Source organism: Microcaecilia unicolor, unplaced genomic scaffold (genome assembly GCF_901765095.1).
Source record: "Microcaecilia unicolor unplaced genomic scaffold, aMicUni1.1, whole genome shotgun sequence".
Classification (NCBI taxonomy): Eukaryota; Metazoa; Chordata; class Amphibia; order Gymnophiona; family Siphonopidae; genus Microcaecilia; species Microcaecilia unicolor.
Window position 1 is genome coordinate 1 of NW_021963392.1, and position 106,624 is coordinate 106,624.

At 45.8% G+C, this 106,624-nt stretch overlaps 1 protein-coding gene across 1 annotated transcript; it reads left to right on the forward strand.

Moving 5' to 3' along the window:
* Positions 1-1,536: 1,536 nt before the first annotated feature.
* LOC115459275 (NEDD4 family-interacting protein 2-like) lies at positions 1,537-64,135 on the forward strand (the record flags this gene model as incomplete). The annotated part of the gene is made up of 3 exons (XM_030189130.1): positions 1,537-1,822; positions 33,409-33,577; positions 64,002-64,135. Coding segments are annotated over exons 1-3 (339 nt in total), but the record flags the coding sequence as incomplete, so codon positions are not given.
* Between the last annotated feature and the right edge of the window lie 42,489 nt (positions 64,136-106,624).

Genomic DNA, 106,624 nt, shown 5'->3' on the forward strand with positions numbered 1-106,624 from the left:
AAGCTCGACCACCTTAATTTCCGGAAAGCACTAAAGACAGAACTGTTCAGAAGAGCATACCCCACCGACCCAACATAAAATACCGGACACTTGTGACACAATGTAACCAAGAACGGTAATGGACATTACCTGACTCTTCCTCCCCTCTCCCTCCCTAAGTTCCCCCAATTGTACATACCTTACATGTACCTCATTCTACCACAATTAATTTTATATTAATTCAAACCATGTATTTGTTCAGACCAAAATTGGCTAACACCGATAACGGTAATATGTAAGCCACATTGAGCCTGCAAAAAGGTGACAAATGTGGGATACAAATGCAACAAATAAATAAAAATTGTGAGAGGTTAATATTATTGTTTTCCATTTCTGAACTTTTTGTGATGTATGGTGGTATGGGATTAGACAGATCCAGGGGGGAAAGACTTCTTGAAAAGATGTTTTCAGCTTTTTTTCTGAATTGTAGGTAGTTTTCTGTGATTTTCAGGTCTTTGGGTAGTGAGTTCCAAAATTGTGTGCCTATAAAGGAGATGCCTGAGATGGTCCGATTGCACCAGGTACAGTGCTTGAAGCCACTGGCAACCTAAGTGGACATGGACAGAAAAACTTCTGCAGGCAAATCAAACTCGGCTGCAGTCAAGGCCTAAACACAGACTAATGATGCGGAAAACAAAGGAAACTTAAAACTTAGACAAAAGAAACTAAAAATGTACGGGAAGAGGAAAAAGGGGACCCAAACATGGGCACACTATAATAAAAACAAAAACTGTGGAAAAGGACACTAAAAAAGCTCTTCCAGACCGGAGAGTGAAGAAACACCAGAAAAGCAACCTTTCTTCACTGCAGAAAAAGAACTGCGGTAACCGAACCCTCCCAGTGGGTAGGAAGACACTCGTACATGTGTGATGAAGACTGTCTTGTGCTCCACATAGCTCTTGTAAAGTTTGTTATAAGCTTCGGACCAGGCAACACAAGATTATTGCATAATGAGAATTATGGCCTGCTTGTCCTTAGAGAAGTAGTACCTGCCTTTTTAATTATCAGTGTTGTTACCAGAGTTTAATTTTGACCTCAGTCGTGACTGAAAAGTGGCCTTGAAACGAAAAATATTTAAAACCGTAAACTAATGATAGACTTAAAAGCAGTCCTACAGACAGACACCAAGGCAGTCCAAACCCGAGGGGTTTCAGAAAGAGCACTAAGCGCAGATGGCCAGGGCCCCCAGGGGGAAAATGATGATGTCACTAGACTCACACTCGGGTTAATAATAATAACCTCTCACGCCTATGTTAGTACAATTTTAAAACAGTTGCGGGAAGAGTTGCACGAGCTGGTCCAGGATTAGCTGACACTGCAGCATAACTTCTCGGTCGCGCGCACTATAGTTGCTAAAGTGAAAGTACTGTAGGCAGTTGCACTAATGCAGACACGGACTCGGCTGAAGAGACTCGAAGGGCAGAACTTTTAGCTCAAGAAGCTGACGGAAACGGAGCTCACGTAGGCCGCCTCCTGGAGGGAGTAGCTCAGTCTGTCAGTGAAAAAAAAAAAGGAGGCGTCATAGAGAACATCCAGCAAACGCGAGGCGCTTACGCGTTCTTGCTGTAGTAGGAAACGCGAGCTGGGGCCGTGGCGGCCCCCTCCCCCCACCCTGAGAGCGCGCGAGCCTAAGGGGGAACAGGACTGGAGGAGCGTTTATCCGGTGTGTAAGCTGGGGCCGGGCTTCCTCGGTCTAGCTGTTACTGTTAGAATCATTCTGCGGCGCTGGACCGCTCCTCTCCGCACCATGGATCTCCACTCGGCAATCAGCCGCTATCAAGTGGTAAGAATCCGCCGTGGGCAGTGTGTTGGAGGCTTTCGGTTGATACAGGCAGCTTTTCGTTTTCTTAGATTATATTGTTTGTTGTTTCAGTGTGGTCATACACCCTAAAGCCGTTCCGTTGTCAACCTGTCATGTCCTTATCCTTCTGAAGGTGCACCGTCACTCATAAGATTTGTTGTTGTTGTTTTAATCCGCTGAGGGCTGTGAGTGTGTCTGTAGCGGGAACGGTGTAGGGATCCGGGGTCTGTTCATATGATGGGCTTTCGCTTTCCTGATTCTGACAAGGAAGCAGGACTGATGGATATTCTTTTGGGAGAAGGGGGGGGGGGGGTATTTTTTTTTTTTTTTTTTTAATCTTGCCTCGTTATAGCTCTTTGTGACAGAAGCTGGGAGAAGAGGAAACAGGAGGTGGTTGGGATGTCTCCTTTCTAGAAGGAAAACCCGATTGGTCCTATACAATTTTGATGTTTGTTATTCTTCCAGTAGTGACTTAGAACGGATTTGTTTTTAACTCATGTCCTAACAGGAATGACCCGTATTGTTAAGTCAGTATGTTGGATACGATCCCAGTCCTTGTGCCAAAGAACGTCCAGTTATGACTTCGGCGTCAGGCAGGACCCTGGTGTGTCTATATTTCAGAGCTAAACACCTCTTTTGTTATTGGTATATTAGATTTGATGTGTGTTTCCACATAGCCTTATGCTTCAGACTTCTTCCATTCTGCTTGTGCTGGTGGAAGACTTGAGATTCCCCAGGGCCGGCGGAACAAGGGAAGCAGGGTATGCATGGCAGGGGGGCGCCAACATTCAAGGGGCGCCAGAAATTGCCATGCTTATCTGGTTCTACACTACAGCCCTCCCAAGAAGACCTACCTTGATCCTTGAAGGCCGCCCTGGTGGTGTGGAGGCCTCTGCGGGGGCAGGAACCCCACTCTTGACTGCCATCTGTCTCCCTTTCCTCTTCTGTGCCGCGGGCAGTGTCGCCGTATTTTAAAAATGGCTGCTGAGGCTTCCGACTGTAGTCTTGGCAGCCATTTTTAAAGCCTGGTGGCGCCGCCCGAACCACAAAACAGCAATGCGGAGATGGAGGAGCGGCAGAGGATAGGTAAGAGTGGCATTCTTTCCTGCCCCTGCAGTCACAGAGGCCACTACACCACTAGGGCGGCCTTCAAGGATCAAGGTAGGTCTTCTTGGGAGGGTTGTAGTGTGTGTCATCACAAGGACAAAATATAAGAAAACCAATGAACTGCATTAGGAGCTTATAGCCCATTTATTTATGTTTAAGCAGATAAGAGATCTGCATGAAAGAAAATATTTATTTTTATTATTTTGACTTCTGAAAACAACTTGTCCCTGAAACATGCTCAAAACAGAATAATCCATTTGTACACAAAAGAGATAAGGTGAAGATGTGATTCCATGTGCTCCAATGAGAGCTTCCTTAGCGTGCCTCCGGACCGGCCCAGAATGTGACTGATGGGCAAGGTTGCCAGATGGGAAAAATTTTCCCCGCCCAAAATCAGCCTTAAACCAGCCCAAAACCAGCCCAACGTCATCGACCCCGCCCCCTGATGTCAGCTCTGACGTCATTTTCCCCGCCCCCAACGACACCTCTGGCGTCATAAACCCCGCCCCCGATGTCAACCCCGCCCCGGAAAAGCTTCTATTGGACCAAATTGGACCAATAGAAGCCCCGGAAAAGCTTCTATTGGACCAAATTAGACCAATAGAAGCCCCGAAAAAAGAGCCCACACCCTGCACAGCTGCAGTGAAAAAGAAGCCCAATTTCCCGCAGCCCGCAACCTTCGATAATTTCCCGCATCCTGGCTTAAAAACCAGCCCAATTGGGTGGGAAACCAGCCCACCTGGCAACTTTGCTGATGGGTTGTGTACACCTTCCAGCAGGTGGAGACTGAGAAAAAAAGTTATGACTTGAGCCAGCCAATAAGAGCCCTCACCAGCTAGAGAAAGATCCAGTGATCTCAGTCTCCAGCAGGTGGAAGGTGGTGAGCCCTTCAGAGTCTCTCTTTCTATTTCTTTCTATTTGATGTTTAAAGTATTCTTTGACTGTTTCTGGTTTTGCTTCCTGTGCATTTTGAAAAACAAAACAAAACCCTGCTTTGTTAAGGCTGAGGCCCGTGGGGGTCTCTCTGAGCCTCAGGGGTGCCACACTCGGAAGGCCGAGTCCCTCCCCCCCATCCTCCCTCATGCTGGCTAATTTTGTCTCTGCTAGCCTGTTTTGCTTTTTTTTTTTTTTTTTTATATATTGTTTATTGGCACAACAAAACACGGTACAATATGCCAAAACCACAAACATTGCACTGAATAATAGGAACAGGATAAGGCCTATATATAAAGGTGCCATCATACAATTTTCCATTAGTCAATTATGCCCCTCTACCCCCCCCCCCCGCATAAACCCCTCCCCATCCCCCTAACAATTTAATAATCTACTTTTTGCCATGGGAGTGAGCGTGTCCCAATACGGAGACCAGATCTTGCAAAAATGGTCTCCTCGCTTAGAGGCAAGATCACGGACCCTCTGCTTCTCCACTGAGCAGCACTGCATCATGGCGCCTCGCCAATGCGCTATGCAGGGGGCCTCCCTGTTGAGCCATTGTTGCAAGATAGTTCTTTTCCCCATCAGTACAGATCTCTTCAAAAAATCTTTCATTCCCTCAGGCATGGGCCCTTGCACTAAAAATACATCAAACAGCTGGCCAGGGGCTGGTTTCCATCGCATTTTCCACAGTCTTGATACCTGTTTTCCCATATCCAACCAAAAAGAATGCACCAGCGGACAAGACCAAAACATATGGCCTAAAGTGGCGCTCTTTCCAGTACACTTGGGGCAATCATCTGACTCTCTCAGAGTTGCTCTAAAGGCCCTATGGGGTGAGATGTGTAAGCGCAGTAGGAACTTGTAGTTCAATTCCCACCACGCCGCATTCTCTGTCACTCTGCACATCAACTTCAGACAAAGCTCTAACTGTTGGGGTTCTAGACGCCATTTCAGCTCTTGACTCCACCGAGTGCATACAGAAGTGATGTCAAGTGGTGGCATAGAGTCTCGTAAGCAACCATGATAATATTTCAGAGGAGTTCTCAGCTGCGCCTCTAACCCCAACAGCTCATCCTGACGTTCCCCCTGTTTTGCTTTTTAAAGCAACATTACATTTTCCTCAAGCACCTCAAGGAGTTAAGCTTTAGAGGATGGGAGAGGCAGCAACTGAATTAAAAAAAGAAAAAAAAGAGCCTCCCGGTCTGCTGTCTTGGCAGAGCCGTTTGTGGCCAGTAATAAGGAGCAGGGCAGCTCCGGAGAGATCAGCGGTTAGCTGATCAGCTGTTTTTTGTTTATGTTAGTTTTTCACGATGTAGGTGATTTCAGCCGCTGTTTGGACTGGCAGCAGCGGGGTTTACAGTTGGATGTGTGTGTGTGTAGGTGTGCCGGTGCTGCACGGTTTTTGAATTAAGACATCCAGGGTGCTGGTTCCGAAATCTCGTCGGCGCCGTCGGAGGGGGGTCCGACTCCATTCTTGTGTCTCCGGTCGCATCTTCCGTGTCTCCGGTCGCATCTTCCTCGTCTCCGGTGCCGATTTTCGGCGGGAAATGCCGCCATTTTGAATTTAATAATGAAGTAGAGTAGTGCAGCATACTGTGAGACAGACAGGTTAGTATCCTCATGCTGGATATATCAGCCACAAGCTAGCGGCTGGGGGTGGGGGGAGGGCTTTAGCCTTTCTCAACCTTTTATATTGGGTCATTAGAGGTATGTGACCAGTTGAGCTAAGTGGTCAGGACCTAGCATGTCATACAGCGCTAGATATAGCGCACTCTGCAACAGCTTCACTTTATTTTTCACTCTCTTGACAAAACAGCAAGAGGAACAGATCAGCAGAGCAGACAAAGCTATTGTCTCTAGCTTCTTGACAAGAAAAAAAAAAAGAAGAAATTTCGGGCACCCCTTGGATCTTTGCTATGTGAAACAGGGGTTGCTCTGAAGCATGCTTAGTATGGCATCCTCAGTTTAAAAAAAAATGGTTTTTCTCCGTTCACAGCCATCTGTATTGTCATTTCTAGGTTGCTGCTATGTTATTTTGCTGGGGTCTGTATGGTCTTCCAGCTTTGCAGATGGCCAGTTGGCTTACAGACTGAAAAGGTTTCTTTTGTGGAGAGCAGTTCTAAGGCTGTTTTAAGCTCATCTTTCCTTTCTTCCTTCCCCCCCCCCCCCCCCCCCCGTTTCTTTTCCACCTTACAATGGGGTGCAGATGTCTGCAATAGGAAGCTTTTAATGCAGTTTCCAAGTTTCGGTATCCAATTTTTTTCTTATAACTTTAGCCTAAGTCTGGGCCATGTCCAGCTACCAGCATTTGGCGATATGTGGACAGCTGACACCTTCCTGGTTCAGTGTTGGCACTCAGCCCTAACTAACCAAGTCAAACCGTCCAACGGTAGGGCTTCTAGTCTTATTTGGGTGCTCAAACTCCTCCAATCAAGGCTGATTGAGAACCTAAGAGCATAAGCGTTGCCACTCTAAAGTTCTCACATCTGCTCCCACACTACCAACTGAATACCTGGTTTCGATTTAGGAAGTTAGTGCTAATATTTAGCAGCGCTTTCCAGTTCAGTCACTTTGCATACTGATCCCTATGGGGTTATTCTCAACAGGTCACCTAAAGTTTGGGTGTCGCAATGAGGCAATTGCATTTGTTATAGCTATTTTAGTATTATAGCATTAGTCTGCTCTTATGTGTCTTACTGCGTCAGACGCATAACAATTAGTTCTTCTGCTCTCAGCAGTGCAGATGTGCGCGCATGGCCTCTACTCCCTGTAGGCTCTCGCTTGGCGCCATTTCAAGAAAGGTGGGCCTAGATGAATTCTGATTAGTGGGTATTGGAGATTATTCAAGAAGGGTACACATTGAACTTTGCTCACCCTTTGTCACATATATTTTTTTTTATGAATCTCCTTGTCGTTCTCCCATCAAATTTGGAGTCGTCACAGTTACTCTCGGCAGACTTCTGGACTTTTGACCAATTTCTCTACTCCATCGGGCGGTCCAGTGTTAAGGTCGTTGCTTCATTTCTTTCTGGTTCCCAAGAAAGAGGGTTCTTTCCGTCCGATTTTAGATCTCAGGGCAGTCACTCAAGGCCTCTAGGTGCCCTCTTTTCGAATGGAGACTTTGCGGCCTGTCATTGTTGTAGTGTGGTCAGGGGAATCGTTCTTACAGAAGCCTATTTCCACATTTCTATTTGTCCTGCACATCTTTGTTTCCTTTGTTTACCAAGGTCATGGTAGTGGTAGCGATGGCTTTTACAATGGAGGGCATTTTATTGCATCCTTATATAGACGATTGCTTGATTCGGGCAGTGTCTTACGAGAATCTTCAGGTGGCAACTCGGGTGGTAGAATTCTTGCAGTCCCTACCTTGGGTAGTCTATGTGCAGAGGAGCCGTCTTCTACCTTCTCAGTCGATAGAGTATCTGGGAGTTCGTTTCGGCACAAGGCAGAAACGCGTGTTTTACCGTCGACTCGAGTACTCAAGGAGTTTCAGACTAAAATTCGTCGCTTTGGGCAGAATTCGAGACCGTCGGCAAGTGATTTTCTGCAGGTTTTGGGACCATGGCGGTAGCAAGCTAGGCGGTGTCCTATGCTAGGACTCACATAAGGCCTCTTCAGAGGTTGTTACTCTGGACATAGTAATCTCAGAAGGTTTTGCTTCATCATATTTTGCCTCTTTCACTGCAGGTGAAGACCAGTCTATATTGGTGGCTTTGGGAGTTCAGTTTTTGACCAAAGGTATGCCTTTAGATCAGCTCTGCTGGTCTGTAGTGTTGACGGATGCCTGTCTGCATGGTTGCGGAGCTCACTGTCAGAGGCAGTTTGCTCAGGGTCTCTGGTCTCTTCAGAGGACATTATTTTCAGTCATACCTGTTAGGGACCAGAGTGATTCGTCTGGCGCTCCAGAGGTTTCTTCTTCTTCTGAGAGGCCGAGCAGTTTGAGTAATCTCAGGCAATATCGCACCGGTTGCGTATATCATTCAGCAACGAGGAATGACGACTCTGCAGTTGCTGTGAAAGGCATTGCTATGGCTTCAATGGGCGGACGCTCAGCTGGCGTTTCTTTCAGCGGATCATGTAGCAGAGGTCCTAAATGTTCAAGCAGTTTTTCTCAGTCGTCACATGTTCGATTCAAGACAGTGGTCGCTAACAAAAGTGGCGTTGCGGCTGTTCCGCGATCGTTGGGGGGTCTACCAGGTTGGATCTGTTGCCTCCGTCAGCAATGCAAAACTTCCTCTGTTCTTCAGTCGGTACAAGGATTCCAGAGCGCAGGGCGTGGACGCTTTTCTTCAGCCCTGGTCAGCCGGCCTAGTGTATGCTTTTCCTCCATGAACTCTGATAGGGCTTCTTCTTTTTCAGAAGGTCGAGACACGCAGGGGACGTCTGATTTTGGTGGCGCTGGTCTTACCTCGGGGGGAGTGGTGCGTCGTTCTTTGACATCTTCTAGTGGACCTCTCCTTCAGTCCTCCGGTCCAGCGAGGTTTCTTCTCGCAGGGTTCTGTCGTTCATTCGGATCCGGATCGATGCTGTCTTACAGCCTGGCTCTTGAAAGGGCTAAGCTGATTAAGAAAGGTTATTCTGCTCAACTCTATGCTTCGCTTTCGTCGATGTTTTACTTCTTTGATTTATGTGCGCCCTTGGAGGATATTTGAGGACTGGGGTAAAACCTTTAGCCTGTCTCCTTTTAGTGTTTCGGTTCTGTAATTTTGGATTTTTTTGCAGGGGCGCTTTGTCTAAGGCCTTTCTTTCCCTTTTCTTAAGGTGCAGGTTGCGGTTTTTTAGTCTTTTCGTGGTCATTTTCTGGGGAGCTCTTTCCTTCATCATCTGGATGTGGTGTGTTTTTTGAGAGGGGTTAATAGCCTTCGTTCTCCCTTGCAATGTTCTTTTCCTCGTTGGGATCAGAGTTTGGTGCTTGGGGTTCTTACTACGCTTCCCTTTGAGCCTTTGTCGTACTGTACTTTGAAGGACTTGTCTTTGAAGACAGTATTTTTGGTAGCCGCTACTTCAGCTAGGCGACTTTTGGAGTTGCAGGAGCTGCCGTGTTGATCTCCGTTTTTACACTTCTGTTCTGATCAAGTAGTGTTGCGGACCGTCCCTTCCTTTCTTCCCAAGGTAGTGACTTGGGTTTCAGGGTTCTCAGCCGGTGCTATGGCCTGTCTAGGGTTCTTTTTCCAGTTCAGAGGAGCAGAGATATTTGAACTATTTGGATGTCGAATGGGTGTTTAAGCACTATATTGATTCTACTGATGTCATCCGCCAAACTGATGGTTTGTTGTTCTGTTTGGAGGTGAGCATAGAGGGTTTCTTGGCCTCTAAACCTACTATTTTTCGATGACTTTAATGTTTACTTCAGCTTATCTTCTTTCTGGTAAACCAGTTCTATAGCATGTTAAGGCTCATTCTACATGAGGTAAGGTAGCTTCGTGGGCAGACCGTTGTCTGGGGCCTCCAAAAGCCATTTGTAGGGCCGTGATCTAGTCGTCTCTACATTCTTTGCTGTTTAGACGTCCTCAGTTGTTGTCAGGTTGATTTGAAGCATGCGTTTTGTCGGCGGGGCTGCTAGGGTCCCTCCCATATTTTCACTGCTTTGTTACTTCCCATCAGTCACATTCTGGGCCGGTCTGGAGGGACGCTAAGGAAGGGTAAATTAGACCTTACCTGCTAATTTGCTTTCCTTTACTCCCTCCGGACCGGCTCAGACCCCTCCCTTCAGATATCTGTGTTTGTTCGGAGCTGTGTTGTTAGTTGGTTGATCTATATAGTTTTTAAAAAGAAAAAGAAAAAACACAGTAAAGAATTTTACTGAAATGTCCGATTTGAAGGACCATGATATGTTTAAAGGCACTCACCCGTTGTTGGCAATGTGCCGGTGGCTGCTCAGGATTTTGAATGCACAGGTTCCATATTCCTTCTATGGCTTTACTTCTGCTTTGGTACTTTATTACTGGATCTTTCTCTAGCTGGTGAGGGCTCTTATTGGCTGGCTAGAGTCATAACTTTTTTTTCTCAGTCTCCACCTGCTGGAAGGCGTACACAACCCACCAGTCACATTCTGGGCCGGTCCGGAGGGACTAAAGGAAAGCAAATTAGCAGGTAAAGTCTAATTTACCCTTAGTTTTACTTCCAATCTTTATAAACCAGGCTTCCCAAGGTAAATTACAACAACAGTTAAGATGAACCCATCAGTAAACGGTATATTCGCATTGAAATTTGGCTATATATTACTGTATTGTATAGAACAATGTAGAAAAAGGAGCACAAAATACAGCCTTTGTTAGTGCTGTTTCCACCAGCTACAGTAAATATTAAGCAGTTTAGTTATATTCAATTTTATTTCATGATATAAATATCTACATATGGGAAGCTTTCAAATAAATTAAAAAGCTGTTGAGTAAAAAAACAACAACTTTTGTTCTTCACCTTTTAAGGCACTGGGCTGAAAAAGGGGGCGGGGAGGGAGAAGAGAGAAAGGAGATGGTGGACGGGGGAGGGGTCACCAACTGATAGTTTGCAGGGGGCGCACGCGGCACCAGAGACCCTAGCACTGGCCCTGATCAATGTGAAAGCAAGTAGTGTGTAAGAAAGTACTATAGAGACATTTTTGTAAATGAATAGAAAACTACTTGTCAAAAGACTAACAGACTGATAGACTACAATGTTGAATGGCCTCCCAAATGAGATAATGTGGTTACAAATCTGGAAATCTTATACACATTTACTGTTCTTATACATGTAAATATGCATTTGGAAAGGCATTCACAGAAATTATGCAGAATAACTAATGTGTTGAAATATCATGCTCATTCCATATCATCATGCTGATCAATCCATAGACTGGTGGGTTGTGTCCATCTACCAGCAGGTGGAGATAGAGAGCAAAGCTTTTGCCTCCCTATATGTGGTCATGTGCTGCCGGAAACTCCTCAGTATGTTCTCTATCTCAGCAGGTGGTGGTCACACACAGCAGCAGCTCTGGCTAGGTCTCCAAGCCTAATTTTTAGGTTTTGTTGAGTACCTGGGGTTGAGGGCTCTTCTTGAGCAAGTGCAAACCTGGTGGCGCCAGGTCCCTCCTTTTCTCCCCCCTCCCGCTGGCTCCGTTTACAAAAAAAAAAAAAAAAATTTGGACGTCCTTAAGGGCGTTTATTTCGACGTTTATTTAAACATTTATTGCAGCTACTCACTGGGACACCAGGTCGTTACAGCTCGGAGCGAGAAGCAGGTAATTTTTACCTTTTTATAGCGGGCAGGGGGTTCCCCGATCGATCTCCACGTGGCCTATGGCGTCGGAGGGCGAGGGCGCGAAGAATCGCTCCCCGGACCGCGTGTGCGCTTCTAGCGGGGATGCGGGGGTCTTAAAGTCTGATTTGCCCTTGTTGGGTGTCAGTTTGGAGGCCGGTCAGTGTCCCGGGTCTTCCTCCGGTGCGGCGGTTTTTCCCGCCATAAACGCCCATTCCCCGCTGCTCGCCTCCGCCATCTTGGCCGGCCACTCTGCTCGGACGGCTTCTTCTTGGGCCGCCCTTGAGGTGGGAGACGTTAATGCCATGGCCGCCCTTGATTTGGGCGACGGCAAAAAAGCGGCTAAAGTTAAGCGCCGTTCTTCCCACGCGGCTCCTTCACGGAGTGTCGCGCCAGACGCCATCTTGGATGCGCAGCATGTTTCTCCCCCGCTCTTGCGAGCGCCGGTTGAGGGTGCGTCTAGGGCTGTGGCCCAGGCTGCAGAAGTGCACAGTCTGGGGGGTTTCTCCCCCGAGTTTATCTTGCTGCTGCATCAGGCCTTCCTTATGCAAAATGCTGCCCCTTCTCCCTTGTCCGATAAAGGGGTTGAGGCCCCCGGAAGTAAACGCCCTCGGGTGGATTCCCAGGCCTTAGAGGACTCTGTTTCTTCTGATGTAGATGAGGGCAGCGTATCTGAGTTCTCCCAACAGTCCTTTGGGGATTCCTTGGAGGAGACGGATTCCCGCTCGGATGGAGTGGATGACCCCTCTGCAGCGCGGATCTTTCGCTCAGAGGATTTGCCCAACCTGTTAGTGCAAGCCATGAGCATTTTGAAGATTTCCTCTCCAGAGGACGTCTCTCCCTCAGCCCCTGTTGGCTCCGCCATTATGCTGGGGACGAAGCGCCCGCCTAGAACCTTCCACGTGCATGATGCCATGCACACCTTAATTTCGGCTCAATGGGATGTCCCGGAAGCGAGCCTCAAAGTGGCTAGGGCTATGTCCCGCCTCTATCCTTTGCCTGAAAGTGAACGTGAGGCCTTTCTTTGGCCTACCGTGGATTCTTTAATCACTGCGGTGACTAAGAAAACGGCGTTGCCGGTGGAAGGTGGCACGGCCCTAAAGGACGCCCAAGACAGAAGATTGGAGGCGGCCTTAAGGTCGTCCTTCGAGGCGGCTGCCTTAAGTTTGCAGGCCTCAGTTTGCGGCTCCTATGTGGCCAGGGCGTGCCTGACGATTGTGCAGCGGGCTTCCCCCTCGGATCCTTCCTTGAGGGCTGATTGGCCGGCCCTGGAATCGGGCTTGGCTTATTTGGCAGACTTACTGTATGATGTCTTGAGAGCCTCGGCTAAAGGTATGGCTCAGACAGTCTCTGCGCGGCGCTGGCTTTGGCTGAAACATTGGTCTGCTGACCACGCCTCTAAGTCCCGCCTGGCTAAGTTGCCTTTTAAAGGCAAGCTGCTCTTTGGGGTCGAGCTGGACAAAATTGTGACCGATCTCGGCACGTCTAAGGGCAAGAGGTTACCAGAGGTCAGGGCTCGGGCCAGTGCTCGCCCCGGTAACTCCAGAGGACGGTTTCAGGAAGCCCGTCGGTACCGCCCGGGCAAGTCGGGCTCCTCTGCCCCCTCTTCCTTCAAGAGGAACTTCTCCCCCAAGCAGCATTCCTTTCGCAGAGACCGCCGTCCCGGAGGTGCGCCCTCCGGTCCTCCCCCAGGGTCTCGTACCCAATGACGGGGTCCTGGTCCATGGCCCAGTGCAGATTGGAGGACGCCTGTCCTCGTTTCTGGGCGAGTGGACCAGGGTAACTTCAGACGCTTGGGTGCTGGAAGTCATCAGAGACGGCTACAAGCTAGAGTTCTGCCGACCCTTAAGAGACGGGTTTGTACTCTCTCCCTGCAAGTCCCCGGTCAAAGCTGTGGCAGTGCAGCAGACCTTGGACAATCTGATCCGCCTGGGTGCGGTCGTTCCGGTGCCAGAAAATCAGCTTGGCAAGGGACGTTACTCCATTTACTTTGTGGTACCAAAGAAAGGAGGTTCTGTACGGCCTATCCTCGACCTCAAAGGGGTCAATCGGGCCTTGAAAGTTCGGCACTTTCGCATGGAGACTCTCCGCTCTGTTATAGCGGCAGTGAAGACAGGGGAGTTCCTGGCATCCTTGGACATCAAGGAAGCATACTTGCATATTCCCATCTGGCCTCCTCATCAACGCTTTCTGCGTTTTGCAGTCCTGGGCGGACACTTCCAGTTCAGAGCCCTCCCGTTCGGGTTGGCTACTGCTCCGCGGACCTTCTCCAAAGTAATGGTGGTCATCGCGGCCTTCCTGCGAAAGGAAGGAGTACAAGTCCATCCTTATCTGGACGACTGGTTGATCCGAGCCCCCTCCTATGCAGAGTGCAGCAAAGCTGTGGACCGGGTGATTGCTCTTTTGAGCTCCCTGGGGTGGATCATCAACTGGGAGAAAAGCCAGCTGCGCTTGACTCAGTCCCTGGAGTATCTGGGAGTTCGATTCGACACCCAAGTGGGCAGAGTGTTCCTGCAGGACAATCGGATTGTCAAACTTCAGGCTCAGGTGGACCAGTTCCTAGTAGCCTCTCCGCTTCGGGCTTGGGACTATGTGCAGCTGTTGGGCTCTATGACGGCCACGATGGAAGTAGTGCCCTGGGCCAGGGCTCATATGAGACCACTACAACACTCTCTGCTGCAGCGCTGGACTCCGGTGTCGGAGGCTTATGCTGTGCGCCTTCCCTTGGACCCAGCAGTGCGCAAGGCGCTGAGCTGGTGGCTGAAGACAGACAAGTTGTCTGCAGGGATGCCTCTTGTGACCCCGGAGTGGATTGTCGTCACGACGGACGCGTCTTTGACGGGCTGGGGAGCCCACTGCTTGGGAAGGACAGCGCAGGGGCTCTGGTCTCCTGCAGAGGCAAAGTGGTCTATCAACCTCCTGGAACTCAGAGCCATTCGGTTGGCGCTTTTGGAGTTCCTCCCGGTACTGGCGTTGAAGCCAGTACGGGTCCTGTCGGACAATGCCACGGCTGTGGCCTATGTCAACCGCCAGGGAGGTACCAAGAGCGCCCCTCTAGCCAAGGAAGCCATGAATTTATGCCAGTGGGCGGAAGCGAACCTGGAACAGCTGTCAGCGGCCCACATTGCCGGAGTCATAAATGTCAAGGCGGACTTTCTCAGTCGCCATACCTTGGATCCCGGAGAATGGCAGTTATCGGCTCAGGCGTTCTTGGACATCACGAAGCGCTGGGGCCAGCCGAGCCTAGATCTGATGGCGTCATCGGCCAATTGCCAAGTGCCGCGCTTTTTCAGCAGAGGACGGGACCCTCGATCTCTGGGAGTAGATGGTCTTCTCCAACAGTGGCCGACACAGGAGCTTCTCTATGTGTTCCCGCCCTGGCCCATGTTGGGCAGGGTACTAGACCGGGTGGCAAAGCATCCGGGCCGGATAATCCTGGTGGGTCCGGACTGGCCCAGACGTCCCTGGTATGCGGACTTGATCAGGCTCTCAGTGGACGACCCTCTGCGGCTGCCAGTGGAGCAGGGCCTGTTGCATCAGGGTCCCGTGGTGATGGAGGATCCCTCCCCCTTTGGTCTTACGGCCTGGCTATTGAGCGGCAGCGTCTGAGGAAGAAGGGCTTCTCAGACAAGGTCATCGCCACTATGCTGAGAGCGAGGAAGCGCTCTACTTCTACTGCTTACGCCACGGTTTGGCGTACCTTTGCAGTGTGGTGTGAAGCAGGCTCACTTTCTCCCTTCACTGCTCCAATTTCTTCAGTGCTGGCGTTCCTGCAAGAAGGTCTGGAGAAAGGCCTGTCGCTCGGTTCCCTTAAAGTCCAGGTAGCGGCTCTGGCTTGCTTCAGGGGCCGCCTGAAGGGTGCTTCCCTGGCTTCGCAACCAGATGTGGTACGTTTTCTCAAGGGAGTTAATCACCTGCGCCCTCCTCTGCACTCAGTGGTGCCTGCGTGGAATCTCAACCTGGTGCTAAGAGCCTTGCAGAAGCCGCCTTTTGAACCCTTGTCAAGGGCATCTCTGAAAGACCTGACGTTGAAAGCAGTCTTTTTGGTGGCTATCACTTCAGCCAGAAGAGTTTCCGAGCTCCAGGCACTCTCATGTCGAGAGCCTTTTCTGCAGTTCACTGAGGCAGGAGTGACTATTCGCACAGTGCCTTCCTTCCTGCCCAAGATTGTTTCTCGCTTCCATGTGAATCAGCAGCTCTGTCTCCCTTCCTTTCGTAGGGAGGACTTCCCAGAGGAATACTCTGCTCTCAAATATCTGGATGTGAGACGAGTCATCATCAGATACTTGGAAGTGACCAATGATTTCCGGAAATCGGATCATCTGTTTGTCCTGTTTGCAGGTCCTCGTAAGGGTCTGCAGGCTGCTAAGCCTACAGTGGCAAGATGTTTCAAGGAAGCCATTGCAGCGGCTTATGTGGCCGCGGGGAAGGTGCCGCCTATTCAGCTGAAGGCTCACTCCACTAGAGCTCAGGCGGCCTCGATGGCAGAGGCCGGGTCCATCTCCTTGGAAGAGATATGCAAGGCGGCAACTTGGGCATCGGCCCATACCTTCTCCAGGCATTACCGCTTGACTGTGGCTGCTCGGGCGGAGGCCCGGTTTGGAGCTTCAGTGTTGCGGTCAGGGATTTCTATGTCCCGCCCTGGGTGAGTACTACTTCGGTACATCCCACCAGTCTATGGATTGATCAGCATGATGATATGGAAGGTAAAATTATGTATCATACCTGATAATTTTCTTTCCATTAATCATAGCTGATCAATCCATAGCCCCTCCCAGATATCTGTACTGTTTATATTCTGGTTGCATTTCAGGTTCAAGCTTAGTCTTCAGTTCCTGTTCAGGAGGACTTCGTGTTCAAGTTTTTTCAATTGGATTCTTCAAGAGTTGAGACGAGTTTGTGTTACAGTGAGCTGCTGCATTCCTCTCCCCTCCGTTTTACGGGGCTGGATTGAGACATAAATTCTGCCGGCGCTCCCTCCAGCTTCGTGCGGCTGTAGGGCAGCTTTGTACCCCTCCCGCTTCGGCGGTGTTAGGGTCAGTCAGCTCCTCCCGCGGTTGCGGTTGCAGGATAAGCCAGATCCCCCCGCATCGGCGGGGTGGTGTCCCTCCCCCGCTCCGCGGGGATGAGCTGGACGGATTCCCCTCCCCCACTTGTGTGGGGATGAGCTGGGTTAATTCCCATCCCCCGTTTCGGCGGTGGTGAGCTGGGCGGAGTGTCCCTTTGTGGGTGTAATTCTCTAAGTGCTGAGTCCTGCAGATGGGTTAGATAGATTCCTAAAGGACAAGTCCATAGACCGCTATTAAATGGACTGGAAAAATTCCTCATTTTTAGGTATAACTTGTCTGGAATGTTTTTACGTTTGGGGAGCGTGCCAGGTGCCCTTGACCTGGATTGGCCACTGTCGGTGACAGGATGCTGGGCTAGATGGACCTTTGGTCTTTCCCAGTATGGCACTACTTATGTACTTATGTACTATACTGAGGAGTTTCCTGCAGCACATGACCACATATAGGGAGGCAAAAGCTTTGCTCTCTATCTCCACCTGCTTGTAGATGGACACAACCCACCAGTCTATGGATTGATCAGCTATGATTAATGGAAAGAAAATTATCAGGTATGATACATAATTTTACCTTAGGTCATTTCAAGTAGAAAATTTTAGATTTGTGAAATCATACAATTCTTTGATATTTTTGTCCATGAAATGTAACTATGCCTCCTGGAGATGGTAAAATCTGCAGTTACAGATGGATTTCTTTGCAGGATTGTTGCCATGAATTTCATCTCATTTCCATATTATTTAAATAAGCAGGCATCAAGAGAAATTTTTGTGGTACTGGCCCATTTCTTCTGAATCTGTCACAGGTTACTAAATCAGGTTCTAATGGTAGCAGGGAAAATGGCTTTTAATCCTATCTGTTCCTTACAACGCTGAATAATTTTGAGAAGAGCCACAAACAAGAGGTTCAGCAACATAACTAGACATTTTAGCATTTGGGAAAGGCAAGTGTTATTTGGGCATCTCTGTCCCCAATTAAAAATAAATGGAAAATATACTATATACTGATTCTCTTTTCAAACAGGTTACAAAATAATAGAGAATTAAATATCTACTAAATCCAATTTTATTATACCAAAATTACAGTATCACAAATTAACAATCTTCATAAAACACACCCTCCCATTTTCTGTTTAGCATAATAACAATAGAACGTCTTTGGATGATTGACCGAGTTATAGATAAAGAAAGTTGGATTCACTAATTCATTAATCAAGTTTGGATTGAGGACTTTAAATGTGCTACAGCAATAAGATAAGTGTGTGCATACAAAAAAAATTTTTCATTCTCAATTTGAGGTTCAGTACAAGTTTTTCAACCTCTATTCAGACGTTTTCTGAGTGCAGGGGACAATAATAATATGCTAAAGGGTCTTGTCGATGGACTGGAATGATTACAAATTGGAATTTGCTTATCCTGTAGCAGATGTTTTTTCTTGGCCTCCTTGTGCAAAGCTTAAGCCAAAGTTTCTGCAGTAAGTTACACCTTGCAAGAACTTTGTCATTCCATAGCATCCCACAGATCAATCCAGAGACAGGCGGAGATAGAGAGAACTTCTGATGCTCTGTATGGTCATGTGCAGCTAGCCAAACCTCAGTATTCTCTCTATCTAGCAGGCAGATGGTCATAACTCTGCAGCTCTGGATTTTGGGACTCCTTGCCCGTTCCCTCGGGATGAGTTGAGGTACCCACGGGGGTTGAGAGCTCGCTAAGGTGCTGAGCAGAGATACCTGGTCTCCCCAGGTCCCTCCCTTTCTCCCCCCTCCCGCTGTTTTCATCTCCTGTCAGGTTGGAAGGAGCACATGAGTTAATTTCCTGTTTTCTTTAAAAAAACAAAAGGAAAGAGAAGGAACAGCAGTTCTCTGGCTCTCACAGTACCAGGTTTTGGTCCAGTTCGGCTGGGGAGCTGTTTCAGCGGGTGGGGAGGAGTGTTCGGTGCCTGATTTCAGATAGGGCACATGGCAGGGGCGTATCTGCGTGGGGCCTCAGGGGCCTGGGCCCCCGCAGATTTCGCCCTGGACCCCCCCTACCGCTGCCAACCCTCCCCCTCTGTTGCTCGCCTACCTTCGCTGGCGGGGGACCCCAACCCCCGCCAGCCGAGGTCCGCGTCCTCCTTCCGCTGCCGGCTGCCTTTAAAAGAATTCCGTCAGCTGGCGGGGGACCCCCAACCCCCGCCAGCCAAGCCGAGGTCCTTTCATTTTTCCACTGAAGCTGGCGCCGAAAGTTTCTTTTGAGTCTGACGTCGCTGCACGTTGTTCGTGCAGGACGTCAGACTCAGAAACAGAATGATTTACCTTTGATCACAGCGGTCACTAAGAGGACTACGTTGCCAGTGGAAGGCGGGACGGCTCTTAAAGATCCGCAGGATAGGAAGTTAGAATCTTCTTTAAAGGCATCTTTTGAGGTGGCAGCATTATGCATGCAGGCGTCCGTCTGCAGGTCCTATGCAGCCAGGGCATGTTTGTCTTGGGTTCAGAAGGTGTCCACCTCGGAAGAGCTGGTGGCAAATTTGCCTTCGCTCGAGGCTGGTCTAGTGTATTTGGCGGATTTATTGTATGATGTGCTTCGGGCTTCGGCCAAGGAGGTGGCTCTTGCGGTGGTGGCCCACTGATGGTTGTGGCTTCGTCACTGGTCGGCAGACACGGCTTCTAAGTCGCGCCTTGCTCGTTTGCCCTTTTGGGGCAAACGTCTGTTTGGCGAGGATCTGGACAAGATAGTGAAGGCTCTGGGAGATTCTAAGGGCCGTCGTTTGCCGGAGGATAGACCTAGATCCTCTTCTAGGGCGGTTCCTTCTCGGGTCGGTTTTGGGAGATGAGACGTTATCGCCCAGGTAGATCGGTGGCCTTCTCTAAGCCCCGTTTTCCTCAGAAGCAGCAGCCGTTTCGGGGGGAGTGCCGCTCCGGCGGAGCGAATTCTAGACCCACCACGGGATCTCGTGCCCAATGATGGGGGCCTTGGTCCATCTTCCAGAGTCAATAGGAGGACGGCTGTCCTTTTTTTCTGGAAGAATGGGTCAGGGTGACGTAAGACGAGTGGGTGCTGGAGGTAATCTGGGACAGTTACAAGCTAGAGTTTGCTCGAAATCTGTCAGATTTTTTCATGGAATCCCCTTGCAAGTCTCCAAGGAAGATGGTGGCGGTCAGGGACACATTGTAAAATTTGATTCGCTTAGGGGCTGTGGTCCCAGTTCCAGTGACGCAGCGAGGTCTCGGCCATTATTCCATCTACTTCATGGGTCCAAAGAAAGGCGGTTCCTTTTGCCCAGTGCTGGATCTCAAGGGAGTAAACAAAGCTCTGAGAGTGCGTCACTTCCGCATGGAAACGCTTCGGGCAGTTATCGCCGCAGTTCAGCCAGGAGAGTTTCTCACTTCCCTCGATCTCAAGGAAGCTTACTTATACATTCCCATTTGGCCACCTCATCATCGGTTTCTTCGGTTTGCGGTTCTGTGTCAACATTTTCAGTTCCAAGCGTTTCCCTTCGGTCTAGCTGCAGCCCCTCGGACGTTTTCCAAGGTTATGGTGGTAGTTGCCCTGGATGGCCCAGGCCAGGTTCGGCATCCGTTGGGGGTTGAGCCTGATCAGTTTGGGGAGGTGAGTCTCCCTAGCGGCTCCAGACTAGGTGGCGGTGACAACGGATGGGGAGCGCACTGTCTGGGTCAAAATGGCTCAGGGCTTGTGGTCCCAGAAGGGGGCATCATGGCCGATCAAATGCTTGGACTTGTCAGGAGCATCAGGAGAGCTCTGCAGTCTCTCTGTTTTTTTTGGAGGGCAGGGCAGTTCGGGTCCTGTCTGACAGTGCGACAGCAGTGGCTTACGTGAACCATCAAGAAGGCATGAAGAGTGCTCCCCTGACCCAGGAGGCGCACCTTCTCTGTCAGTGGGCGGAGGCTCATCTCTCTTTGCTCTCCGCAGTGCATATAGCAGGAGTACAAAATGTGAAGGTGGATTATCTCAGCAGGTATTTCTTGGATCCGGGAGAATGGGAGCTCTCCGACGAGGCATTTCAACTGATCACTCAAACTTGGGGAATGCCTGCCCTGGACTTGATGGCCATTCGGCACAGCGCCAAAACCCCCAGGTTCTTCAGCCTTCCATCACAGTGGGGACTCCTGAAGCAGGGGCCCGTCCCAATAGAGGATCCCTCCCCCTATGATCTTATGGCATGGCTCTTTAAAGGATGTGATTGAGGAGGAGAGGTTATTGAGGGGATGTGATTACTATGTTGCTCTGGGCCAGGAAGAGGTGAACTTCAGTGTCTTATTCTAGGGTGTGGAGTATGTTCGAGTCTTGGTGCTCCTCTGCTGCCCTTACACTGCTTTGGGCCTCACAGCTGCATATTCTTGCTTTTTTTGCAGGACGGTCTTCAGAAGGATCTTTCTTTGAACTCACTGAAGGTTCAGGTGGTGGCCTTCGTGTGTTTTAGGGGCCGCATTCAGGGTTCATCCCTGACGGCACACCCGGATGTGATTCGCTTCCTGCAGGGTGTCCACTACCTGCAGCCTCCCAGGCGACTGGTCTACCCCACTTGGAGCCTCAACCAGGTTCTCTGGGCATTGCAGATGGTTCCTTTCGAGCCTCTGGGCCAACTTATGGTGAAAGACCTCGTCCTCATTGTGGTATTTCTGCTAATTTTTACCTTGGCTAGGAGGGTCTTGGAGTTGGAAGCCCTATCCTGCCAGGATCCTTTTCTGCAGTTCTCAGAGGTGGGGTTTCTATCAGGCCAATGCCTTCTTTTCTGCCCAAGTTGGTGTCAGCTTTTCATCTGAACCAACCAATTTCAGTTCCTTCCTTCAGCAGGCAGGACTGTTCACCTGAGTACAGCTCTCTTCACTGGATGTATGCAGAATTCTGCTCAAATATTTGGAAGTCACCAGTAGCTTCATATGGTTGGACCATCTTTTTTGTCCTTTTTATGGGGTGTAGGAAAGGTGAGCAGGCTTCCAAACCAACCATAGCTCGTTGGCTTAAAGAAGCCATTTCTTTAGTGTAGCTTTTGTCAGGAAAACTCCAACCTTAGGGGTTAAGATGCATTTTACCAGAGTGCAGGCTATTTCCTTCGTGGAGTCACAGGCCATCACTGTTGACGAGATCTGCAGGTCTCTGACCTGATCTTTGTCTGAAATATTACTGGTTGGATGTCTTGGCAAGGGACGATGCAACTTTTGGTGTGTTGGTCCTGGCGGCAGGGATTTCTTCCCACCCTACTTGTGGACTGCTTTTTTTATATTCCACAAGTCATTGGATTGATCTCTGGGAAGTAATGGAAAGAAAAATTAGTTCTTACCTGATAATTTTCTTTCCTTTAGACCAAAGAGATCAATCCAGAAGTCCTCCCTATACATTTCTGTCTGCTTTTTATGTTGTGTACCTGTAGTGCCTAGGATCTGTTTTGTGAGGCTGCAGAAAAAGAACCGGACTGAATGATACAAGGTGAAGGAGATTTTATATCTGACTTTGCATTCGCCAGCTTTGTTGGTTTCCATGTTGCTAACTAGTTTTATGGTTCCATGTTTACAGTGGCTCTTTTCTCCCATTTCATTTGCTTGTTTGCTTGGTTATCATGAATACTAAGGTGGATGGCTAGCACATGTTCTGTTTGGCAGAGCACTTTGTTCTCTCTATTTTCACTAATGATAGATAAACGTAACCCACAAGTCTCTGGATTGATCTCTTGGGACTAAAAAAAAAGAAAATTATTAGGTAAGAACTAATTTTTCCTTTTTACCGTCACATGTTATACTACTTTGTTATGTTTTAACTAGGCATCTCTAGGGCTATCATGATGCCTTTAGGAGTACTTTAGGAAACCTTATGACAGGGGCAGCAGAACAGCTGTCTAACAGAGACTCTCTTTTTCGTGTTTTATATACAGTACTGCATATATGTAGTAGTGTTATACAAATTAGTAGTAGTAGTGTGTGATGAGCAATATGCCCATGATTTTGGCAACGCTGGAAGCAACCAGGATAGAACAGATGCCTTCTCTGCTAGTTAGCTTCAATGCGGAAAAGGCATTTGATCGGGAAGATTGGGACTTGCTTCATGGAGTTTTGGAATGTTATGGTATAACAGGATATTTTTGGGATGCTATTATCACCTTGTATAAGAACCCAGGAGCATCAATGTGGGTGAATGGGATTTGTACAAATTAGCTCTCTGTTTAAAGAGGAACCAGGCAGGGCTGTTCTCTGTCTCTGCTCTTCTTCGTTTTGACTCTTAGTCCTCTTATACAAGAGATCATATCAAACACATAAATTAAACACGCATAAATTAAAGGCAGTGGTAATTGATGATTCTGTTCATAGGGGCTGGGGAGATGCTTTCCCACTCAAATGGGCACAGGGTAGTTTTAGATACCTGGGAATACAGGTACCATGTAACCCAAGGAAACTTTATTCATCGAATATCCCTTTGCTGTTGTAATACACTAAACAAAGATTAGAGGTGTGGAGAACCTACTGTTACTTTGATGTGCAGTGCATTATTGAGAGAATGCCATTATACAGAGGGCTTATTTCTCCCAGATTCAAGCCCATAGAACCCAGATGTATTCCCTTTCCACTCTGTCTTAAATGTGGCATCTTGGAGGGATCCATATCGTGTGCATTATGGTCAAACAAGATCTGTCAGAAATCCAACAACGAAATCAAGCTCAGCTTGAACATGGGCAAATGCATTCCAATTCAAACTCAACACAGACAAAACACACTGTCTTATCATCTCCTCCCAACTCAACACATACAAACCCAAAAGCCTAAGCATCCCAGGTCACACCCTTCCCATCTCAGACAACCTAAAAATTCTCGGAGTAACAATCTACCGAAACCTCACCCTAGAGAACCAAGCGAAATCTACCATAAAGAAAATGTTTCACTCAATGTGGAAACTCAGACACGTGAAACCATTCTTCCCAAGGGGTATATTTCGCAACCTGATACAATCAATGGTACTAAGCCACGCAGATTACTGCAATGGAATTTATGTAGGTTGCAAAGAACAAATTATAAAGAAACTTCAGACCGACCAGAACACAGCAGCCAGGCTTATATTTGGAAAAACATATTATGATAGCGCCAAACTCTTCCGAGAAAAACTGCGCTGGCTCCCAATCAAAGAACGCATTGCTTTTAAGGTCTGCACCATGGTTCATAAAATTATATACGGCAAAGCCCCCGGGATACATGACAGACCTCATAGACCTACCAACCAGAAACACAACAAGATCAGCACGAACTTACCTAAATCTCCACTACCCAAGTACTAAAGGACTCAAATCAAATCAACTTATGCATCCAGCTTTCCTTACTTAAGCGCACAACTATGGAACGCTCTGCCAAAGATAATAAAAACAACAAACGACCACCTAAGTTTCTATAAAGAACTAAAAACAAACCTGTTCAAAAAGACATACCCCACCGACCCAAAATAAAAACCTAAGTTCCTGCGACACTGCAAAACCAAAGACTGTAATGAACATACCTTAATCCTCATCCCCCCTCCCTAACTTCCCCAATATATCTACCAAACACGTACCTTCTTTTACCACAATAACACCTGTATTTGTTCATACCACAACTGGCGAACGCCGTTTGGTACCATGTAAGCCACATTGAGCCTGCAAATAGGTGGAAAAATGTGGGATACAAATGAAATAAATAAAATGTCAAAAGGTGACAAATTTTTGGAGGGGCATACATTGAAAATATTTTGTGGAAACCAATCTTGTTCACCCCACTAAATTTTTTGTGTGGGAAAGGGCAAGCTTTTGGGCCAATTGGAAAAGAGAGTGGTCATTGTTAAGTAAGGCCGGGGTAATAGGGAGAAAATGTCTCCTGCAATATTGGACACAAAACGAGGGTGCCTCTTTTTTGCATTTGAGGAATGCTCTGCATGCACTGATGCTAATGGAAGTCAGGGATGCAAGAATTAGACCTCTTAGGAAAAATCAAGTTTAGGTTAATATGGGAAAGATATATTCAGATTTTATCCTGTAAAGCACAAAGTATGGTGAATTTAATAATTTAGACCTCTAATAACAAAGTCCATTTTGAGCCTAGGACAACTTTATGGGGGGAGGGTTAATTTTGGAGGTAGGTACTGAGTAATAGGTTGTGTATTATGAGGGATTATCAGAATAAAAACCTCTCGTGGTGGATGCACTGTATCTTTTTTTGGGTTGTTTTCAGAGGGAGATTAAGGGAAAAGGGGATGGGGTGTTTTAGGAAGACAGAATGTCTTCATTCCTTGTCACTTGCAGCAGATGAATCCAGGAACTAGTGTGTTAAGTCCGCCTACCAGCAGGTGGAGATAGAAATAAACTAAAGGCAGTGATGCCAGACGGCCAGCTCCTTCCTCAGTTAATATGTCTCTATCTCAGCAGGTGGTGGATGGCTTTTTCTCCAGCTCCTGGGCCTAAGGCCTCTGACGGTACTCCTGGGCCGGTGGCGACGGACTGGTGATGTCCCCTTTGACAGCATATGCAGTTGCTGAGTCCCTGCTGCACCTCAAATTCCCTCTGAACAGGCTTTTGCTGTTCCTTTCCTTCCCTGTTTGTTTCTGCCTTCTCACTAAAAAAAAAAAAAAGAGAACCTTAGAATTTATTTAAAAGAGAAACACAGAAGCACGGGGAAGTGTGTTTTTGCTGAGAGCAGGTTTGTGTTACTGCTGTCTGAGTCCTGTTTTCTGTTGCCTGCTTGTCTGAGCCAGCCTCGAAGTGGAGTCGGAGAGTTTTTTTTCTTTGGCTCAGCTGTCAGTTCCTGCGCTTTCCTGGTCCGGGGTAAGTCCTGCTGGGTTCCTGTTCGGGGACGGGCGATGGCAGCGGAGGCAGTAAAACGGTATTTGGCGGCGGGCCTTTGCAGCGCGGGTTGATTTTGCGGTATTCGACGAAGCGGTGGCCCCACCCTGAGAGCGTGCTTTCCCGCCCAGAGCCTGGCGATTCTCGCACCATTCTGCGATCGGTCGTAGAGCCGGTTCCGGTAGCAGTTTTGGGCAATTTTCTTCTCCGCTGGTAGGGGAGTCGGGGGGCCCGTCAGGCACTGTGGGCTGTGGTGCAGGTGCCATGGCTGCGACCTCCTCCGTTACAGGGCAGGGGTTTTCGCCAGAGTTTATTTTGCTACTCCATCAGGCGTTTGTTGAAAAGGGCCTTGCCCCCCCTCACACGGCTGCGACAGCTTCGGCCTTTGATTCTTTCAGGGGGTCTGGGGGTAACCAAGAGATTTTGGGTTTTTTCCCAGAGGATTTCTCCTCCCTTAAAAAGCCTAGGCTTTCTTTGGGGTCTGAGGAGGGGTCCTGCATACGGTCGCCTGCAGCTTCTTCTGTGGTGGCTGTCTCGGAGCAGACGGGGGTAGAGGATGTGGAGGACGGTGTCCTCACTGACCAACTGGAGGACTCTTCCGCCTTGAGGATTTTCCATAAGGGGGAGTTGTCCTCCTTTATCTCTCAGGCACTGGAAGCCCTGACTATAGAGGACCCTGAGGTTGCGGCTTCTCAGGCGGTCAACCCCAAGATGGCTAGTACCAGACGACCTTCTAAGCCTTTCTGGTACATGAAGCTATTGAAGAGTTGATTTTGGCCTAGTGGGCGGAACCAGATGGGGGGGCTGAAAGTAGCCAGGGCTATGGCCAGGCTGTATCCGGTTTCAGCGGACCGTTTAGAGCAGTTTGCTCTACCTAGGGTGGATGCCCTGGTGACGGCGGTCACTAAGAAGTCTACTCTTCCAGTGGTGTGGCACTTAAGGATATGCAAAACAGATGGCTAGAGGCCTCTTTAAAACGTGCCTTTGAGGTGGTCGCTTTGACACTTCAGGCTTCTGTTTGTAGTTCTTATGCGGCTAGAGCTTGTCTCAGTTGGCTACATACTGTCATGGATTCGATTTCGGAGTCTGATTATGCCGGGAACTCCTCAGATGTCGCTGATGGATATTGGGCTGGCGTACTTGGCGGATGCCTTGTATGATTTGGTCTGTGCTTCGGCCAAACTCATGGCCTTGACCGTTTTCTCTCAGTGTCTTCTGTGGCTCCGTCATTGGGCCGCAGATATGGCCTCTAAGCAACGGCGCATTAAATTGCCTTTCCGAGGGAAATTGCTTTTTGGGGAAGACCTAGAAGAAATTGTTAAAGATTTGGGGGATTCCAAATTTCAGCGTCTTCCGTAGGATAGACCCAAGTCTACTTCCAGGCAGGGAGCCTCGAGGTCACGTTTCAGAGAGACGTGACGGTATCGCCCGGGGCGGTCCAACGCAGCCTTTCAGCGTCCTCGTTTTGGGCAGTGTTCTTCCTTTCGCAACAAGAAGCATCCGGCTGGACCACCCTCTCGTCAGGGGCTCCTTCTCGGGCCTACCAATGATGGGGCGCAGGTCCACTCGGGAGGAGAGCAGATCGGTGGTCGGCTTTCTCTGTTTCTTCCAGAGTGGGCCAGAATTACTTCGAACCAGTGGATTCTCGATGTGGTGCGAAAAGGTTACAAGCTAGAATTCTTCTTTCCCTTTACAGACTCTTTTTCTGGAGTCCTGCTGTGTATCGCGGGCCAAGAGGACAGCGGTGGAGACCTGCTAAGGATAGGGGCTATCGTGCCTGTTCCTCCTCTCGAAAGGCGCACAGGTTGGTGCTCCATCTTCTTTGTGGTTCCAAAGAAGGGGGGGGGGGGTGCTTTTCGGCCTATTCTCGATCTCAGAAAAGTAAATCAGTTGTTGCGGGTTCGTCACTTCCGCATGGAGACATTAAGGGCAGTTATTGCTGCTGTTCAACCAGGCGCGTTTTTGACAGCTCTCGATTTGAGGGAAACTTACCTGCACATTCCCATTTGGCAACCCCATCAGAGATTTCTCAGATTTGCGGTGCTGGGTCAGCACTTCCAGTTTCGGGTCCTTCCTTTCGGAATGGCCACTTCCAAGGTCATGGTGGTGGTGGTGGCGGCGTTCCTGTGGAAGGAACAACAGCTACTGTGTGTTTTTCCTCCGTGGCCTCTGATAGGGAGAGTTCTTTGCCGCATAGGGCGGCATCGGGGGCCGGTCGTTCTAGTGGCTCAGACTGGCTCCGACGGCTGTGGTATGCGGATCTCGTTCGAGCACTCTCAGAGCCACCATTGCGACTTCCAGTGACTCTCAATCTGCTGCACCAAGAGCCAGTTCAGATGGAAAATCCCTCCCGCTTTGGTCTTACGGCCTGGCTATTGAGAGGCAGCAGCTGAGGAAGAAGGGATTTTCAGGACCAGTCATTGCCGCTCTTTTGAGGGCACTGAAGCAGTCTACTTCAGCAGCGTACGCGCGAGTGTGGAAAACTTTCTCGGTGTGGTGTGCTTTGCGTGCTGAATCGCCTTTTCGGGTGGACAGTCCGGTTATTCTGGAGTTCCTTCAGGATGGTCTTCAAAAGGGATTGGCATATAATTCCCTTCGAGTGCAGGTGGCTGTGCTAGCTTGTTTTAGGGGCAAACTGTACGGTTCCTCTTTAGCAGCTCACTCTGATGTGGTCCGTTTCCTACGCAGGGCTCCTCAGCTTCGGCATCCTCTGTGGCAGCCGTGCCTGGCATAGCATTTGAATGTGGTACTGCGAGCCCTCCAGGCCCCACCGTTTGAGCCGTTGAATAAGGTTTCTGAGAAGGATCTAACACTTAAGACAGTGTTTTTGGTGGCCATTGCTTCGGCTAGGAGGATTTCTGAAATTCAGGCTTTGTCTTCCAGGGATCCTTTTTTGCAGTTTTCTGAAGCAGGGGTGTCGATCCGGACGGTGCCGCCGTTTCTACCTAAAGTGGTTTCGGCTTTCCATGTCAATCAGGCGGTTTATCTTCCATCTTTTCGAAGAGAGGATTATCCGGGGGAGTTTGCCTCGCTACATTTCCTGGACGTGCGGAGAGCCTTGTTTCGGTACTTGCAGATCTCTAACGAGTTTCGACGCTCGGATCATCTCTTTGTGCTCTTGTCTGGATCGAAAAGAGGTGAGGCGGCTTCTAAGGCTTCCATTGCTCGCTGGATTAGGGAAGCCATTGGAGCGGCGTATCTGCTACAAGGGCGGGCGTCTCCAGTGGAGGAATGGCTTAGTGGTTAGGGTGGTGGACTTTGGTCCTGGGGAACTGAGGAACTGAGTTCGATTCCCACTTCAGGCACAGGCAGCTCCTTGTGACTCTTGGCAAGTCACTTAACCCTCCATTGCCCCATGTAAGCCGCATTGAGCCTGCCATGAGTGGGAAAGCGCAGGGTACAAATGTAACAAAAAAAAATTCTACTCGGGCACAGGCGGCTTCTTGGGTGGAGGTGTCGGCCTTATCTCTGGAAGAGATTTGTCGGGCAGCTACTTGGGCGGCCCGTCATACTTTTGCGAAGCATTACAGGCTACGTGTCTGCTCGGGAGGATGCGAGTTTTGGGGCGGGAGTGTTGGCACAGGGAGCGTCGGCTTCCCACCCTACTTAAGGAATGTTTTAGTACATCCCACTAGTTCCTGGATTCATCTGCTGCAAGTGACAAGGAAGGTAAAATTTATGTCTTACCTGATAATTTTCTTTCCTTTAATGCAGCAGATGAATCCAGGATCCCTCCCTAGTTCAGCCGACGATTTTTTTTCATTTTCCGCGCAGTGTGGCTATTTTTTTCCTTCCGAGTTCTCTTTTGCAGAGTTCAGACATATATGGGAACACGGAAAGGATTCCGATTTCTGGATCAAGTTGCAGTTATTTCAAAGTTCTCTGTTTTTATAGTGAGGATTTTTTCTGGTTGTTATTGGTTTCATATTTTTGGCCTTGGCAAATGCTTACGAATGACATACTAACTGAGGAAGGAGCTGGCCGTCTGGCATCCCTGCCTTTAATTTGTTTATCTCTATCTCCACCTGCTGGTAGGCGGACTTAACCCACTAGTTCCTGGATTCACCTGCTGCGTTAAAGGAAAGAAAATTATCAGGTAAGACATAATTTTACCTTTGACAATCTGATGTAAATATGCGCACTTTAGATGTGTATTTGATGGTCTTTCTCTTATTTTGTTCAATATATGTATAAGCCATCAGTGCTGTGGGGATGGGGGAGGGGGAGGGAAGATAAAGGACAGAAAAGACATTGTAAAAAACTGAATAACTTGAATGTTTGAAGGTTGACTGTATCTTTATTGGATTGTTCAATAATATTGTTTAAACATAAAGTAGTAGTACTAGTTTTGGAAGGGCCAAACAAACCAGTCTTACTAGAGAATGACATGGGGACAAAGTTTGGCCCCTTCCCCGCCGGTTCTGTCTCTGTCCCCACCCCATCCCCACTCTGTCCCCATGGACTCTGTCCTCATCTTCAGAAGCCTTGAACAATTATGATTTTATATTTAAATCTTTACAAATAATGAGCAGCTGTAATAACTCTCCTCACCACCACCCTCTACCCTTCCAACCCCAACAATAGCTGATTTCTACTACCCCAAGGAATACTAATCCACCCTGTTAAAATGTCCAGGGATACAAAATAGAACCCATTCTGTATGCCCTAGAGGGGAGAAATATGCCCTATGAAGCACTGTTATGATCTTTTAATCTGTGGATGAATAAGAAGTCATCAATCTCGGGGTTCAGTCTAGCTCTCCTGTCTTCCACAGTCCTTCCTGCAATAGAAAATGTCTTCTTAGAGGATATGCTGGTAGCAGGATTGTACAGGATCCACCATGCAAATGTTGCTAGTTGTGGCCAGCATGTTAGTTTGTTTTCCCAAAAAATCAAAATCTCGTTGTCTGCATCACTCAAGTATAAATAACAGTCCACTTCATTAACAGGCTTCAAAGTAGAAAATGACATGGACAAAGTTTGTCCCCGTCCCTCCGGGCTCTGTCCCCGTCCCCATGTCATTCTTTACTCCAGACCTACCTTCTAGCTCTTTATATGCTGATGCTATGTGTTTGACAAAATATTGGTCAAGCTATGTTCCCAGTGGTCCACCCAGTTCCACTGTACCTTTTTGGGAGGATACTGTTTCACCACATTTTTAATTAGTTCCTTCTCTCTACTTGTAAACTTTATTAGTTTGAAACATCAAATGTCTGAGTAGTGGAGACATATTATAGGAGATGATGGCAAAGGAAAGGATCCCGTGGACTGTCTTATGCTTTATAGCATTAGGAAGGGCATACTGTATTGCTGAATAAATATCTCTAGGAATAGGAAACATCTCCATAAAGCAAGCAAGTCTGTGTAGCTTGCTAATTTGTTAGCTTTTATAAAATTTATTTTGGATAGCAGTATGATCATTGACAGGGCCGTTCTTAGGCCAAGGTGGCCGCATAGGGTCTCGTGCTTAGGGAGGCCCCGCGTGGCGCGCCTCGGCTCTGCCGCTTCCGCTCCATCCCGCTCTGCTCCCGCACTGGCGCCGCCCACCCTCGGTCCTTTGCGTTCCTGCCATGGCTCAGGGTTGCTGCTGCTTTCGGTTTCAAAAATCGGAGTGCGACCAGGGCAGGGCAGGCCCCCCACTTGAAATGCTTTGTCCTTTTCCTTCTAGTCCCACCTTCTCTGACGTGCCCCGCCGCCTGCTATTCTCTTAAAGCAGCCGCGGCAGTCAAAACACAGCCGGCGCCTTGCCTTTCTATTACGACTAATCTACTATTACTACTAACGACTGCTCACCTCTGCTCCAGCCTTTCCGTTTTCACTCAGTGTCCCGCCTTCCTGATGAGGTATTTCTCTTTCCTCGAGGGCGGGACACTGAGCGAGAAGCGAGAAAGGAAAGGCTGTACACAGGTAGGAAGGAAGGAAGGAGCAGAAGAAGAGAGAGCGCAGTGATGGGGTCCGGGGTAGACACGACGAGTCGCGAGTTCTTTGGGCTCCTGATCTTGGTGTGTGGTGAGTTCAGCCTTGACTCTTCCCATACCTCTATCTCTGGCTGCATATGTGGGTATGTAGTTGTGCCTGAAAGGAGAAGGGTTCTGTATCTGTGGCTGTAAAATAGGGGGAGGGGGGGTCTTTGACTCAGAAAACTGAGTGAGAGGGGACTGTAGTGTTAATTTTAAGTTGGGGGGGGGGGACGCTTTGATTAAGTGAAATGGACTGGTAGGGAATAAGTGCTACTTTTCATTCTAGGTGGTGACTCATAGGCCAACACCTAGGCTGCTTGTAGGTTTTTTCGACTAGGGAGGTGGGGTCATATTTAACACCCAATGCTGTAAAAGAAAACAGAAAACAGACATCCATGTGGTAAAGACTGGGTGCTATCTTGGTTGTCAGCTAGTAGGTACAGCTTGGAGGGTGGGGGGCAAGGGAAAGACTGATTGACTAGGTAAAGAAAGGGGGGGGGGGGAAGACCCTGGAGACCAGGAGGGAGACATACTGCTGTGGGGGAGGGGAGGGGGATGAAAGAGGGAGACATCCTGGTCTCAGGGTTGGGGGAAGAAGGGAAGAGAGAGGAGAGTGACAGGGAAACAAGAGATGTGAGATATGGAGGGAAAGGGATAAGAACACAAAGGTGCACCACTGGATTGGGGGGGGGGGGTTAGTGACACAGAGAGGGGCAATACTGATTACAGCAGGGGATAGGGAAATGCAGGCCAAGGCAGGACAAAGATATAGATGGGAAACTGCTGAATTTAAGGGCTGGATCGGAACATTTTAAGGGCAGATGCTGAAACTGGAGGAAGGATAAGGACAGGGCTACAAGTGGTAGACAGGACACATAGGGATACAAGAGGATGGTGGACATGGTGAGAGATAAATATCAAATGGAAAGAAAACACTGCATAAAACAGAAGACGCTGGGACCAAAGCGAATAGAATAAATGCTCAGACAACAAAGGTAGAAAAAAGTATTTTATTCAGAATTTATTAATTGGAATATGTTAGCTTTTGGAAATGTGTATCTGATATTTTGCATGTGAGTTTCAATTTTTCTAGTATTGCTGCATGCTGAGTCTGATTTCTTGAGGTAACTTTCCAGTTCAGTATTTTGCCTTCATATCTGTTGTGTCATGTGTTTTTCATGTGTGATCAAGATGCGTGTAGTATTTGCAGCCCTTTTTGTTGTTTTTTTTTTTGTTCGTTTGTTTCACTAGGTTGTGTACTGGTGTTTTAAAGCCCGGTGTAATTACAGTTCTGCCTTTCCACGCATAAGGTTGTAGCTCGTTCTGTCCTTGGAATTAGTGATGTTATGTTTGGTAAGGTTATGAGTGTGTTTTTGCACAAGTTTGTGTATAGTGTTTTGCAGTGGAGAGATTGTGTGTTGGCCTTACTAAGGTGGCACCAAAACATCAGAAAGGGTGTAGAGCCTAAATCATGGCACACTACCTCTTGAAGGATCTACATATGGTTGTTAATAAAAGGAGCTCATTGTGAACACTATCCACCCTAAAAGGGTGTTTTGTGGCTCTACATGAGACTTGTGATATTGCTTCATATTGTTGACGGTCTGCATTTTCCGTATGGGTGGTATATTGGTGTATTAGGGTCTGCCCAGTGTAATATTTATGGTACAGTAAGGTTCTGAGTGTGTTTTTGCACAAATTTGTGCATAGTGTTTTGCAGTTGAGCGATTGTGGTTAGTATATGCTTTGAGCAACCACTTTATTCTTTGTCGTATGATACATATCTAATATCTAAATTTAATTAAAAGTCTATATCTAATATAGCTAATTTATGGAAACTTTTGGTACTGTAAATGTGTTGTGGTTTTTTTTTTTTAAATGGGAACCTATGCGCTTACACCTTTTTTGGCTACTTGGGGTTGGGGATCTCTGTGTTGCCTCTCTGGTTTGATGGGTTACAGAGTAATAGGGGAATTTGAAAGTACTGAATCTTTTCTTAATATTTTTCATTTATTCTCCTTTGTTATGAGAATTGGAACTACTAATTGTAGTGGACTTGAACTGAATAATTTCTGGGGAGGGGGGGTTTCATGATAGCATTGTGCTCATTATTTCAATCAGTTTTTCTGTACAAGTTTAGCTTCATTTGTCTTTATTTGAAATTTCATAAATAAAAATTTTATAAAAATTGAATAATCTTATCAATGGGGTGGAGCTGGGACGAGGCTAGGATGGGGCCCCACTAACTTGGTCCGCATAGGGCCCCGCACTTGCTAAGACTGGCCCTGATTATTGATGACGCTCTGAGGAGGGTATTAACAAGCACTCAGTTTTTATTGCTGCAAGAGTATTAAACATTTGAGTAGTTTCTATAATTTATTTGTAATTTGTGTGAATGTCTGCAGAAGTTACTGTGAAGGTTCATATTTTATATAGTGGTTATTGAAATGTTTATTGCTTTGGCTTTTTTAAAGCTTCACAATGAAGATGATGTACCAGAATTGTCTCCTGTTGAGCGGCCATCAACATCTACACAAATACAGTCTGCACCTGCACCCACATCTCAGACAGTATCCTCTTCTGAAGTAGATGTCTCCCCTCCACCATACAGTAGTATTGATGTGGAAATAGCTGCAGATACAGGTATTTGAATTTAGCTATAGAGTACTGTGGTACACCACACAGTAGGACTTCCCCTTCCTATTGCAGTATTATAGACTGTGATCGGGCGGGGAGCGAAAGTCACCAAGCAGGAGAAGTGGGGAGGGGGAAGTTGCTTGGGTACCCTAGACCGCCATGGGAGGACAGAGCCGAAAGGGCCACAATCAAGGGTTCAGGGCCAGTGTAGGAGGGCAGCCTGTCTCCACCACTGAGGTAAATGAAGCTGAAAGACTACAAGTCTCAGCAGCCCTTGAGAGAGAGGCCTGGTAGGATCAGGAAGTGTAACCACCATTACGAGTCCCAGAATCCTGGAGGAAAGGAGGAGGATCTGGGAGGGCTGGATGAACAGAATAGGAAACAGCTGGGAGATGGGGATAATGATGATGGGAAGCAGCTGGGTGGAAGGCTGTAGAGGAGCCCATGGTCTGGCAGTCGGGGGAAGGTGGAGGAGGATTGGAGAGAGAGGAGACTTCAGAAGGAGAACCCATGGACATTTCTGCCTTAGCTCGAGCTAAGGGTGGGCAGGTAAAAAGGCTCATGGCTGCATGGTTCTGTGACTTAGTGAAAGAGGGAAAGAAGTGGCTGCAGAAGCACTCCAACAGGGGGTGAGGGTTTTTCAATTGGGGTCAGGAGGGTGGCTGTCAGATGTTAGAGACTGACAGAGATTGGGTGAAACCCCTTTCATCTCCCAGGAAGTAATGAGAAGGGAGTGAAGGAAAAGTTGAAGCCAAATCCTGCTGATTGTGTGTATCAAGGACTGTATTGGAGAAAATAAATGAAGTGGAAAAAGAAAGACTGTTGGTCTGGAGTTTGTAAGTCTTGGACAAGGGGATCCGGAGGAGGGACAGCAACGGGAGGGCTGTCGCTGTGTTTTTCTCCTGACGAGGACTGCTCAACTGGGACGTTTGAGGAATTTCGGGGTCTGTGGATTACAAACCTGTGAAGGCCCCATGGGGTCACAAGACTTTACATTGTCTTATCACTAGTTTCTTTATTGCCCCCTGTTAGACTAGTCCATACAAGTGGGTTGTGACCCCTTCCTACCAGAAGATGGATGAAGAGATCCTGACTTATTCCAGTGAAGTTACAAGTATAAGGGCTGATGCACCCTGGAACTCTCTAGTATTTCTCAATCTGCAGAAGATGGTAAGGTTGTCTGGGCTGTAAGGTTCTTTGGGCTGTGCAGTAGGCTTTGGCCTACCTCCTCAAAGTGCAGCCCATGGGTTACACTCTTGTGGTTAAGCCCAAGGGTGTTGCTCCTGGGGCGCAGTTTACAGACCGTGCTGTAGTCGATCCAGAAGGTGCTTCATCCTTTTGCAGCCCCAAACTATAGCCCACAGGCTTTAGATGTGGCTCCTGGGTTGGGGTCCCTGTTGGCTCCTTTCCAGTGGAGGATCATGGGATATTTTCCCCCTGTAGCCATAAAAAAAACTTTTGGTTTAATTGTGGTGGCTTAATTTCACTGTTTGTCAAGGGAATAAAGCTGTAAAAAAAAAAAGTGAAGGTGAAACCTCGTTCAGATCCTGAGGAGCAGAGGGGCTGTGGAGTTCCGATAAGGGTCCCAAGAGCTAAGTTGGGCCAATGTGGGGGGAGGGGTCACGTGCCTGCTGCTTGTGTAAACATTCTGGCCAACTCTATGCACAGTGTGGGAGCCAGTGACTCAGCACTGCTGCCGGCTCTTTGTCCTACTTATGATGGACTGTCCGTGGTCTTATTGGGAATGGCACCCTATGATCAGATCCTGGTACTACCCCAGTGAGAGCAGTACCCACAAGTTTGGTGGGAACAGCAGCCATGTCACAGCCATTCCTTCATTTTCCCTCACAGGAGAGAGCAGTCTTCCCCATCGGGTTTGAGAGAGCTAGGCAGGACCTTCTAATCCTGTGGTCATGCACCTTGTGTTGACACGGACCCTCATGCAGCCCATGGGAGCCCTGTGGCTAGAATGGCGCCAGGCCTGGTCAGGTATGTGAGTGAATCCTTGGCTAGTGAGCAGACAGTTTCTGTGGGGGCATGGGGATGCATGGGCAAGTGCAGGAGGTATGTGGATCTCCAAACTGAATCTCCTCTCCTCCCTTCCACCCCCAGGGAGCCTTGTCGCAGGGAGCTGGCTTGGAGTGTGAAGACCTCCCTCACAGGCAAGAGGAGTATGATTACCTGGTTATAAGATTGTTTCATCGGAAGGAGCTGGCCCAGCTCATTGACTCCCATCAGTGAGGTTCTGTGGATCCTGGCACAGCCGGTGTCAGAGCAGGAGGAGAAGTACCCCATATTGAAGGGGCTCAGGTGATTCTCTTCCACCCACCCCCTAGGTGTTTTCTCTAGATAAGGCTCTCTCCTATATGGTATCGTTGGAGTGCGAGGTCCCGGAGGCGATTCTCCAGGGGTTCAAACTTCTGGAAAAGCTTTATCCCCTGCTTCGGGAGGAGCACATAAGCATTTCTGTCTGCCCAAGGTAGATGCTTTGGTCACAGCTCAGACCAAGAAGACCACGATATCAAGTGAAGGCCTTGGCTTTCAAGGAAGCCCACAAGAAGAAGATGGATAATTCCTCAATAAGGCTTTTTCCTCAACTAGTTGTGAGATGCAGCAGCTTCCAGAGTCCCCTGAAGAGAGACACTTGGATTCTGGGGCAGTCTTTTTTGCGGATGTCCTGTTTGACTTGGTAGCCTCCGTAGTGGGATGTCCTCCCACTTGGTTGCCACCGTAGTGGTAACCAGGAGGTCCCGGAACTATGCCTCCCTTGCACTTCAGATGCAGCCTCCAAAGCATGTCTAAGCACACTTCCTTTTCAGGGTCATCTGTTGTTTGGTGAGGACCTAGAGAAACTGGTTAGAGACTTGAAGGAAGCCAGACCACAGATGATCCCGGAGGACAAGCTGTGTGCTGCAGCCTGGTCTTCGCGAAGTGGCGTATGGGCTAGAGGAATGGGCCAATTTCTGTCTAGTAGGCATGCCCCTGGCAGTTCTGGTCCATCCAGGGCCTTTAAAGTACCTTCCTTTCATGGACAAAGGGGACCCAGAGACACTGTTGCCACAAAGGCTCACAGTAAAGGTCCCCGGGCCCCTTGTTGGTGCAGGTAGAAAACAGGCTCACATAGTTTCACTGACTAATGGTGGTGGTGGTGGTGCATCAGGTTTACATCCTGGAGTTCACCATGCTGGTTTCTGACTCATTTGTGATATCCCCCTGCAAGTTCATCTCAAAAAAACAGGCGGCAAAATGTATGCTACACCTTGCTCTAATTTAGAGTAGTGGAACCCATTCCCAGTCCAGTGGAGGGGCAGGGACGTTACTCCATCTATTTTGTGGTCCCCAAGAAGGGCAGTTCATTCAGATCATTTTCAGCCTGAAGGGAGTCAGTGCCTCTCTCCGAGGCCCTTGCTTCAGTGTGGGAGACCCTTCAGTCCATGATCCTCAGTGCATCTGGGTGAATTTCTAAAATATTTGGATCTGGTGGAGGTGTATCTGCACTTTCCTATCAGGTTAAGTCACAATCATTTCCTTTACTTCTGCACTCTGGGAGACATCTTCTGTTTAGGGCTTTCCCATTTGTGTTGGCAATGGCACAGTGAACCTTCTCCAAGGTGATAGTAGTGGTGGTGCTGGCCTAGCTGCTTAAGTAGGCAGCCAGGTGCATCCCTACTTAAAAAATTGGCTGGTGAGGGCAAGTTCGGAGTTCTAATCAAAGGAAGTCATAGCTCAAGTAGTCCAGCTCCTCAAAGGCCTGGGGTGGGTTGTCAATTATGCCATGAGTCAGCTGATCCCACCCCAACAGCTGGAGTACCCCTATTTGACACCAGCAAAGGGGTAGTGTTTCTTATGGAAGACAGCATTCTCATATTGTAGGATCAGAAGTGCAGCCTGTGTGCTCAAGAGGCCCCATGAGACTGGTATCATTTACAGCTTTTCGGGGCATGGGACCATATGGGACCACTTCAAATGACTTTGCTCTGCCACTGGGCATCCCGTTCGTAGGAGTTCCAGGCCTGACTTCTGTTGGCAGACCCAGTTTAGAAGAGCCTGGATTGATGGGCTCTGTGTTCAAGGAAGAAAATCGTGGAGATGGACCACGATTGACTGGCAAAGGTACATATGAGAATGGAGCGGATATAGCACCATTCATGGAAGAAAGTGTTTATGAACAACTTGAAAATGTGAAGGTGGACAAAGCCATGGGACCGGATGGGATCCATCTCAGGATATTGAGGGAGGTGGTGGAGAAAAAAAACTATGGTAATTCTAAAAGGTGTGGGCTTAACACAGAGGATCTCTAATTAGAAAATGAATGGTATAAAAAACAAAACTTAAAGGGTTGCATATGTTTTGCATGTCAAGTGGTGCTTAGATGACAGCTCTGACTGTATGAACTAAGGCCGGTGCTGGGCTGGCTTGTATGGTCTGGTTCCTGCATATAGTAATCCGGTGTAGAATAGGCTGGAGAGAGCTTCGACATAAATTCCAGTAATTTGGAAGACAGTGCCGGGCAGACGTTTACAGTCTGTGTCCCACAAATGAAAAGACTGATTTGGATAGGTTGGAGTGGGCTTTGACGTCAGTTCTAGTAGTTGGAACATAAGGACAAAACCGGGCAGACTTCTACAGTCTGTGTCCCAGAAACATCTATGAAAGACCATGATCAAGTATATAATATGTTCATAGTTGATTTAATCTTGAATTGATAATGAATGGAATTTGATATACCACCTTTCTGAAGTTTTTGCAACTACATTCAAAGCAGTTTACATTTATTCAGGCACTTATTTTTGCACCAGGGGCAATGGAGGGTTAAGTGACTTGCCCAAAGTCACAAGGAGCTGCAGTGGGAATCAAACTCAGTTCCCCAGGATCAAAGTCCACTGCACTAACCACTAGGCTACTCCTCCACTATTGGGCAGACTGGATGGACAATTCAGATCTTTATCTGCTGTCACTTACTAACGCTTGCTGAAGGGGATTCCCCTGGATCCTCCTGAGTAGTTGATAGTGACCACAAGATGCCAGTCTCCTTGGTTGGAGAGCCCACTGCCTGGGCCAAGTAGCTCAAGAGTGTGGTCCCAGCAGGAGACATCCTGGCCCATCAATCAGCTGAAGGCGAGGGACATAAATCTAGCTCTGGTGGAATTCCTCCTCCTGGTTCAGGGTAGGGTGATCCATGTGATGTTGGACAGTGTCATGGTTGTGGCTTATATCAACAAGCAAGAGGAAACTAGAAGTATATCAGTAGCTGTGAAGTTGGAAGGCGTCTGCAAATAGTCTGAAGAACACCAGGTGGCCCTCCTGGCTGTTCACATTGCTGAGAAGGAGAATATAGAAGCAGACTTCTTCAATCACAGTGTGCTGGGCCTGAAAGAACGGGACCCAAGTTTGTCAAGGTTTCAGCTCCTGGTTGCCCACAGTTCAATCTGATGGCCTCATGTGTGAACTCCAGGAGTGTACAGTTCTTCAGCTGTAGGAGAGAGGCTGGCTTAGCAGGCATTGACATGCTAGTGCAGCCTTGGCCCAGGCAGGAGCCTCTATGCCAATCAAAGCCCACAAAAGAAAAATGTAAAGTCCTCTAGAGGATAGCCCAGCATCCATTCTAGTCACACCAGAGTGGGTGCATCATTCTTGGTAGCTGATCTGATTTGGCTACTGGTAGAGCCAATAATGCCCCTGCTGAGGGGCAGAGGACTGCTAAAGCAGGGGCCAGTGGAGATAGAAAATACAGTTCATTAGCATCAGCAGTAGATGAATCCTAGATACTTGTGAGTTGTGTCCATCTACCAGCAGGTGAAGATAGAGAGCGCTGAATTGAGCTTCAGTATTCTGTGTCCATCAGGTGGATGCACGGTTTCTCACAAGCTCCTGGCCTCATCTGATTACAGCTCCCTTTCTGGGTCTTCCAGTTTAGTAGTGCTCTGGGATGTGCTGCTGAGTGGTGCCGACTTTAAGGGATACACCTGGTCACCCCAAGTCCCTCCTCCATCTTTCTGGCCTCTCTTTGCCCTTCTCCATTCTTCCTCCAGGCTGTGGAAGATCAGCTGAAAAAAAATAGAAAAAGAAAAATAGGAAACCATGCGTTTGGAGCGTTCTATTTTTGGAATGGTAGTTGGCTTCAGGAGAGATACTGATACCCCCAGTATCAGGGCTATAGAAGAAGACAGTGGTGGTCTGGCTCCAGCTGCCCTGAGACATAAACAGGGCTGATGTCGGTGCCCTAGGTGAGTCTTCACTTTTTCTTGTGCTGTGTTCTGTCTGGGAGGTGTACTCACTTCTTCTGTGGTTGGGTGGCTTGTGCAGCGGCAATTCTTACCCCAGCTAGGGAGACAGACTCGCACTGGACCCATGGCAATGCCTGTACAGTCCTTGGTTTTGTGTTCCCGCATGTGGAATGCGCCTCTCATGCTGCTTGCAGGGCTTCAGCAGCCATTTTACTAGTGCACAAGCTGAATCAGCCCGGGTGGTCTGTTTCCCTGACTGTCGATTTAGTGATGATCCAGGACTTTTCGGGGGGGGGGGGGGGGAAATTCCCTGTTTCTTTTGCGATGAGTCTTTTAAATAAAGATTAATGCAAACAGACCACTACAATGCAAGCAGTACTTTATGTTCTTCAAACATGACCCAATAGAAATCACCAACGAAACCAAACTCAGCCTGCAAATCATGAACTCATGGGCAGATGCATTCCAACTAAAATTAAACGCAGAGAAAACACACGGTCTCATCCTCACATCCCAATACAACATGAACAAACCCAACAATATCAGCACCCCAGACTACACCCTCCGTGTTTCTGACAGCCTAAAAATTCTTGGATTTGCCATCGACCGAAACCTCACGCTAGAAACCCAATTGAAAACTACAACAAAGAAAATTTTCCAATCAATGTGTAAACTCAAACGAATAAAACCTTTTTTCCTGAGGGCAACATTCCACAACCTGGTACAATCAATGACTCTAAGCCACCTAGACTGTTGTAATGCAATCTATGCGGGATGCAAAGAACAAATCATAAAGAAACTCTAAACCGCTGAAAACACCGCAGCCAGACTTATTTTTGGAAAAACGAGATACGAAAGCGCCAAACCTCTACGCGAAAAACTACATTGGCTCCCGATCAAAGAACGTATTACCTTCAAAATCTGCACACTAGTGCATAAAATCATCTATGGCGAGGCCCCGGGATACATGACCAACCTCATTGACCTACCAGCCAGAAACACTACAAGATCTACACGCAAATACCTCAACCTCCATCACCCAAGCTGCAAAGGACTCAAATATAAATCAACGTATGCATCCAGCTTCTCCTTTATAAGCACGCAACTATGGAACACACTACCAAACGCCTTGAAAACAACCCATGACCTATCAAACTTTCGGAAATCACAAAAAACTAATTTATTAAAAAAGGCATACCCTAACGATTGAACCTCAATGCCTCGATTCTGCAACACAGCGAAACTAATACTCGATTTGGTCACACCTCAATCCTTCCTCCTTATTCCCTGATGTGTCTGTCATTCATAAATCTTCTACAATGTTACTATGTATCTGTTACACCGGATTTGGAGATCGCCATCACGGTTACTATGTAAGCCACATTGAGCCTGCAAATAGGTGGGAAAATGTCTCTGTCTTGTCGCCCGGCGCCTGGTTTCCAGAGAGGACAGGGGCAATCAGGCTCATCTACGGGTACTTTGGGCCTCTTTTTGCGCTTGATTTTGCGAGATGATTCAGGTCAGCACAGCTCCGGGAGACCTGTGGACAAGCTACCTCTTCGTGGGGGATGCCCGATGCTGTTGCCGTGGGGCTTGGCATTACTTCAACAAATGGAGTCTCCTTAGATGGTATTACACGCTCACTTTTTTCTTAACATAAGGAGCCAAATAGTAGATCCTTGCAACAGGGAGAAAAAATTGTTCAGTGATTTTTAATACTTCAGAAAGATATATTTTAAATGTTATTAAAGGAGCCACTGCTGGAACTTTAGGAAAGTTTATAAATCTCAATGTTTTCATCCTTTGTAAATTTTCTAAATTTTCTATTTTCCTATGTAAATATACATTTTCTTTTATTAAAGTTATTTGTCTCTCTCTAATTTGATTTGTTTCAAGTGTAATCGTTTGTTCAAAAGTTTTAGTTTGTTCCAACTGCTTTTCCAAATCTGCTACTTTAGCTTGATTTATTTGGGTAATTTTAACTATTGGAGATAATTTCTGGGTTAGGGAATCTTCCAAGCTTTCCAAAGCATCCCAAATTTTTTCTAGGGTTATTTTCTCCGTTTTTTTAGGAAAAAGTTTCAATGTTACCTCTTCCTGAGCTCCTCCGTCTGAGCCAGTCTTGGTCTTCTGTGATTCAGCTCCTGCTCCTCTTTTGGTATTCCCAGCAGTAGCCACAAGCACTGCTGTACTCGGCATTCTGCTAGCAGCGTCTGCCCCTGCTCCCAGATCAGACATCTCCTCATCGGGTCCAGTTGATCCAGGGCTTTGGTCTATCAGCATTGCCGGCATCGAAGGAGGACTCCGTTCCTCTGGGCTCAGCGTGACCTCTCCCTCAGGCGGGGAGGACGGTTCACCTCTCATTGATCCTCCCTGCAGCAATGGTTGTTGCCCAGTCAATTTCACACGGGGAACAGTGAAACGGTCCATCGGTCCCAATTCCTGTCTCACAGAGGGAGCAGGGTATGCCCTCTGTTGGCCCCTTCTCTTGGGCATGGAAATATATATATATATATATTTTTTTTTTAGAAAAAGAACAGTGAGAGGAAATTGAGTGAGGAGCTGTTTCACGCACGTCCTATTCAGACGCCATCTTGCCAATACTTATTTCTATAACGCTACTAGATGTACGCAGCGCTGTACACTTGAACATGAAGAGACAGTCCCTTCTCGACAGAGCTTACAATCTAGTTCTACAGCTTGGAAAAGAGATGGCTGTGAAGTCTGTAAAATAATGAGTGGAGTGGAACAGGTAGAAGTGAATCGCTTGTTTACTGTTTCCAAAAATACTAGTCTATAGACCATTCTTAAAATGGACTTGGGGAAAATCCACTGCTTATTTCTAGGATAAGCAGCATAAAATATATTGTACTGTTTTGGGATCTTGCCAGGTACTTGTAACCTGGATTGGCCACTGTTGGAAACGGGATGCTGGGCTTGATGGACCTTCGGTCAGTCCCAGTATGGCAGTACTTACATACCTATGTACCACATCCTCTGACTACAAGGTCCAGAGCTTAACTATTCTTTGAGTGAGAAAATATTTTCTCATATTTGTTTTAAAAGTATTTCCATGTAACTTCCCTGGTCTATGTACTTTTTGAAAGAGTGAAAAATTGATTCACTTTTCCCTGCTCTATACCACTCAGGATTTTGTAGACCTCAATCATATCCTCCCTCAGCCATCTCTTTTCCAAACTGTAGAACTCTAACCCTTTTAGCCTTTCCTCGAATGGGAGTTTATCCCCTTTATCATTTTGGTCACTGTTCTTTGAACCTTTTCTAATTCCGCTGTTTCTTTTTTGAGATACTGCAACCAGAAATGAATGCAGTATTCGAGGTGAGGTTGAACCATGGACTGAAATAGAGGCATTATAATATTCGTGGGCTTATTTACCATGCCTTTCCTAATAATTCCCAGCATCCTGTTTGCTTTTTTGGCTACCGCCGCCACCACATACCAGGCAGAAGATCTTTTTCTTGGGTTCATTCAGAGCAGGAAAAAAAGTTACACAAACTACTACTACTATTACTATTTATCATTTCTATAGCTAGATGTGAGAAGAGTGCTGATCCATTACAGGAGACCAATTTCTTCCATATTTCTGATTGGTCGATGCTCTCTTTCAGGGCCTATGCAAGGGACAGGCTCATAGTCATTGATAGCATGCTGGATCAAGCCTGCTATTGAGGAAGCGTACATCTTTAGGGGTTAGCAAGTTCTGTGGGCCTGAGGTTTCGCTCCATCTAGACACAGGTGATTTCCTGGTAGACTTTGTCGTTGCTCCATTCCTTTGTGAAACATAAACTGGATGTAATGGCTAGAGCACATTCGACCTTTGGCAGAGAGGTGATTTGGGGGGGGGGGCTTTGTCTTCCCCTTACATTTAATGAGATATAGCTTGGGTACATCCTACTTTTATATTATTGACTGGTCTAACAGGGATGATAAGGAAAGTGAAATTTAGTCTTGCCTGTTAATTTCTTTTCCTTGAGTCCCGCTAGACTAGTCAAGGATCCACCCTGGAAGACTACAGTTCGATGGGATTTTTGAGTTTCTGTGTTCTCTTGTTCTCCCTCTTTGTACATATAGTTATATTTCGATAATTCATGTTCATAGCTGCAGTGGTTTTAGAGGGATTTTGTTTTTGGGGAGGGAGTGCGGTATGTGTGGAAAAATGGACCTAACTCTGCTTTAGTAGTACCATACTAGAGTTCCAGGGTGTACCAGCCTTTATAGGGTGATGTCACTGGAAGAATTATCTCCATCAGCTGGTGGGAATGAGTCACAATCCGCTTGTATGGACTGGGTCTAGCAGGACTTGAGGAAAGGAAATTAAAAGTAAGACTAAATTTCACTACCTTCTCTTCTGCCAAAGGATCCTCTGTGTCTGCCTTAGGCTTTATTGAATTCAAATACTGCTAGATGTCTCTTTGAAGTAAATTTAGCTTTATTTGTTTAAAAGCAAAAATTGTATTTGTTTTTTTATTAAACAAATTTGTTTCTACTTTGTGTAAAGGTTCAAGATTCATGCAACTTTATTGGAAAATAGTGCTTAAGATTGCCTATACTGGGCTCCAAGAAACCAGTATGAGCTGCCTCATAAAACATGTGAAAACAAAACAAAGCCTTGCCCATCAAGATTTTACCAAAACGAGTGTTTTTACATGTTTTATAAAGAAGTTCATACTGGTCTCATGGAGCCCAGTGTAGCTTTTTTTTTTTTTAAACCTATGTCTGTTCCGTAAGTGCCCTCAAAAAGTTGTGAGATATGCCCTAGCAACAAGAATTGCGCCCTTGATGCAGGCATTGTTTGCCAAAACATGTTGGGTAGTTACTAGAACATCTAAATGGTAGGTCAACACGTACACATTACTATCAAAGATTGCTATTTTAATAAATGTTTTTTATGGCCACTTTCTGATTCAGCTGGCTGCTTCTTTCTTTTGGAGCTTATATTAATGGCTTTTCTGTTCCTCTTATTATTTATTTATTTATTTATTTTTTTGAACAGAATATTCTGGCACTGTCAATGATTCTGCTTACTAAGCATTTTTCAAAGCTAGCATCACTAAGGTTTGAGGCAGTGCTAATGACCCAAGAAACTATGTTTGCTTTTTCACTGAGTTACAGGTGGATGATCAGAAGCCCTACACTGTTCCAAACAGAGCTCTAAAAATAGCGCTGGAACATTACAGCGCCTATGATTAGAGGTAATAGCATGCTTAAATTTGCATACTATTATCTCTGAATATGGGGTAAAAGCCTGGATCTGTGAAACACAGGTGCTCCCTCCAACTGCAAGGCCATTGTGGCTTAGTGCCCCCCCCCCCCCCGAGCCCTCCCCGAACAGTGACATGGGGCTGGAGGTCCGGACCCCCCCCCCCGACACAGGGGTACGGGGGGACTGGAAATCTGGTGGCTCTCTAGCCCCCCTAACCCCCCATCACACCCAGAAAATAAGGCCCTGGTGGCCCAGTGGGCCACAAGCTCAAAGCTCCTCACCTTGTAGTCTAACGGTCTCCCCTCTCCCATACCTTTGCGGTGGAGGAGGGAGTAGCACACTCCCTCCTCTTCAGCGCTGCCTTCAAAATGGCAGCGTTCAGCCCTGCCCAGTGCATCCTGGGATGCGCTGGGCGGAGCTTCCCAACCATATAAGGGAGAAACCTCGAAGAGGGGGAGGGGTGTCCATAGAACTAGGGCAGATCAATGTTTTTTAGTGATGTCTGCACTGGCTGTGGCAAAGGTGGTTTTGGTGAGAATGGCAGCCAGACTCCTTCCGAGGTCTGAAGTAGTAAGACAGTCCAATTGGGCAGTTTGTGAGCCTTGAGAGGGTTTTCCCTTGGTGGACCTGGGGCCCCAATCTTTTGAGACTGTTACTGACTCTGAGGAGAGCTCTCCTAGGTTTTCAGCGTCCATCCCGGGGCTGGAGAGGCTTGTGGATCTCAGGAGCTGTGCTGCCATAGTGGCATTTTCTTCAGGTGCAGTGTTTACAGCAAAATAGTTTTATTCTGGAAGGTGGTTGGCTTTCAACCTGAAGGTCACAGCTTCAAGGCTGGTTTGTGCATCATATTAGAAGCTGTGAAACTCAGCTCCATTTAAATTGGGACATATTTTACTTTACTCTCCCATATTGCTTGCCTTGACAAGCGGTTCACTGCACGGCTGAGACAGCTAACACTACGCTACAGTGCTAAAGGTTATCTATGTTGGTTTGCCACAGCATCTCTGCTCTCTGATATTGCACACTGACACTGGCCAAAAGTATTGCATACCAGCTGCTGCCACCACTGTATCAGCGGTACCACTAGTTGTATGCTGTATTGTCTCTAAATGCTTCTGTTGCACTTTTGCACCTTTATTTGTATTGGACAGCTAGCAATATTACAGAGCTACTTCAGTGTAGAGGAATAGCTTAACGGTTAAAGCAGCTAGCTGAGAAAGCACAAAGGTTGCTAGTTCAAGTCCCACTTCAGCTTGCCATCAATAGTGCACAATGGTACAAACAGCCATATTTTGCTACACCATCTACTCTGGTTCTCTGCCACATTAGTTAGATCCAATGCACAGCTATGCCAGCCGGTTCTAGTTTATGGTCACACCAGCTAATTCTTGACCCTCTCGGCAAGAAGATAGCTCTGTCTTAGGCATTGGACAACTTATGTGGCTTCTAAGTCACATTTAGCAAGCTACCTTTTAGAGAGAAAATCTGTTTGGAGAAGATCTAGAGAAGCTGGGTAAAGACCTAGGAGACTCCAAGTCTCAGAGATTGTCAGAGGGCAAGTCTAAGGATTCTTTTAATCCTCTCAGCCTTGTCTTAGGTTTTGTGATGCCAAGTGCTACAGGCCAGGCAAATCTAACTTTCAGGGTTCCTACTTCAACAAAGACAAGCTGCCATTTCATGCTGACAGAGAGAACTCGGCTTCCAACCCTAGGTCTACCATTGTCTTCGGCATCTCCCAATGATTGGGTCTCGGTTCACCCCTTGGGTTTCATAATAGCAGGACTCCTCTCCAGGTTCCATGAGGAGTGGACCAGAATTACCTCAGACTAATGTGTCTTGGAAATAGTAAAGCAGGGTTACAAACTGGAGTTCTCCCATTCCACTGCAGCTTTTTTTCTTGGAATCTCCATGCAAGCTCCAGTCCAAATATCAAGCAGTTCAAGCCACCTTGCAAGTGCTTCTTCCTTTAGGCACAGTCCAGACTGTCCCCAGTTGCAGTTGGGAAATGGGAAGTTATTCCATTTACTTTGTAGTTCCAAAGAAGGGAGCTTCCTTCCACCTGGGTTTAGATGTCAAGAGTCAACAGAGTGTTAAAGGTTCAACATTTCACAATGGGAACATTGCAGTCTGTAATAATTTCAGACCATCAGGGAGAGTTTCTAACCCTGGATCTCAAGGAAGTGTGCTTTCATATTCCCACTTCACCTTCCCACAGAAGATTTGTGATTTGCAATCCTTGGGAAATATTAATTTATGTCCATTCAGTCTTTCCACATCAAGAATATTTTTTCAATGTCATGGTAGTAGTGGCAGCCTTCCTTTGCAAGGATGGTTTGCAGGTTCATCCGTACCTCGTCATTTGGCAGGTTTGCAACTCTTCCTATCAAGAGTTTGCAAGTTTCATCCAATATAGCTACTTTTCTTCAGTTCTTAGGTTTGGTATTCCATTTTACCAAAGTCAGTTGTTTCCAACTCAGATATTGGTGTATCTGGGATTGATATTCAACATAGGCTTAGGGAAGACATTTCTTCCTGTTGTTTATCAGCAAAAAATTCACACCCAAGTCAGGTTCTACTTTCCCTACCAGGTCCTGGGGTCTGGGAATATGTTCTTGGCGCAGTGGCCTCTACCTTGGACGCTCTTCCATGGGCCAGATTCCACATCAGACCACTTTAGGGACTCCTTCTCAGCTGTTGGTCTCCATCTCTCTTTGACTCTCCAAGCCAAACTCAGCCTCAACTGGTGGATTCAGCGCAGCCTTCCTCTGACAGTTCAGAAGTTCTCACTCTCAGGTGGCTGTCTGCAGCTCGTATGCTGCTAGGGCATACCTTAGCTGGGTGCAGCAGATTTCAGATTCCTTTCAGAAGTTAACCTCCTCCTGAATTGCCAGATGTTGAGATGGAGCTGCCATATTTGGCAGATTCCTTGTATGGTTTGATTCGTTCGTTGTCCAAGCAGATGCATGGGATCGGAGGTAGTGGATTAAAAACTGGTTGAAAGATAGGAAACAGAGAGTAGGACTAAAAGGTCAATACTCGCAATGGAGAAGGGTAGTTAGTGGGGTCCCTCGGGGATCGGTGCTGGGACCTCTGCTTTTTAACATATTCATAAATGACCTAGAGATGGGGGTAACTAGTGAGGAAATCAAATTTGCAGATGACACAAAGTTATTCAAAGTAGTCAAATTGCGGGAAGATTGTGAAAAACTACAAGAGGACCTTACTAGACTGGGAGACTGGGCGTCTAAATGGCAGATGACGTTTAATGTGAACAAGTGCAAAGCGATGCATGTGGGAAAGAGGAACCCAAACTATAAGTACGTCATGCAAGGTTCAGCGTTGGGAGTCATGGACTGAGAAAGGGATCTAGGTGTTGTCGTTGATGATACGTTGAAAACTTCTGCTCAATGTGCTGCTGCGGCTAGGAAAGCAAATAGAATGTTGGGTATCATTAGGAAAGGGATTGAAAACAAAAATAAGGATATTATTCTGCCGTTGTATCGCTCCATGGGGCGACCGCACCTCGAGTATTGTGTTCAATTCTGGTCGCCGCACCTCAAAAAAGACATAGTGTAATTGAAAAAGGTGCAGAGAAGGGCGACAAAGATGATACAGGGGATGGGACGACTTCCCTATCAGGATAGGCTGAAGAGGCTGGGGCTGTTCAGCTTGGAGAAAAGGCGGCTAAGGGGAGATATGATAGAGGTCTATAAGATAATGAGTGGAATGGAACGGGTCGATGTGGAGCATCTGTTTACGCTTTCCAAAAATACTAGGACTAGGGGCATGCGATGAAGCTGCAGTGTGGTAAATTTAAAATGAATCGGAGGAAATGTTTTCTTCACTCAATGCGTAAACTCTGGAATTCGCTGCCGGAAAAGGTGGTTAAGGCAGTTAACTTAGCGGACTTCAAAAAAGGGTTGGACGGCTTCCTGGAGAAAAAAGCCATAGAATGTTATTGAATGGACGAGGGAATAATACAGTATTTCTAGGATGGTAGGGACAAATTGCTTGTTTCTTTTGGCCGCTGTAGGTGACAGGGTGCTGGGCTCGATGGACCCTTGGTCTGTCCCAGCATGGCGATGCTTATGTACTTGTCTTTGGCCATCACAGCCTGTCCTTTGCTGTGGTAGCGGCACTGTGCGTCAGGTGCAGCAGCTTACTTTTATTTATTTATTTATTTATTTATTTATTTATTTCTTATTTCAATACCAAGAACAAATCTGTACAGATAAGAAGATTATATTCACAGTTCTTTTAGGAAGAAAAAAGGAAAAAAAATACATATTTATCTAATAAAGAACACAATTTATAATAGTCTTTGTTAGTCCACTAATTAGGAGAGAGATACCAAGCACAATACACAAGGAAAAATTATATATACTTTTTTCTATTCATTATCAGGGACTATGAAGGGAGATTTACTAGATGTATTTAATTACAGTTGAGGTGTAGTTGTAATTACCATTTCAAAGCTCAGAGGTGGAGTAACTGCTTTCTTAGAATCTAAGAAAGGTTTCAAATGTAATGGTTCAAAGAAAATATATTTCACTGAGTTTAGTTTCACAACGCATTTACAGGGATAATTCAACCAAAATAATCCTCCCAATTGTTGCACAATGGAGCGCAATTTAAGAAAAGTTTGACGCCTCTTTTTGGTAACTTTGGTTACAATCTGGATAAATTCTTATTTGAGAATTAAGGAACATTTCTTTTCTATACCTGAAAAATAATTTCAATATCCAGTCCCTGTCCGGCTGTAATACAAATGTAACAATAAGAGTTGCTTATTCCAATCCCTCATCTTCTTCTTCTATTACTTGTGTAAGATTCAGAGTCTCAGATATCAATTCATTCTCTTTAGAATCAAGTTGTCCATCTTTGTTTGATTTTTTAAAATGGTTGTAAATAATAAATGTTTGAAATAGGCGGATAAGCTTGTTCTGAAACTTTTAAAATTTCAAACATATACTTTTTAAATGTCAGTAACGGTGCAACCATTTCTTGTTTTGGAAAGTTTATAACCCTCAAAGTTTTTGACCTCTCTTGGTTTTCCAAATTCTCAATTTTCCTTTGTAGCCATTTATTTTCCTTTATAATATTTGCTTGGACCGTTTGTACTGATTCTATAGCTGTAGTATTTTTCTCGAATATTTCTTCAACACTTTTAATTTGTTTCTCCATATTTAACATAGTTTCTTTAGGAATTTGTGAGGTCTTGGATAGTGACACCATTTTTTGGGACAGGGAAGTTTCCAAAGTTAAAAGGGCATCCCAAATTGTTCCCAATGTGATTGTCGAAGGTTTAGGAAATAACGAAGACTTACTCAGGACTGAAGAAAGATTCTCAGATTCCACCGAAGCAGCCTCCTCCTTCCCGGCAGTTCTCCCCACCGAAACGTCGTCACCATGCTGGTTAGAGTTCTTCCCCATCAGGGTACTCTGCAATCGACTGCAGGAGTCTGGCCCTGTTGCAGGGATCACTACCCCCACTTCACTAAGACATCCTGCACAACTGCAGGTATAGGCGGCGGTTCTCTCAACTCCAGACTGAGAGAGATGTCAGTCTTAAGCAGGCGGGACGTTTCTCCTTTCTCCGTCTCCTCCGGCAGCGAGACCTCACAGCCTTTCTCCTGTCCCGCAACAACAACGAAGCGGTCCATCATCCCAGTCGCGGAAGAGGCAGCTGCCACAGGACCTGGTCTTTGCCTGCCTCTCCATTTAGGCATTATAAGGTAAAAGTTGTTTGATAAGAAAAGAAGTTGAAATAGTTGTGTCTGGGTTCAGGGACAGCTTCTACGTGCTCCCTTCAGGTCACCATCTTGGATCTCTCAAAGCTTACTTTGTAAGGGCAAGCTGTTGTGTGGTGAGGGCTTAGCGAAGTTGGTGAAAGATCTGGGTGACTCACAGACTTGGTGTCTACTTGAGGGCATGTCTAAGCATTCTTTCCGTTCGGGTGAGGCTCAGCCTCGTTTTAAAGATACCAGGTACTACCACCCAGAGCAGCCTAGTTTTAATCAGAGATCTACATATCAGTCCAAGCAGGATTCTGGAACTCGAGGCTTTGTCTTGTTGAGATCCCACAGATTTCTCCTGAAGGGCTGATGGGGTACATAGTCCTGTCTCTTCTTCTTAAGGTAGTTTGTGCTGTTCATCTCAATCAATCTTTGTTTCTTCCCACTTCCTTGACGTTCGCCATGCACTCCTACACAATTTAGAAGTGACCAACGAGTTCCATTGGTCAGATCATTCGTTCGTGCTTTTCTCAGGATCTTGAAAAGGTAAAGTGGTTTCCAAAAGCCACGCTAGCTCGCTGGGTCAAGGAGGCTACCAAGTCTGTGTGTTTACTAGCAGGTAAACCACTTCATGCCGGATTCCAGGCGCCTTCTACCTGAGCTGTCATGACTTCCTGGGCGCAAGCCCATCTGTTCTCCCTGGAGGAAATACTTAGAGCGGCGACATGGTCTTCCTTGCATACCTTCTCCAGACACTACTGTTTGGATGTCTCCTCTCGGGCAGATGCATCTTTTGGGGTATCTGTGTTCTCTGAGGACAAGCAGGCTGAGTTCTTTTCACAACTGGGTTGATGTCCGCGTCGGCCTGGGAACTGGCATTTGTAATGTCAAAAAGAAAAAATTTGCCAGAGCCTTATGTTGCGTGTGCACGGACTGACTTTCTGCCCATCGCATGATTGCACTCTTCAGTTCTTTTCTTTCTACGACGAGGAGCGGCAGATTAATTCTGTGGCTCCTTTTTTCGTGCTCGGGAAAGAGCCTTCATATTTTTACTCATTCAACTTTGTCGTCTTTTTTTTCTAGTTATTCTGTTTCTTCTTTAAAAAAAAAGTGGAGTTCCTTTACTTTTCTAGTTTGTTTTTCTTTTTCATCAGCGACCGGGTCTCTACCCATTTTTGTGCCCTTTTTTCTTTGGCACAATGGAGTCGTTTGATTTCATCGATGCGGTTTTCCCTTCCATGTCATTGAAGGCATCCAACGTCTTCAAATGTTGTACTCGGTGCAACTGGACCATCTGAGGTACAGATACCCATTCGTGGTGTATCCAGTGCTTTGGGCCCGACCATAGCCAAGCTCATTGTGCTCTTTTTCTGTGTATGAAGAAAAGGACCCGACTTGCTCGAGAAGCCCAGAGAAAGAAACTTTTTGGGGATCAGTCCAGTCCTTCGACGTCGGCATCGACATTGGAACTGAGGGCAGCGGCGACGTTGACATCGAGGGACGAATTGACGTCAGGTGCAGAGGTATGCATGGCTGCTGGGAGCAGTGAGGCATCGAGTGGGTCTCCACCTATCTGAAGGCCTCCTGCTGTTCAGGCCCCCTGAGACTGTCCATCGTCGGACCCTGCCCCCGAGGCGATGTGAGGATTAGATGTTGTCCTCGCACTGTGACGTGCATCGAGCAAAGGCGAAGAAGCACCATCATCGTTCCCACTCTACATATGGTGCCGGGAGCTCCGGGGTGTCGAAGGATTTGGCACCTGAGAAGCATTGGCGCCGGGAGGACCGCTCCCCCTTCTTCCAGGAGGTGACAATGTGTCGGCCTTCCAGCAGTCCCGTTCCTGATCCCGAGCCTCAAGAGACTCTGCCACCGACTGCTCCACCGGCCCCGCAGCCTTCTCCGATGTAGATTGAAAGAAAACAAAGAAAAATGCTGGTGTTAAGGCGTTTGACATTGATTTGGCTGCAGGAACGCCGAGTTTATGATAAGCACTTCTCTGTCCCCTGAAGAAGCTGAGGTGAAATGGAGGTTTCCGTAGTGAAATGTTATAAGTGCTGGTTTTCTTCTTTTTGGTTGTATGGAAATAGCAATCATTGGAATGTCATTTAAAAACAGTTATATGAATTAAATGCCATATGAGATTTTTAGACCAGTGATTATAAAAAGGGGTCTGGATCTGAGCATTAATAGTTTTGCTCTAACCTGCTGAGGTCTTTTTTTCCTCCTTACACATTTTGTGTACAAGAACAGCAAAATAGTTAATAAAAGAGATTTTTGATTATCTGGCAAATTTTGTCCACTATTTGTTTATATTGTGTTAACACATTTTTTAAGGTTAGTGGACATTTTCTACTGTATTTTGGACATAGATTATAGACAAAACACATAGGATTCTGATCTGATACAGATTGTTGATTTGTTAACCAATGTATTAGCTGACAGATCGAGGTTATTTATGTTAGGCGATTTTAATACACATATAAACTGAGTTCCATTAGGACCTGAAGCTAAAAAGCACTCTACTGGCTATATGATCCACTTTATGGGCATATATTAGACCTACGTTCTTACCTTCTAAGCTTTTAAACCAAAAATCAAGTAATTCATTTTATGTAACTTCAGTACCATTATAGACGATCTGAACTGACTGTGAGAGTTTGCTGAGTAATTGCAATTTAGAGTACAATTTCTATAGATATCAGTGGGTTGATCAATAATTGGAATGGGTTTGTTTTCAAGGTTCTTGATGATTTGGCATCTCTATCCCGGTGTACTAATGACCTTGACAAAACACCAGTTATGCCATTTTCACTCTACCTAGCCTAAGTTATACAAAAAGTTGGAATATCAGATGGTTGTAAGACAATTTCAAGAGAAGGTTAGGTCAGTTAAAGGATTACTTTTCAAAGAGGATTTATAGGAATACTTTTCAGCTTGTTTGAGTAAATCTGATGACAAGATGGAAAAACAGAGCATAATAGAGGTATCATTAGCCTGCAGTTTTTTAAGGGCCAGCTGATAGTTTCTCTGCTTAAGCTGCACATAAATAATGTATTTTTACAGTGGTAAATAATTGATACATGTCTGTCTCAACGCAAGTTTTGAAATGGACTTTAATATTAATGTCCGCACAGAAGATTCAAAAGGTGGAAAAGGCATGGACAAGTAAAATAAGTTCTTTTTAAAATACATACATGTGTTTTTCAGTCTTTAAAAGCCAAGATAAAGCCAAGATAAAGGCTTTGAAAATAGTAATTCTTTTGTGGATACCACCAGTGCCATGTTCCTGCTGATGAACTGCTTTGGGGCCTGCCACCCCTTCCCCAGTCTGCAGATCTGTGAATAGCTAAGGCCAAGGGTTTTCAACCCAATCCTCAGGGCACACCCAGCCAGTCAGGGTTTTCAGGATATCCCTATTGAATTTAGACCCCGACTGGCTGGGTGTGGCCCAAGGACTGGGTTGAAAACCTCTGAGCTAAGGATTCCAGTGTTATTTTTTTGTCAGCATCTTCATCCCTAGCTGGTTTACTCGGAGAGAAGGCGCAGAGCACCATATAACCTCAATGGAACTGAGAAGGCTTGGAAATCACTTAGCTATCCCAATGATTGAATATATAAAGATATATTGAGTGCACGTACAATTTATTGTTATGGGGCAATTGGGAGTTACAAGAACGGGTAGCCACAAGGAAAAAAAGAATAATTATGTGTGGGGGTCTTTACTTTACGCAAGCTGCTTTTGAAATATTGGATCAAAGAAGAACCCCACCACCTTTCCTCAGCTGGCTCCATCAAATACGTCAGGTGGCGCAGCTTGAACTTTGGAATTTGACCTGGCATGGAGGACATGATGCCCCATCCCAAAAAAGACTTTTGACTTACTTGCTAAACCTTTTGTCCAAGGATGATTTGGTTTTGCCTACTACTTCTGGATCGTCTGGTCTCTTATTGGGGTAGACTGTATATGTTGTGGGAACTGCAGCCCATGTCACAAATGAAGAGTAGGGAAAGGGATAGGGAAATATACTTTTTTTTTTTTGGGGGGGGGGGGGGGGGGGGGGTAGGTGTGTATGTGGTATGTCTGGGATTTGAATGGTTGTATGGTTGGGGGTCTTGGGTGTTTTACTTAAAAATCTTAGTGACTGGTTAACTGTTATGCGTGCTGTGGATCAGACACAACCTGAGAGTGTGGGACTTCTATTGGTCTCTTACTGCTCATGTATTGTACTTCATTTGTGCACTCTGGTGTGTTTTTTTGTGCAGTTATTTTGTCTTGGCCATTAGCCAGTTTTCTGTTTGCATAAATAAAGGTTTAAAAAAAAAAAGAATATATAAAGTTAAATGCATAAACTGGGAATACTTGCAGTCGAATTGATGGTGGTGCAACATTACTTGTGTTGGTAATAATCTACTCTAAATGTTTTATTGACGTAATAATTCTAAAAGTGTAATTTGTGGAACCTAATATATTAAACTAAGCAATAATGAACTCTAGTCTCGCGATTTGCCATTTGGCCTTGTGTCTGCTCCCAAGGTATTTACAAAATGTCTCACTAGTTGCAGCGTAGCTACACAGATTGGGAATGCACATGTTTTTTCCTATCTGGATGATTGGATGGTAAAGAGCACATCAAGATGTTCAAGAATCAATACGCAGAACTGTTCAGGTGTTGGGTTTGTTATCAACTACCCAAAGTCCCACCTGCTCCCAGCAGCAATTGGAGTACATAGGAGCCCTGCTAGACATGGCGGAAGATCAAGCCTACCTTCCCCAGATGTTGAGGTTGTTAGGCCGCATGGTCTCTATGGTGCATGTCATACCCATGGCATGCCTCTATTTGTGAGGTGCCCAATGGACTCTGGCTTCCCAGTGGTGTCAGGCCATAGGCCATGGGGAACCTGAAGGATGGCATCTCAGCCACTCCAGATTTGGAACAATACCTTCTCTGGTGGACAATTCGGAGCAATTTGATTCTGGGACCTCCATTCCTTTCCTCCCCAGAAAATTAAGACTACAGATGTATCCAACTTGGGATGAGGTGCTCATGTAGATGGGTCACTGGTCTGCTCAGGAGACCCAACTTTACGTCAGCTTTCTGGAGCTGCAGGCAGTCTGGAACTCTCTAAAGGCTTTTAGAAATCAGCTGTTAAACCAGATTGTCCTAATCCAAACAGATAATCAAGTTGCCATGTATTATGTCAACAAGTTGGGGAGGTATGGGATCCTTCCCCTTGCGTCAGAAGGCAGTTGGGATGTGGCAGTGGGCTTCTAGTCATTGCATGGTGCTCAGAGCCACATACCTGGCAGGCAAAGACAATAGTCTGGTGGACAGACTGAACAGGGTGATATAACCATACGAGTTGTCCCTTCACATGGGCATTGCCTGAAAGATCTTCTGAGAGTGGGACACCCCCTCAGTGAATATCTTAGTGTCACTCATCTCAACAACAAATTCCCTCAGTTCTCTTCTAGACTCGGGTCACACAACAGACTAGCATCAGATGCCTTCCTCCTGGATTGGAAAGATGGCCTTCTGTACATGTATCCTCCAGTCTCTTTGTAGAGAAGACTGCTGAAACTCAAACAGGACCCGGATACCATAATACTCATTGCACCCTATTGGACAAGACAGATTGTTCCCTCTTCTTCTGGAGTTGTCCTCTGAAGAACCTTGGAAATTGGACCTTTTTCCGACCCTCATCACACAGAACGAAGGATTTCTTCTGCATCCCAACCTCCAATCCCTGGTCCTCACTGCTTGGATGTTGAGAATGTAGAACTTGCATCTCTCCAACTCTCTGTGGGTGTTTCCAAGATCCTACTGGCTTCCAGGAAAGGTTCCACTAAGTGGTGTTATATTTTCAAATGGAAGAAGTTTGCTATGTAGTGTGAGGGCAAAACCTTAGATCCCTTTTCTTGCCCTGTATAAAAACTACTTGAGTACCTTCTACACCTGTCTGAATCAAGTTGAAAAACCAACTCTGTAAGGGTTCATCTCAGTGCAATTAGTGCTTACCATCACCATATAGATGGTCAGTCCATCTCAGTATATCATTTAGTTGTTCACTTTATGCAGGGTTTGCTTCTGACAGTTCCATGGGTCCTCATCGTTGTCTTCATTCAGCTGATGAAAGCTCCTTTTGAGCTATTGGAATCTTGCTAGCTGAAGTACCTGACCTGGAAAGTCTTATTTTTGGTGGCAGTCACCTCAGGTTGCAGGATCAGTGAGCTTTAGGCCCTAGTAGCTGATCCTCCTTACACAAGGTTCCATCATAACAGAATAGTTCTCTGCACACATCGTAAGTTCCTTCCAAAGCTGGTGTCTGAGTTCCATTTTAATCAATCAATTGTCCTTCCAACATTTTTCCCAAACCTATCCCGGTGAAAGCGCACTGCACACCTTGAATTGAAAATGACTCTTACCTTTCTATCTGGAGTGGACTAAAAGCCCATAGACAGTCCACACAGCTTTTTATTTCTTTTGCCCGAAACAGGATGGGGGCAGCCATTGTTAAATACACTTTATTCAATTGGCTAGCAGACTGCATCTCCTTCATTTATACCCAGGCTAGTCTGAACCTAGAGGGTAATGTCATGGCTCACAATGTCAGAGCCATGGTGGCATTGGTAGCCAACCTTAAGGTCAGCCTCCATTGAGGAGATTTATAGAGCTGCGATGTGGTCTTCAGTCCACATATTCACATCTCAATAATGTCTTGAGCAGAATTCCCAACTCAACAGCCGATTTGGTCAGATAATTCTGCAGAATTTGTTTGGAGTCTAGAATCCAACTCCACCCTGCTAGATCCATTCTTTCCTGTTCCTGACTGCACCTTCACAACAGGGTTTTTCTAATAGAGTTATTTGTTCTTGTTGGAATTGCTTTTGCAAGTCCCTAAACCATTTTTTGTTGTTTTCGGTGAACCTGGTAGCTAAGGATTTCCAGATGTGAGCACATACTGTCTTGCTTGTCTTTGGAGAAAGCAAAATTATTTACCTGTAGCAGATGTCCTCCGATGACAGCAGGACATATGTTCTTACATACACTCCCACCTCCCCTAGGAGTTAGATTCTCCATGCTTTTTATCCATCTGTGGATCTCGTGCTAGGCGGGCAGGAAGGTCCATTCATATCCACATTCAGGACTGCCAAAATCTTCCAGATGATTTGAGAATGTTGGGCAGCGTCCAGGTCAGGCCCTGTGAATGACATTACCCAGATGTCAGAATCTTGCAGTCTTTGGAGAATACCTACTACAGGTGAGTAACTTAGCTGTATATATCACCAGGGCTGTCTAAAGAAACAAATTAAGATCATTGCTGATTGTGTTAACATAAATTTCAAATTGATTGTCAGAAAATTAGTTTGCATTTGATCTTAAGATGTGGAAGCACTAATGTTGGCCTTGGATTTGGTTCCTGCATAAATACCTTCAAACAGCTGCTCAATCCTAATTAAAATCAAGGTAATTTATTTAAGAAGTTATTTTAGATTCTCAACTGACAGTGAAACCCCGGGTAAGAAAGTTAATCAAAAATTCTTTCTTTATACTACCTGTATTAGAAGGTTGAAACCAGTTTTTCTAAAAACTGCTGACTTTTGTTTAGTAAGACGCTATGGGGCTCATTTTCAAAGCACTTAGCCTTCCAAAGTTCCATAGAAACCTATGGAACTTTGGAAGGCTAAGTGCTTTGAAAGTCTGCTTGCTCTTTACTGCAGTGCACTTTAACTGCTTAACAATTTATTGATAAAGGCACTGCAGTTGGTACAGTCTGACTGGTAGTGTTAACATAGAGAATGACACTGGGACAGAGCTCACGGGGACGGGGTGGGGATGAGGACAGATCCCACGGGGATGAGGACAGACCCCACAGGGACGGGGACCGGGGACAAACTTTGTCCCCATGTCATTTTCTACTTTTGAAGCCTGTTAATGAACCGGACTGTTGTTTATGTTTAAGTGATGCCTACAAAGATATTTTGATTTTTTGGAAAAACAAGCAAACATACTGGCCACAACTAGCAAAGTTGGATGGGAGATCCTGTACATCCTGCTACCAGCACATCTTCTAAGAAGACAACTTCTATTCCAGGAAGGACTGTGGAAGACAGGAGAGCTAGATTGAATCCTTCCTGAGATTGTTGATGATTTCTTATTTATCCACAGATTAAAAAAACATAACAGTGCTTTATAGGGCATATTTTTCCCCTCTAGGACATATAGAATGGGTTGTATTTTATACCCCTGGACATTTTAACAGTGTGAATTAGGATTCCTTGGTGTAGTAGAAATCACCTATTGTTGGGGTTGGAAGGGTAGAGAGTGGTGGTGGGAAGGAGGGTTATTATAGCTGCTTATTGTTATTATTGTTCTCTATTTGTAATTTATACACAACAGTTGCACAGCATATTGTTCCTTTTTATATTTTAATAAAAATATTTAAATATAAAATCATAAGTGTTCGAGGCTTCTGCAGATGAGGACAGAGCCCACGGGGATGGGGTGAGGACAGGGACAGAACCTGCGGGGACGGGGCGCAGACGGAGACAGGGCCTGCGGGGACGGAGCGCAGACGGAGACAGGGCCTGCGGGGGCGGAGACGGAGACAAACTTTGTCCCCATGTCGTTCTCTATGAGCAAATCACTCGTCTTCAAATTTTACACTGGTTGCCTATTGCTGTGCAGATAAAGTTCAAGATCTTTTTCTTCTTTAAATCACTGTTGAATTTTCTTGTGGTCAGTGTTGAATCCCTATATAACTTGCCCTCCCTTTTAATCTGCACAAGGTCTATTTGTAGTACAGTTGTTAAATGTATTATGTAAAACAGGAACTAGTGCTTACATTTTTTCAGTTGAGTCTACCAGTAGCATTATGTCTTATGTCTTTTAGCGGCGTTAAAAAAAAGGTTTGGACGGCTTCCTAAAGGAAATGTCCATAGACCATTATTAAAATGGACTTGGGAAAATCCACTGCTTATTATAAGCAGCATAAAATGTTTTGTACTTTTTTGGGATCTTGCCAGGTATTTGTGACCTGGATTGGCCACTGTTGGAAAGAGGATGCTGGGCTTGATGGGCCTTCGGTCTGACCCAGTATGGCAATACTTATTGTAACATTATATCTTGTGGAGTCTACCAGTAGCATTTTATCTTGAAAGCTCATTCAAAGTTTCATAAAGGGTAACCAAGATTTTCACAGTTCAAAAGTATTCTTCACAGCATGTATTCTTCTCAGCTTGGTTCTGAGATCTCCTGGCTCCCCTAGTGTATAGGGTGAGCTGGTAGAGAATAGACTCTCAGTTCTGCAAGGCAAAGACTCTTGTCCAGCAGATCTAACTGTAAGTGATTTATCTTTGTTTGAATTTGCATTAAAGAAAATTTTGGTTCAAGAGTTCTGAGTCTTCACAGTGATGTTCTATACTCTGGTTATTTGCATGCTAATCTTCTGAGCAGAGAAAGCATATCAGGAGAGAGAGCAGTGCAGCCACTTTATGTCATTTTTGAGACACTTTTTCTCTTGAAAATGTGCCCCTTAACCTGTCAGTCTTAGGATTCAAAGAGTATTATGCTTATGGAAACAAGAACATTTGTTAGCCATAGCGGAGAAATTAAATGAATTCTTTGCTTTGGTCTTCACCGAGGAGGATTTGGGAGGGACACTGGTGCCGGAAAGCGTATTTGAAGCGGGCAAGTCGGAGAAACTAAATGAATTCTCTGTAAACTTGGAGGATGTAATGGGTCAGTTCTGCAAACTGAAGAGTAGTAAATCACCAGGACCTGATGGTATTCGTCCCAGAGTATTAATAGAACTGAAAAATGAACTTGTAGCTCTACTGTTAGTAATATGCAATCTGTCCCTAAAATCGAGTGTGGTACCGGAAGACTGGAGGGTAGCCAACGTTACGCCGATTTTTTAAAAAGTTTCCAGAGGAGATACAGGAAATTATAGACCGGTGAGTCTGACATTGATACAGGGCAAAATGGTAGAGGCTATTATTAAGAATAAAATTACAGAGCACATACAAAAACATGGGCTGATGAGACAAAGCATGAATTTAGTGAAGGGAAGTCTTGCCTCGCCAATCTACTGCATTTTTTTGAGGGGGTGAACAAACGTGGACAATGGGGAGCCGGTGGATATTGTGTATCTGGATTTTCAAAAGGCGTTTGACAAAGTGCCTCATGAAAGACTCCTGAGGAAACTGGAGAGTCATAGGATCGGAGGTAGGGTATTACTATGGATTAAGAACTGGTTGAAAGATAGGAAGCAAAGAGTAGGGTTGAATAGTCAGTATTCTCAGTGGCGAAGGGTAGTTAGTGGGGTCCCGCAGGAGTCTGTGCTGGGACCGCTGCTTTTTAACATATTTATAAATGACCTAGAGATGGGAGTAACTAGTGAGGTAATTAAATTCGCAGATGACACAAAGTTATTCAGGGTCATCAAGTCGCAGGAGGAGTGTGAAAGATTACAGGAGGACCTCGCGAGACTGGGGGATTGGGCGTCCAAGTGGCAGATGAAGTTCAATGTTGACAAGTGCAAAGTGATGCATGTGGGTAAGAGGAACCCGAATTACAGCTATGTCATGCAAGGTTCCGCGTTAGGAGTCACAGACCTAGAAAGGGATCTGGGAGTCATCATTGATAAGTCATTAAAAACTTCTGCTCAGTGTGCTGCAGCGGCTAAGAAAGCGCACAGAATGTTGAGTATTATTAGGAAAGGGATGGAAAACAAACACGAGGATGTTAAAATGCCGTTGTATCTCTCCATGGTGCGACTGCACCTTGAGTATTGTGTTCAATTCTGGTCGCCACATCTCAAAAAAGATATAAAGGAATTAGAGAAGGTGCAGAGAAGGGCGACGAAAATGATAAAGGGAATGGAACGACTTCCCTATGAGGAAAGGCTGAGAAGGTTAGGGCTCTTCAGCATGGAGAAATGGTGGATGATGGGTGATATGATAGAAGTCTACAAGATAATGAGCGGATTAGAGCGGACAGATGTGAAGCGTTTGTTTACACTTTCAAACAACAACAAATCCAGGGGACACAAGATGAAGCTAGAGTATGGTAGATTTAAAACAAATAGGAGAAAGTTTTTCTTTACTCAGCATTTAGTTAGACTCTGGAACTCGTTGCCGGAGAATGTAGTGACAGCAGCTGGCCTTATGGAATTTAAAGGGGGTTTGGACAGATTCCTGAGGGAAAAGTCCATTGAACATTATTAAAAAATTTTTTTTTTGGGGGGGGGGGGTTTGCCAGGTTCTTGAAGCCTGGATTGGCCGCTGTCAGAGACAGGATGCTGGGCTCGATGGAACTTTGGTCTTTTCCCAGTATGGCGGTGCTTATGTACTTATGCACTTATAGTAGCTTGAAAGGAGTGTATGCAACAAGGTAGAGGAAGTCAGCTTACAGATTTTAGAAAACCATGCTACAGACACACTCTCAATCCCAAAACAGAAGAGAATGGGCAGGCTACAGCCCAGCATACATGGGGACAAAGGGCAGCCAATAGTCCTACAAGGCATATGGAACAGGGATAGGTGCTCAGGAAGAGCCTATAACAAGAGAACTACAATTACATCACTTTGTAGTCCTATCCTACTTAAAGAGCACAAAACACATATAAACAACAAGCCCCCTGCCTCCATGAATATCGGGGTTGAACTGTGGCATTTGGATGTTTTCCTCTGCAGTGTGTCCAAATAACAAGGGGGTTTGAGCGTTCCCAAAACGTGGATGTTTTTCTGCCATAATGGAACAAAGGAAAAATGTCCAGGGGTAAAATACATTTTGATCTAGACCTGTTTCAATCACCCCTAAGTCACAAAAAAGTGCCTTAAATGACAAGATGACCATTGGAAGGATTAAGGCATGACCCCCCCCCCTTACTCCCCCAGTGGTTACTGACCCCTCCCACCCCCCAAAGATGTGAATGCAATGGTACATACTAGCCTCTATGACAGCCTCAGATGTTATGGCCAGTATTATTAGTGCAGCAAACCCGGCCCCTGGAGTGGCCTAGTGGTTGGTGTAGTGCACTGTAGAGAAAGGGGCTCAGGATCATATCTCAGTCTAACTGTTACACTTGTGGTGGAAAGTGTGAGCCCTCCAAAACCCACCAAAAATCTACTGTACCCACATATAAGTGACACCTGGTGACATAAGGGCTATTGTAGTGGTGCACAATTGGATACACTGGTTGTTGGTGGGTTTTGGAGGGCTCACCATACAATATAAAGGGGTAACGGTGAGATGTGTACTTGGCACCTTTTATGTGAAGTCCACTGCAGTGCCCCCTAGGGTGCCCCACTGCTTTGCTGGGATGTCTGTGTGCCAGTCTACTAAGAATTCTGGCTCCCCATACATCCCATGGCTTGTTTTTGTGCGTTTTTTCCCTTGAATGTTTTTTGTTTTGGAAAATGATTCTAAAAGATAGATATACTGAGCACAAAAACATCTAGCAAATGGCCATTTTCGAAACAAAAGGTTGGACGTTTTCCTGGTTTGAAAATGGCTATATTCACAACTGGATTTTGGACGTTTTTCGCAAAATGTCCAAATTTGGATTTAGACGTCAGATCAAAAATACCTCTCCATATGTCAGGAGTGGAACCTGATGTTTTGTTTTAGATCATTTTTTTGTGATTTTATTCTTTGGATAGCCTTTCATTAGCATGCATTTAATTGGTTAAAGAACATTAATAATAGTGTTCACAATTTATTTAATGCACATTAATCTATAAGTTAACACATGCACAACTTCTGCAATTAAAAAGGTCTATTGTGGTTCTGTTAGTCAAGTCGGTATGTATTGGGAAGGGAAGGGTGGGTGGAGGGGTGGGGAGTGGGGGGTTCTACTTCTGTAAAAAAAAATTTATATTTGTTTTAGTATTACATGTAACATACTTGTTCCTTTTCTAAATATCAATAAAAATGATTTGAACATAAAAAGGTCTAATGTGGGTTAAAAAGTTTGTAACACAATATGTGAAATTAATAAAAATAATGAAAAAAAACAGGGAAAAATATGAAATTTTCTACAGATTAAACAAAGTTTTTTTGCTTATGCACTTCCTTGTTGTTTATTATATGCTAGTTTCTGGTGTTCTGTTACTCTCCTTTAAAATAGTATAAATGAGTGGGTTTATAAGTAAAGTAAACAAACAAATCTTCCCAAAAGTTTGTGTACTGTTTGACATTTATATAAGAAATTAAGAATTGATCTTTTTTTCTCTTAACAGACGCCGAAAGCCGTGCTGAATTTTACCCAGTGCCACCTCCATATAGCGTAGCTACCTCTCTTCCAACTTACGATGAAGCAGAGACAGCCAAAGCTGCTGCAATGGCAGCTGCTGCAGCAGAATCAGCCCAAAGAGTAAGCACACACACTTTTTGAGACATCTTTTACCCAACCTTAAATGGTATTTGTTCTTTTTTTCATCATGAGTACAATGGATTCCTCTGTGATGATTGCTGTAATATAGAATAGATTTCAGATCTAGCTAAAAATACGAGAATGTGAGTTGAATTTTATGCTTATGTTGCTTTGTATGTAAATGCATACATGCACAGTGCCTTGTAAAAGTTGGTCACTTGTACATTTTTTTACATTCTACTATCTATAAAATACAGTTCAAAATGCATTAAAGTAGCAGTTAATTTCATTGGTCTGTGCAACATATGTGAAAGAATAATCACAGATATTTATAAAGTAATTAAGAATAAGAAATCAAAAAGTCTCGAATGCATAATTGTTCACACTCATTGTCATAGCAAACCTAAATATCTCTGTTTTTAAAAATTGCATGAAGGCCCATAATGAGTTAAAGAGCCCTTGGTACAAATTAGCTGTATATTGTCTTGGGCAGCCTGAGTAGAATTAATTTCTTGGACTACTGCATGTGTTAATTGGCGTAACTATGCAATGATTATCATATCTTTTCCATTCTTTCCTCTGCACATTGTGTCCTAATTTTATGTAACTTGCTGGAACAGTAGCTTCTCTGTATGTTATATCCTTTTCCTCCCTCTGCCATAAAATTATGCACTTCTCTAGCATGCATACATACCCACCTCTTCTACTATACTTTAAATATTGAACAAAGGTGGTCTCTTCTAAAAGCTTATGACTCAATGAATCTGTTGTGTCTAAGGTACCCCCAGCCTGTGTGCTGTTCATGCTGTAATACAGGCTTTCAAAAATGTACTTTACTGCTTTCTGTCATTGAGGTCATGTAAGGTACAGTGGATAGAGCTTTGAAAGGAGGAGGACTGGGGGGGGGTGGGATGCAAGATGAAGTGAAAGGGATGGGAATGGTGGGGGGTGGAGTAGGGAGTGAAAGGGCTGCAACTTGAGAAACAAGTTGGAAAGAAATGGTGGGAAGAGTGGTCGATAATTAGAGGGGAGGGAGAGGACCTTACAGGGTTTGGGAAGTATACTCTAATGAGGGAAGAAATGTATACACCATATATTACCACCACCCTTCCCCCCAAACACATTTTTTGGTGTGGGGTTGGTGATAGGGAGGGAGTATTTGATAATTGTACATTTTAGGGCTTGTTTACTAAAGAGAGCATTAGGCTTTTGTATTTAACACGGGTTAACTACTAAAAGCAGTGTGCCATAAGCACAAAAGCTGTGCAATAACTGTTGAGGGCGTATCCAGCATTCCCTCTGCAGTTTCTGCTAAGACAAGTTCTCTAATGCAGTGTTTCCTAAGTCTGGTCCTGGAGTACTCCTTGCCAGTCAGGTTTTCAGAATATCCACAATGAATATGCATGAAAGAGATTTGCATATAATAGTGTATTCAAATCAAGTTCATGCATATTCATTGTGGATATTCTGAAAACCTGACTGGCAAAGGGGTACTCCAGGACCGGACTTGGGAAACACTGCTGTAATGCATTTTACTTTCAGATGCTGTGTGCATGAATGCACCTAACGCCATCTATTGAGCTGGTGTTAGCGTTGATTGCATATTTGACTGTGCACACTACCTACTACATACTGAATGCAGTGTTCAATCTCCACCTATATTTTGCCCAATCCCCTCTCTGTTGTGGACTAAGCAGTTAATGCTGGATTTTTACCACACTGGCTGTTTTAATGTACACAAGATACATAAGAACATAAGTATTGCCAAACTGGGACAGACTGAAGGTCCATCAAGCCCAGCATCTTGTTTCCAACAGTGGCCATTCCAGGTTACAAGTACCTGGCAAGATACCAAAACAGTACAATACATTTTATACTGCTTATCCTAGAAATAAGCAGTGGATTTTCCGCAAGTCCATTTTAATAATGACTTATGCACTTTTCTTTTAGGAAGTTATCCAAACCTTTATTTAAATCCAGCTAAACTAACTGCTTTTATCACATTCTCTGGCAATGAATTCCAGAGGTTAATTACACGTTGCATGAAGAAACATTTTCTACGATTCATTTTAAATTTACTGTTCCTCAACGACCCTCCAGACCGGTCAAGACGCTTGGGTTATGCACTCCTACCAGCAGAGGGAGACTGAGAACACTAAACTGTGAACACTGTATAAGTAACCTGTGCAGAACCCCAACTAGCCAGTATTTCTTAGTCTGCAGCAGAGGGTAGAAGTGCAGCCTGTGCAGTCTGACTGGTCTGGTAGGCCCTAGGGATTATTTAGGCTTGCTTCTTTGGGCTATAAAAAAACAAAAAAAAACCTTTTACTTGGTCTCTCTTGGTACTTTGGGGAAGTGGGTGCAGTGAGGCTCCTCTTTCCCCTTGGGGTGTTACACCTGGGTGGCCGGGTCCCTCTCCCTGCTCTGCTCTCCTGAGTAGACATCCTTGTGCCTCAGCTCCTGTGTTCGGGCAGGAACCTTGAGAGCCACTTCAGCCTGCAGTAGCGGGGCTTAAATAAAGTGAGGGAAAAAAAAAAGTGCTCCGGTTTCAAACTGTTTCCTTTTTTGCTTGTTTTCTGGGCTGTCTGGGAGAGCGGAGTTTGCTGGTGCAGGGGAGCTGTTCTTGAGCAGGCTCCTTATACTCTGGTTTGCGTCTTGTCCTTTCTCCTCCCCCGCGGTGATGTGTACAGGGAAGTTTCTCTGCTGCCTTTCCTGCTCGCGCAGGGGTGTGGAAGCGCCATGAGCTCAATGCCATCTGTGTGGGGAGCTTGCTATATTTGCTAATTATTATTTTCTTATAATAAATAATATTCCTTTCCACCTTTCTATTTTTCCTTCTTGGGACAGCATTACCTGAACCTTTAGGGCCACCTGCAGGTGCAATCATACATCTAGCAAATGAGTCAGAGTAGTTGATTACCTAAGTGATTTTCTGACATTGTATATGCACCTACTAAACCAAAGATCCCAATAAGCACTTCTATACCTTGATCAATATTAACTGCAATTTCTTTGATCAGTCCTACAAAAGATTTGAGTACTGTGTGATAATTGAAAGCCTGATGTCTATGTGGTCTAGGAAATCACCTAATTTGCAGAGATAAAACCTTCAGTGTGCTAGAGATAAATGGGACATCGGAGACAGGCTAATAGTGTGAGACCTCTGTTGGATCTAGGATTGATTTCATTAGAAGTGGCCTAATTGTTGCCTTTTAACTGTGTCTTAGCAAAAATGCTCTGATTCAGACTGGTGTGACTGACACAGATGTCAATATATAAACCTACAGCGGGATACTTTACTGCATTTGCTGGTAATGGATCACTTGAGGCAGTTGTTGAATTTGATAAAGTTAATGGATGTTGAAGGTTTTCAGCAATCTATCTAGGGCTAAGCAGGGTGGTTTGGTTTGAAGATGGAATTACAGCCAGAGGAAATCCTGGCTGGCTGTTCAGTAACATAATTTGTAAGCACTTTTCCTTGTCATCAGCAGCAGATGAATCCATTACGAATGGGTTGTGTCCACCTATCAGCAGGGGGAGATAGAGAACACTGAAAACCATAGTGCCTCCTGGACAGCTAGCTCCATCTGCCTCTCAGTATTCTCTATCTCCCAGCAGGGTTGGACGCAGCTTATTCAGCTCCTTCAAGAATCTGCCTGGGGTGGCTCCTGTGCTTTTGCCAGTTGTACCAGGGGTGTTGTGGCTATTGCAGCTCCACTTTAAAGGCACATAGGTTAGCCCTTTCCCTGCCTTACCCTTCTCCCTATGTGGATGCAGGCATATAGGTTTGCCCTGTCTCTGCCTTTCCCACTCTCTTCTATGTGGATGCAGGCACATTGGTTTGTCCTTTCCCTGCCTTTCCCACTCTTCTGGACCTCTGGAGTGCCTCTGTAGCTGTTGCCTCTAACTTTCCTCACATCGTTAAAAAAAAAAAAAACCAAACACGACGCGCTTGTTAGCGCTGCGATTCTGAGGCTATCTTCTGTCTGTGCAGCATGACCGGAGCTCTGGGACTTGGTCTGTTGAGTTAAGAGCATCTTGTAGCTCCTCGGGGGAGGGCCCACGATCGTGGCGTTTTTGGCGCGAAACCGCCATTTTGAAATGTTCCGCCTTTTTTGTCGATGGCTGCGGAGGTTGTTAAGCACTGTTCACGTTGTGGCAAGTGCAGATCAGCAGCGGGGCTCTGTAGATCGTGCTCTTCAGACGTCAGGGCCGGCACGAGCATGGCGTGCGATGTCTCTTCCCGCTCAGTGGAGCTGGCAGCAGGCGCCATCTTCGATGTGCCGCATGGTCCGACCCCCGCAGGAGAGGAGGGGTCTGAGGCCGGAGGAGAGTTTCGGATGGAGGCTACCAGAGGAGCTGCTTGCCCCAGATTGGAACCGGGAGACCAGGGTGAGCCTTTCTCCCCTGAGTTTGTGTTGCTTTTACATAAAGCGTTCATGTTAAAGAGGGCTCTGCCGCAGGTGTCTGACTCTGCGTTGCTACCTGGTTCCCCTCCGGTGGAGGCCGGGTTTTTTCCCCAGACAATTGGCCGCAGGACAAGCGTAGAAGGGTAAATTCCCCTTCAGAGAGTGGCGCACCTCCCTTTTCCCCCCCGTGGTCGGACTGTGGGGATTCTGAAGGGTCTGGCAGGCCTTCGTGGTCTGAGGAGCCAGAGGAAGGTGCCGGATTGCCACTGGATCCAGATGATCCCACCGTGGTTAGGATTTTCCACCGTGAGGAGCTGCCAGTGCTTATTTCTGATGCCTTGCAGGCCCTCTCTATTGAAGATCCTGTGCTTGGCGAGGCCTCCTCTGGTAACCCGAGGACGGCAAGTACTAAGAAGCCTGCTCGAGCCTTTCCTTTGCATGACTCCATCCAAGAGCTTATTTTGGCTCAGTGGGCTGACCCTGAGGGGCTGTTGAAGGTTGCCAGGGCAATGGGGCACTTATACCCTCTTAATGAGGAGCACTTGGCACGCTTGGCCTTGCCTAAAGTAGATGCCCTAGTCGTGGCTGTGACGAAGAAGACTACCCTCTCAGTGGAGGGAGGGGCCGCCCTGAAGGACATGCAGGACCAACGGCTGGAATCAGCAATGAAACGGTCCTTTGAAATCTCAGGCCTAGCCTTACGGGCGTCTGTGTGCAGTTGTTATGCTGCTCGAGCCTGCCTCGCTTGGTTGCAACAGGCAATGGAACAGCCCGAGGATGGAGCGGAGCCCCTTGTGGAGGTGGCACTGCGGATAGAGTCGGCCTTGTCATTTTTGGCTGATGCTCTTTATGATCTGGTCAGAGCCTTGGCTAAACAGATGTCTGTGGCAGTAGCCGGTCACCGCCTTCTATGGCTACGGCATTGGGCGGCTGACATGGCCTCTAAGCAAAGGTTGGTGAAGTTGCCCTTCCAGGGCCTTCTCCTATTTGGTGAGGAGTTGGAAACAGTTGTCAAGGGCCTGGGGGATGCTAAACCCCAGCGGTTACCCGAGGATAGGCCGTGGCCTTCTTCCAAGGGTCAGGCAGTTCCTTCCTCTTCCAGACCTCGCTTCCGTGAAGCTAGAAGGTACCGCCCGGGGCGTTCTCCTGGGTTTACTTTGCGTGCCTGTTTTCAGCAGAGGAACTCCTTTCGCTCGGACAAATGCTCTGCAGCGGCCGGTTCAAGGCTTGGAATTCATGGGCAACCCTCTCAATGATGGTGCACCGGTCCACTCCTCGATTCCTGCAGTTGGAGGACATCTTTCCCTCTTTCTCGAGGAGTGGGTCAAGATTACCTCAGATCAGTGGGTTTTGAACCTGATCAGAGACGGCTACAGATTGGAATTTACTGCCCCGGTGAGAGGCATGTTTTTGGAGTCCCGATGCGGCACTGCTGTCAAACGGGCGGCGGTAGAGGAGACCTTGCAAGGCTTGTTGCACCTGGGAGCGGTGATCCCCGTGCCTCCTGCCGAACGTGGCTGCGGCCGTTACTCCATTTACTTTGTGGTGCCGCGAAAAGGCGGGTCTTTTCGGCCCATTCTAGACTTGAAGAAAGTCAACGAGCCACTCAAAGTATGGCATTTCCGCATGGAAACCCTGCGCTCCATCATTGCAGCGGTTCAGCCAGGAGAGTTTCTCACGTCTCTGGACCTGAAAGAAGCTTACTTGCACATCCCTATTTGGCCCCCGCACCAACGGTTTCTCCGGTTTGCGGTGTTGGGAAAACACTTTCAGTTTCGGGACTTGCCTTTTGGCCTCGCCACAGCTCCCCAAACCTTTTCCAAGTTAATGGTGGTAGTAGCTGCTTTTCTCAGGCGAGAGGGTATCCGGGTTCACCCGTACCTCGACGACTGGCTCATCAGAGCGGACTCTGCAGAAGAGAGTCGTCATGTATCAGCCAGAGTGGTCTCAGTACTGCAATCTCTGGGCTGGGTCGTCAATATACCCAAAAGTCACCTGACCCCCTCTCAATCTCTAGAGTATTTGGGGGTTCGGTTCGACACAGCCTCGGGGTTGGTTTTTTTACCCGAGCAAAGGAAGTGCAAGCTTCAGAACCAGGTCCGTCTGCTCCTGAGGATGCCTCACCCGCGAGCTTGGAACAGTGTCCAGCTCTTGGGGTCGATGACGACCACCCTAGAAGTGGTGCCTTGGGTGAGAGCGCACATGAGACCGCTGCAGTGTTCCCTGCTACAACGTTGGTCTCCCATTTCCCAGGATTATCAGTGCAGACTCAGTTGGCTCCCTGCGGCCCGACTCAGCATGGAGTGGTGGCTCTCAGACAGCAAGCTACGGCGAGGAATGCCGTTAGTGCTCCCCGCCTGGTGGTAACCGATGCCAGCCTGAAGGGCTGGGGAGCTCATTGCCAGGAGAGGCATGCCCAGGGTCTGTGGACACTCGAAGAATCGAAGTGGTCCATCAATCGCTTGGAGTTAAAAGCAGTTTTCCAGGCGTTGCTGGCCTTTCAATCGACCTTGGAGGGATTGGCTGTCAGAGTGCTGTCGGACAATATGACGGCAGTGGCCTACATAAATCGTCAGGGCGGAACGCAGTGCAGAGCACTGGCCGCGCAGGCCGCTCAGATTTGCCACTGGGCTGAGCTGCATCTACAGTTCCTGTCAGCAGCTCACATTGCAGGTCAGAGCAACGTGCAAGCTGATTATCTAAGCAGACACCACATCGACCCAGCGGAGTGGGAGTTGGCAGACGAAGTGTTCCTTCAACTCTGTGCCAAACGGGGAACGCACGTAGCGGATCTGATGGCGTCAAGCACAAATGCCAAAGTCCCGTGCTTTTACAGCAGACGGAGAGAGCCTCGCTCGGCGGGGTTGGATGCCTTGGCTGAACCCTGGCCTCTGGGCCTCCTATATGTGTTCCCGCCTTGGCCCTTGATAGGGCCAGTACTCCTGCGAATTCGGCTGCACCAGGGAGTAGTGATTCTCATTGCCCCGGATTGGCCCAGGCGGCCATGGTATACGGACCTCTAGCGGATGCTGGTGGAGGCTCCTCTTCCTTTGCCTCTGGTACCGAACCTGTTGATGCAGGGCCCGGTAACCATGGAGGATCCCTGCTGCTTTGGTCTTATGGCATGGCTATTGAGAGGGTGCAATTGAGAGACAAGGGCTATTCTAACAAGGTCATCTCCACTCTCTTGCAGGCCCGCAAGTGGTCCACTTCCGTTGCATATGCCCGGATTTGGCGCCAGTTTGAGGCCTGGTGTGTTCCAAAGACGATCACACCCATGCGGGCTTCTGTCTCGCCAATTCTTGACTTTTTGCAGGATGGTGTACAAAAAGGCTTGGCCTATAATTCTCTGCGGGTGCAAGTGGCAGCATTGGCATGCTTTCGAAGGAAGGTCACTGGCCTCTCCTTAGCTGCGCATCCAGACATTACACGGTTTCTTAGAGGGGTGATTCGGCTCCGTCCTCCCGTGCTGGCACCTTGTCCGGCTTGGAACCTGTGGCTAGTATTAAAGGCTCTTCAGTGTTCGCCCTTCAAGCCGCTGCGGCGAGCTTCGGAGAAGGATGTGACTCTAAAGACAGTCTTTTTGGTGGCCATTACATCGGTGAGACGGGTGTCTGAGCTCCAGGCGCTGTCCTGTCGAGACCCATTTTTGCAATTCTCAGAGTCTGGAGTTACGGTACGTACTGTGCCTGCCTTCCTTCCTGCCTAAGGTTGTTTCAGCGTTTCATCTAAACCAGCCTATTTTTCTGCCCTCCTTTACTAGGGAGGAGTTTCCGGAATCTTTTGGGCAGTTGCACCTCCTGGAAGTACGCAGGGCTCTGTTGCTGTATCTGCAGGTGTCAAATGCTTTCAGGACCTCTGATCACCGTTTTGTATTGTTGTCAGGTCCTCGCAGAGGGTCTCCAGTGTCTAAAGCCACTATAGCCCGTTGGCTTAAAGAAGCCATTTTTTCTGCATATCTGCTATCTGGCCGGCCTTTGCCTGACGCCTTTAAGGCACATTCCACAAGAGCGATTTCTTCCTCTTGGGCTGAGATGGGAGCACTCTCTTCAAGAGATACGTAGTGCTGCTACTTGGGCTTCTAAGCTCTCTTTTGCCCGTCATTACAGGCTGGATGTGGCTGCCAGGATGGACGCGCTTTTTGGAGCACAAGTGCGTGGTGTGGCTTGTTTCCGCCCTATCTAGGGATTGCTTTGATACATCCCATTCGTAATAGATTCATCTGCTGCTGATGACAAGGAAGGGAAAATTAGGTTCTTACCTTGGTAATTTTCTTTCCTTTAGTCACAGCAGATGAATCCATGATCCCTCCCTGATTGACTCTGTTTTGTGTTCAGTTTTTCCAGCAATAGATAGTAGTATAGTCCAGTTTAAATTTTCTTTATGCCCTCTTAATCTTTAAGAATAGTAAAATCTTTTTTACACAAACACAATTTATAGCATAGATACTTCAGCATCAAAAGTTAATCATATATATTTTTTCTGAACCTCAGTGATGTAAATCGCCATCCTTTAGATAGAGTCGATTTAATAACATCAAATTCTTCACTGGTTCTTTTATTTTCTTTCTAAATTTCTAAATTTCGTATTCAATACATATACATTTTTGAATTTATCACTTATCTTTTCAATTTTTCAAAGTTTGTCGGACCCAGGGGATCAACTGCCCGACATGCACGTTTCGCCCATAATGGGCTGTCTCAAGGACATTCCCCTGCAATATAGATAAGAGTTAATTAATAGTTTTTCCTGCAGACATGTTCCCTCATTGGGAGAAGTTGGAAAACAGTCTTCAGGATTTCTGTTCTACTACAGGAGGTTGAGTTTGTCCCTCCTTTGTGTTTTTGCTCCTGTTCTGGGGCGTTCGTTCGCTGTGAGGAAAGTTCATGTTATGCTACTTTGCGGTTTAACAATGCTTTGGAAGCTTTAAATACTGAGAGGCAGATGGAGCTAGCCGTCCAGGAGGCACTATGGTTTTCAGTGTTCTCTATCTACCCCTGCTGGTAGGTGGACACAACCCATTCGTAATGGATTCATCTGCTATGACTAAAGGACAGAAAATTACCAAGGTAAGAACCTAATTTTCCCATCTGAGCTTCTCCACCTGAGGAAGGGGATAGTTCCAACATCTTTGCTGCCAAGAAAAACTTTAATTGCTCAGGGTCAAAGAATTCATATTTTTTGAAGAAAACATTACAGCATTTGCAAGAAAAACACAATACGAACTTAGCCCTAAGTGAAACCACTTGAGGACGCAACAAAGAAATTTCTTCCTACGCTCTTGTGTAATCTTTGTTAAATCAGGAAAAATCAAAAAATTTTTGGACCATAAAGAGTTTTTGCCTGTGGCAAAAATAAAGTTGCGTGACATTCTCTGTCCCAGGGAAATGCAAAAGTACCAATAAGAGTTGCACACGACACAGTTTCAGAATCAGATTTTTCCAGAAATTCAGTCAAATTCAGACTGTCCTGGATTATATCTTCTGTTTCAAAAACCTGGTCAGCTCCAGAGGAAACTTTAACATCAAGCGGCTTCACATGTAAAGAAATATAATATAATTTAGATTCTGGTGGAATAGGAATTGATAAAATCTCCTCAAAATAGCTCTTCAATAACTGTAAAGCAGAGAAAATTGGATGTTTAGGAAAATTGAGGAAAAACAGATTTAGAAATCTCATAAAGTTTTCCAGATTCTCAATTCTCCTTGAGGTAATAAGTTTATCTTTAACCAGGACAGATTGAACTTTCTGGGACTCAGCAAACTCAGTTGAAACCTTCTGCAATTGAGTTTGTACAACTTCCATGTCTATATCTGTTTCAAAGTAGTAGAATTGAAAAACACCACGGCTTTTGTAAGACATCACAGCCATATGCAAAGAAAACAAACTTTCCCATACTCAATCGAGTGAAACTTGCCCAGTCTTCACCAATGGAGCAGGTACCTTTAACTGCTGAAGAATTACTTCTTTCTCCAAAGAATTAGGCAAACCTGTATTGTCACTGCAACAAAGGATTCCGTTGTCCGGCAGTTCTCATTGATTTCAACCTGAGAAGACGACCCAGGCATGTGACTCACTCAGGAGCCAGCTTCTCTCCCCAGCCTCAATGCCGACCTGCGATGGAGAGTACAGGCAGCTCTCTTCCATGCTGAGACAATGCAGCAAGGGGGAGTGGAGCTTGGCACTGGTTCAGGCTCAGAGATATAATTAAGTCACCCATGGCCACTGCCTCAAGCAGCTTAGCGGGTGGATCCAGCACTTATTGTGAAAACGCTTCAGCAATGGTAACCTGCTGAAATGGGGAAAAAATCCTGGAACTCGGTGGGAAAGTTCTTAGGTTTCCCTTTGCACTTCTTCCCTATCATACGGAGAGAGCACAGAGATGCCTTCTTCTGGTTTCTGTCAGGCTGCCATCTTGAATCCTCATTCCCTGTAGTCACTACAGGGTGGGGGGATACGATGACAGTAGTACTACAGATTTTATGTTTCTTCAAGCCAGATCTTGGTAAGGCATAGATTCACAAGTTATGTTGTAAGATCAAATCATAGATTGAAGTAGTCTTGGATTTCAATGACAGGACTTGCAAGAATGGTTTACATTGGAAAGTGAATTCTGTGCTGAAGCATTTGGAAGAGGGACTAAGTAAACTTATGATCAAGCAACAGGATAGTAGCTGGGTGCAAGAGTTGCTATGTCCTTGACAAGAGGCTTTGTTGGACCCCTAGGCAACGTGAGGATTCAATGTCGTCCTCAGCAACGAGGAGTCTCACTGTCAAGCTTTGGGCAAAGGCCAAAAAGCATCGGCATTGATCGTCCTTGACACATTGTGCTGGGAGCTCTGGGACTTTGAGGGATTCAGCACCCAAGAAGCATTGGCACTGGGAGGACCGATCCCCCTCTATTCAAGAGGTGCCGCTACATCTGTCTCTCAGCAGCCAAGACGCAACTCCCATCTTGACCCCAGCAGTTCAGCAGCCTGTCTCTGTGCCGGCACCCCTCGATGAGCTCATCTGGGCCTTGCTCCCTGAGCTGCTGGATGGCCTCTTGCAACGGTGTGCATCGGGGGTGCTCACGCCTGCCCTGTCTCCCATTGAGGCCCTGCTTGGTCTTCAGCCTGCATTGCGGCGCTAACGCTGGTGTTGTGTGCTACCCAGGCTGGCTCTCCCTCAACGTTGGTGGAGGAAGCTTCGCTGGAGTCGAGGCGGGAGCTGGCTCCTTGACGCCCTTCTCAAGGACATGATTCCTCCAAGTTGAGGCAAGCTCAGTCTCAGCTCTCCCATGAGGAGGTTTGCTCTGATACTGATGAGGAGTGCTCATGGAAGTCAGAGGAGGAGCCACGACAATTTTCAGAGGATGAGTTCTATGGCATCCCTTCTGTACCCTCCCCTCCACATAAAAGGAGAAAATCTCCTCCGGAGAGCCTTTCTTTTTCCTCTTTTGTGAAGGAAATGGCTAATGCCATTCCATTTCCTTTGGATGTGGAGGACGATCCCAGGGCCAAGATGGTCAAGGTCCTGAACTACAAGTCTCCTCCTAGAGAGGCTGTGATTGTCCCTCTGCACGAGGTACTCAAGGAGGTTCTTGTTCAGAATTGGGAATCCCCTCTGTCAGTCCCTGGCCTTCCCATGAAGATAGGCACTATATACTGGATCCACAGCACACCCTGGATTTGATAAGCCCCAGTTGCATCATCTTCTATGGTGGTGGAATCCATCCTCAAATGAGCCAGTAGTTCTAGAGACTATGCTTTGGCACCCCCAGGCAGAGAAGGTAGGATCTTGTACTCTGAAACCTCTAGCTAGGCCATAGCTGGGACCGTGAAACATCCAAACAGATAGGTTGCCTCTCAGCCCCCCTTCATAGGCAAGGCACCACTTGTGAGGAATCCTCCCCCCCCCCCAGGGTTTCCTTGGCATCCCTAAAAGTATGCATATGAGTCATGGGGTGGTATGCAGGCACTGGCAGCAGTGAGGGCCCAAACAGATTGGTACAATACTACAGCAGGATCTTGCCAAACATGTCTCCCACCTTCTAGTAGCACAGTGACTGTATCATGGAGGTTTCTGCAAAGGTGGCTGAAGGTAGGGAAGGCCAATCTGGGACTGTTGTCAGTTCCCAGTCTGCTGTAGGCCTCATAGGCATGGGTATCCAACCAAAACTGATCCCAGCCACTAGGAAAGGAGGAGCAGCAGAAGAAGGAGGGAGAGGCAGGACAGGCCTCACCATACAGGGAGGGCATAGATGAGGAGGTGGTGGTGGTGGTGGTGAAGGACCCTAGCCACTGGGAGGTTCCTCTCCCCTCACTCCAGGGACTTAGGCAGCAGGAGGCGGAGGAGGACATCTGTTGGGACATACCTCTGCTGGAGGGCTTGTCTGACATTGCTGTCTGGATGTCTCAACGCCACCTGAAATTAAACATGACTAAAACTGAGCTTCTCGTTTTTCCCCCCAAACCCACTTCCCCACTCCCTCAGTTTTCTATTTCTGTTGATGGCTCTCTCATTCTCCCTGTCTCCTCAGCTCGAAACCTTGGGGTCATCTTTGACTCTTCTCTCTCCTTCTCGGCTCATATCCAGCAGATCGCCAAGATGTGTCGTTTCTTTCTTTACAACATCCGTAAAATCCGCCCCTTTCTTTCCGAGTACTCTACCAAAACCCTCATCCACACCCTTGTCACCTCTCGTTTAGACTACTGCAATCTGCTTCTTGCTGGCCTCCCACTTAGTCATCTTTCCCCTCTCCAATCGGTTCAGAATTCTGCTGCCCGTCTCGTCTTCCGCCAGGGTCGCTTTACTCATACTATCCCTGTCCTCAAGCCACTTCACTGGCTCCCTATCCGTTTTCGCATCCTGTTCAAACTTCTTCTACTAACCTATAAATGTACTCACTCTGCTGCTCCCCAGTATCTCTCCACACTCGGCCTTCCCTACACCCCTTCCCATGCTCTCCGCTCCATGGATAAATCCTTCTTATCTGTTCCCTTCTCCACTACTGCCAACTCCAGACTTCGCGCCTTCTGTCTCGCTGCACCCTACGCCTGGAATAAACTTCCTGAGCCCATACGTCTTGCCCCATCCTTGGCCACCTTTAAATCTAGACTGAAAGCCCACCTCTTTAACATTGCTTTTGACTCGTAACCACTTGTAACCACTCGCCTCCACCTACCCTCCTCTCCTCCTTCCTGTACATATTAATTGATTTGATTTGCTTATTTTATTTTTGTCTATTAGATTGTAAGCTCTTTGAGCAGGGACTGTCTTTCTTCTATGTTTGTGCAGCGCTGCGTATGCCTTGTAGCGCTATAGAAATGCTAAATAGTAGTAGTAGTAGGAGGAGGAGGGCAAAGAAGGGGCTAAGGAAGACCAAGCCCTGACCAGTTGCGCTCCACCCGCACAACACCTATGCCTGCAAGCCAGCTCCCCTGGCAGGCACTCTACAGAAACTGAATAAAATCTCTATAAACCTGGAAGAAATAATAGAGCGATTTGCCAAATTGAAGAGCAGCAAATCACTTGGATTGGATGGTATACATCACAGATTACAGATAGAATTGAAAAATGAACTTGCAGACTATTGTTAGTAATGTGTATTTATCTTTAAAATCGAGCATGGTACTGGAAAATTGCAGGGTGGCCAATGTAACGCCGATTTTTAAAAAGGGTTCCAGCGGTGATTCAGGAAATAATAGACTGATAAGTCTGATGTTGGTGCCGGGTAAAATGGTAGAGACTACTATAAAGAACAAAATTACAGAGCGTATACACCAACATGGATTTAGTGAGGGGAAATCTTGCCTCACCAATCTACTACATTTCTTTGAAGGGGTGAACAAACATGTGGATAAAGGTGAGCCAGTCGATATTGTGTATCTGAATTTTCAAAAGGCATTTGACAAAGTACCTCATGAAAAACTCGAAGAAAGTCTTGGGATTTATTTTATTTATTTATTTGTTACATTTGTATCCCACATTTTCCCACCTATTTGCAGGCTCAATGTGGCTTACATAGTGCCGGAGAGGCATTTGCAGGTTCTGGTGTGAACAAATACAAAGTGATGTTGTGATAGGATATAGTTCATGTGGCATAGCCACATTAGGGAATTGTAATGTGGAAGAGTTTAGTTGTGTCCATTACGTTCTTTAGTTTTGTTGTGTTGAAGAGATCAGGCATTTAAGTTGGATCGGTGGGGTATGCCTTTTTGAACAGGTTAGTTTTTAGTGATTTCCGGAAGTTCAGGTGGTTGTACGTCGTTTCCAAGGCTTTTGGTAGTGTGTTCCGCAGTTGTGTGCTTATGTACGAGAAGCTGTATGCGTAGGTTGATTTGTATTTAAGGCCTTTTCAGTTTGGGTAGTGCAGGTTTAGATATATTTGTATTGATTCGGATGTGTTTCTAGTTGGTAAGTCGATTTAGGTCTATCATGTATCCCGGGGCTTCACCGTAAATGATTTTGTGAACCAGCGTGCAGATTTTGAAAGCAATGCGTTTTTTGATTGGGAGCCAGTGTAGCTTTTCGCGGAGCGGTTTTGTGCTTTCAATCGCGTTTTTCCAAATATTAGTCTAGCTGCCGTGTTTTGAGCGGTCTGAAGTTTCTTTAAGGTTTGTTCTTTGCATCCTGCATAGATTCCATTGCAGTAATCTACGTGGCTTAGTACCATTGATTGTATCAGGTTGCGAAATGTGACCCTTGGGAAGAATTGTTTCAAGCGTTTGAGTTTCCACATTGTGTGGAACATTTTCTTTGTTGTGGATGCCACTTGGCTCTCTAGTGTTAAATGTCAGTCTATTGTCACGCCAAGGATTTTCAGGCTGTCTGAGATAGGAAGGTGTGGTCTGGGGTGTTGATACTTTTGGGGTTGTCCACGCTGTGTTGGGATGAAAGGATGAGACAATGTGTTTTTTCTTTATTGAGTTTTAGTTGAAATGCATTTGCCCATGAGTCCATGATGTTCAAGCTAAGAGTGATTTCGTTGGTGATTTCTGACAATTTGACTTTGTAAGGAATGCATATTATGACATTGTCTGCATATATAAAAGGGTTAAGGCCTTGGTTGGATAAGGTTGTGGCTAGTGGGGTCAGCATTAGGTTGAAGAGGATCGGTGATAGTGGTGATCCTTGTGGTACTCCACAGTCTGCTTTCCATAGTGATGATATGCTTGAGTTTGATTTTACTTGGTATGTTCTTGTAGTTAGGAAGCCCTTGATCCAGCTAAGTATGTTTCCACCAATCCCGAACTTATCTAGTAATTTTATCAATATATTGTGGTTTACCATGTCGAATGCACTAGACATGTCGAATTGGAGGGAAGGATCTTTTTGCCCATTGCTATCTCCTGTTTGAATTTGTCTAGGAGAGTGAGTAGTACTGTTTTAGTGCTGTGGAGGGGGCGGAAACCTGACTGTGATTCGTGTAGTATTGAGAATTTGTTTATATAATAGGCGAGTTGTTTGGTTTCCATGCTTTCCATCAATTTGACTACCAACGGGATCGATGCTACTGGGTGGTAGTTAGTGATTTCGTTTGTTTTTTTCTTGGTATCCTTTGGTATTGGGGTGAGTAGGATATTGCCATTTTCCTTGGGGAAGAGACCTTGCTGAAGCATGTAGTTCAGGTGGGCTGTGAGGTCTGCTATGAATCGGTCCGGGGCGGATTTCATTAGGTAGCTGGGACAGGTATCTAGTTTACAGTGAGTGTTGGAGAACTTGCCAATCGCCTGGGTGACTCGACAGTAAAGAGGGTGAAGTTTAACCAAGTCTGGTCGGCCGGGTATTCACCAGTGGTGGGGTCCAATTCATTAAGGAAGTTTTTGATGATGGTGGTGTTCTGAGGTAATGTGTTGTGGAGGTTTACAATTTTATGATTGAAATACTTAGCAAGTTTCTCTGCAGATGGGATGTCTGTGTTTGTTGTAGTGACCAAGTTGCTGTGTAGGAGTTTGTTTACAAGTTGGTATAATTTCTTTGTGTCCTTGTAATCTGACCCTATTTTAGTTTTATAGTATGATCTTTTGGCCTGTCTTATTGCATATTTGTAATTTCTTTGTATTTGTTTCCATGTGTTGAGTGATTGTTCATCTCTTATTTTTCTCCATGCTCGTTCGAGTTTCCTGGTATGTATTTTTAGCTTTTTTTAGTTCATCGTTAAACCAGGGTATCGAGTTGTGCTTGCATGAGGTTCTTGTTCGTAAGGGTGCTATTACATCTAGTATGCTTTTACATCTTTTATCCAATTCTATGAGGTAGTATATTGAGTCTGTTTGTGTTGTCCATTCGCTATTGTATATCAGTTGCCAGAATGTTTTCTTGTCTACTCGACCTCTTGTGCTGTAAGATGTATTCGTTGTAAGCCTTTCTTCCGCCAGTGTAGGGACAAGTTTAGTTTGTAGTGGTCGGTCCAGGGTGTTTCTGTCCATTTGGTATCTGTTATTATTAAATTCTGGTTTGTTCAGAGTTTATGTGAGATGAGATCTCGTGTGTGCCCTTTGCCGTGGGTTGCTTGCATTTGTGGCCATTTGAGGTCCCATAAGCGGAGGAAGTCCATACATTCTTGTGCGTTGATAGAGGTTGGGTCTTCTAGGTGAAGGTTAATGTCTCCTAGTACTAGTATGTTGGGGTTGGTTATACATGTGTTCGAAATGAAGTCCATGAAGTTAGTCTGGACTTTGTTCCAGTTGCCTGGAGGTCTATAAAACAAGGCACAATTCAAATGATCACGTAGGGTTTTGTGGATTCTAATTGAGGCAATTTCGAATTGGGGTGTTATAGACTCGGTGGTGGTTTCTGCTGTAAAATGGGACTGATAGATTAGTGCTATGCCTCCTCCTCTTTTGTCTTTTCTGGTCTAGTGTGTGATTTTGTATCCTGGAGGGCACAGGTCTAGGATTATAGGGTCCTTTTGATCATGGATCAAGGTTTCGGTGATGAAGAGTAGGTCAAGGTTTTCAGACTTGATCCAGTCTGTTAGTATTGCTGTTTTGTTCACAACGGATCTGGCGTTGATGTAGCCCACTTGGATTGTTTGGAATGGGTCTTCTGTGTTTGGTGTTGTGTAGACTTTTATTAGTTGTCGTTCCTTTGTAGGTGGGTTGTTTGGACCTTTCTTTCCCTTCCGTTGTGATTGTCCACATGTTAGTGTTCTTCCTTTGTTTAAGTTGTTGTCAGTTTGATGAGATGTGGTGTATCTGATCAATCTTTGGTGATTGTGTAGGTTGGTTAGTGTAGAGTGGATCAGTTTTAAGGAGTAGATTATTAGGAGTATTTTGAGGGTGTTATTTTGGTTTCTATTCCCTGTGGCTCCTAGTATGAGCGTGTTCTAGTGGTTGGCTGTGTGATAAGACTTTGTTTTTTGTTATGGGATCTAGAGTTTTGATCTTGTGTGATAATTTAGCTTGCCTTTCAACGGTAGAGATCAGTTTTGGGTATGGTTTCAGTGATTAGTTAGTGAACTGGGGAGATAGGAAGGGGGAGAGTAGCTCTGAGTCAGGGTCCTCCTTTGATCTATATCATAGCAGCTAATTGCTTCCCGCCCTCGTTCCCAGCGATTTTTCAGGCTCCTATTTCTGGCACTGGCTGGAGACAGAGGGGAGGTGGTGGGAGAAGGGGGAACTTCTGAGCATTTTCAAGGTTGTTAACATACTACTACTACTACTTAACATTTCTAAAGTGCTACTAGGGTTACGCAGCGCTGTACAATTTAACATGGAAGGACAGTCCCTGCTCAAGGAGCTTACAATCTAAAAGACAGGTGTACAATCTAAAGACAAGTGTACAATCTAAAAGACAAGTGTAGAGACAATCTGATAGGGCATACTATATTTCTCGAAAGGTTAGGTGCCGAAGGCAGCATTGAAGAGGTGAGTTTTAAGCAGAGATTTGAAGATGGGTAGGGAGGGGGCTTGGCATAGGGGTTGAGAAAGATTGTTACAGGCATAGGGTGAGGCAAGGCAGAATGAGCGGAGCCTGGAGTTGGCAGTGGTGGAGAAGGGTACTGAAAGGAGGGATTTGTCCTGAGAGCGGAGGTTACGGGTGGGAACATAGGGGGAGATGAGGGTAGAGAGGTAGTGAGGAGCAGCAGACCGGGTGCATTTGTAGGTAAGGAGTAGAAGCTTGAATTGTATGCGGTATCTGATCGGAAGCCAGTGAAGTGAATTGAGGAGAGGGGTGATATGAGTATATCAGTTCTGGCGGAATATAAGACGTGCGGCAGCATTCTGAACGGATTGAAGGGGGGATAGATGGCTGAGTGGGAGGCCGGTGAGGAATAAGTTGCAGTAGTCAAGGCGAGAGGTAATGAGAGCATGGACGAGAGTTTGTGTGGTGGGCTCAGAGAGGAAAGGGCGAATTTTGCTGATGTTGAAGAGGAAGAAGCGACAGGTCTTGGCAGTCTGTTGGATATGCGCAGAGAAGGAGAGGGAGGAGTCGAAGATAGTAACATAGTAACATAGTAGATGACAGCAGAAAAAGACCTGCACGGTCCATCCAGTCTGCCCAACAAGATAACTCATATTTGCTGCTTTTTGTGTATACCCTACTTTGATTTGTACCTGTGCTCTTCAGGGCACAGACCGTATAAGTCTGCCCCGCACTATCCCCGCCTCCCGCCTCCCAACCACCAGCCCCACCTCCTAACCACCGGCTCTGGCACAGGCACAGACCGCATAAGTCTGCCCAGCACTATCCTCACCTCCCCAGCCCTGTCTCCCAACCCTGGCTGTGGCACAGACCATACAAGTCTGTCCAGCACTATCCTCGCCTCCCAACCACCAGTCCCGCTTCCCACCACCGGCTCTGGCACAGACCGTATAAGTCTGCCCAGCCCTATCCCCGCCTCCCGATCTTGACTAAGCTCCTGAGGATCCATTCCTTCGGCACAGGATTCCTTTATGCTTATCCCACGCATGTTTGAATTCCGTTACCGTTTTCATTTCCACCACCTCCCGCGGGAGGGCATTCCAAGCATTCACTACTCTCTCCGTGAAAAAATACTTCCTGACATTTTTCTTGAGTCTGCCCCCCTTCAATCAATGACTCCGAGGTTGCGGGCAGATGGGACGGGGAGGATGAGGGTGTTATCAACTGAGATAGAGAGTGGAGGAAGAGGAGAAGTAGGTTTAGGTGGAAAGATGAGGAGCTCGGTTTTGGACATGTTCAGCTTCAGGTGGCGGTTGGACATCCAGGCAGCAATGTCGGATAAGCAGGCCGATACTTTGGCCTGGGTCTCGGCGGTGATGTCTGGTGTGGAGAGATATAGCTGGGTGTCATCAGCATAAAGATGATACTGAAAACCATGTGGGTACTAATGACATAGGAAAATGTGGGAGAGAGGTTCTGGAAGCAAAATTTAGGCTCTTAGGTAGAAAGCTGAAATCCAGATCCTCCAGTGTAGCATTTTCTGAAATGCTACCTGTGCCACGCGCAGGGCCCAAGAGACAGGCAGAGCTCCAGAGTCTCAATGCGTGGATGAGACGATGGTGCAGGGAGGAGGGCTTTAGATTTGTTAGGAACTGGGCAACATTCTGGGGAAGGGGGAGCCTATTCCGAAAGGATGGGCTCCATCTTAACCAGAGTGGGACCAGGCTGCTGGCATCGGCGTTTAAGAAGGAGATAGAGCAGCTTTTAAACTAGAAATGGGGGGAAGGCCGACAGTCGCTCAAAAGAGCATGGTTCGGGATAAGGTATCTTTCAAAGATATCACCATAACAGGGAAGATAGAGTATCCTGATAGTGAGGTTGCAAAAGAGATTGTAGTAGATCGGGTATCTTTAAATAACAATAAAAATCAGACAAAAGATTGCCAATTAATACTGTCAAGTACTAAGCATGATGTACTTAGGAACAACAAACATAGTTTGAAATGTCTATATGCGAATGCCAGGAGCCTAAGAAATAAGATGGGGGAGTTGGAATATATTGCACTAAATGAAAAATTAGATATAATAGGCATCTCTGAGACCTGGTGGAAGGAGGATAACCAGTGGGACACTGTCATACCGGGGTACAAATTATATCGTAGTGATAGGGTGAATCGGATTGGTGGAGGGGTAGCATTGTATATTAACGAGAGCCTTGAATCAAATAGATTGAAAATTCTGCAGGAAACAAAACACTCCTTGGAATCACTGTGGATTGAAATTCCATGTGCAAAGGGGAAAAGGATAGTGATAGGAGTGTACTACCGTCCGCCTGGCCAGGACGAACAGACGGATGCGGAAATGTTAAAGGAAATCAGGGACGCAAACAAACTGGGCAACACAATAATAATGGGGGATTTCAATTACCCGCATATAGACTGGGTTAATGTAACATCTGTACACGCAAGGGACATAAGATTTCTTGATGAAATCAAGGACAGCTTCATGGAACAGCTAGTTCAGGAGCCGACAAGAGAAGGAAAAATACTAGACTTAGTCCTTAGTGGTGCTCATGATCTAGTGCAGGGGGTAACGATACGAGGGCCGCTTGATAACAGTGATCATAATATGATCGGTTTTGATATTGGCATTGAAGGAAGTGAAACTAGGAAATCAAGTACGCTAGCGTTTAACTATAGAAAAGGTGATTACGACAAAATGAGAAAAATGGTAAAAAAAAGACTGAAAGGAGCAGCTCGCAGAGTAAAAAACTTGCATCAGGCGTGGATGCTGTTTAAAAACACCATCCTGGAGGTTCAGGACAAATATATTCCACGTATTAGAAAAAAGGGAAAAAAGACTAAACGTCAGCCGGCGTGGCTAAACAGTAAGATAAAGGAAATCATTAGAGCCAAAAAACAATCCTTCAGAAAGTGGAGAAGAGAACCAACTGAAAGTAACAGGATAGATCATAAGGAATGCCAAGCCAAATGCAAAGCGGAGATAAGGAGGGCAAAAAAGGACTTTGAGAAGAAATTAGCGTTGGAAGCAAAAATACATAGTAAAAATTTTTTAGATACATTAAAAGCAGGAAACCGGCCAAAGAGTCGGTTGGGCCGCTGGACGAAAATGGTGTTAAAGGGGCGATCAAGGAGGACAAAGCCGTAGCGGAGAAATTAAATGAATTCTTTGCTTCGGTCTTCACCGAGGAGGATTTGGGGGGGACACCGGTGCCGGAAAGAATATTTGAAGCGGGGGAGTCGGAGAAACTAAACAAATTCTCTGTAACCTTGGAGGATGTAATGGGTCAGTTCAGCAAGCTGAAGAGTAGTAAATCACCGGGACCTGATGGTATTCATCCCAGAGTATTAATAGAACTAAAAAATGAACTTGCGGAGCTACTGTTAGAAATATGCAATCTGTCCCTAAAATCGAGTGTAGTACCGGAAGACTGGAGGGTAGCCAATGTTACTCCGATTTTTAAGAAGGGTTCCAGAGGAGATCCGGGAAATTATAGACCGGTGAGTCTGACGTCGGTGCCGGGCAAGATGGTGGAGGCTATTATTAAGAATAAAATTGCAGAGCATATACAAAAACATGGACTGATGAGACAAAGTCAGCACGGATTTAGTGAAGGGAAGTCTTGCCTCACCAATCTAATGCATTTTTTTGAGGGGGTAAGCAAACATGTGGACAATGGGGAGCCGGTTGATATTGTATATCTGGATTTTCAGAAGGCGTTTGACAAAGTGCCGCACGAAAGACTCCTGAAGAAATTGCTGAGTCATGGAATCGGAGGTAGGGTATTATTATGGATTAAGAACTGGTTGAAAGATAGGAAGCAGAGAGTAGGATTGCGTGGCCAGTATTCTCAGTGGAGGAGGGTAGTTAGTGGGGTCCCGCAGGGGTCTGTGCTGGGTCCGTTGCTTTTTAATGTATTTATAAATGACCTAGAGATGGGAATAACTAGTGAGGTAATTAAATTCGCCGATGACACAAAATTATTCAGGGTCGTCAAGTCGCAGGAGGAATGTGAACGATTACAGGAGGACCTTGCGAGACTGGGAGAATGGGCGTGCAAGTGGCAGATGAAGTTCAATGTTGACAAGTGCAAAGTGATGCATGTGGGTAAGAGGAACCCGAATTATAGCTACGTCTTGCAAGGTTCCGCGTTAGGAGTTACGGATCAAGAAAGGGATCTGGGTGTCGTCGTCGATGATACGCTGAAACCTTCTGCTCAGTGTGCTGCTGCGGCTAGGAAAGCGAATAGAATGTTGGGTGTTATTAGGAAGGGTATGGAGTCCAGGTGTGCGGATGTTATAATGCCGTTGTATCGCTCCATGGTGCGACCGCACCTGGAGTATTGTGTTCAGTACTGGTCTCCGTATCTCAAAAAAGATATAGTAGAATTGGAAAAGGTACAGCGAAGGGCGACGAAAATGATAGTGGGGATGGGACGACTTTCCTATGAAGAGAGGCTGAGAAGGCTAGGGCTTTTCAGCTTGGAGAAGAGACGGCTGAGGGGAGATATGATAGAAGTGTATAAAATAATGAGTGGAATGGATCGGGTGGATGTGAAGCGACTGTTCACGCTATCCAAAAATACTAGGACTAGAGGGCATGAGTTGAAGCTACAGTGTGGTAAATTTAAAACGAATCGGAGAAAATTTTTCTTCACCCAACGTGTAATTAGACTCTGGAATTCGTTGCCGGAGAACGTGGTACGGGCGGTTAGCTTGACGGAGTTTAAAAAGGGGTTAGATAGATTCCTAAAGGACAAGTCCATAGACCGCTATTAAATGGACTTGGAAAAATTCCGCATTTTTAGGTATAACTTGTCTGGAATGTTTTTACATTTGGGGAGCGTGCCAGGTGCCCTTGACCTGGATTGGCCACTGTCGGTGACAGGATGCTGGGCTAGATGGACCTTTGGTCTTTCCCAGTATGGCACTACTTATGTACTTATGTACTTATGAAGAGGTGTAGATTGAGAAGAGAAGGAATCCAAGGACAGATCCCTGGGGAACTCCAACAGATAGTGGGATGGGAGTGGAGGAAGATCCATGAGAGTGTACCCTGAAGGTGCGGTGGGAGAGATAAGAGGAGAACCAGGAGAGGACAGAGCCTTGGAACCCAAAAGAGGACAGTGTGGCGAGAAGTAAATCATGATTGACAGTGTCAAACGCAGCGGATAGATCGAGGAGGATGAGGATGGAATAGTGGCCTCTGGATTTGGCGAGGAGCAGGTCGTTGCAGACTTTAGAGAGTGCTGTTTCCGTCGAGTGAAGAGGGCGAAAACCGGATTGAAGTGGATCGAGGATGGCATGAGAGGAGAGAAAATCAAGGCAGCGACTGTGAACGGATCGCTCGAGTATTTTGGAGAGGAAGGGTAGGAAAGAGATGGGGCGGTAGTTGGAGGGGCAGGTAGGGTCAAGTGATGGTTTTTTTAGGAGAGGTTTGACAACGGCGTGCTTGAAGGTGTCGGGGACAGTTGCAGTGGAGAGAGAAAGGTTAAGGATGCGAAAGATGGAGGGGGTGACAGTATGGGAGATGGTGTTAAGTAGGTTGGTGGGGATGGGATCGGAGGAACAGGTGGTGCATTTCGAGAAGGAAAGAAGGCGAGAGGTTTCATCCTCGGTGATCTCAGGAAAGGAGGAGAAAGAGGCCATGGTTGGTTGGTTGTTGGGTGGGGCTACAGGCTGAAGAGGAGGTGGTGGCTTGGTAGTGAACTCAAGGTTGATCTTTTGCACCTTGTTGCGGAAGTAGTCAGCCAGTGATTGAGGAGAGAGTGAAGGGGGAGCGGGGGGGGGGGGGGCACTTTGAGGAGGGAGTTAACATGAAGGTGTCACATGTGCAGCTGGCTGTCATTGGTTACTGGTAGGTTAGCCCATAGGGGGGTTGCTCTTGGTCAGGGAAAGGTACTAGAAAAACAAAGGTGAGGTACTTAACTTAAATGCTCTTTGGACTGTGGTAAGCGAGGAGAGCTGTTGCGTGGGTTCTGGTTTAGATTTCTATAGAATCTTTTACATTTCTCAGTATCTTCTAGTGTATACACTTTGGCAGTCTCAGATAATGCATCTTTAGCTAAAAGTTCGTTTATGTGCAGACCGGTTAGCAACCAGGTACAATCAGAGTTACAGAATTGATTTTTCCTTCCTGATTTGACCAGCTTGCATGGATCTGCTCTCCTCACAAGCCTGACATCTCTGGTATAATCAAGTGTGGTGCAGAAGGCTCCTTAAAAGGCACGCTGAAAGTGTCTTCAGCTCCTTCAGCAATTATTCAGTCCCTGCCTTAGGTTTTGCCCTCGACCTTTTGAGCCCTATTGATTGCAAAGTCTTATCATCTTGATGTAGAATATACAATTTATTCACAGTTTGATGGTCAGAGGTGTTGCCCCGGACATAGAGACTCCACAGCCCTGGGAGCTGTACGAGCAGTTGGGGTAGGACCAGAGGGGAGACAGCAGCCTCAGCTTCCGCCATTGTCCTGGTCTGAGCCCCTCGGAGCCAGTCTCTAGATTGTCTCCGACGGGCTGCTCCTGCAACACTTGCCGTCATTGCCGCCTCAATCGCTCTGTCGCAGTGGTAGTTGGCTGAGCCCTTGGCAGCCTCAGCGACCCCCCGCCATAGGCGTCCTCACACCTCCTTGGCTCCCGTACTTTTGGGGCAGTTCCATCGGTCACAGGCTCCCCTCCTCTTGATGGCGGGCGGGTGGGGGGTCGGAGCCGGGAGCGCGACCTCTGCCTGGCAAGCCCCGTGCGGTATCCCGAGTGGGGGTTCCGTCACCTTTCCTGCAGTGGTGGACTGGCGGGCGAAGGGCAGAGCCAGGTGCGAGACCGCTGTCTTGCGATCCTCGCGTAATCCCCCGTGGGGAGAGGTTCGCTTGCCTCTCCCTGCTCTGAGGGTATAGCGGTGCTGTTCGTCGACCTCGCTCGGGCTCCCGGAGCTCCATCTGCTGCCTTTACCAGGCTCAGCTTTCGTCTGAGCATGGAGCTCTCGTAGGTCCATCCTATTCCGTCGCCATCTTGAGCATCTTTGATAGAAGGCAATGTCCTATTGTACATTAAAAACTGGTTAAAAGATAGGGTTAAATGGTCAATATTGAGAAGGGTAGATTATGGAGTTCCCCAGGGGTCTGTGCTGGGACTGCTGCTTTTTAACACATTTATAAATGATTAACAGATGGGAATTACTAGTGAGATAATTAAATTTGCTGACAACACGAAGTTATTCAAAGTTGTTATTACAAGAGGATTGTGAAAAATTGCAAGACGACCTTACAAGACTGGTAAACTGGGCATCCAAATGGCAGATGATGTTTAATGTGAGCAAGTGCAAAGTGATGCATGTGGGAAAGAGAAACCTGAACTATAGCTACGTGATGCAAGGTTCCACATTAGGAGTCATCAACCAGGAAAAGGATCTAGGAGTCATCGTTGACGAACTTGAAATCCTCTGCTCAGTGTGCTGCAGTGGGAAAGAAAGCAAATAGAATGTTAGGTATTATTAGGAAAGGAATGGAAAATAAAAAGGAGGATGTTATAATGCCTTTGTATCACTCCAAAGTTCGACCGCACCTTGAATACTGTGTGCAATTCTGGTGACTGCATCTCAGAAAAGATATAGTGGAATTAGAAAAGGTACAGATAAGGGTGGCAAAAATGGTAAAGAGGATGGGACGACTTCCCTATGAGGAAAGGCTAAAGTGGCTAGGGCTCTTCAGCTTGGAGAAAAGATGGCTGAAGGGAGATATGATAGAGGCCTTTACAATAATGAGTGGAATGGCACAGGTAGATATGAATTGCTTGTTTACTCTTTCCAAAAATACTAGGACTAGGGGGCACGCAATGAAGCTACAAAATAGTAAATTTAAAACGAATCGGAGAAAATATTTTTTTCACTCCATGTGTAACTAAATGCTGGAATTCATTGCCAGAGAATGTGGTAAAAGCAGTTAGCGGGGTTTAAAAAAACATTTAGATATCTTCCTAAAAGAAAAATCCATAAGCCAGTATTAAAATGGACTTGGGAAAATGCACTGCTTATTTCTAGGATAAGCAGCATAAAATATACTGTTTTGGGATCTTGCCAGGTGCTTGTGACCTGGATTGGCCACTGTTGGAAACAGGATACTGGGCTTGATGATGGATTGTCTGTCCCAGTATGGCAACACTTATAAACTTATGTAGTTATGATCGTTTATTTTAGTAGGATTTAGCACAGTTGAACCCTGGATTATTTGTATTAGAATTTAAATCACTGTTCAGCTGAATATGAATAGTTTTTGGGGCAAAGTCAAATTTGAATATTCGATACAGTCCTAATTGGTATTGACACACCAGAGCTCTGCCTGTCTCTTGGGTCTTTTAACCATTTTCCTAAATTTGGCTTCCAGAACCTACCTCCTTCTATGTCATTGGTACCCACATGTACCAATACAGATAATTTCTCCCCAGCACTGTCTAAAATCTTATCTACGGGACATAAGTCTGCCACCTTTGCATCAGGCAGGCAAGTGACCAAGGAGGTCTTTTACTAAAGCTTAGCTCGTCTATTAGATTGTAAGCTCTTTGAGCAGGGACTGTCTTTCTTCTATGTTTGTGCAGCACTACGTACGCCTTGTAGCACTATAGAAATGCTAGATAGTAGTAGTAGTAGTAGAGTTATCTTCAGCAGGGTCCATAGGAATAAAATGGGCCCTGCTGCAGATAACTCGAGCTAAGCTTTAGTAAAAGACCCCCAAGTGATTCGTAAGGCCAATAGCCACATAGCTATTTAGAGCCTAATGATTGAATAAGTGTTGCCATACTGGGACAGAGTGAAGGTCCATCAAGCCCAGCATCCTGTTTTGAACAGTGGGCAATCCAGGTTAGAAGTACTTGGCAAGATCCCAAAACAGTACAATACATTTTATGCTGCTTATCTTAGAAATAGTCCAAACAGATACAAAATAGCAGAGAATTTTAAACGAGTTAGCTTTATAAATTTACTACGTGAGGTAGAGTCTCATATAGTTAACACGGCTGTTTTCATTTCACTCCATGGTGAATCTCTGCTTGTGTGTATGTTTCAATAATTGACTCTTCCTCCAGCTACCTCTATCTTTTTCAAATTGTTCATAGACATGTGTATAATTGTATCTTCATAATAACTTTCTGGTCACATAACACTTATCTGTTCATATTGGTGTGCTCTTACACCCCGACAGGTGCCTGTTTCACTATGCTTTGTCAAGGGGGAGTATCACCAAATCTGTTAATACGAAGAAAGTATGAAATCAAACTCCATGTCACTTACTCGCTTCCTCATTTACTTACAAAAAATGCTCCTGGCTTACAAACTTACTGACTGCAGTGTCTGTGGGTTCCTTCTCTCTTACCCTACAACATGGCGATGGCGTTTCTTAATAACTGCAGAACCGGAAACAGCTGTCCGGTATTTCCGCACCAGCTGCCCCATCAAAAGAAACAGCCCCAATGGACATAAGTATTTAGCCTTTGGGTTCTACTGTATCCAATCGGTGAATTCAGAATGTTTCTCGTTGCAACATCTTTCTGTTGAAATCGCCTCCTCTGATAGAGGGAAAAACATGCTCAATTACCATACATTTAAGATCATCTACCGTGTGATTATATGTCACGCAGTGCTGCACTAGAGGGGTTCCTAGATTGCGCGCTGATATGCGCGAATGATGCTCAGTCATTCTCTCATGTAAAGATCTCATGGACTTCCCTATGTAAAGCTTTCCACAGGGACATCTGATGTAGTAGATGACACCTAACGAGCGGCACGTGGTGTTACCCCTTAACTTATATACCTTGCCTTCATTAGAAAAACTTATTCCTTCTACTGTAACTGGGCATGTCTTACATGATCTTTACATGAGAGAATGATTGAACATTGCGCAACTGAAAAACAATATTTCTCTCAGTGCGTTGCACAGGCTGCCAATTCAACCAAGCAGTTGTTCAGTATAGTAAACTGCCTACTCAACCCCCACAACAGAACCAGCCTGCACAGTCTAAACTGAACTGCAATGATTTTGCTGCATACTCTGCCAACAAAATTAAAACTCTCCATCAGGATTTACAGGCAGTCCCACCCAGTGCCCAACCAGGGGTGCACAAACTCGCCCCCTTCTGACAGAGACAGATGGGACATTTTTAAACCAATGACAGAGGAGAGCCTTGACAAAATGCTAAGAGACCTTTGACCAACTACCTGCTCCCTTGACCCCTACCCATCAAAAATAGTGCAGCAGTTAAGTATGGGCCTTTATAGAAGGCCCCACAAAAATTGTGAACACCTCTCTTTCTAATGGGCAACTACCAACAGCATTAGAAAGGGCAGCGGTTCGCCCTCTGCTAAAGAAAAAAACACCTTGATCAGGACAAACTTGAAAGTTACAGGCCAATATCCAACATCCCATTTCTAGGGAAACTCATAGAACAGTCTGTGTTCAACTTAATGATTGGCTAGAAGAGAGAAACTGGCTAGATCCATGTCAATCTGGATTCAGACCCGGTTATGGAATAGAAACGGTCCTCATATCCCTACTAGATGATCTTCACAGAAACTGAGACAAGGGATTTGCCTAGATGTTAGTACTGCTAGATCTCTGAGCAGCTTTTGACACTGTGTATCATGATATCATGCTAGCACGACTGACAGAAACATGTATCAATGGAACAGTACTTGCCTGGTTCAGATCCTGTCTATCAGACAGGCAACAATCCATAATGTTTGACAGCAACTTATTACCACCATGGGGTACTGTCACCTGTTCTGTTCAATATCTACCCCAAGCCACTAGCTGAGCTGAGTCGGTCAGTGGACACTCAGTTCTACATCTATGCGGATGATGTGCAGCTACTCATACCCATTGAACCTGACTTATCTACAGCCTTGAATAAACTGATTACCTGTCTATACTATTATATTGACCTTTGCTGGCATAAATATCGCCGCATTGGAAATGCTGTTTTTTTTTTCCCGCCATTTGCACCGCACTATTTCACTGACTTGTGTTGATATTAGTACTCCCAGTTGTTTTTTAAACATGCATTGAGCCATTAGAAAGATAGTTGTCACCTTTTCTGTGATTATTATTATTTTTTTATATATATATGACACAGACCTTGTATACGCATATGACTGCATCATCCGTTGAACCGCCATGTATTCTTTGTACCATCATTATCAAGCATTATCTCGTTGCACTCATGGGTTCATTCAGACGTGGCTTTTAAACAAAATACATAATCTCTGCCATTATACTTATACCACTACAGCCACTGTGAGTCGTTTTAAGTAGACATTATTGCCAGTAACCATTGTAACATCATTCTGCCTCTTATTGCTTGTATTTTTTATATATTAACAAGATATGTATTTTTATAAGGAATAGATGTTGTTGCAGCCTACAACCATCAATATTTTTGATGAGATAATCTACATCGCTGCACACTGTTCTTGCTACTTTTGTGCTGCATTCATTTTCTGTTTGACTATGATCATATTTTACTTTTCTCATTTATCATTTTGTAAACAATATAGACATTATGAAATGAATAATATAAGTTAATTGCCTGTTATTTTACAGTCATTCAAACATCAGATATATCAATCAATATACAATATTATAATAGTTTTATGGTTGTATGAATGCACTTTATATGTTATAAATGGGTTTGGAGGCTTACTGTACAATATAAGAGGGTATTGGTGAGATATGTACCTGAGACTTTTTATGTGGAGTCCTTTGCAGTGCCCCCTAGGGTGCACCACTGCTGTACTGGGATGTCTGTGAGGCCAGTCTTCTAAGAATGCTGGCTCCCCCATGCATCCCAGTGGCTTGTTTTTGTGCACTTTTGAAAATAGCCATGTTTGCTGTTGGATTTTTGGATGTTTCTAGCAAAACGTCCAAAATTGGATTTCGATGTCATATTGAAAATGCCTTTCAATATTTCTGCAGTTACAAAGTGTTTGCTGGGAAAACTAACTGATATGCTCCATTTTCTCTTGAACTACCCTGGAACAATTAAAAACCTGCTTCTCTAAGGAAAGAATGATAGTAGAATTGCATGTGAAAAAACACAGTAACATTCCTTGCATTGCTGAAAGATGTTCCGGGGCAACACAAAGATAGATTTATTGCCAACACATCCCTAGAAGGAATATATCAGGATATACAGCTTGTCAAGCTCAGCCGCCAGATCCGCACCACTCTTTCTCAGTCTCTTCCTTTCTTTACCAAGCACGCCCTTCACTCCCGAGTCGACAGTCTGCAATCAGGGTCTCCGGACAACAGGCAAATCACCAGAAGTGCTTTATTAGCTCCTGAGTACATTTACTCTGCTTTAAGGCTTCACAGGCCTTTCCCTCTCCTCAGTGTAGCTCCACTTTTAAACACAGTTCATTGGAGCCCTGCTTGCAATATAGTTCAGCTTGGGCCTGCTTTCCACACAGTTCACTTTGGCCCTGCTTTCAATATGATTTTCCCCAGCACTGCTTCTAATCCAGTACTTAGTAGCACTGCTCTTTCCCACAGTTAATGAGCACTCCTCACAATTCAGTTCAGTTAGCAATGTTTTCCTCCTCAATTCAGTTTTAGCACTGCTTTCAAACACAGTTTAGTTTAGCATTGCCTTCAAACACAGTTCATCTTAGCAGTGGCGTACCTAGGGTAGTTGACACCCGGGGCCGGTCATTTTTTAACACCCCCCCTCCAAAATCTAGTACTAGGCATGCCGAGAATACAAAACACTCAGGACCTATAGAGCAATTCTACCATACCATAAGCAGTCATTTCTACAAGTCACACAAGGAAAAGGAAAGCATCTTAAACACTACAGTGAGCACTAGAACATCAATTCACCTACTGTAAAACTAAACCAGGCAGAATAACATAGATCGTCCATCTTGCACAGTCAATGCCAACTGAAAGCCATGTCTTTTTCACAAACACAGATACACCCTAATCCACTATAGAATAAGCAATAATAACCTTTCTATTTAGACAAAAATTAAACTGAACCCCCAAGATGCCAGACTCTGCATACAATGCAACACCACAGAAACAGAAAATGTCCCCTAGTACTGTGCAAAATATAAAGACAGCAGATGTAAATTTGAAAAAACTAACAAGTACCAATCACCACTTTACAAATTAACAAATAGAAATAAAACAAATATAGAAAATAAAATAATACCATTTTATTGGACTAATACATTTAGCTATCCGGACCTGGGGAAGGGGGTTTTGTTCTCCGAAAGTTAGCCAAAATGTATTAAAATTAGTCCAATAAAAAGATTACATTGTTTACATGTTCTATTATAAACATTAACACAGCTACAATACTACTTTCCTTAGCATCCCTCCGGACCGGACCAGGATTGGACTGATGGGTTGTGCTCGCCTACCAGCAGGTGGAGACTGAGAAAAAACTCTGACTCTAGAGAGCCAATAGGAGCCCTGGCCATGTGACCTTAGCCTCAGTATTTTCTCAGTCTCCCAGCAGGTAGGAAGTGAGCCCATTAGTCTCTCTCCTTTTCTCTTTAGATATTACAGATATTTGTGATAATTCTTCTGTGCCTGGAATCTTATTTAGAGGCTTGACAGGGTTTCCTTTCTCTTCTTTCTTTGACAGCCTCGGAGGTGTTAAACTCGGGTGTCTCGAGTCCACCCCCCTTCCTCCCCATCTCCCTGGCTTAGCAGGGAAGGGCCGTCCCTTTCTCTGGAAAGGTGTACCGTCTTTGGGAGAGGCAGCCACTTTTAACAGGTAGCTGCTTTAAAAGAATTAAATCAAATAAAAGTAAATTCAAAGAAGCAGCCTTTCTTTCCCCAGACTTCTAACGAGCAGGCAGCTCCAGTGTTTTATTATGATTGAGGGGTTATAAAAAAAAAAAAACAAAAAAAACAAACAGAAGAAAATAATTCAGTATCTGTGACTTTAAACAGCGATTTTTCTCGTCAGATTTAATTTCCTCCATTTTCTTGCGTTTTGGCGGCGGCAGTTTAAACAAATGAAAAAAAAAAAAAAAGAAAGGTGCGAACCGTGTAAGCGCGGCCACCTGTTTTTTCCGATATGGCTTAAAAGTTCAAACAGCTGCTGTCGGTCAGCGTCGCGCAGTTCACGCAGCCGGAACATGTAAATTTTGCTCTCCCTTCAAGGTTTCTTCGGGTCCGGTGCTGCCTCCAGTTTTTTCGGGGCCTTTTTCGCCGGCTGTTGTTTCTTCGCCGTTCCACTGGGCTCCGCTTGTTCGGAGGTGTCGGGCGCGCTGTCGACGATCGCCACAGGGCCAGTGGAGCGAACGGCGGCCATTTTGTTTCTCCCTCCATCTTATCAGTCGGGGATCTCTCTGCTGAAGGTAAGGCTGCAGTTCATAGAGCAGTTCGGCTCCAAGATGTGTACACTTTTGTATGTGCTGAACGGCGTATTCTAAAATGCTCTTCACATCAGCAGGCAATATTTGGTTGAAAGGGGGCTCCTTTCATATATGGATATATAACAAGCTTTTCTTCTTTTAAATTTCTATGTATCACGGGGCTGTTAACACTAGTTTTTTCTGGTGCTCAGTCATTTTTTATTGCCTGATGGAAAATCTACATCTTATCATAATATCATAATTCATTTCAAGCATTTTCCTCAATAGCTGTAGTATTATACAGTGTTTTAAGAACTTTAGAAACTTTCTCTATAGGCATAGAGTAAATTTCTGTCTTTCTCATTCCCTGGTGAATAGGACTACATTGTCTAAGAGTCAATTGATTGGTACTTTGCAATTCTGACCATAATATCTTAGTTCCTTTCAAGCATTTTACTCCATGCGTATGATGTTATATAGTGTTTTAAGAACTTAACAGACACTCTCAATGGCTGTAGTGTTATACAGTGTTTTCTTTTTCCGACTTTAAGAAGCCTTCTCTAGAGGCATACAGTATATTGTTCAGATGCCATGGGGATATATCAGCTCTTTCATATTCTCTGAGGGACAGTCCTGTCTACCAAGCTCCCAGTCACTCAGCTGCCTTAGCAGGCATGCTTTATTCATGTCTTCCCTTCTTTTCCAACTGCCTTGAAGCTTCTCATTTTTCATTTTAGCTTTCTTCTGGTTTTTACAGGACATATGGTCACTTAGAGAATAAAGTCATCCTTTCACTTAAAGATAGTGGACGGTCCTCAAACCATCTACTCGTGTTTGTCTCTACTCTATCAGTTCAGCATTGGCAGATTATAAACATCCTGGTTTGGTCCAGTATGCCTATACATACCATCTGCTATCTCTTCCTCTTCCTTAGAGACCTGATGTTATATCAAGCTTTCTTGAATTCAGATACAGTCTTGTCTACACTGCCTTCAGCAAGTTGCTGTGGCACAACTTCACTTTTTTCGTTACAGGTAATTTCCAAGTTTGTCCTTTTTCATTTTCATTCTATGCGCCTTCACTCCAGAGTGTTCTTTCAATTGGAAGGGGATTCACTCACTTCCTGTGTATTTATACCATAGGTACATAAGTATGGTTATGCTGGGTAAGGCCTAAAGTCCATCAAGTCCAGCATTCATATCTAATGAGCATAGGTACATAAGTTTTGCCATTCTGGGGAAGCTCAAATGTCCACCTTTCTACAGCCAGAACAGCATTAAAGAAAAAAAAAAAAATAAAACCTCTCACGAGAGTATCGAACAGAAATCTCTGCTCCAAAAGCAAGGCTTTGCAGTAATTCTGCAAACTAACGCATACAATATTTGCCATGGCTGTTCACCACTAGGAACACCGGGGACCCTGGGCCTAGGTTCGGTGTTTTAACCTGAAACAAGCTCAACATTCATATCTATTGGGTGTGAGTCTGGTACTACTACTACTACTTAACATTTCTAGAGCGCTACTAGGGTTACGCAGCGCTGTACAAATTAACAAAGAAGGACGTTCCCTGCTCAAAGGAGCTTACAATCTACATCTCAGTGAGGGAGGACGCATGACCGTGGTACGTAGATTAGTGGTATGTGGATTAGGGAGATCCAAGAAATTACAGGCCGGTGAATCAGACGTTCATACTGGGACAATTTTTTTCTGTCCGGAGCGTACTACCATAGCTGGTGGACTCCTATATTCAGAACTTTTTATATTCAGAACTTACCCAACTATGAAACGCCATAGAGATAGGGTTGGAGTTTGTAGCCCTATTTAACTGGTGTCCTTGGTCACCCTTCCTCTTCTCCTCAGGATCCAGAGAATGGCTAGTTTTTTGCTTATGCATTAACCGGTCATTTTCAGCAGTACTCTCTCTTCCGTTCTTTTATAGATCTAAGAGGATGTTCATTGCGCTCTTAGGGTCATTTCATTCTTACCTAGACGACTGCCTAATTGAGAAAGTCTTATCAGCAGAGTTCTCAGGTCACGCACCGGGTGTTGCATTTCTTACAGTCTTTAGGTTGGGTGGTGATTGTAGCCAGGCCTCTCATTTGATCTCTCATTTGATCTCTCATCAGATATCTCTGATTTTCTCTTTGTTTAGTCAGGTTGGCGCACAGTCTTTTGTCTCCTCTGCAAACATCCCAGTTTATATTTTTCTTGGTGACCTTGGGCCTTCGGCCATTTCCTCGCTCTATTCTGCAGAATGCAATTTTACTTTCTAATGCCTAAGAAGGAATTTTCCTTCATCCTATTGCGAATCTCAGGGTCATCAATCGCACTATTTAAGTGTCATCTAGTTATCTCAAGAACCTTAGTTCTGTCATTGGGATGCTTCGTGCAGTACACTTTTTGGCAGAAGCTTGTTTGTATATATTTTTTTTTTCTGGGGGACCTCAGCAATTCGTTTTACCTTCGGGTGAATTTTGTTTTCCCTACTGACAAACAAGGCGGAGAGAGCTATGTTGGTCCTTGCCATGGCAATGGGTTATGTCATCCGCCAAGGAGGAGTTAAGAGTATACTCTTGAGTTTGTACTCATTTTTTCTTAGTTGTGTCACCCTGCATTTAGGTGAATGGACTCTCATTTTTTCAGCCTTACTTCCTCACTGCGACACTTCAGGGCTATCTCTTTTTGCCTTCAGGCTCACGAACATTTCTCGCTTCTTCCGTTCAGCAACAGTCTTGACGGAGACAGGGACAGATGCCAACGTCCAGCAGGGGTTTTTCAGCCTTCTTTATGCGTTTCTTCCATCATCTCACTAGGTGTTTACGCAGAACCAAGGCACCCTTCTACATCCGGACCCCCAGTCACTCAAACTTATGGCGTGGTTACTGGGTCTGCAACATCTTTGATATTTTCGCAGGAAGTACTTCAAGTTTTAATTGCTTCCAGACAGAAATCTACATTAAAGTCCTATGAATCAAAGTGGCGACGGTTCACTCTGTGGTACTCCTCTCGCCACTTCATTCCACAAACAGTATCCATTTTGCATGTTTGGAATATCTTCTGCATCTTGCGAAATCTTGTCTGTCTTACTCATCCATTAGAGTTCATTTGGCAGCTCTATCAGTGATGCATGATACTGTTGACAACCGCACGCTTATGCAGCATCCACTGTCAAAGCGGTTTCTTAAAGGAGTCCTGCACCTGTACCTCCCGCTTCGTCCACCAGCTAGGTGAACTAGGTGAACAGACTCTTAAAGTTCTGTTTTCTAGTAGCCATAACTTTTTCTATAAAGTTTTCCTCTTCAAGCAGTGTTTCCCAGTAGCCATTGCAGCAAGTAGATCTATGTGTGGAATACTTCTACGGTTGGTAACTTCTTTTCGGTCTGCTGTAGTTTAAAGTTTTCACCTTTCCCAATCGGTTTTTTCTTATTGGTTTTTTCCTTCTAGCCAGTAGGCGTTAAAGGTTTTCATTGTTTCTAACCCGCTATATTGCGAAGGATCAAGGAAATGAGAATGTCTATTTCTCTTCTCGCTGAGAGGGCAGTTCCACAGCGTATTACAACATATTCCACAACTTCAGAAGCGGGCTCTATTCTTACTATGGCGATTTTTGGTGCTCTCGGTGCACATTGGTAAGTTGGCAACTTAGTCCTAGTTTCATTTTATTTTGCTCATTGGGACACACTACATGTTAGTTGTCGCCAGGTGGCCTATGCAGCATGAACATTTCTCTGCAGTTTTCATAGGGTCCCTCCCTTCAGATTACTGCTTTGGTACTTCCCATCAGTCCAATCCTGGTCCGGTCCGGAGGGATGCTAAGGAAGGAGAAATTAGATCTTACCTGCTAATTTGCTTTCCTTTAGTCCCTCCGGACCGGACCAGGCCCCTCCCATGTTCTCTCTACTCTTTAGCTTCTTTATTAAGTAGGAAGTGTATTCAGTAGGAAGTGTATTCATTCCTTTACGATTCGTGGAACAATACTATATATATACAGAACTTTACGTGGTCTATACCACTTCTCTGGTGGTTGCTGGTGAGCTCAATTGCTGGAATCTATCTATAAAACCTTAAATACGCCATACCACTTCTCTGGTGAGAGTTGTGGCTGAGCTCAGTTGCTGGAATATCTATAAAACCTTAAATATGATTTACCACTTTTCTGGTGAGAGTTGCTGGTAAGCTCAGTTGATGGAATATATATAAAATCTTAAGTGGGCCATACCACTTCTCTGGTGAGAGTTGCTGGTGAGCTATAAGACAAGTGAGCCATACCACTTCTCTGGTGAGAGTTGCGGGTGAGCTATATTATACGTGAGCCATACCACTTCTCTGGGGAGAGTTGCTGGTGAGCTATATTACATGTGAGCCATATCGCTTCTCTGGTGAGAGTTGCTGGTGAGCTATAGTACAAGTGAGCCATACCACTTCTCTAGTGAGAGTTGCTGGTGAGCTGTAATACATATTGGGCCATACCACTTCTCTGGTGAGAGTTGCTGGTGAGCTCTGATACTTGGCATTGCCGAGTGCTTTGTGGCTGCTAGGATTCCATACGGCACAGAAGGTCTTTCTTTCTTTCCTGCTTTGTTATTCAAATACTGAGGCTAAGGTCACATGGCCAGGGCTCCTATTGGCTCTCTAGAGTCAGAGTTTTTTCTCAGTCTCCACCTGCTGGTAGGCGAGCACAACCCATCAGTCCAATCCTGGTCCGGTCCGGAGGGACTAAAGGAAAGCAAATTAGCAGGTAAGATCTAATTTCTCCTTATCCTAAAGCAACAAATAAAAATATATATTTTATTTACAGTTTGTTGTCTCTGGTTTCTGCTTTCCTCATCTTCTTTTCACTGTCTTCCTTCCATCCAGCATCTGTCTTTGTTCTCTCTCTGCCATCCAGTGTCTGCCCTCTCTGCTGTTCCCTCTATCCAATGTCTGCCCCCTCTCCCTGCCCCTTCCATCTACATGTGCCCTCTATCTCTGCCCCTGTCTGCCCTCTCTCTCTCCCTCTTCCATTCACTGTCTGCCCTTTCTATCCCTTCCATCCACTGTCTGCCCTTTCAATCCATCATTTGCCCTCCCTCTCCCATCCATCCAGGGTCTGCCCTCCCTCTCCCATCCATCCAGGGTCTGCCCTCCCTCTCCTCCCCCTTCCATTCAGGATCGGTCCCCTCTCTCTGCCCCTTTATTTCAGCCCCCAGTTCCAGCCCCACTATCCCACCAGTCCCCAGTTTCAGCCCCAGTCCTTTTCTCCCACCAGTCCCGAGCTTTAGCCCCCAGCCACTTCTCCCTGTCCCCTTTTTAGCCCCCAGTTTCAACCCCAGCCCTTTTCTCTCACCAGTCCTGAGCTTCAGCCCCAGCCACTTCTCCCTGTCTCCTTTTCAACCCCCAGTCCCCACAATTTCAGCCCCTGCCGCCTTTCAGCCCCCAGTCCCAGTACTAGCCCCCTTATCCCACCTACCCTCCTTTCATCCACATGCCTTGCCCCCCTTTTCAGCCCGACCCATTCTCCCACCTGACCCAGGCATGCCCCATTTTCCATCATGACCCCTTCTCAGACCCCAGTTCTAGCCCCCTTCTCCCATTTGAGAACCCCCACCCCACCCCAGTCCTTCTCCCATCTGAGAATCCCCAGAACCCCCTCCCCACCCCAGTCCCCTTCTCCCATCTGGAAACCCCTCCCTGCCGCCTTTCAGCCCCCAGTCCCAGTACTAGCCCCCTTATCCCACCTACCCTCCTTTCAGCCCCCAGTTTCAGCCCCTTTCATCCACATGCCTTGCCCCCCTTTTCAGCCCGACCCATTCTCCCACCTGACCCAGGCATGCCCCATTTTCCATCATGACCCCTTCTCAGACCCCAGTTCTAGCCCCCTTCTCCCATTTGAGAACCCCCACCCCACCCCAGTCCCCTTCTCCCATCTGAGAACCCCCACCCCACCCCAGTCCTTCTCCCATCTGAGAATCCCCAGAACCCCCTCCCCACCCCAGTCCCCTTCTCCCATCTGAGAACCCCCACCCCACCCCAGTCCTCCCATCTGAGAACCCCCACAACACCCCTCTCCACCCCAGTCCCCTTCTCCCACAACACCCCTCTCCCATCTGAGAGCCCCCTCCCCACTCTAGTCCCCTTCTTCCATATGAAAACCCCCTCCCCTCCCCATGTGATAACCCCCACAACACCCCTCTCCCATCTGAGAACCCCACCCCCCTTTTCCCATATAAAAACCCCTTCCCCCCATGTGAGAACCCCCACAATACCCCTCTCCCATCTGAGGAGCCCACCCCGACCCGACTCTCCTGCTCCCACCCTACCTTTAAAAAAAATTTTTTTGAAGCGTCGTTGCAGGCAGCACCTTGCGGCTGCCCTGCTTATTGTAAAAGAAGTAAATCTCTTTGCTTCGTCGTCGTCGGGCCTAACTATGTCCCGCCCTTGCGGAAATTACCTCAGAGGAGGGCGGGACATAGTGAGGCCCGACGACGACGAAGCGAAGAGATTTACTTCTTTTACAACAAGCAGGGCAGACGCAAGGCGCTGCCTGCAACGATGCTTCAAAAAAAATTTTTTAAAGGTAAAGTGGGAGCAGCGGGAGCGAAGCGGATCACCCCCCCCACCCACTGACACCCGGGGCGGACCGCCCCCACCTTGATACGCCACTGCATCTTAGAAATGAAATTAAACAGTTCAATTCAATGGCAATATGGTCTAAGTCACTTTCTCACTCTTAGACCTAATGACCCACCTCCCTCATTTGTCAGCACAAAACCACCTGACATCCACCCACCGGGTCAATTCCCCAAGGCTTCATTCACTCTCTCCAGTTCAGTTCATAACTCACTTTAAGAGCCCTCCACCAGCACTTCCATTTCCTCCTCATTCTCCCCTCCTTTCTCCTCCTCCAGTTCCATTCTCTCCTCCCCTTCCTCCCGGTCTAGGGGCTCCTCCCTTCCCCCATCTGATTCCATCTCCCAATCACACCCCGGCTTTTCCCTCCCTTGCATAGATTCTTCTCCCTTCACCTGATCTGTCTGCTGGTGCTGCACTGCCTTCTGGGGCTTGTAGTTTCTTAGCTCCTGGCTTCTCTGACATTGCCCTGCCTTCTGGGCTTTGTAGTTCCTTGGTTCTGAATCTCTCTGGTGCTGCACTGCCTTCTGGGGCTTGTAGTTTCTTTGCTCTTCACAAGCTACAGGGACTAAGTAGTAACTAAAAGTTCTACCAAAGCTGAGAAGGAAAATTTGATCATGCATGCATTCAACTATTTGAAGAATAGTTTTGAACTCATCATGGAAGTGTTGAAAGGTGTACCATAGTTTTTGATACTTTTGTTTGGTCAACGGGAATCAATCTGGAAGAGTATGGTGTTGTTGAACTAGTGTTGTTATTTCACTATTTCCAGAAACAACTTTCACTGTTAAACACTTATAATGAATTTTTTGAAAAACAGATTCAGATCATCAATGGAAGCAGAAAGCTTAAATGACTTGTTTATGATCAACATGAGTGGCCACTCTGTGATATAATTTGATCCTTCAAAGGCTTTGGACCAGTGGTACTTCAATTCAAAATTATAAGACATATGCATGGCCACAAGACACCACATGAGAAATAGGTCTGAAAGCATAGGAATGTTTTTCTGAATATCTCCATTCATATATATTTTTGAATCTACTTTTGAAGGTTTTAAGAAATGGTGTTACGCATCTTTGGGGAGGAAAAGGAGACATAGATTTAGACACCTGGGTGCTACAGATGTAGCTTGTGAAGTAAATTATTGCTGGCTTCATTCTGGGGATGTAAAGTGATTTGGAAATTTTTGCTGCCCCTCCCCCCCCCCCCCCCCCCCCCCCCCACACACACACACAATTTCCCCTATTACTGCATATATGTCACACTGAATAGTTTCTGGTATTGAAACAAAATTCAGTATTAGACAAAGGGAACCTTAATCAACACATAACCCGTTTTTAATTTGTTAGTCATTTAAGGAACAAAGTTATCCAACATACATATCACCCATGTGAAAAAGTAACTGTCCCCTTAGTTACTCAATCAAATACATTTAATTGATAATTAGATTCAGCTGATTGAACACAGCCTGTCTTGATTGCAGCCAGAATCAACTTCACCAATCAGAAAGGGTTGAGAGCTTAAGTTTGACTTAACAACATCAATATAGATATTTTCTCAATCAAATAACAAGGAGAGCCTAGATAAATGCAGCCGAGTACCGGAGCAATTATACACTGCTGACCCTGAGGAAGCAAGGTGAAACATTGGCCAATGTTGTTCTGGGGTATGTTATAGCAGAAAGACTGTGAGACACAAAGTGCTACAAAGCTAAGTTTATAGATTACATTGCACTCCGCTTAAGTGCAAGGGTCTGGGACCAAAGAAATACATGCAGTTAACCGGAGCGTGCACTTAACTGTTGTGACCCAAAGAAAGCTTGACATCTGATAAACATATGTACAGTACTGTTTATTATATGTACAATATACAGTCTCCGTTAACTGACATCATACAGTCTCCGTTAACTGACGTTATACAGTCTCAGTTAACTGACGTTAGGCTTACATGAAGTAATCAGTCATTGTCCTCTGTACACTATTGTGCCTGTGAGTTCCATAGACTACGTCTGCCATATGGTAAAAACTGTCATAGCACTGACATCCAGTGGCCTCCAGATAGGCCCGCACGGTGTTGAGACTCTCCAGCGCTCTTGCAAAAGTGACAGGAGGTTGTTGAATTTTGTCAGCATGTGCCTCGCTGCTCGTTTCATCATCAGCCGTTGCCTGCGTGTAGGCGCATATCTGGACATCAGTGCTGTCGTCAGCTGTTTGTAGGTCGTAATCAACAGCTACGTAGTGATGAAACTCCTCTTCAGTAACACCGGCTGGGATGTCAATAGATTGTTCATCTGACACGTTTGCAACAGCTGCATCTGTTTCGTCCCTCTCCACATCCTTAACAAAGCTTGCCCGCTTGTAGCAGTTCACAATGGTTGCCTGTGTAACATGATTCCAGGCTTCTTTCTGCATATGTAGGGAATCCAACAGTGATAGATTACGAGCCAGTTCAACATCACGTTTATCCTTGCCAATCTGTTCATCCATAACGCTCATCAGACGACGTAGCACAAGAGCCTGATAATGTTGTTTGAAATTGGCTATTATGCCCTGATCCATAGGCTCGATCAGAGAGGTAGTGTTTGGTGGCTGGAAGACCACCTTGACGTTAGACAGCCTGACATCATCCCTGTGTGCAGCACAATTATCACAAAGCAACAAAATCTGACGCTTTTGTGCCCGCATTCTAGTGTCTATCTTCTTTAGCCACTGCTTCCAAATTTCCCTAGTCATCCATGAATTTGTATTAGCCTTGTATGACACAGGAAGTTGCTTAACATTCTTGAAGCAACGGGGCTGCTTGCTCTTTCCAATGACGAGTGGTTCCAACTTCTCACTCCCATCCATATTGCAGGAAAGGAGGATCGTCAGTCGGTCCTTCGACGTTTTACTTCCTGTAGTTTTGGCTTGTTTGAATGCAAGTGTTCCATCAGGAATCGCTCGCCAGTAGAGACCGTTTTCGTCGGCATTGAAAATGTCACGAGGTGCAAACTCGTTCAAGATTGTAGGAAGAACTGAAACAACCCAATTTTCAGCACCAAAGTCATCAGCGTCTTGTTTTTCACCATGCTGTTTCTTGAATTTTATGTTTTTCCTCTCCTTCCATCTTTCCAACCATCCAACAGTGGCTTTGAATTCAGTTAGTCAAAGACTTTCAGCTAGCTGATTAGCTTTCTCCATAAGCAGTGGACCACTGACAGGAAACTGTCTGCTCCTGACTTAAGAAAACCACCGCCCCTCCGAAGGGACA